This window comes from Rattus norvegicus, chromosome 2 (genome assembly GCF_021556685.1).
Source record: "Rattus norvegicus strain SHRSP/BbbUtx chromosome 2, alternate assembly SHRSP_T2T, whole genome shotgun sequence".
NCBI classification, from domain to species: domain Eukaryota; kingdom Metazoa; phylum Chordata; class Mammalia; order Rodentia; family Muridae; genus Rattus; species Rattus norvegicus.
In genome coordinates, this window is record NC_141535.1 from 189,877,857 (window position 1) to 190,022,035 (window position 144,179).

General features: G+C 46.5%; 1 protein-coding gene, 2 long non-coding RNA genes and 1 other non-coding gene across 9 annotated transcripts; 2 read left to right on the plus strand and 2 right to left on the minus strand.

Annotated features, from left to right (window-relative positions):
- Positions 1-57,066: 57,066 nt before the first annotated feature.
- On the minus strand, positions 57,067-65,959 carry LOC147996450 (uncharacterized). 3 transcript variants are annotated; one of them, XR_015672358.1, is made up of 4 exons: positions 65,579-65,959; positions 59,489-59,615; positions 58,539-59,211; positions 57,067-57,942 (listed from the first exon to the last, which is right to left on the minus strand). It is a non-coding gene; the product is annotated as an uncharacterized LOC147996450 (long non-coding RNA). The 3 variants fall into 3 exon arrangements; XR_015672359.1 differs by lacking the exon at positions 57,067-57,942 and adding an exon at positions 63,524-63,718 and having other exon boundaries at positions 58,385-59,211; positions 65,579-65,682; XR_015672357.1 differs by lacking the exon at positions 57,067-57,942 and having other exon boundaries at positions 58,385-59,211.
- A 1,407-nt stretch (positions 65,960-67,366) lies between these two features.
- Tent5c (terminal nucleotidyltransferase 5C) lies at positions 67,367-89,565 on the minus strand. 4 transcript variants are annotated; one of them, XM_087624469.1, is made up of 3 exons: positions 89,333-89,437; positions 83,771-83,830; positions 67,367-72,923 (listed from the first exon to the last, which is right to left on the minus strand). In XM_087624469.1, exon 3 carries the CDS (start codon positions 72,895-72,897, stop codon positions 71,722-71,724), a length of 1,176 nt encoding a protein of 391 aa, XP_087480595.1. In that variant the 5' UTR covers positions 72,898-72,923; positions 83,771-83,830; positions 89,333-89,437; the 3' UTR covers positions 67,367-71,721. The 4 variants fall into 4 exon arrangements, with proteins under 4 accessions (XP_087480595.1, XP_087480585.1, XP_087480599.1 ...); XM_087624459.1 differs by having other exon boundaries at positions 83,738-83,830; XM_087624473.1 differs by lacking the exon at positions 83,771-83,830 and having other exon boundaries at positions 70,008-72,923; positions 89,329-89,437.
- Positions 89,566-89,725: 160 nt separating this feature from the next.
- On the plus strand, positions 89,726-117,415 carry LOC102554693 (uncharacterized; the record flags this gene model as incomplete). The annotated part of the gene is given in 2 exon segments (NR_190637.1): positions 89,726-90,035; positions 116,484-117,415. It is a non-coding gene; the product is annotated as an uncharacterized LOC102554693 (long non-coding RNA).
- Positions 117,416-134,324: 16,909 nt separating this feature from the next.
- LOC147996451 (uncharacterized) lies at positions 134,325-136,097 on the plus strand. The gene is made up of 3 exons (XR_015672362.1): positions 134,325-134,574; positions 134,979-135,045; positions 135,193-136,097. It is a non-coding gene; the product is annotated as an uncharacterized LOC147996451 (transcript).
- Positions 136,098-144,179: the final 8,082 nt, after the last annotated feature.

Consider the following 144,179-nt stretch of genomic DNA (forward strand, 5'->3'; position numbering starts at 1 on the left):
CCTTACATGCAGCAAAGCTCTCACTGTATTTTTAATGAATCAATGCTTGAAGAAATGAGCTTGTTTGAAGGCTGGCCATTGCTAACGAGTTGAAATTGCACTTAATTTGCTTATAATAATATGAAGGCTTGCATTAAAGTAGTTTGTTATTTACATGAGAAAAGGGGTCTTTTTCTAGATCATCCATTTGCTAAACTAATGGAATCACGTTGAGGAGCCGTAGGCCTTGGGAGAAGTCTCCCTTCCGGAAGGCTAATGCTCTCAGAACTCCTCCTACTTAGCATGTGATGGCCGGGCCGCACTATGTAGATCCCTGCTCTTTCTGCAGGGGTCCAAGGCAATTCCTCACATGCTCTGTTCGAGCACTCGTGCTTCCCCTGTCTTTGGGGACACTAGGATGAAGAAGTGGGTGAGGCGGGAAGTGGTTCTGCTCTCCTAGAAACTTGGGAGAAGCTGAGAGTCTCTGGGAAACCATTCGTCTGGAGGTCATCCCTAGCCTGCGACTTCCCAGTAGGAAAGACACAGAGAAAGGTCTCTAGAGTGAGGTTGCTGTGTTGTGTCTTTCCTGGGTTAACCAGGATTCTCCCAGTGACAAGCCCTGGGCAGCCTCAGAGGGAGCTCTCTGCTTTGGGCCTGTGACTAGAACAGCATAGACATTCTCAAGTGGTGACTCAGCAAAAGACTTATGCTGTCCAGGACTTGTCCTTTATAGCAATCCAAGGAATGTTCTGATACCAAACACACTGGCCTGAGAAGAACCCATCCAGCTGACCAGTCAGTCAGAACTGGTGCTCTATTAGCCAGCTACCAGCCTACAGCATCATGCTCTGTCACATGCTAGGCAGCCAGTGAGCCCAACGCTGTGTCCTCTAGCCTGCTTGCTTCCTTTCCTATTTCTCTTCCTCTGTGTTCTCGCTCTCAGAGAACACCAACACCATCTCCCCACCATCCCTTTGATCCCTCTTAGCATTGACCTCATCTGAACATTCTTGAAACCTCAAGATTTATATCCTAAAATATTTTTCTGAAATTGGAAGGTGCTAACAAATCTCACACCGTAATGTTTGCTGCCTAATCATATTCTACTTTAGGAAGATTCCTGCGGAAAACATTTATTTCCAGGGGTATGTGATACTGAGTGGGTGTCAATTTTGGTTTAGGTAAACGTGTAACTATGTAATTGTATAAATATAAATAAATGTGCATTGGCTTTCTTGTACTGTGACAAGATACTGAAGATAAACTGCCCAAAGGATGGCATCTATCTTAACGCACAGTCTCAAAGGTCATCTCCATGTGCTCTGATGGTCCATGGCTTGTAGGGAAACAGTGCCTCATGGTGGGGAACACAGACGCAGAACAATGATGGTGGCCAGGAAGGGTCTATCATCCCAATATCCCTCCAAGGGCACAACACAGGTGCCAGAACCTCTTACACCCGGCCCTAAATAGGAAATACCTAAAGCTTTTGCTACAAACCAGTAATGGCATAGGCAGGTGGCAAAGCCAGAGGTGGCATTCCACATCCAACCTTTAACAACATGTGTATGTGCAAATATGTATATATTTTTAAGGATTTCTGTAAACCGGGTTAATGTTTTTAAATCCCCACTAAGTTCTAGCATTGCATAGGATCTGAGGATGCAGCAATGAAAACAATAGGCTAATTCTTTCCTTGATGAATATTGGGGAGAGCCTGCAATAAATAAGCGTATAGTTGGTGAAATGTGGGTGTCTGTATGTGTGCTACATGTGCACACAGATACACAGGGTGGTAGAAATAGATGTCCATTAAAAGTAATGGGTTAATATTTATTGGTTATTATGAGGAACTTTTCTAGTTCGTTTTGTTTTTTTTGTTTGTTTGTTTTTTGTTTTGTTGTTGTTATTGTTGTTTAACTTTTATTTTTATTTATTGGTTATTTTATTTACTTACATTTCAAATGTTATCTCCCTTTCCAGTTTCCCCTCCACAAGACCCCATCCCCTCCTCCCTCCCCCTGCCTCTATGAGGGTGCTCCCCCACCCTCCCACCCACTCCTGCCTCAGCAGCCTAGCACTCCCCTATCCTGGGTCATCAAGCCTCCACAGGACCAAGGGGCTCCCCTCCCAGTGATGCCAGATAAGGCCATCCCCTGCTACATAACCAGCTAGAGTCATGGGTACATCCGCACCTGTATTGGTCCAGCTCTGGTAGAGCCTCTCCAGGGACAGCTGTACCAGGCTCCTGTCATTAAGCACTTCTTGGCATCAGCAATAGTGTCTGTGTTTGGTGTCAGCAAATGGGATGGATCCTAGGTGGGACAGTCTCTGGATGGCCTTTCCTTCCAGCTCTGCTCCATTCTTTGTCTCTGCATTTCCTTTTGACAGGAGGAATTCTGATTAATATTTTTGTCCCGGGTGGGTGGCCCAATCTCTCAACTGGGGGCCATGCCTATCCACTGGATATGGTCTCTACAAATTCTATCTCCCCTTTGTTGGGTATTGTAGGTTAGGTCAAGGCCATGATTGGACAGTAGAACTATAAAGAAGGGACAAAGCTTTTGTAAGGTAGGAGAAAGGGGGAAGGAAGAGAAGAATCAAGATGGAGATAGAGAAGGATGATCTAGATCTGGATGGTCTTAAATTGTCAAGGTAATTATGTATTTTTCTTAAGGGATGGATTTCTATAGGTAAATTTATCTTATCTAGGTGGGCAATTTATATCCTTATCAATTGGTCGTGAGTTTATCGAGAAGATGTACTATAGATTGAGAATTTAACATATAAATCTGATTGATAAATTACAGTTTATTGAGTCATGATTTCACTGGGTTGTTGGGAGTGTGAGCAGAGTCTGTGGCAGGGAGCCATGATAGGCCAGCCCCATGCTGGACTTCTACAGCCCTGATTCTACCGGGTAGCTGGAACCAGAGAGTTCTCAGCTAGCAGACAGCCTCCAGAAGAAAAACTAATCAGAGATAAATTATGATTAGTTCCATTTAGCCCCGTGGGTGCTGGAACTAACACTAGAGATCAGTGTGTCAAGGTGCCAGCACTATCACAGGATAAAATGTTTAGCAATATTTTTTTTAATATTTAGCACAGCAGCATATTTCGGCTGAAGTCCTCCCTCTTGGGTCCCTGGTATCTGGGACTTTCTAGTGGCTATCCCCAGTAACCCCTCCCCAACTGTTACACACCTACTTTCAAATTCCTAACCCTCTGTACTTCTCACCATCTCCTCCCATATCTCAACTGGCCCCCCTTTTTCCCTCTGCCTCCTCTCTCCCTCTCAGATCCCTCTCTCCCTCTACTTCCCAGAGATTATTCTCTTCCCTCTACTGAGTAGTACGGTAGCATCTACACTTCGGTGTGATTTTCTTTCTTCTTGAGTTTCATATGGTCTATGAGTTGTATTGTGGGTATTCTGAGCTTCTTTTTGACTACTATCCACTTATCAATGAGTACATATCGTGTGTGGGGTGTGTGTGAGTGTGAGTAAGTGTGTGTGTGTGTGTGTGAGAGAGAGAGAGAGAGAGAGAGACAGAGAGAGACAGAGACAGAGAGAGACAGAGAGAGATGGAGAGAGACAGAGAGAGAAAGACAGAGAGAGAGACAGAGAGAGAGAGACAGAGAGAGAGACTGGGTTACCTCACTCAGGATGATATTTTCAAGTTACATCCATTTGCCTGCAAATTTCATGAAATCATTGTTTTTAATAGCTGAGTAGAACTCCATTGTGTAGATGTACCACATTTTCTGCATCCATTCCTCTGTTGAAGGACATGTAGGTTCTTTCCAGCTTCTGGCTATTATAAATAAGGCTGCTATAAATACAGTGGAGTAAGTGTCCTTGTTGTATGTTGGAGCAGCTTTTGGATATATGTCCAGGAGTGGTATAGCTGGAACCTCAGGTAGTACTATGTCCAATTTTCTGAGAAACCTCCAGACTGATTTCCAGAGTAGTTGTACCAGCGTACAATACCACCAACAGAGGAATGTTTCTCTTTCTCCACATCCTCGCCATTATCTGTTGTTACCTGAGTTTCTGATCTTAGCCATTCTGACTGGTGTGAGGTGGAATCTCAGGGTTGTTTTGATCTGCATTTCCCTGATGACTAAGGAGGTTGAACATTTCTTTAGGTGCTTCTCAGCCATTCGATATTCCTCAGTTGAGAATTCTTTGTTTAGCTCTGCACCCCATTTTTAATAGGGTTATTTGATTCGCTGGAGTTCTTTGAGAACTCTTGAGTTTTTGTTTATTTTGGATATTATTTCTGTACAGAATGTAGGACTGGTAAAAATCTTTTCCCAATCTGTGGAATGCCATTTTGTCCTATTCACAGTGATCTTTGCCTTACAGAAGCTTTTCAATCTTTTGAGGTCCCATTTGTCAATTCTTGATCTTAGAGCATAAGCCATTGGTGTTGTATTCAGGAATTTTTCTCCAGTGCCTGTGTGTTCAAGACTCATACCCACTATCTCTTCTATCAGTTTCAGTGTATCTGGCTTTATGTGGAGGTCCTTGATCCACTTGGATTTGAGCTTTGTACAAAGAGATAGAATGGATCAATTTGCATTCCTCTCTACATGCTGACTGCCAGTCAAACCAGCACAATTAGTTGAAAATGCTCTTTTTTTCCACTGGATGGTTTTGGCTCCTTTGTCAAAGATCAAGTGATAATAGGTGTATGGGTTCATCGATGGGTCTTTAATTCTATTCTATTGATCTACCTGTCTGTCTCTGTAATACAATGTGGGTTTTTTTTTTATCACTATTACTCTGTAGTACAGCTTGAGGTCAGGGATGGTGACTCTCCCAGAAGTTCTTTTATTGTTGAGGACAGATTTTGATATCCTGAGTTTTTTGTTATTTCAGATAAATTTGAAAATTGCTCTTCTATCTCTGTGAAGTATTGAGTTGGAATTTTGATGGGAATTGCATTGACTCTGTAGATTACTTTAGGTAAGATGGCCATTTTTACTATGTTAATCCTGCCGATCCACTAGCATGAGAGATCTTTCCATCTTTTGAGGTCGTCTTCGATTTCTCTCTTCAAAGAAGTTCTTGTCATACACATCTTTCACTTGCTTGGTTAAGATCACACCAAGATATTTCCTATTATTTGTGACTATGGTAAAGGGTGTTGTTTCCCTAATTTCTTTCTCAGCCTGTTTATCCTTTGAGTAGAGGAAGGCTACCGAGCTGTTTAATTTTGTATCCAGCCACTTTGCTGAAATTATTTATCAGCTGTAGGAGTTCTCTCTTTTTTGGGTCACTTATGTATACTATCACATCATGTGCAAATAGTGATATCTTGACTTCCTCCTTTCCAATTTGTATCCCTTCAATCTCCTTTTGTTGCCTAATTGCTCTGGCTAGAACTTCAAGTACTCTGTTGAATACATACTAGGAGTGGGCAGCCTTGTCTTGTCCCTGATTTTAGTGGGATTGCTTCAAGGTTCTATCCATTTAGTTTGATGTTGGCTACTGGTTTGCTGTATATGGCTTTTATTATGTTTACGTATGGGCCTTGAATTCCTGATCTTTGCAAGACTTTTAACATGAAGGGATATTTGAATTTTGTTAAGTGCTTTATCAGCATCTAATGAGTTGATCATGTGTTCTTTTTTCCTTTGAGTTTGTTTATGTAGTGGATTACGTTGATGGATTTCCATATATTGAACCATCCCTGGATACCTGGGATGAAGCCTACTTGATCATGGTGTATGAATATACTGATGTCTTCTTAGTTTTGGTTTGCAAGAATTTTATTGAGTATTCTTGCATGATATTCATGACAAAATTGGTCTGAAGTTCTCTTTTTTTGTTGGGTCTTTGTGTGGCTTAGGTATTAGTGTAACTGTGGCTTCATAGACTGTATTATGCAGTGTTCCTTCTGTTTCTGTTTTATGAAATACTTTGAGAAGTATTGGTTTTAGATCTTCTTTGAAGGTCTGATAGAATTCTGCACTAAAACCATCTGGTCCTAGGGATTTTTTGGTTGAGAGACTGTTAATGACTGCTTCTATTTCCTTAGTGGTTATGGGACTGTTTAGATGGTTTATCTGATCTTTGGTACTTTGTATTTGTCTAGAAAATCATCCATTTCATCTAGATTTTCCGGTTTTGTGAGTACAGGCTTTTGTAGTAGGATCTGATAATTTTTTTTAATTTCCTCAGTTTCTGTTATCATGTCTCCATTTTCATTTGTTTTTGTTAATTTGGACACACTCTCTGTGCCCTCTGGTTAGCCTGGCTAAGGGTTTATCTATCTTGTTGATTTTCTCAAAGAACCAGCTCCTGGTTTTGTTGCTCCTTTCTATAGTTCTCTTTGTTTCTACTTGGTTGATTTCAGCTCTGAGTTTGATTATTCCCTGCCTTCTATTCCTCTTGGGTGTATTTGCTTCTTTTTGTTCTAGAGCTTTTAGATGTGCTGTTAAGCTGCTAGTGTATGCTGTCTCGAATTTCTTCACGGAAGCACTCAGAGCTATTTTTCCTCTTAGCACTGTTTTCATTGTGTTCCATAGGCTTGGATATGCTGTGACTTCATTTGCATTAAATCTTAAAAAGTCTCTAACTTCTTTCTTTATTTCTTCTCTAGCCAAATTATCATTGAGTAGAGCGTTGTTCAGCTTCTACATGTATGTGGGATTCCTGTTGGTTTTGTTGTTATTGAAGACCAGCCTTAGTCCATGGTGGTCTGATAGAATGCATGGGATTATTTTAGTCTTCTTGTATCTGTTGAGGCCTGTTTTGTGATCGATTATATGAACAATTTTGGAGATGGCACCATGAGGTGCTGAGAAGAAGGCATATTCTTATGTTTTAGGGTGAAATGATCTATAGACATCTGTTAAGTCCATTTGGTTCATAACTTCTGTTAGTTTTACTGTGTCTCTATTTAGTTTCTGCTTCCATGATCTGCCTGTTGGTGAGAGCAGTGTGTTAAAGTTTCCTACTATTATGATGTGGAGTTCAATGTGTGTTTTGAGCTTTAGTAAAGTTTCTTTTACATATGTGAGTGCCCTTGCATTTGGGGGATAGATGTTCAGGATTGAGAGTTTCTCTTGGATTTTTCCTTTGATGAGTATGTAGTGTCCTTCCCCATCTTTTTTGATAACTTTTGGTTGAATGTCTATTTTATTGGATACTAGAATTGCTACTCCAGCTTGTTTCTTGGGACCATTTACCTGGAATCTTTTTTCCAGACTTTTACTTTGAGGTAATGTCTGTCTTTTTCACTGAGATGTGTTTCCTATATGTAGCGAAATGCTGGGTCCTCTTTCCATATTCATTCTGTTAGTCTATGTCTTTTTATTAGGGAATTGAGTCCATTAATATCGAGAGATATTAAGGACTAATGATTGTTGCTTCCTGTTATTTTTGTTGTTAGAGGTGGAATTATGCTTGTGTGGTTTTCTTCTTTTGGGTTTGCTGTGAGAAGATTAGTTTCTTGCTTTTTTTGGGTGTAGTTTCCCTCCTTGTGTTGGAGTTTTCCTTCTATTATCCTCTGTAGTACTAGATTGGTAAAACGATATTGTTTAAATTTGGTTTTGTCATGGAATACCTTGGTTTCTCCCTCTATGATAATTGAGAGTTTTGCTGAATATAATAGCCTGGACTGGTATTTTGTTCTCTTAGGGTCTGTATGACTTCTGCCCAAGATCTTCTGGGTTTTTTTAGTCTCTGTTGAGAAGTCTGGTATAATTGATGGGTCTTCCTTTATTATGTTACTTGACATTTTTCCTTACCATTTTCAATATTCTTTCTTTGTTCTGTGTATTTGGTGTTTTAATTATTATGTTATGGACTAATTTCTTTTCTGGTTCCATCTACTTGGTGTTCTGTAGGCTTCTTGTATATTTATGAGCATCTCTTTCTTTAGGTTAGGGAAGTTTTCTTCTATAATTTTGTTAAAGGTGTTAGCTGGTCTTTTGAGTTGGGAATCTTACTCTCTTCTGTACCTATAATTCTTAGGTTCGGTTTTTCCATTGTGTCCTGAATTTCTTGGATATTTTGAGTTACAAACTTTTTAATTTTTGTATTTTCTTTGACTGTTATGGCAATATCTTCTAGGGACACCTGAAATTCTTTCTTCTATCTCTTGTATTCTGTTGGTGATGCTTGCATTTGTGACTCCTGATCTCTTTCCTAGGTTTTCTGTCTCCACGATTGTCTCCCTTTGTGTTTCTATTTCCATTTTTAGATCCTGAATGCTTTTGTTCAATTCCTTTACCTGTTTGATTGTGATTTCCTATATTTCTTTAAGAGATTTATTTGTTTTATCTTTAAGGGCTTCTGTTTGTTTACCTGTGTTCTCCTATATTTCTTTAAGTGAGTTATTTATTTATTAAAGTCCTCTATCATATTCATGACAAGGGATTTAGGTCTGAATCTTGCTTTTCAGGTGTGTTAGGGTATCCAGGGCTTGGTGTGGTGGGAGAACTTGGTTCTGATGTTGTCAAGTAGCCTTGGTTTCTATTGCTTATGTTCTTGGGCTTGCCTCCCAACATCTGGTTATCTCTAGTGCTAACTACCCTTGTTGTCACCGACTGGAGCCTGTCTCTCCTGTGATTCTGGTTGTGTCAAAACTTTTCAGAGTCCAGCTGTCACTGGGATCCTGTGATTCTGGGATCTTGTGATCCTGAGATCCCAGGTGTGTCAGAGCTCCTGGGAAACAAGTTGCCTCTGGGATCCTGAAATCCCGGTATGACCATGCTCCTGAGATCCTGTTGTGTCAGAGCTCCTGGGAGTCAAGCTTTCTCTGGGTGTTGCAGGAATGGGTGAGGAGTCAGAGCCTTGGGTCTGCAGTGGAGACAGGTACAAGCTGGAAGGAACCCATGCCTCTGAGTGAACAGGGGTTCCTGCATCACAGGATCCTGGGGGTCCCAGTTACTCTGGGTGTTGTGGCCGTTGTGGCCTCACCTGTGATCCTGAGCATTTTAGAGCACCTCGGAGTTGAGCTACCTCTGGCTGTTATAGGAGTGGGTGCAGAGCCAGCGCCCTGGGTCCACTTTTCTAGTTCTTAATCACTCCATATGTTGCAAGCTCTGATCTGCAGTTACAAAGCATAAACTGAAGCACAAATCATTCATTCAGTAATAACATGAAACTCAGTCCTGAACATTTTCACTGAAGCCTCTCACATCTTATTCTTTGTCTTGAAAACAGGCTGCTTTATAGAAAGGCAGGGTGTTCATAGCTCCAAGTTCTAGGAAGACTAGACTGGGACCAGAGTGTGGAGAAATGAGAGATTTAGAATCCAGTTACTATCATGAGGCTGTGAGTTCTGCTCCACATCTGCTTTTATCAGACAATCAAGTAAAGGCAAAAGGCTCATTCTCAGATAAGTCACAAAAGCATTATTTTAAGTGTCTCTTGTTTAGAAAAATACAGAAGTAAAGACAAGTTAAGTGAATGAACACATTTTTATATCATGCATCACCTGAGGGCATGGTAGTGCTTAAAGCCCTGGGAAAGGCAGAGGTGAGGATGACAACCTGGTTACTGTCCCTCTCCCTCAATCTCTTGAAGTCAAACAGGCTAAATTAGAACTTGTTTTCTAAGTTCTCTGAGTCAAGATGTCCTTTGATGGAAAATTTAGCCTAAAAATTAATCTAAGCGAGTTTATTCTCTAACTTCTATGTTTCAGTTGCCGTTTATTGAATGCATACTGTGTACCAAGCAGCTTTCTAGACCTCTTATAGAATTGCACTTGGAAATGTATAAACTGATTATACCTAAATAAAACCCAGCCCTTGGTGAGGGATTTACAAATGGTGAGAAAAAAAATCCAATTCTACTCAACGATGCAACCATGGAAATCTAGTTCTAAACAGAGCAGCAACTTTCTACATATTCATTGCTGTGCAGCCAAACAAATATTTTTAAATAAAAGTCATAAATAGAAAAATGCAATTCTCCTCTCATTCCTGCCTATGTTAAACCTTTCCTGTTTGTCATAATTGCCATTCTGAGAGAATTATCTTTACATGTTTCAGGGTGTAGAAGGACCGTAGGCTTGACAATAGACATGTCAAAAAATGGGCACTGTGATGAAGTGATAAGAGATAAGGTGTGTGTGTGCATGTGTGTGGATGGATATGTGTGCATGTGTGTACATATATGTATGTATATGTGTGTATATGTGTGTGCATGTGTGTATATATGTGCGTGCATGTATGCACATGTATCTGTGTACTTGTGTTAGTGCATAAGTGTGTGTATGTGTATGTATGCATTAGTAGATATTGAACCTAAGTTCTTACATATGCTTTCCAATGACTCTACCACTAAATTCTGTCTTAAAGGCCATAGAAGACTATGATATTGTGGTTAAATGAGTCTAAAATTCACCTGAGGGTGACCTGGAGAATCAAGAGGTGAGGGAGTAAAAGCCTTGTGGAAATGTTGAACTGTCAGAAACTGTTGTGGTAAATATTATTTTGGAGTTTCTATCCTACCTAGACCATATAGTTCCCAAATAAAAGACACAAAACCTTTATGTTTATAATAAGCCTTAAAGCACTAGAACTGGGCAGATATCAATGCTCTATGCTATTTTGTCTACCTCCCTGTCAGTAACCCTGAGATATCACTTGACATGTTTTGCCTGGGCCACTCCTACTTCAACAGGCCAGCCCTCATGGCCATGAGCTCATTATCTACCTACTTCATGATGCCTCCTTCCTTCTTCTTCCTCTCACTTTTCCTCATGACCCCTGCCTGGGACCCCAAGCTTGAGAATCTTTGTTCCACTCCCTCTCTTCTGCCCAGCCCAAGCTGTAGTCATCTTTATTAACCAATCAGGGATAACTTGGAGGGCAAGGTTTATACAATAAATGCTGGTATACATGAGGATCTCCTTGTCCTTGAAAATCTCCTGATTGAGGAACAATCAGATCTTGGGGTACAGACTTCAGCATTTGAATATAAGCAGCACCAGACCAATTTCTTACAAGAAACTGCAGGATCTCCATGACACAGGGCAACAACAGGATAACTTAGAGCCATCTAGGTAAGAATCCAATATTGATGGTATGACAGAAGTCAGAGACCTTGAACCAGACAGACTCATTGCAATGAACATTTCCAAGTGGAGATGTGTGGACAGAGGGATATACTGTGGGACACACTGGGACACACTACAGCTTCCACAATGAAATGTTTTCTATGGTTTGTTTTTGTTTTATTTTGTGTTATTTTCTTTTGAGGGGAAGGTTGCAAAGGCAGAGGGCAGATACAAAGGGATGGGGAGATGAGGAAGACTCAGGAGCATGATGTGAAACTCACAAAGAATCAATAAAAAGTTTCTTTTAAAAAGATTGACTCTGCCAGTCAATACTATGAAATGAACTATAGTGTGCACAAACAGTGAAGAACACAGTGGAACAATGGTAATGAGGGAGGAAGTAGTGACTTCCTCCCCAGACCTGAACTATATGTATCATGGAGGCTGCCAGTCCCTGAGACATCCTGACATGGGGATTCTCACCACTACCCAGCCAGCAGGCCTTGTCTCTACTTCACAGTACTGTCTCTGGCCACAATCAGGAACCACTTCCAAGCAAAGCCAATCTCAAGTTCTCTTCTAAGCAACACTGTAACTTTATTTTTTACAAAGTCTAATTTTAATGATGGTTCTCAAACGCTTTAACCTTCTTTTAGCCCACCACCCACCAGAAATAGTGGAAAAGAAAGGATACATGGGGAGCAGACCTGCTTAGAAATGGTTCTCTGGAGCAAATCCCACCTGTGTTTTCAGGAAATCAGCACATCAGTTCACAGGTCAACATCGGCAGCTTTATCCCTCGAAAACATTTCATGGATATACCACCAGTCCAGTTCGGTTGTGTCAACATAGCAGCATCAGAGGAATGGCCTAGCAAGACCAACCAGGCCTCGGCCAAATCAGCAGTAGTCAGCAGGCCAGCAGGAACACCAGAAGAAATTATCAGCTGTGCATTTCTCAGCAAATACCAACAAAGATCAGCAAAGATGAGAGACCAACAAGCATTGCACAGCTAGCTCTACAAGCAAACCCGTCTCAAAGTCTATTAAGTCCTCTTTATATTCCCTCCAAACATCACATGTCCTCCATGGGTCTTCCCACAGCATGTGAGTAGTCTCAGCTGACATCACTCTACCAATCTGCCTAAGTCCGAGGAAGCAGCAAAACGCCACAGCACACCACCGGAAGTTTTTTGGTGCATTTCTCTCTGTGGAGTCCTGACAAAAGGAGCTCAACTACACAGTGTAAGGTGGTCCATGAAGTACATGCGTGTCATTAGTGAAGAATCCTCCATCATGAGTCTTTTCACATTCTTGTTTCAGCAAAACATCCTTTCACCTGTGTCCACTTCGACAAAAATGTTCCTTCACATGTTTGCCCCAGCAAAACATCATCCAACACAACTGACTTTACAAAGAACCTTTAAGTTTCCACTTCACAACACCACCTGTTCTCATTGCAGAGAACTCCCACATTGTTAACAGGGTTCAACAGCAGATCCTTAAGTCCTTGTTCCTGAGAACTTCAATACAACCTTGATTTCTCTCCTTCCCATGACTTGGTTGTTTACCCAACTCTTTTCCCTCTGTAGATGCCCTTCTCTCCTTATTATTTGCCCAAACCAATTCTACGCAGTAATCTTGGATTGAGAGGAAAATTATGTTATTCATAATCTGGTTTTGTTGAGTGTGGGAACCATTTTAGGCATTTTGAGGAACATGTCCTATGGAGGAGTAGTAAAGACACTGAAACTGTTCCCTATATTTGGAAAGACATAATTAAGCAATCCTTGGTTTAAAAAATGTTTTGAGCAACAGTGTGCACATTAGGGGTGGCTTTGGGGGACCCAGTGAGTGCCACGGAAAACAGATTAGCCAAGGTGAGAAAAGCTGAGCTGAAGGGAAAGATGATCCCTTCTCGGTGCATCAAGACAACTAAAGAGAACAGTAATTGTGCCAGGAGTCTCCCCTGTGTACATAAAATCAAAGTCAAGGTCTCGCTGTGATCAAATTAGCCTAACCTGAGTTCACTAAAACTCAGATCCAGAAATTAGTACCCCAAGCTACCAAACTAGGATCCCACTTACACTACTTCTCACTGGGTGTCATGTAGGGTTATGCACCATCAGGAAATAGTGGAGTCCTGGACAGTGACACTGGGCTACAGGAAAGGATCCAAAATTCTCTCTATTGTTCCTTTCTCTCACCAGCTACAAGAAACAACAGTATAACCTGCCAGGCTCCCACCTCTACTACTTGCACTATATGGTCAATGTTTAAACTTGTGGACTGAAGTGGGTCATGCAGAACTGACACAGAAAATAAAGTTACACACAGGGCTGGCTAAGGAGTAAGTACTATTAACATGGATGAATTGCATTGGCACAGATTGTGAGGATGGAGTGTGTTGTTAGTGGTTTGTTTTATTTACTAAATAATCCACCGTATGATGGCTATCAGATGGCTTCTCAGTGAAACTACTGAAGGAATGAAATTCACTCAGATTTCTGGACTTGGAGCCATGACGTAGTGACATCACATGACTGATGTGACTTGAACTATAGCCCATTATATTTGTGGTTATATGTGGGCATGTGGAATGAGTGGGGTGTGTGTGTGTGTGTGTGTGTGTGTGTGTGTGTGTGTGTGTGTGTACATGCATGTGCACATTGATTATCAGCTAAAAAGGAGACAGTAATATCTGCCACACACAGTTGCCTGGGGCAACAGTGCCCACCTCTCCTAAATAGAACCCTCAAACCAACATGGGCCCTTGATTTCTTTATCTTATCTGAACCTGAACTCGTGCATACCACCCTCCCCAACTCAGGCCACAGCAATGCTGGACTCAGTGGTCAACCAATGAGTGGGCAAAGGAAGCAGTCCACCCTGGGTACAGGCAAAGAAAAAGTCTGTAGAGACTTTAAAAACAAGAATATAACCAGCTAGAAGCCAGTCTGCTTTTCATTATCCCCATGTGGCAGCAGCTGTAAACAATGTCAGTCAGTGACAAAGCATTCCATGAAGATAACATCTGTCGGTCTCCATTGTAAACAGTTGCTGTGTCACTGTTGGATTCTAAGAATACACATGTAAGCTGAAGTAACAGAGTCTTCATTACATAAGCTTTGTACTTGCATTCTGCATGGAAGTTCATTTGAACTCTCCATTATGCGGTCACGCCTCCATACACATGGACCCGGCCATTTAAGTTGGTTTCGGGTAAATTCCTAACAGTTGGGATTACTCAAGCTCACTGTGTGTGCAATCCCGAGGTACCCAGAGCTTCTGCATCTGAACGGGAGAACTGCAGCAAGCAATTACACAATTGAAAAAGCAGAGCCATGATGATTTAGATGCTGTTCTTCAGTGCATGCCAGGAGAACTAACTGATGAAAGTTGCCAGAGGTCAACGGGTAGTTTCTGAATACCTTGGCCATCATCACTAAAAACTGGGCTCTTGATCTCAGCAATGAGTATAATACAATCTTAACTATGCTAACTCTGATTTTTCTGCAGAACAAAGGCTGGAATTTTTAACTAAAAATAATAAATATATGGTGACGTTTTTATTTTACCAGGAAATTTCCAACCACATCCACATTTGTAAGATTCTAGAATTGATGTCTATGGCACGAAGACGTGGATGATGATTGTAACTCTTCGAATTTATTGCAAAACAGTTCTGTGACTCTCTACTAAATTTATTCTTCTATTAAGGTTTTTCCTGTTCATATGTTATTTCACAAAAAAATGAAGTTTTACATTAAAATGTGTTATTCAGTCATCCATGAGCAAAGACAGATGGATATATTCTACTGCTCATCAAACATTAATATACAAAAATTAATTTTGATGAAAGTAATTAGAATGGTGTAGAAGTTACAAAAACAAACATTGCCAAGCTCTAAATTCATCACTGCATGAAGCCAGAACTCGCCTAAGTTTATTTTCCTTTTTATATATCAATATAATAAAAAAACCTGTTACTTTTATTTATCATAATGTACTATTTGTTTTATTTTGCATTTTGCTTCTTATTTGTCATTTAAAAAAACTATCTTTTTAAATTTTCTACCGTTTCTTTCCTGACATTATAATTATCATCTTTGACTACATTTCATAATTATAACTGAAAGGAACTTTGAAGGGAGAGAACACAATGTTGCCCAGTTCAGGTATCTAATATCAGCTGTGTTCAGAGGATGTAACTAACTCATCCTTTGCAGACTGACCCACTGATCCCACTAAGAAAGAAATGTGTCACCTTCACCATTTGGGGATTAAGAAAATTCAAAGCTGATCAGGAACTAACAGTATCCTAGAGAGTCAGTAAGCTGCCCAGAGAGAAAATGGGCTCTGCCCATCCCCCAGTCACTTTGGATTATATAAAATATTCCAGGATGCTTCCAATAAGTAGAAACCCTAGAATCAGGACCTGTTTCTACTTCTGCAAGAATGTTTTTCCGCATGGGAGGATAAAGTGGAAATTTAAGGGCTCTTTGGAGAGTCTGTTGTCTTGGATGGTGTTTTGCTGGGGCAAACAAGTGAAGGAGAGTTTCCTGAAGTAGACGCAGGAGAAAGGCTAAGGCAAACTCAGGAAGGAATGCTTCACTGAAGCAGAGACAAAGGGAAGGACGGTCTGCTGAAGCAAACACGTGAAAGGGCAGTGATGAAGGATTCTTCACCAATGACATGCATGTATTGGTCCACCTTACATTTTGTAATTGAGCTCCATTTGTCAGGACTCCATAGAGAGGAACACACCAAAAACTGCTGGTGGTGTGCTGCAGTTTGTTGCCACTTCCTTGAACTCAAGCTGATGGGCAAACTGATGTCAGCTCAGACAGATGCATGTGCTAAGGCAAGACACATGCTGGGACAAGTTGACCCATGGAGAACATACGATGTTTGGAGGGAGTATAAATAGGACTTGACAGACAGTGAAGGGAGCTGAGTTTGGCTTGCTTACAGAGCTAGCTGTGCGACGCTTGCTGGTCTAATGTCCTTACTGATCTTCACTGAGAGAGGCACAGCCAAGAACTTCTCCTCATCTTCCTCCTGGTCCTTCCTGCTGACATGCTGAGCCTGAGGCCTGGTTGTCTCTGCTAGGTCATGCCACCACCACTGCTGATTCATGTTCTCTATCCCAACTCTACCAAACAGGTTGACTGCTAGGGTATCTGTGAAGTGTTTGCAAGTGGATCAAGCTGCTGCTACCGGCCTGTGAACTGAACTGTCGATTTCCAGACAAGACGGATAGGAGATGCTCCAAAGAATCATTTCTAAACAGGTCCACTTCCCCCGTGTCCTCTCTTCTCCACTACCTCTGGTGGGTGGTGGGCTAAAAGGGAGGTTAAAGCATTTAAGAACCATCATTAAAAATTGTTGTTGAGGACTAGAGAGATGGATCAGAGGTTAAGAGCACTGGCTGCTCTTCCAGAGGCCCTGAGTTCAATTCCCAGCAACCACATGGGGGCTCATGACCATCTGTTATGTGATCTCTGATGCTCTCTTCTGGCGTGCAGGCGTACAAGCAGATAGAACACTCACATATATTAAAAAAAATAGTCGTTGAAAAAAGTTAAAACGATAGGAGGATCCAATGACAGAAGAGGGAGACAGGGATGAGAGAGGCACAGCACACAGAGACTCCTGTCAGCCAACATGTCTGCTGATGTGAAGGACAGGAGCAGAGAGGTAGGGATGCCGAAGGCCCATCTAAGATGAAGGTGGGACCCTGGGAAAGATGGCACTGATGTCAGCCCTCTGGTGGCCTCTCACACTCCATAGACACCTACTGTTCTACTCTTAGCACTGCCAAGTGTGGTGAGTGTATCCTGATTTCTTGGTGCCCCACCCTAGAGCCTCAGCCAATGGATACGGGGATAGTTCCTTACACACGGAACCAGCAAGCTTCTACAGAAACTAGTTATTGGGAAAGCCAATGTCACACTGTATCCTGTGCAAAGCTACAACTGTCACTCACGATTCCAGTAGGATAAGAACTGTCATAAAAAGAGAGGCAGGGATGAACAGGGAAAGATCAAATAGTGGTGCTTGGTTCTTTTGCTCTAGTGATGTCAACCGTTACCTGGCTTGGTTGTTCTGCTCTACTTAGCACTCTGATAGGCATATGTTTCCCCTTGATCCTATGAAGGAAGGTTCTGATTCTAGGGTAAAATGTCTGAGCCTACTTCCAGGGCTGAAGACTGACCAAAACCCACCAATCACTGAGCACAAAAAACCACCAATCACTGAGCACAAAAACCCACCAATCACTGAATAGGGAATCCCACCAATCCCTGGGCTCACCCCAAGCTCAAGACTTGAATCTCATCAGTCCCCATTCTGGAAATCTTCATCCTGGAAAACTCCCCAAGAAACCCTACATAAGCCTGTTCTTTGCTGTTTCTTGCCCAAGCAGAGGCAGCTACCCTCTTGGGTCTCTCGCAATATATCCCTTGTGTGAGGTTTGTTGTGCTGTGTGACTTTGTGACTTTGTGGTATTCCATGTCCCCCAGCTGCCAGAACAGCTTTCCCTTCAGAGTTGCAACATGTAGGCATTTCTTGTGTTCTGTGTGGAAGCATCACCTATCAATAAAATGCTAATGGCCTATTAGCAAAAGGCAAAAGAGGTAGAAGGTGGGAGTTCCCAGTAGAAAGATAGGAATTCTGGGAAAGACAGGTGCAAGAAGATTTGCCACTGAGGCTCTGAGGAAGTAGGACATATGAAATTGAGGACAGGTAGCCAGGCATGTGGCAGGCATGGAATAGTTTAAATGGGATGATTGAGTTATCAACTAGTTAAGGAATGAGCCCAAGCTTGAGAGAGACCTAAGCATCATACATAACTAAACCAATTGTGGTGCAGGTAGAAAAGTCCACCATTACAGTAACACGGCACTAATGTGTACAATCAGGTAGCACAGGTTAGGACTGGCAGGAGGGCTTAGTACTTGCCACCAAGCCTGATGACCTGAGTTAGATCCTGGGCTTCACACGATAGAAGGTGGGAACACACACACACACACACACACGCACACACTGAGAAATGACACAGGATGTAATTTACTTATATTTGTTTGCACTGGGTGAGAAGATTTGAGTGGTCCTCACATGGTACCCCCATCTGCCAAAACTCCTGTCCACTCTTGACCTTATCACACACTGCTGGGTTTGGTTGTCACCCACACTTGGGTCAACCTACACTGTAAGGACAGCCATCCCTGCATACCTACAGCACCACTTAACATCAGTATCCTTGGCACAGCTCCCGCTGAGACCCTCCCTGTCCAAGAGCCTCATACCCTGTTGGGTTTCCCATCCTCTTTCTCCAGAACCTGTGTCTCACAGGTTCTCTGACATGGGGACAGGGAAAACTCTCCAGTGAGCTACAATCTGGAGACCAGAAGAAAGGTAGGAACTAACCACTCTCGACACCCACCACGTAGCAGATATTTTTATATAGGACATTCTATGTAGTCCTGTTAGCAGTGGTGTGGATGGGTATTGACATTCTCATTTTACGTGCAGCCCAAAGGCAGGCTGATCCCTCCCACTTCCCCCATGATAGTGATTAGCACAAGCCCCTGGCAGCCACTGTTCTTTCCGATTCCCACCCCCTCCTTCCCACTCCCACCCCTTGTTTTCCACATAAGGAGCAGCACACTGAGAGAGCTGCTGCTGTTTCTTGTACACACGTTGCCAAAGGGAAGTCTCTATTTTCATACCAAACCTGGTTTCCTGGTGGGCACTCTAATTGTTGCCTGCTAAAATCGCAACTCTTGACAAAAATGTCTCTAATCTGCTTAGATGTGCATCGGATCGGGAGCTGGCCAGGCGGTTAAACCAACAGACCGTTTCTAATGAGCTGGAAACCAATCCCCTTTAAAAGAGACAGGGCCTGGCCTAGTGTCACCAACATAACAGGAAACAGGCGACCTCTGGTGGGTTCATCTCCTCTGCCCCTCTCCACATCGCTCCCAAGCTTTTCTGGTTCCTTCAGTCCCTGAGAAGACTGTCTTTATCCTTAAATTCATGAAGCTAAGGATAACCCGGATCCTGCCCCAGCCAAGGGCCTTGGTCTACTTGGCCTGAGGGAGCTCATCCTGGAGAAGAGGAGACAACTGAGTTCTTACAGGACATAAGCTCCCTCTACACTTCCACCGTCTCCTTCCAGCCAACACTGGAGTTGCAGGACCAGTTTCTGCAGCCACTATCAACAGAAGCCAGTAGCAAGGTCACCAACTCAAACGCCCTTGGGGACCAGGCAGGTAATGATAAAAATAGCTGGGACTTTATTAAACAGGAAGGGCTGTGCTCACTTCCACGGAGCTTCATGGGGTTCACTATTCACCTCTTTCTCTGTGCCATAATGGAGGATCCAGCCAAGCCTCCCTCTCAAACTGATTTGGAGTACAGGGGTTTGAGGGGGGCATAGTGCAGGGGATGAGCCTAGGGTAGTGTAAACAAAGCACTCTAACCCACTTTACGTTTTCATTCTGGCTTTTTATTTTGAGACAAGGCTTTTTACTAAGTTACCCAGGCTAGCCTTGAACTCACTTTGTAGCCCGGGTTTATCCCCGATTTGCTGGGAATACAAGCTTGCATCACCAGATCCAGTTCCTCCCCACCCTTTTAAAACTGCACTAAGTTGACTATATGACCCCCATTTGTGTTTATTGCCTGTCCCTCCCATGCTGCACTCTACAGGTGCCATAGGGCTGACAATTGTCTGTTTGTTCCCTGCCAAATCCTCAGTGCCTAATACAAACTGGACGACAGCTACCCCGTAAACACCCACCAACACGCCTTAACACCCTTGTTTAACTCTTACAACAAATGCATGAGAGAGGCCCCATTTATGGCAATGTTGATAACACTGCTGACTTTACAGACGAGAAGGAGGCTGCAAACAGCTAGTAACAGATTGATCCAGAATGCGGGCAGGCTCCCATCACTACACCATTTCTAGTAGACTCTGCCATGTGACAGAGGCAGGAACTGGCCACTGAAAAACCGCTGCCCTGCCTAAAAATGTTCTACTTTTCTAAAACTCCCATGCAGACCAACAGCAACAAAAAGAGTCTTGGTGCCTTATTTAGTCCTTGACCACAGTTAGAAGAGGGACAGCGTAGGACAAAAATAGACCTCTATTGGGTTGGAAGAGAGTAGAAATTTAAAGAAAGATTACTCAACTCAACCTCTGGGTCAGGAATCCACGGGTATTTGGCATGACTGCTTTCTAGTAGCGAGGTCTCTGTCACGGAAGGATTCAGAGAAAGCTGCTGGAGCATCCAGCTGCTGGGACATCTGTCTATCAACAGAAATAGTTAAGAGAACCTTGCTGGAAAGCTGGTTTCAGGGGTCATTCAAACAGCAGCCTGTCAATGGCCACTGTTTGGTCTCCTAGGACACCAGAGACTTTTAGAGGAAGGGTCAAGCTACGGAAGCCAAGAACAGGTGCAGTGCTTCGGTACCTACATGAAATGGGGGGACCTCACTGGGTCCCCTATTAGGACTCCCTCAAGGTGTTCTGCTTCTTAGTGGTTGGTCAGTATGTGGTTAAAACACCCACACATTCCATCTGGCTTCAGGTCCCAAGCATCTCACACCAGTGTGTCTAGTTCATGCACACGGACTAAAAAGGCTAGCCACAGCCTTCAGAAATGTCCTCGGTGCCAGCACTCAGAAGCCACAAGTGTTTGCTGTGCTCTATGGGTCACATTAGTATCATAATGCAGACTTAGGAAAGAGGGCATTTTCCAAAACCCTTACAAAGTAGCTGTGGCAAAAAAAAAAAAAAAAAAAAAAATTGAGCCAATCTTTGCAAGCTAACTGCAAATGGCTGAAACATTCATGCTTTCTGCGCTCAGTATCACCTGAGTACCAAGCCTGTGCAATGCTGCCTTCTGGGATGATTCATACAGACATGAGCAAGGATATTCCCAAACAATGAGATAAGCAAGGTGCCAGATGTGCAGGCTGGAAGCCTGAGGAACGCAGAGGAGGGAGCCTCTCCCTGTGTGGGATATGCAGCTCAGCTCGTCAGAGGGAGAAACCAGCCCATGAAATCCACGTTGTGTAGGGTTGTGTTGGAGTAAGGGAATCCCGGATGAACAGGTTGGGGCAGGAACTTCTTCACCAAAACAGAAAGAACTATGATACAATCAGTGTCCAGCCCTAACATAGGCTGTCCCATGGTGCAAGAGGGCTATTGAGCCCAAAGTATGGAGGAAGAATTCAATCCCCATGCATTTGGGCTGAGGTAGGAGTCCTGAGTCTGACTCAAGGTTAAGCACTGTGGAATCAGGCCAGTCACATTCACCACACTTTGCATCTCAATGAGCTCCCACGTCTGTCTGTAATCAGATGCCACCTACTTCTCTGTGCACCACAGATAGGATCTTGCTTGAACTCTTAAGATCAGAGGTTTGTGGGTTCAGATTCCTGCCCAGCCATACTGGCTATGTGGACCTCACACAGGTACAGATTTTTCTGGTCTCTGTCTTTTGTAATGAAAAAGAGAATATTGTGGGTCTCGTGAGATGGCTCCGTGATCAAGAGTGTTTCAGTCCCACCCCATGAGAGAGAACCAACCCCTGACATTATTAATGATACTCTGCTATGCTTGCAGACAGGAGCCTACCACAACTGTCACCAGAGAGGTGTCATCCAGCAGCAGATGGAAACAGATGTAGAGACAGCCCAGCAGCCCAATCTGGCCAAGCTCCAGGAGTCTTGTGGAAGAGTTGGGGATAAGATTGAGCCAGCTGGAGGGGTCAAGGACACCACGAGAAGACCTACAGAGTCAACTAACCTGGGACCATTGAGGCTCACAGAGATTGAACCACCAACCAAAGAGCATGTAGGGGCTGGACCTAGGCCCTCTTACACATTTGTAACAGATGAAGATCTTGGCCTTCATGTGGGTTCCCTCAATTGAAGCAGGAGTTGTCTCTGACTCTGTTGCCTGCCATTGGATCCCCTTCCCCTAGCTGGACTGCCTGGTCAGTCCTCAATGGGAGAGGATGTGCTTAGTCCTGCTGTGACTGAATGTCCCATGATGGGGGGTGGGGGATCCCCCAGGAAGGACTTCCCTTTTCTGAGAAGGGAAGGGGATAGTGTGGGAAGGGTCTCATGAAAGTAGGACTGGGAAGAGAGGAGAAAGGGGGGACGGAGACCACGATGTAAAGTGAATACAAATATAAATTAAAGAGAGGGTGTATCATGCTCTTGTAGTGAACTCGAGTTCAGATCTCAGCATCAATCTCAAGCGGCTCACAACTGCCTGCAACTCCAGGACATCCGATGCCTCCTACCAGCCTCCTTACACATCTGTATTCATGAACTCGTGTGTACAATAAATAGGAAACCACGGAACCTGGAGGATTACTGGAAGGAGCCAACATGCACGTTAATGACGTATACCCTGTTAGCACAGAGAGCTCAGTAGAGTGATCTACTGAAGATGAAATGGGAAAGTATTTTGCATGGGACAGAGGCTAATGCAAATTTGTTACATGATCTTGTTTGATTTGGTTTATAACATGCAAGTTCCATAAGAGAAGGGGGTTTTCTTTGAACCTCTGAGGCCACAGTTATGCCCGAAGGACCTCAGACAGCAGTTGGCATACAGGGCAGTTGGCAATATTTGTGAATAGATGAATGAGTACTCGGCCGAGAAGTCAGCAAGCAGGAAGTGAGTTCCTGCCGTATCCTGCCAGTTCTGCGAATTGCTGCTGCTCCAACTTGCAGGCAGCAGTATAAGCCCCCACTGTCTCTGTCAACTCCATCTTGGACTCTAGGCCTAGCTCCTTCTTGGTTCCCTTCGGCCCAGCTGCAGACTGGGGGTGGAGCAGTGCACATACCTGTTCTAACATGTTCTACTCACCACCTCCACATTGGCGCTATTTTGGATCTGGGGGTGTCAGGGGTATAAAAGGATAGATTTTGGAAATTGTGGCTGCGACATGGGCAGAAAGACTACTAGGGCCTGAAATAGCTGGAAGACTACAGAACATCTCAAAATAGCATCCAGCTTCACCACAAATCCAGGCTGGAGCCTCACACACACCCAAGAGGGCCCAAGACACAGTTTGCACAGTAGCCTGGGGTATGGGAAGTCTTTTGGGTGGAAAAATGAGTCACCAAAGAAAGCCAAAGATTGTTTTTATTCAGAGAAGAGGGCAGAGTCCTCAGTGATTCAGATGGTTGCCCCTGGAGATAGTAAGAGAGTAGGGTGAGGTGTTGAGCCCCTAGTGTGGTCACAGGGTCAAGAGCATCTTAGGCTTGATAAATGAATGGCAGAACTGAGATTCAAAATGGTAGCTCATTTGCTTCCACCTGTGGCTGCTGGACCTGGACCTTTTGGGAGAGGACTATCACAGCGAGGATAGCAAGCTTATAGCCTTTGAATATTTGAGAATTGTCTCATGAAGTTCCCCAAGTAAGAAGCACCCATCAGCAGCACCCATGAGATTAGGGTCCAGGGGAAACCTGGCCCTCAGAAAGGCCTTCTAGCCTAAACTCTGCTCCGGTGTCCAGCTTCCTATAAAGTTGAGAGGTATCAGGAAGTAGAGTCCAGAGAGAAAGCCACAAATCTCACAGTGTTCGCTGTCACTGCCTTTGGGGCCCTAAATGCCAATGAAAGCAGATCCTATCCCCTTCCCCAGTCCACGACACTTTTCCTGGGTTGACATTTCCAATGACCTCGGCACCAGAAGGAATCAGTAGAGAGAAAAGGTCATATGAGAGGAAAAAAAAACATCTTAGATTTAGTCATGGCCTAGGTTATCCAGGTCTCCATTCTGTTCCTGATTTCCAGGCCCCTCAGCCCAGCCAAGATGTCAACATTTCCAAGTGCTGTCTACTGCATCTCAAGCCATCGCTCCAGAACTATGTAATTGGCAAAGAAATCCACCACCAGGGGGCAATGTGGAACAACTCCCCCGCCCCACCATCACCTGCTCTCTCTGGAAGAGCCTTTTGTGTATTTTTGTTTGTTTGTTTTTGTTGTTTTCCTTCTGCAAAACCTCCAGCCACAACAGCAACCAGAAGAAGCTTTCTAAGGGAAGCCTCAACAGTCACAGGGGGGGATCTTTATACCCCTGTTTCACATAATAAAGTAGAAGCACTCTCTGAATGATTACTGGGCAATATGAAGCAGAACCTTAATTGGCATAAACAAATGAATTGAGGACCGCAGGTTGACACAATTTGCACTCCATAAAGGTCACATTATAGTGCTACATCAAGGCCTTGCGGTGACTCCGGTTAGAACCAGCTGGTGTGCCGTATGTGACAAGCCAGAAACGGAGAATGGTACCTTGATAATGACCATCTGCTTTCGGCAAAACCGACACCTCCATTCATTAAAGACACTTCGAACCTTCTTTATCATGGTTTTTTGATGATGTTTAATCTACACATTTACTTTAGCCTTAGAGTGCACAATTAGAAGCTTATATTCAGTGTTACATGTGTACCATGTAAGTAACATTGTAAAAATAAGTCAACACAAGTGACCTGTGACACCTTATTTTTCTTACAATTTATGTTGCAGATGTACTCAGACTCAAGCTTGGGTAAGAAAGCTGAAGGAAAAGAAGGATTATGAAGTTGGGGAAGAACAGGTAGGTGTCCTCCTTGGAGGAACCAGAGGCTGGTGATGTCATAGGGAAAATTTCGAACTAGGATTATAAAGTCTGGTGTGTTTTCTATGGAAGGCCATTTCTCAGCTCTGGGCCACAGCTCCCTTGCTTGTTTTGAGACAGTTTCTGACTGGCCTGCAACTTGCTATGTAGATGAGGCTAGCCTCAAACTCATAGAGATCCCCCTGTCTCTGCCTCTCAGTAGCTGGGACTAAAGGTATGTGCCCTCACACTTGGACTCCATTTCTAAAGTTGTGGCTGGCGATTAAGCCGTTGGTCACTCCTTGATGAGTCTGCCAATAGGTTTGGGGCAATTAAACATCACATTGGGGTCTGGCAGGCTCTTCTTGGAAGCTTTGCTCCACTTGTCTGGAGTTCTCTTCCTCATCAGTGTGTCCACTTTATTCAGAGGTATTACACCCCAAGGTTGTAAGTGGAACTGATTTCCTTTCATGGGAGACATACAACCAAAGTCCCTGTCAGCCAGGTGTGCTGGTATCCCCCGGCCCCACCCTGTTCTGTCTTCAGGTTCAGTGTTATCATTGACATCGGTTATCACCTTTGATGGTCTTGGTATTTTAAAAGAGATGTTTACAGATCTTATTTGATAAACAAAATATAGTACCCTATAACAAAAAGCCCCAAGGCTCAGAGGTTAATAATACATCTGACAACCTGATTATAACGTGGGCCCTGGACACCAGATTCCAACTGGTTGGACCTAGATCCTTGTTCTTTCTACCACATTGAAAGTTTACAATGGTGCCTGCCTTAAGAAAACAGAAACCCAGACACTCAGCCTTTTTGGTTTTTATTCTATCTCTATATCTATCTATTTATTTTATGTGCATGGGTGTTTTGCCTACATCCAACTTTGTATACCAAATGCATGACTGGTACCCAGACAGACCCCAAGAGAGTGTCAGATGCCCTGGGACAGACAGCCGTGAGCTGCAGAGTGTATGCTGGGAATCTCACATGATTCCTATGGAAGAGAAGCCAGGGCTCTTAACCACTGAGCCACCTCTGCAGCCGCAGTGTTCGGGTTTTAAGTCTTAGATTTCCATCTGCACTGTGAGATGCTGTGCACACTGGCATCCCTTCAGGCCCTTAGGCATAAATAAATCCTCCTCTGTTTGGTTTTGACCAAAGGCAACAAAGGCGGAGTGATTTGGCTATAGTCACTTCCTGTTCCTTAGAAACATCTTCTGCTAGCCTGTCACTCTTAAGCTTCCTCGGGCAAAGAACGATTTCATTCTACAATAGACATAGTATTTGATCTCTTTCTGAAAGGGAAGGGATGGAGGGACGGGAAGGCAGACTTACGCAGACACAGGACCTAAGGAGGAAGAAGGAAGTAGGCTGGTACTCAGATCTTAAACTACAGCCTTCTTTGCAGTTCCCAGGAATGAACGGCAGTCCTTTAACCTGGAGTCCAGCTCAACTGCGGGTTCTTGTACTTTACACTAAGGAAATCTTCACATGCCCCTGCCCAAGGGAAACCTCTCTCAGAAGCCCAGTATGGACATAAACAAGGGAAAATGGAGGCTCTGGGTAGAAATTCTGGATGACCTCCACTGTGACACAAACAAGCTGTTCCTTCCCAGGGCTCCTGAGCTGCCTTCTTGGAACCAAAGGGCCACTGCTGGGCACTGTGAGAATCACCTGAGCAGATCACGTGCCAGCTAGGCTCCAGGGAGACAGAGATGAATAAGCTCCTGTCCCGGGGCATCAAGGAGCGTTCAGATCATGTCAATGCATAGTGATAAGGGCTTTCTCAGAGGCATGCTCTGAGGCACAGAAGAGAGGCTGCCTTATCTGGGAGGACCTCAAGAGGAAGTAAAGCTGGAACAATTTTCAGAGCACATGTAAAACAAAAGTAGAAACTTTTTAAAAAAAAAAATTTATGGGTATCTAAAGAGTACACCACACTCCATGAGGCTATTTGACAAAATGGCTGCCAATCCTGAAGGGTAACCCAACTCTCAAGAGTCAAGAGGTCACGTGACATTCAGAGAGGCTGCCAGGCACTGCTCCTATGTCAATTCCTCACCATGGTACCACTATCCAAGAAGTCACTTCACCTCTGGGCTTGGTAGAGATGAATAAGTAGCCCTTCAAGGTGGTTCCCAGAGAAGCCACTGAAGGCAATCACTCCCAGTGTTCAGAAGAATAGCAGAACCACACCCCAGTCTATCTCTGCTTAAGTTCCCTGCATATGTGGTTCCACAGGTCCTAGACTCCAGATGTCCCTCTCCTTCTCTCCCTTCCTCTGTCTTAGTCTTTTTCCTCTCTTCCTTTCTTCTCTTCCTTCCAACTCTTCCTCTCTTTAGATTCAGAGGCAGATAAGTCTCAGACATGAAGAGGAAGTGGGGAGCTGAGGGAAGAGTTGTCTCCCAAGGAGAGAAAGCAGCTATGGAAAACCATTTGGTTTGCTCAAATCCAGCCATCCTATTCCCTGGGGAAACTCCTGGACTAGAACAAAGAGTACAGGCTTGACACAAAATTGATGTCCCTGCTTGAGGAAGTTTATCAGAAGCAGTCTCGAACTGCCTTCGCTCACCTCAATTGACACCTGACGTTAGCGCCACCCAGACCCTGCTAAGCCTGTGTGTGCCTTGACTGGCAAGCCAGGGCAGTAAGTCTACACACACTAAGTGATGTGGGGACAGCAGGCCCTTTGGCTCCCAGCCACTCCTGTCATCTGACCTTGATTTTTCCCTATGGTCAGCTGACTACTGGGGAATTGTGGTGGGATCACAATGGGGGGGGGTAGGGGGCTGCCAGAAGTGTGTACACAGACTTTTATGGGTACATTTTTCTGAAGAGATGATACTGTTTTCCAAAGACCTTAGTGTGTGGTCCAAGGTCCCGAGGTTATTAAGAAACACATCCCTGGAGTTAAAGGAACAGAGGACAGAGACCTAGTCTCACACATTTGAGAAGTAGACATGTAAAGAAGGCTCAGACTGAATTCTACAAGACTTCCCAGGAAAGAAGAAACTGGAACCCATAGGTAAAGTTTCCAGAGAGGCCAGTTTCAGCTCAGAGTAAGGACAAGCATTTGAGTGATGTAAAAACAGATTGTTGCCTCAAACACTAAGGTCCTTGTTGCTGAAGTATTTAATCAGCGGCTGTCCTCGATGTTGGGGTGTGAGACGGAGTGAAGGCCAGCTGCACCTGGCCCAGCTCTACATGGATTGACTGAAGGAGAGCTGTTTGCTGAGGCTCTCCCAAATGAAGCAGAGACAGGCCACCTCCAGCCGAACCTCTCCCACAGTCTGTCCTGTAGGAAAAGACGGGGAAGCTGTTGGGATAGATTACTGCTGGGTCCTTACTGGGTGCCCTTCCAAGGGTATTTCCACAAGGCCTGTAAAACCTCGGAGCTCAGGTCTCTGCAAGCTGAGCAGAAGGCTAGAATTTACCTGTTGCTATGAGTGAGGTTCCATGTTTGCCCTGGTACCTGGAGACCACAGAACGTGCCTTTGTTTACATGAAATGTTGGTGGATTTCTCTCCTAAGATTATTTTTGCAGTCTAAGTAAGAAAAATGTTATATTCATACAGTTCCTACCACGTGCAAATTTAGTAAGCTAAATGTTTTTGAGAGAAGTTCTTACCATGTGCAAAAGCCCCACCTTTTTTTCTGACGTCAAGATTTCCAGACGCTGTGCATCGATCAAACCCTAATGCCCCAGATGCTGCTACCCGTGGTTTACAGTCAGGGTCACCAAGGCATCAGGAAGCCTGATTTCACACTTGAGCACATTTTCTATTTTGTCCATATCTCTCATGTAGGTGGTGGTTGCTGTTGTTTGTTGCTGCTGTTGTTGTTGTTGTTGTTGTTGTTGCTGTTGTTGTTGTTGCTGTTGTTGTTGTTGTTGCTGTCGTTGCTGTTGTTGTTGTTGTTGCTGTTGTTGTGGTGGTGGTTGTTGTTGTTGTTGTTGCTGTTGTTGTTGTTGTTGCTGTCGTTGCTGTTGTTGTTGTTGTTGCTGTTGTTGTGGTGGTGGTGGTGGTTGTTGTTGTTGTTGTTGTTGCTGTTGTTGTTGCTGTTGCTGTTGTTTGTTGCTGTTGTTGTTGTTGTTGCTGTTGTTGTTGTTGTTGCTGTTGTTGTTGTTGTTGTTGCTGTTGTTGTTGTTGTTGTTGCTGTTGTTGTTGTTGCTGTTGTTGTTGTTGTTGCTGTTGTTGTTGTTGTTGCTGTTGTTGTTGTTGTTGCTGTTGTTGTTGCTGTTGTTGTTGTTGTTGCTGTTGTTGCTGTTGTTGTTGTTGTTGTTGTTGCTGTTGTTGTTGTTGCTGTTGTTGTTGCTGTTGTTGTTGTTGTTGCTGTTGTTGCTGTTGTTGTTGTTGTTGTTGTTGCTGTTGTTGTTGTTGCTGTTGTTGTTGTTGCTGTTGTTGTTGTTGTTGTTGCTGTTATTGTTGTTGTTGCTGTTGTTGTTGCTGTTGTTGTTGCTGTTGTTGTGGTGGTGGTGGTTGTTGTTGTTGTTGTTGCTGTTGTTGTTGTTGCTGTTGTTGTTGTTGTTGTTGTTGTTGTTGCTGTTGTTGTTGCTGTTGTTGTTGTTGTTGCTCTGCACACCTTTGTTTCTTTCGGAACACTACAAGGAAAGTAGACACCAGAAGCTGAGTCCTTGGGGGCTCCACCTTTCTGCATCAAATAAGCAGACACAACACTTCAAAGGGAGGGTGGCTACCACAGCCTTTCATTTCTTAAAAACTGGCACAGGAGAGTGGCTAGACCGGAACATGACTCTGGAACAGTCTCCTGGGGGTTATCTCAACCCTATCGCTCCCTTGTTTCCTAGAGGCAAACACTGCCTCTTATCCTGGCTTTCCTTATTTGTGAAGCCGCTCCACCCTCACTGGCCACCTGGAGGGAGCCGTCTGTTTCCAGCAGGCAGAACTAGTCCTGGGGATCAGGAACTGTGGCAGATCACTGCACTTAGAGAACAGCCAGGTAGCCCTGGTGGCTTGGCCCTACAGGGTCGCCCAAATTGGCTGTTGACTAAGGTTGTTTTCTTTCTGACTCTAATGAGCTTTGGTGGAAGGTTCAAACATTGAAACCTAGAACCTATCAAGAGGGACTTTGTGGTGTGGAGAGTGTGGAGCTCCACTGCCACCCAGGGACCCTGAGCTGGCTGAAAGCATCCCTAGGGTAAGGGAAGGCGGGGCCCTTCTCTGGCCAACGTTGACGCTGAGTCTGAAGACTGAAAGTGTGCTCAAGATCACAGCTCCTAAGAGGCACATTCAGAGCCTCCTCCCAGCATCCATGCCCACCTTGCCTCTCATTTTCCCTCCCTCCTTCAGGGATCAATGGCATCCCTTGGTGAGACCAACCAGTTGACTGTCACCCTAGTACCTATGAGACAGATATGCTCAGAGAAGCTCAGAGATGTTAAAAGGGTTGGGTCAGAGTTACAGAGCAAAGAGGGGCTCGATTCAGACATTTTCATCTGCCCTTGAGAACATTGATGAGCATCCTCCCATCCGAGTACTAATCAGGCCAGGCACACTTTCTCAAAGTGTAAAGGTTTAATCCAGGCCGCCTATGCCTTGGTTTGTAGGACTCTGTTCTGCTCTCCAAGGAGCAGCTAACACTGGAAGCAAGAGGGAAACAAGTATCCATGCAGAGCAAGCTCAACCTGCAGGCTTCAAGTGGCAAGGAAGGGGTTCCCAGTGGCCATGATGACCCATGGTTGACCAGGGACAGGCTCTTATCTGGAAGTCTTAAAGACCATTGCTCTGATGGAGAGAAGGGTGGAAACGCTCTCCGACTCAAGGTAGAAAAAAAGAAAGTTAAAGCCACAAAGTGCCTTCATCTTTTCAAGTGATTCAAGACTCCAAGCTGCTCAGCTTTGAAAATACAGTAGCCGAGCAGCTACTTTTATCATATACATGTGTAATATATATCATATATCATAGTATGTAGTATATGAATGCATAGCATAAAGTATACATCATATATATTATACAATATATTGTATATATGCATGTGCACGCACGCACACACACACATACACACACACACACACACACAGAGGAACAAAATAGTCTTGATAAAGCGAAAATAACTCACTTAACAGAGCCTCAAAGGCAGGTGAGTTGTGCTATGTGCCTCTGAGGTTGTGTAGTAACACGAGGTAGTGTCCTAAACACCAGTTAGGGATGGGGAAGACAGGTACTTGAGCAAGTCACTTGGTCTCTCTGAGCCTCAGGGTCTTCCTCGCAGAGGAGTCACCCTCTTTATAGAGAGCAACTCCGTGTGAGCATTCGACACACTGCTCTCAGGGAGAAGACGTCATCAAGCACCCGAACCCTGGGCCACGTGGCTTTACTTTTGTTCACTTCATTGAGTCTCTTGGTAGAGACCCTACTGCCTCCCGCCTTGTGGCAGTCTAGGCATGTTGTCAGAATGAATGGACAGATGAATCAGTAAAGCACCGTTCAGACTCTTAGACACAGATACGCACACGGCCTACAAGGTCAGGGAATAGTCATAAAGCCAGAACATGGACTCGTCTCCAAATGGTCAGAGTGCTGTGGGACATTTGCTTCCTTCGTCCCCGCTGCTTTGGCTCAAGATGGGCCTGTGTGAGCCTTTGTTTCCTCATGGTCAGTTCAGTAAGTTCTCTTAGGCTCCAGTGGGAGATCTCAACAAAAACCCCAGAACTAGCAAGCCCTCATGGCCTCATCTCTCCATTCTGCTTCATGTATAGGGAAACTGAGGCCTGGAAGAAGCAGGGGCTTGGCCCAGCCATGACTCAGGGCACCTAACCACACGTACGGAGCTTTCCTCCCCAGCCCTGCTTCTCACAGGCAAGTAGCAGCCAACCAGAAGCTCTGAGTGACACAGAACACCAGGGCTTTGCAGATGGTCTGGAAGGATGCAGATTACACAAAGTCAGTAAATGTTTACCGAGTGCCTACCAATGCCAGCCACTGGGTTTTGAAGATAAAACACGGGAGTTCAGCAGTTTCCTGCCCAGATCAGGCATTTCAGAGGAGGTGCATGCGGTGCAGCTGTGTCTACCCTGCTCTTGGCATAGGAGCCTGAACAGGCAGGCCTGCAGCCTCATGACCCCTGTGAAAGCACACCATACACCACCCCTGCACCCCAAACTGGGTAGAGCCACAGTAGAAAGGAGAAGGCCAGACCCTGAGGCACTAGGGACAAAGCCAGCCTCTACACTTGCCTTCTGCCTGGCAGCCAACCAAACCTCTAATCAGAAGAGTCTCCCGTCACCCTGAGATCCTGGGGCCTTCCAGAGACCATGACCTAGAGCAGAGTGGCCGTGGCCCCCTTGTGCGTCAATGGGCTCCGAGCAAACAGATTGGACTAGCAGAAGCCCAGGAATGAACAGCAAGCACCGAGCAAGCCATTCTGTCCAGACAGCAGCGGGGAGGGGGTGGGGGAAACCAGGAGGAGAAGTAGACACAAGCACGAGGTGGAGCAGAGGAAATGTCTGGAGACAGCTGTTCTTGGCTAGTTGCTGGGAGTCTTCACATGATCAAGGCTGGACTTATGGCAAATCTTGAAGGGGCCTCAGTGACCATCTAGATACCTCTTCAGGTGACAGCCCAGAAAGAGGAGGAAATCGGGTCTGAGCTCCTTGGTGTGCTTGCCAATGGATGCCCTGCCCCCACCCACCCATTCTCTAGTGCACACATTTGGGGCTGCCTATTCTGGTGTCACCTCCCTCTGCTGTCTGTGACACTAACTCTATTCCCTGTGGATAATAGAAGGCCAGCAGATGCCGGGCAGTCTGACCTGAAAACCCAGTTGATCCCAATCCATTCGTATGTAAGAATCCAGACCTGGGTCCGAGTAATGAGGTCTTAGCATGTGATCCCAGCAAAAACACCATGGGACCAGGCTGTGGGACATAGGGTGTGACTAGCCCCTGTCTTCCAGCTAGGGAGGGAGCTAGAGCCAAGACATTTTACTACCAGGAAGGGTTCTATTCTGGCTTCTCGGCCCTTCGTCCCATATCAAACTGTCGCAACCATCCATCCTTGCTCCCAAAGTGAACATAGAAGAAAAGTGGACATGCCTGGGTTGCCATGACAGTGATGCCATGCATGAGCTAAGTGACCCCAGGGCCTCTCTAGGCCTCTCTCTTCTCTGTTGTTAACACGGTTACCTGCTCAGATCTTTACAGTCCTGGGCTCTCGGAGCTGCTGAACTTCAGTGAGTCCTGCCCTAGCCAGCTGGAGCCTGAGACATTCCTAGCTGGTTCCCCCGAGTCATTGACCTCAAAGTTTCTAACACAGTAATCAGAGGCCAAGCATGGCAGGAGAATGTTGTGTCCTCCTCCTCCTTTCCAGAACCGGAATCTGCTCTGCAAGAAGAGCGCCTCCCCTCTGGCTGTCTTGTGACTTTATCTGGGGAACTTGTGGCTCTTGGAGGCAAGAAGCAAACCAGAATTAAACCAACTTTATCTGTAGAGGGAAGGGTCGCTATTGTTGTTGTTATTACATCTCAAGGGCTTCAGCAGAAAAGCCACTTAGGTATTTTTAATATATACTGAGGAAGCTGTGCATCTCGTGTCGAACACCAGCCCGTCCCTGAGATCACCTGAGAACAGGAATATGAGTCTGAACTATAATCCTTCAGATGTGTCTTTCCTTCTCTCTACCTCCCTGCTTCCTGGAACCCAGTGCATCTCAGGCTGCCCCTGGCCAGGCACCTTTGTGTAGGACACAGCCTGTGAAACTGTGCATGACAATCCTGGTTCCTACTGTGACCTGTTTCTGTGCTTTCCTTACACAACAGTCTCAGTTCTCTTTTCTTTGGATTTCCTGTCCCTGCTAGCTGACATAGAAATAGTTTGTATGACTCCCTTATAAAAAAGCTAGGGGTTCAGCGGAGATGTGCGAGCATCTTCTACCCACACAACATCCTAGGCAGATGCATGCCGATCTTTGCACAACACTATCACCACATTTTCAATAAAAAGTATCTCCTAGTCTTGCCTAGACTGCCTACACCTGAGCCCTCCCTCCCATCTCTCCCTCTATCCTAAACATTATGTATCAGTCAGCTTTAGTTACATAACGAGTATCCTCAGAGCCTTCAATAGTGTGGGAATAAAATAGCTTTACTGCTCCTGGGTTTCAGGTTAAACGGGTAGTTTGACAGACTTCAGCTTTGTACATCAAATGAGTATATCTGTTGGCTGGTCAACTTATGTCGGCTCTGGCTGTGGCAGCTGGAGACAAGACCCTGCCCCATAGCTGTCATTCTGTAGTGTTCCAGGGCAGTGGAAGTGCCCTAGCCTCTTGATGTCTAGGTTCCATCATGCATGTTGCCCCTTTGGCCTCATTATCAGCTTAAAGCCTCACCTTTGTGGGTAGAGCTCCAAAGTTGCCCGGCAATAGGACACCAGAGAGCAAAGACTTGGGATCAGGAGGGCATCAGCCCCGTGTGACCATAGAGTCCCCTTGTATCTTCCCTCTCTGCTCAGCTAGCACCAGTTCAAAGTATGTTAAGATCTTCCCAAAGGAAAAAAATACTATACAACCCTTTAAACACGTATCACCCTCCAGTCTTCAGGAACTGATCCTCAGAGAAAAGTAAAGAAAATCCAGAAGAAGAGTATGCTCTCTTAAAGAGACTGTACGGTACAGAGCAGTGCTGTTACTAAAGGTGCCATATAAGTAAGTAAGGTGATGTCAACGCCAAGGGAAGCCTCTGCTACTTTAGGTAGACAGGTGTTTATTATACAGACATTGCAGGCAAGGGTTATAAAGATTTTATTGAAATGCTGCTATAGTTAAAGAGTCTTTTGAGACAAAATTAATTGAAGAAATAAAAGCTGGACCATACATTCAAGTCTACCGTGACTATGTATTGTAGTGCAGTGGGTTTGATTTCTTTTTTTTTGTTGTTGTTGTTGTTTTTGTTTTTAAGTGTTTATTTCAGTTTACCGGTCACAGCCTGTCACTTAGGGAAGTTAGGGCAAGTGCTCAAGAAGGAAACTGAAGCAGAAACCATGGAGGGCCATTGCTTGCTGGCTCACTTGCAGGTTCCTGTTTAGAAACATCTGCCTATGAATGGTGCCACCCACAGTGGGCAGTACCCTCCCACCTCAATGAACAGTTAAGACAATCCCCCATAGACCTTTCCACAAGCTAGTCTGATCTAGGTAATCCCTTTATTGAGAGTCCCTTCTCAGATGACTACAAGCTGTATCAAGTTGACAATTAATGTCAATTAGGACACTATGTTAATACAAAGTCCTATTGTATAAAATGTAGATGCTGAATAGAATCTGGACATCATGTTGCTGTCAATTTCCTAATGGAGTTTGCACTATACTTATCTAACATGCAGCCACTGAGAGAAGCAGTGACAGGTACATGGGACCTTTCAGTTCTCCTGCAAATACTTTCAACTTATAACTGTTAAAAAATAAGTGCTTTGAAGGCCCCCAAATTTACACGGGGACATTTTTAATGGCTATTGTTTTAGGCTTTGTATTTTGCTGCTGTGATGAAATTCTCAAGAGAAAAGATTTACTCTGGCTCAGGGTACAAGGATACATACCCTCATGATGGAGAAATCAAAGCAGTGGAAATTTAAAGGTTACAGCACATCCATGATCAGGACTCAGAGGGTGATGAATGCACAATGCTCACTTCCTCTACATATAGAGTCCAGGCTATCCAATCAAGATAATCCCCATGAGCATACCCAGAGGCCCATTCTAGATTGTATCAAGTAGACAATTAATAGTAGCCAACTTGAGGTATACTACGTGACAGGAATATAGGATACTTCCTATTTTAAACGTTTTTTCACTTTTCAAATGCTATAACGTGCAGGAAGTCCTGCCTTTGTTAGAATGCTTCCACATTTGTTCAGTTTTCACTTTTTGTTTGCACAGTGCTGGGGACCCAACTCAGGGTCTGTGCACACTGGGCAAATGCACTATATTCCCAGTTAGCTACAGTATTTCAAGAGGGAAATGCTAGGTTCCACTAATCATCTCTGAAGTCATGGTGGCCACCTCTCCTGACTCCCCCCGCCCCACCTTCCTCGTGACCACTTTAAGTACCAAATGCCTGGCAGAAGTTCCTCTCCTTGAGAACAGGGGCCATGTCTCAATCAACTCTAAGTATTTTCTCGGCTCCCTTTCCAGTGCTTAGGCCAAAGCATCCTTAAAAATGTATACATTCCACATGCTCATATTGAACCAAAAAACTCTGCTGCTTGCTAGGCTTGCAAAACCAAAAATGTCAAGATGTGTGGAAGAGTACCTATAATAAGGTTTATTTTACAAATTAAGTACAACAAGAGAGACTGGCACTAATACCTAACAATGAAATAAAACAGTTATAACAATGTACTGGGAAAAGCTGTTCAAAACTTGTAATTTTTTTTTCGTTTGCTCTTTCCAAACCAGGGTCCAGAGCAATACTGAAGGAATGGGAAGTGAAGCCATGGGGGAGGGGCTGTATTTCAGGTGCAGGAAAGGGGCATGCTTTAAGACTAAGTTCAAAAGTGACCCAACATAGAGAAGAAGAAAACACAAACCTACTAAGATCCAATATATATATATATAAAAATATATATATACATATATATATACATATATATATTTATATATATTGGATATATATTGATTATACAATATCATCAATTATATAATACCATTGACTTATATATATATTATATATATCATATATAATGATTTAGCTCCTCAGAATAAACCTCACAAAATATCCAAGCTCCCTGCAAAGTACCATCTGCAGAGTCAAATAGGCAATCAAAAATGTCTGTACATGCGATGTGCCAGGGCTGTCAGCTTGCAGCTAGGAGGAACAGTAGTTAGATCTAAAGGAAATTGTCGAAGAAGAGGGAAAAAAATCAGCTGTGTTACTGAAGAACAAATTCTGCATCCAGAGGTCCAGGAGCCACTCAGAAATGGTGGACCTAGGAAGAGACCTGGGACCCTGTCAAGAGGAGCTTCTGATGACGGTGCAGGACATGACAACATCGGAAAGAAGATGCCACGAGTCTCTGGGGTTTGTGGTCATGCTAGAGTCACAAAATGTCAGAGCTAGACACAACTTAAGTAGCTTCCTATCTGCCCCTCTTATTGCCTATGAGAGCAGGAACTAGGATTGGGAGGGAAATAGGTGATTTCCCAAAATCCTACGCCAAGGTTAGAACCAATCCTCACAATTCCCCTCCTTCACACACAGACACCCTGTGACAGCCCTGGGCTGGAACAAGCTTTGAGATGACTAATTACACATATTCATCTCCAGCCATAGTTTCTGAGATAAAACCAAGGTGTCACTTCCTCTTTCTGCTCTCACATAGAATGGGGAGGTTTCCAGTAAGCCATCAGATAGAAACCAGGGAGCCACACACGTCACCACAGACCTGGCACTCAATACCCACTCATGTGAGGACTTGACACGTAAGCATTGGATTGCTAAAATTTAAGCAAATTCACCAAATCTGCTCAACTGTTGCTTAGGAACAATGCGGCAAGATCGACGTAATGTTGTCCCGTTAGGATCCACAGAGAACAAAAGTATGCCCCATGCCCTTATGTCTGCTCTAAAGTGGGGCTCACGGCAATCTAGAACAGCCAGTGGAGGGTCTTCTTGGATAGACTCATCCTCTGCCTCAGCCTGTGAATAAACCCAGAACAACCAGGCTGGTTTGGCAGCTCATATAATTCCCAGAAGACACTTGTCACACATTCCTGGGCAATATGTGTCCACGCCTTCCAGAAAGTTCTTTCCAAGTTCTTGGCATGTCTGACAGGGAAGGGATTCCCACCTTCACAGGTCAGCTCCACCTCCACCTTTGTCATTAGAACTACCCAAGGCCAGAGTGTATTGCTAGGGGTTGAGTCCGGTTGAGTTTCACATCCTTCCTCCGGAAACCTGCTGCTGGCTGGGACTCACTGCTCCTTGATGTAGGATGCTTGGAGACTAGTTATGCCCTCTAAGCTGCCTTCCTAATCTGTGGTGGGTCACAGAAAGAAAGAGGCTAGCGTTCCTTAGTGTCTCTCTGGCAAGTGGCAAGCACTGGCCTCCCGTTTGGCATCTCAATACTAACTAATCCCTGTGACTCGGAAAGAAGTCCTCATCTCTGCTGTGCATTTGCGTTGTGGTTGTTTAGTTGGTTAATTGGTTTTTGCTTGTTTGTTCGTGTGTTTGCAGTGCTATGAATGAAACACAGGCCCTCAAACAAGTGTTCTCCCATAGGGCTCTGTCTTCATCTCTTATCTCCTCCCAGGTTTAATCACAAAACTGAGACTCCAATCATTAAATCTCTGTTCGAGGTTATACAGCTTGTCACCCATCTCCAGGGACATGAATCATTTGATTCTGAAGATAGCCTCCTCACCCACCCCTGGAAAAACGTCAGGACTCTGGGACTTTGTAACCGAGTATCTCCATGATAGGAATCTTCAAGAGAGGCTGAGAAAGAAATATGTTAATAAGTAGAAACTAACACATATGTTTTTCAAGCCCTATGTTCTGGCATATGTAAATTTTTACATGCAAACCATAGCAGGTGGTCAGAGACCAGAATCAAAGGTGTGAAAGTGTGTGTGTGTGTGTGTGTGTGTGTGTGTGTGTGTGTGCCCCCACACACAGACATTGAAAAGCATGTGTGCTGTGGCTCTATCCATACAAACATGAATGTGTATCAACAGATCCATATAAACATGTCTCAACAAGCTAGAACTGCTGACGTCACTCTTCATAGAAAAACAAAACCAAGAGTTTCCAGTTTTGTTTTCAAGATCACCTCCTAAGACCCACACATGCTGCCAGTTGCTACATTAACTCCTGTGTTTTCAAAACATTCTGTCAATCATGTGAAATGCGTGAAGTAGCAACTTCTGAATTTGGAGGGGCCAATCAGAAGGCTGTATGGTGGAAGACTTACTCAAGCGAGGGGTAACAGAGTAACTCAGATCTGAAGAGTTGACTTCTCAGAGTGCCCTTATCTAGACTCTGCACCTGTCAGGCCTGGGAAACCAGATCTGCACTGTGCAGTCTGAGCATGACCTGGCAGATCTGGACTACCTTCTGCAGTCCTGATCTGAGGCTTCTGAAACTACCACTCATCAGCAGGCCCCAGAGGTACTTAACTTATTGTTAGAAAACTCAGGTGGGTTCTTCTCCACCTGTGGGTGCAGGTCATGAGGAGAAGACAAGGCCTAGGGTGAGCTGCACACACCCAGAGGTAACTGAGGTCTGTTGAACAGCTGGGATAACTGCCACCTGTGAACTGAGCCAACATGTCTGTGAAAGACCAAGCAAGACTTAGACATGGGCAGACAAGATACACTAACTAGACTTCTGGCTCCCCTTAATATAACTGTCTTTGCTATCCTCTACCTCAGTAGAAAGAGGTGCCTCATGTCTGTCCCTGACCCTGCCACCTACCATGTCTCCAGAGCCCAGTACCCAGCTTCCAGCTCGCTCACATGAGACACTATACATACAGCTGCTCTAAGTGAAAGGCACCTGCTTACCCCATGCTTCCTGTTCTGCCAAATAATAAAATTTCCAGGGCTACCATGAAAGGCAACTGCCTCTCTTCCTAAGGACATGTGAGACTGCTATTGCTGTCAGCAGATAAAGTTTTGCCCACCAGATGCCAGCTAGGCAGTGGCTGCATTGCACATGTGGTTCTAGGTGACAGGGACACGCCAAGACTTGGGAACACTGTAAGTTGCCAACAGATGACCACAGACACCACAATTGTCCTTCTTGAGAACCAGAGATAGCCTAAAGAATTCTAGTTCAGTAAAGTCCCCTATCCCCCAGCAGCCCCTGTGGGGAACTAGCATTGCCCCCAACATGGATCCTCTTCCCCAGAAGAGAGTTTGTGGTCAGGTCTCAGTGCTAAATTGGGCAAACAAGGCATGAACCCGAAGTTCCCAGGGCTCTGGACAATCATAACTTGGGAGGAGACAAACACCTGCAGGGTCAGTAGACTCCTACTTTCCTCACTCAGAGGCCTGGGCCACCTGTGTACTGGTATTGTGAACAGGACTCTCTTCATGCTAGAGAGTGATTTAGATAAACAGGTATGCTCAGCACAGGTCTGCATTACACACCGGCAAGAGGCTTCCTCAAGGTCACACTCCCTCTTCTTATCAGGACCCTGAGTCCCTTACCCCGGGTCCCTGTCATTCTAGACTGTAGACTGGTGTCATCTGGCCTCCCATGTCCTTCCTCCCACACCCTCAGACACAAGCCCACCCTCGATATTCTCACTCTCGAAATGACCTGGTTTCGGTGACCTTGTCTAGTAGCTTCTGGCCCTTCCCAAAAGCTGCCTGGTAGGGAAGAGTTTGGCAGCTTTCTCACAAGCAGAGCTCAGCCCACCCCCACCTCCTGCCAGAATGTTTCTGCAACCAGGGAACAGGCAGCCTCCAACAGAGTCTTCAATCCCTGGGCTGTGTATTCTAGGGCGCAAGGGCAATGTGACCAGTCAGCAGCTCAGGGACATTGGCCAAGAGCATCTTTCTAGGACATCTCAAATTCCTGGCAGAGAGCCAGGAGAGCGGTGTGAGGACACAGGCTGTGCACTGTCACCGCTGCCTTTAGACGCTCTGTCATTGTTGTCACCATCTGCAAACATGCATGCAGCCTGGGTCAGCACAGATCATGAGTTAGGCCTGCTGTACAGTTTTCTGTCTGAGCTGTCGGACCAACCCTGCTGGGGAAAGGGGCTGTTACACATGCTGAAAGATGCAAGCCAACAGCACGGTGATCTAACAGCCATCATCGACAGAGACCCTTCCCAAAGGGAACACGTTCTGAGAAACCCATTAAAGTGAAAAGTACCCTGTGAGTATCTGTTACATTTACTCAGTCAGTGGTCCTCAGATGTGTGACAGTGACTCTTAAGCCCAAGAGGCAAGGATTTAAAGATTTGCATGTCCAAAGAAAAAAGGTAGTCCAATATTTCACATTTTAAATAAAGATTATATCATAAGTATTTCTCTTGAAGCAGCACTTTAAAATAGCATTGTTTCTGCTCTAATCCAAGACCTGGACTGGGGATGGGGGAGAGAATAATCTAAGGGGTGAATGGAAATGAATCCTGGCACTGCTCCTGTCTGCGTCAATTTGGCAGGCCACATACGTAGGAACGCCTGTGGCCAGAAGTCCTATGACCACACTTCCCTTTCTCCCGAGAGGGGCCACTTGGATCACAGAACAGAACTGACAGCCAGACCCGTCTGCTAGTGGGAAATCAGATGTTAAACTGTCTAAAGGAATGGTATCCCTCTGCTCCAAGAGCCAATTCAGAAGTGTGCATGCTATCTGCACAGGGCACTTAAGAACCTGCCACTCAAGGTCTCATTCTGTGTGTTGCTTTGGACCTGGCCCCTTTGCCCTTGCCTTATCTTGACAGTCAGCTAAAATGTTGCTTCCTCCGGGAAGCCCTCTCTGGTCCTTCCCTGCCTTAAGCTCTGAGCCCTGTCCCTTAGCACATTAACGAGCCTCAGTGTTACAGTCACAAGGTGCTGCTACACAAGGGCTTCTTTCTCTGTCTCACCAAGGCCAGCATGCTGCTCTCCACACAGCAGGTGTCAAGAACACTGGGGGAGAAGGAATGAAGAAACAGACTGTGCATTAGGCTCCTTCCTCTTGCTTTTTAGGCCAGACATGTCCCACTCTTCACGAACACACACCTTCCCCGAAAGACACATTTCCTCTCCCACGGGAGCAGAAACAGATAGGATTCTGTTCAAATTCACAGACTGAGATATTCTTCAAGGACGGAGACAGTCAAGTTACAGTCCGTGAATTTATGTGCTTTGTCACACTTATGCGTTCACATGCTGTCCGCCGCTGACCCAAGGACGGAGGTGACTCACTGCCGCAGAGATAGCTTCCAGAGTCCGACAGGCACATTTGCTCACCCGGTTCTTCAGTGGGAGCTCAACCTGCATTTAAAATCTCAGTGCAGTCGAAGGCAGGAAACCCCAGATGGAGGTGAAAACAGGAGAGAAGCAGCAAGCGGGCAGCAGGGCAGGGAGCAGGAGGCGAGCAGAGGTTCTAGCTGGGACCGTTGCTTGTGGTTCTGCCCAGAAGAGCCCTCTGAAAGCACAGTGTGCTGAGAAGTGTGCAGAGTCGGGTAGCACAGAGGCTTCACAAGCCGTGCTTTCCTGGTGGCCCGCTACAAGATCTTAGGAGAGTTACCACGCAGGCTCAAGACTCAGCATCCTCATCTTTAAAAAGGAGGTGACCTGGCCAGGTCCATCTATTCTCCTTCAAATGTCCTTACATTTGGTTTGGTTTGTCTTTACAGTTGCATATGATTTCACTGTGTGTATGTATCACATTTTCTTGAGTCATTCGTCTGCTGATGGACAGCTAGGCTGGTCCGTTTCCTGGCTACTGTGCATAGAGCAGCAGTTAACACAAGCCAGCAGGAACGCCCCAGGCAGCACATAGAGGCCTTTGGGTAGATGCCCAGGAGTGGCGGTTCTTGGGTCATATGGAAATTCTACCTTTAATTTTTTCAAAAACTTCCTTACTGACTTCAAAAATGAAAGTATTTTATTTAGTAAGGTAACCCAGACTCAGAAAGGCACAAGTCACATGCTCTGTCTCATATGTGGGTCCTAGCTTCTGGTATCTATATGTATGGACTAACTGGAGCACTCCGGGGGAAGGGAGGAGGGGAGGACCACGTGCTAGTCCCACCCAATCTTCAAGCACAGACGCCAGTCCGCACATGTGCTCAGACTTGTTCATACATATGTTCTCACCTCCGTCATCACAGCCTTTCCTCTTTACCTTGTCAGGAAAAACATGGACCAGCCTTGTGAGCATGCATGCTTGCCTTGCTGCCATCTTGAATGTGGCTTCGGAGCCATCTTGAATGTGGCTTCGGACAGTTCTCACACTCTCTCTAGGTCACTAAACATTGCTCATAAAGCACAGTGGTTGGTCCGAGTTCAGTGTTTCTAGATTCTGCTGGTGATAACAACCTGTGGGGAGCCTTGTAATGTGGCAGCTTCTCCACTGGTATGGGGGAGTTCTAGAGGCCGGGGGTAAGACCCAGGTTGGTATCTGTCTCTTATACAAGTGCATAAGGTGACTCTTGATATCTAAGCAGTTTGGAAAACAGCTGGATTAATGAGCTCTGAAATCTCTTGGAGCTGTAAAGGGTCCTGCCTCCTCAAGTTCTCAGATCCACAGCAAGAGAGAGACGGAGAGATAGAGTCAGAGACAGAGTTATGTATTAAGCTTCCCATGTCAAAAATTTTGACATTGTTGACTGGCCAGAGCAAGATTATTTTGATCACCAGGCAGCCAGAGTCTAGTTATGATCTGCTAGTCTCTTTTCAGACCATGCTTTTCTTTCTCCTGAAAGTTCCACACCCTCTGTAAGATCATTGGACCAAGGCCTGCAGCTTGAATGGCCAGTCAGTCAATCTTGTAGACTCCATTTTCCCAAGTCTCTAGAAAACCCATCACATTTCAGGCCCTCTTCTGCATGGGCTGGGGCCCCAGCGTCAGGTTCCCAACTCTCCATGGCCGTGTGGACCTATACAGTGCACACCCACCACACAGAGACACAGAAAACCCACATTTTTTAATTGTACACAGAGGCCCACAGACAGAGAGTCAATTCCCCTGGAGGCCTCCCCCCAAGCCACACCTCCCAGGAGGCTCCAAGAGTGAAGCCCTTAGAGGCAGAGCAGGGGGCAGGAGTTGAGAGAGCCTTGTACCCAAGACTTGGTTTCCTCTCTTACAAACACCTACACATGGGGACTGCCAGCTCCTTCTGAGAATTCAGTTAGGTCACTGGTTAGCCTGTTTTGTAAATAGAGAAACTGTCGGTGTCACCTACGTCACCATTTTCCAGTTCTCTTGAAAGCAGCACCTGCACACAGAGATTCTAGTGAGTAAACCAGTTTCCCCTCATGCTCTTGGTCTGTGCAGATGCAAATAGAAGCAACATCTGGAGAGCACAATGAATTGCTCTTCCTGCCAGGTTGTAGCTGAGTCAAGGCTCAGGATCCCCAGGGCCCAAGAGCACAGCCTTGAGTCTTGGATGGGGAAACCGAAAGATGAAGCAAAGAATTGCCTAGAAATTGGGTGGCAGACCGTCCATGGCCTGGAGCTAGGGATGGAAGTTCAGGTGCCCTGACTAAACGTTGTAGACATTTGTGTCTGCCTCTGCTGTAGATGTGTGTGGCATATGTCCATTCTGTGCGGATATGTAGCTACCCAGAGTTCCTCACTTTCAGGAGTTGTCGAATTCCTCAGGCTTCTTCACCCCTTGAAGTCCATGTACTAAAAACAGAAAGATGTGGTTGGGATTCTACCTGCTTCCGGCTTGCCCATCAGATCACAGAAAAGGCTGTCGGCCTATGGGGAGCTGGAAAGCGTGTGACTGATCATGCCTCTTCACAGACACCCCACATCCTCCCCACCTTTTTTAACCTCCCCAAGTTTGTCTACATACATTGTCCTTTTAATCCTTAGCACTAAAGGTTAAGACTGCTGAAATTGGAGACCATAGCAGTTCACTGTCCCCTCTTTCCGACCTCTTATTCAGAGGCCACTCTAATCCCAAAGTGGGGGCAACTGGTCAGGCACGCAGCCCACCATGGTGTTCATTCCCAGTTCTCCAGGGGCAAATGCTTATAAGGTTCCTCTTATGAGACTGACATCTTCCAGACTCTGGAAGAATCTATCAGGGAGCCTATCTGAGGTCAGGGTCAAGGACTTTCCTCTGGAGAGTGACATTTGAGCCTCACTTCTATGAAGCATGCATGAAAGAGAGACAGTGGAACCCTGGGAGGTCAGGAGAGCATCCCCGAGGGCCAGCGAAATGGTTCATGTTGTCACAAGTCTGACAACCTCAGTTTGACTCCCCAAGATCCATACGGTAGAAGGACAGAACCAACTCCCGAAAGTTGTCCTCTGACCTCTATGAGCACACTGTGGCATGCATGCATGCATGCATGCGTGTGTGTTTGTGCGTGTATGTGTGTGTGTGTGTGCGCGCGCGCACAGGCGCGCACGCGTGCACATGCACATATACCACACAGTAAGTAAAAGAGGGGCTCCACGCAGACGAACCCTGGTATTTAAGAGCTTCAGAGATTCAAACTCGACAGCAGTAACAGGGTTAAAGGCACCCAGAAATGTCAAAGAGGTTTCTTAGGCATGGCTTTAACGTTTTTCTTCATAAGAGGGACAGGTGACTTGGGATTCCAATAGTCTGAATGTGGACTGTCCTTCATAGCACATTCGTGTGTTTAAACACTTGGCTAATGGCTAGTGGAATTATTTGAGCGAGGTCATGGAGCCCTTAGGAAATGGGGTCCTATGAAAGGAAGGGGGGTCATGAGGAAAAAACCTTAGTTTTAATAGCCTAGTCTCTCCCTGTCTGCTCTCTGCTTCCTGACTTGATGAGCTGTGAGCTAGCAGCTGCCATACATTCCCACTCCCAGGAAGCTACCATAGCCTTCTTGCTACAGTAGAGTGTATCCTTGCAAACCATGAGCAAAATAAATCATCTACCCTTAGGCTGCTTCTTGTTGGCTACGTGGCCTTGACTACAAGACAGTAACTAAGACAGAGAGAGCAGCATCCTTCAATCCAGTAACTGATCCAGAGAGCAGGAGTAGAGGAAGGACCTGTTCTGGGCACTTCCCCTGTCCTGTCATCAGTATGGCCCCAAGACACACACGCAACCTGAGAGAGACCTCTTCCCTAGTCCTGAGATGTCGAGACCTGCCTAGCCCAAGCTAGTGGCCATGGAGCTGTGGCTGTCAGCCCATAACCTTTCTCACTAGGCCAAGAGCATCCCTCTGCTCATCAGTCCCTGCTTGCTCCACCACCCCTCACAACAGGGCTCTGTCCTTTTGTTCCTCTAGTCACTGCATCCAGTCTGTACTAACCACGAAGGCTGCCACCCACTCCTCCCTGCTCTTGGAACTCTGCTCTCTTGGGTTCTCCACTTGCCCTTCTGCCAGCCCTTTCTCAGACCTCCTGGCTTGGCCTCCTTTGCTGCATCCCTGTGAGTAGATGCTCTCTAATGGACTAGTCCTAGGCTGACTCTTTCCTGCTGAGTGCTTTGTCTACACCCACTGTGACCCCAGCCATCTCGTAGCCTGTCCCTGAGCACTGAGGCTAAAGTAGCAGGTGACACAGCACCCTTTTTGGAAATTCAGATGACGAAAGCAACCCACAGCCTCCTACTGTGGTTTTTTTTTTTCTATTGGTTAATGACACCACTGTCCACCAGTTTCCAGCGATACAAACCGATACCTATCCTAAGCCACCCAACCCTAGCACTCCCATTCCCAACCAGTTACCAGTGCTGTAAGACTAGCTTCTAAAATTCCTTCCAGTCTTTCTTCTCTATCTGTGACTGCTACCATAACTCATGCCCTCATCAACCTTGACAAAAGGGTAAAGGGATCCAAGTGGAACCATGCTGAGAAGACATACGCCCTTAACCATGGCCCATCATAACGCAAGCATTAGTTTAGTTCAGAAACAATAGGATCCTTCCATAAGGAGACAACATTCTGTTGCTAGGGGAGATAAGATGAGCTGGTCCCAGCTTGAATAAGCCACAGTGTACTACATATGCAGGTTTCTATTGACCATAACCTCCCTGCCCCTTCTCCCACCCAATATGGCATAGCACCCTCCAGAGAGCCCCTGCACTGCCAATCCATCATCCATCCTGCACAATGGCATCCACTGTTGCATGTGATAGACAGAATCTAAGCTGGTTCTCAGTGCCCCGCCTCCTATAATCCCAGAGTCAAACGACTCCCTCTTTTGGGTCTTTGGCTTTCTTGAAACCAAAAGAACACAGCAAAGGTGATGGGCGTGTTGTGTCCTAAGTGGACCACATACACGGAAGACTCCAACACTCTTCCATGAGGCAGGGACCACTTTGGGACGAGGAACAAAGAGCACTCTCTGCTTGTTAGACACGGCTGGCTCTCAGCCCAACAGCCACAAGGTGCTGGACTCTGCAAAAGGTTGTGCCAGTGAGCTGACACAGGGATTTCACACAGCAAAGCTGTAAGTGAACTCTCCAGCCCTGCCGAGACCCTGCAACAGTCCGCTCAGCCCTGCTCTGGATCCAACCACCAGGATCTGTGACGCAGTAAATCAAGTTTACACTAACTTGTCACATGCCATAGGAAACAAAAACACTCACTGACCTTTCAGCTTGAAGAAATGGAGTTGAGCCTGTTCATGCTGTACGCATATGCATACAGTAGAGGTACCACACTTCCCCCAAATCCTCTGGGCCAGTCCACCTAACTGGTCTCTCTTATGCATACCTCCGGATAACAACTTCTCTATCATTCCCTTGTATTTTTGTTCATTGTTTGTTTGTTTACAGTTGGGAGTGCCTACACCCCTGTCTTGGCCTCGGTCTAGCTGAAATGACACCTCTTCAAGGAAGTCTTCTGGTTTGATTCCTCCTCTGGGAGTTTGCCGGGAGTTTGTCCTTGCTGCACCAAAGACAGGGTCCTGTGGCTTCCTGTGCTGTGGCTCACACTCACTACTCACTCCTCTCTCCATAGCCTATTTATCATTGTAGGCCAAGGACCTATTGGTTCGTATGGGTAGGAAAAATATGTGCCAACTGCATACCCTGATCAACATAGCATACTTTCTTAACCAAGGAGCTATGTAACTGTCTGGAGCAAAAGACATGGTTTTGCTATCCCTGGTGCCTCTCTTCCAGCGTGGGATTATATGACATTTCTGTATGTGAGGAGATCTGCCTTCCAAGAAGAGCAGTCCTGAGTGAATGAAAGGCCTTTTGTCGTGCTCATAATCAGAGCCAAGGAGAATTTGGATATGCAAGTAGGAAGGACAAAGGGGACAGGCCTGGCCACGGATGGGCCAGTGCTGGGGACCACAGAGGGGGCAGAGATGACAGGCAGGAAGCAATCCCCGGTGGAGAGGATGTTCAGCTTGAAGTTCTGTGCATTGTTGATGGGATGTCTAGTTTAGAACAGAGTTGGGGGCGGGGATGAGAGGCTGGGGGCTCAAATGTAACTTTGGTCACCTTGATCACTGTGACAGTCTCTCCTATAAACTTTCCATCAAGTCTATATTTAATGTTATGCCGTGCACAATTTAGACCAATTTGTGGAAGAGGCTTAAAAAGAGCTTTGGGAGTTGAGGAGAAGACTCAGGACTCAAGCTCAACCATTACATGAGCAAAATCCGTGGATTCAGGGTCATAGGACAAGACTTAATCACAATAGGTAACTCAAAACAGCCAACTATTGAGAAGGCTTAGAACTTCCCAAAGGCAGAGGGTTTAGAGCAAGCTTATCTAGACAATCTCACGAGGAATTCATGGGAGACCAACACCAACAGACACCTGGGCTCACAATGGGCCTGCACTATACCATATTTGTGACTTTAGAAAGGCCAAGAGAACAGAACCACTGAACAAGTCTGTTTCCTGCCCCCTCCCTTCCACTACAAGGGTTAGTGGTGAGGAACCCTCAAGCAGGTACAAAATCCTTTACTCTGTGGAGGTACTCTGAGAGCCTCAGAAGGGTTGAACAGCCCCGAATGTCACAAATGCATACAACGTACTCTGTGTGTGCATCTTCCTTGGGGGAGGGCAGGGCTGGATTTGCACCAGGTTCCTCAGAACTCTGGAGAGAGTGAAGAGGTCACTGGACAGTCTCCTCATCCCAACTCTATTGTCCACACAATATGACGGGCCTGGCTAGCCACTATGCATCCCCTCTTCAGATCCCAGCACTGCTAGCTTCCAAGGCTTTGTAAGAACCTGGGGTTAAGTCACTTGAGAGCCAGCCTGCATAGCTCCTCTCCCATCTCTACTACCTTTGAATAAATAGCTGAAGAAGTAGAGGCAGGAGGATCATCAATTTGAGACCAGCCTGGGCTATACCTGGATTGATGAGCTAGCTCAAAGGGTAAAGATGCTTGACTCAAACCTGACAACTTGTGTTCAATCCCTGGGACCCACGAGGTGGACAGAGATCACTCACTCCTGCAGGCTGTCCTCTGACCTCCATAAGCACACTGGGGCATAAGCACATGTACAAACCCTCAAAAAATAATAAAGGGGGGAAAGGGATTTGGAATGGGCTCTGGAATCATTTCAGAACCAGATTCTAATGAAACTCTCCAAAATTAAATGAAATTTCCAGATATAAATGAAGAAAAATGAAGGAACTTCTCATCTAATGCATTCAAAATTACTTTTTAAGTGTTCATTCATTTGGATTTCCCAGTGCAGAGTTAGTGAGAACTCAGCAGTGGAGCGTGAATTGCATTCTGGGACATAAGTGTACGAGGCTCTCTTCTTCCCTTGGCCATTTAACTGCAATTCACCTTCCTCACATTTTTGGGTGGTGAATTCAAAGTCCAAGGCTTGGGGTTCCTAGCCGTAGGGCTTCCTACAGGAACAACATCAGACTGCGGAGGATACCAGGGCCTCCTCCAGTCAGAACACAGCTACTCTGCTCTGTCTGCTGGGTGCATCCACAGCCAAAGACTTCACGTAGCAAATGGGTTTAATGCTGAAGGAAGAGCGTAGAAAATCCTTCAGGATCATTTCCCCTTAATTAATACATAGACTATTTAAGCATAGTGACAATTCTTTTCTTTGTAAATTCTCTACTGCAGATTAGTCACTAAACCAGTGTTCCTCGGGCTTCTGTTTGGATCCAAGACCCTTAATTAAGCCCTGTGCTCTGCTTTCTTCTCCTCATCTTTCTAATTCTCCCCTCCCTACCTCTGTGCCCAGAAAAGTGTTGTATCCTTGGTCATGTGGACCAACTCCAGTGTCCCTGACTCATCCATGGTCTCCTTTGGGAAGCAAGGCTTCAAGGAGGTGAATCTCAGCTGTTGGTGCTGTCCAGGGTCCACAGCTGTGACAGAGTAGATTCTACAGAGCAGTACCACTTGCTGCCAGGTCTAACACTCTGTTCCATACTCGTCTGCCACTGTCTCTGGTAGGCTCCAATTCAGGACCTCTGGCCTCCCTTCAGACCTCTGGCTCCCAGAGTGGCTGGCAAAGGCCACCAATGTTCAGGCTACCTGACCTGGACACAGTGAGGACCATCACATGACTGCCTGGAAGTAAGCTCAGCAAAGGAAGACCCAGGGAGTCAGAAAGGACAGGGCTGTGCTCAGTGAAACCTCCCAATGAGGTAGAAATGGGGAGGGAGGCTCACTCTCCAGTCAGCACCAGAGGTTCTCCTCTCAGAAAACAAGGCTTCTATGGAGGGAGGAGAGGGGAGCTGCCCATTGAATGGCTCTGAGATTCAATTCAAATTCCTGGACAGGACAGATTATATAACCAGGGACAAGTGTGCCTCTTGGCTTCACTTCAGCAATTTGCCATTAGAAGCAACTAAGACCATTTACTGAATTTACAAGTCTGCTACATTCCAGGCGTTCAGCTAAGCACTTTGCGCACACATTTGAGCCAGTTACTTCCAGATGTTTCCATTTTCCTCTGCTTCACTGATGTGTTAGTTAACACGTGATGGGGTTGGGTAACTCTAAGGATTACCATTTCAGTACAGGTGAACTCAAGTCTGAGGGGTTACATTCAATCCCCATTGCTCCATTCTGAGGTGCTCACATCCATGCACCCCAACATGCTCTACCACCTACCATCCCTTCCCCCACTTGTTCCTACTTCGCCCAGGTCTACCCACCTTGTCCTCTCTCTCCTAGCAGCACCTCCAGAATTTGCTTCCCCATGGGCTCTCATATAGACCAATTGCAGCCAGCCGGAGCCCAACTATGAACACAAAGACCCTAACTCTAAGGGGAATCTAGGTTCAGCTGTCAGATTCCTTCCATGTCTCATCCATGGCTGGGTGTGGTTTAATAGCTCAGAACCCTGGTTCTATCATTGCCAAGAAGATAAAAATTTATATTGCCTTACACAGATTCTTAATCTCAGGTGTGTTTCTTCATCAACTACGTTGATAAAAAGCCTTACATTAATTCTTAACTACATGTTGATAACACTTGCAAATATTTCACGGGTTGTTGGTGAGAATTTAGTAAATCGACTCACTTAAAGCACTTAGAATCATGCCAGTGCCTGTGTGTGTTTTTAGTGGTGGCCGTGGCCATTTACTTTGTTTACTAAGCAAGGTATGGAATTGTGCTGTAGACTTTGAGACGAATACTAACATGAAGATGAGTTCTTAAAGTGCTGGTGCTCAACGGGCTTAGCTTTGGGTGTGAGAGAAACCAGCCTCCATCCTTGTGCCATAGGATGATCCAGCAGCAGTATGGACCAGACGCAGTGGGGGAGCAGAGAGAGGTACACAGCCAGGGAGTCACTGCACTCCTGGCCTTTCTTAAACTCCAGGCAGATGCCTAACCTTGCAGCTTTTATCTTCCCCAGGTTTTAAAGACGAAGAAGAAGAAGAAGAAGAAGAAGAAGAAGAAGAAGAAGAAGAAGAAGAAGAAGAAGAAGAAGAGGAGGAGGAGGAGGAGGAGGAGGAGGAGGAGGAGGAGGAGGAGGAGGAGGAGGAGGAGGAGGAGGAGGAAGAGGAAGAGGAAGAGGAAGAGGAAGAAGAAGAGAAGAAGAAGAAGAAGAAGAAGAAGAAGAAGAAGAAGAAGAAGAAGAAGAAGAAGAAGAAGAAGAAGAAGAAGAAGAAGAAGAAAGAAGCGACGATGACGACAATGACGATGAGTGGCAAACATAAAGATTTTTAAATTTTATTTTTATTTTTATTTCATGAATATAAGGGTTTGCCGCCACGTATGTCTGTGCATCACAGTTATTCCTGGTACCTGTGGAGGTCAGAAGAGGGCGTCAAATCCCCTGGAACTGAAGTTACAGATGGCTGTGAGCTGCCATGAGCGTGCCGGCAATAGAACCTAGGTCTTCCGGAAGAGCGCCCCATGCTCGTAACCACCGAGCCACCTCTCCAGCCTAAAGTGGTTTTTAAGTAAGAAAAATAGAGTGGATTTTAATAATGTAAACAGCACCAATGCTGTGGTTGCTTTCCCAATGGTTCCATACCTCTCTACCTCCCAGCCCATTCTACTGTTCATCTTCCCCAAGGCAGACCCAACACCTTGTTGGGTCACAGTCTTAGGAAGGGATATCCAGGCAACACTCATTCCTGAGTGGGGAGGCAAAGGAGAGCCCTGTGCTCTCTACTCTGGGTGGACAGAATGGAGGGCAGAGATGAGCTAGGCATCTGAGGAGGTCAAGTCTGAGGTCTCTGCAGGGTGGTGTTACCAGAGAACATTTCTGAGAGGGCACTGCAGAGAGCTGCAGGCAGTCTTCTAGATCCTTTAGCTGAGCAATGATGTAAGGCAGTAACCAAGGAGGGCAAGAGTCTCACTAAAGGGTTAGAGGGCAGTGCCTCATGTTCCACAAAGGCTGTTTCTACTCCCACCAGACAAAGCAGAAAAACCTGGGGCACTGTGTAAAGCCCTCAGAAGAGCCCCAAGACCAGAGGACACTGAATGTTGTTCTGTTCACGTAACAGATGTCAGTCTCCTTCCAAGTCACCACATCCTGAACAAAGGTCAGCAGTACTTACAAACAGGCAAAGATACCCAGTGAGGAAAAAATTCACAACATCTGTAATGTAATAATTTATCAGGTCTATCAAATGGTGGGAAGATATAACTCAGAGCAAGAAGCACGGCTGGCTGCAGCAGATGCAGAACGGACACAACGGGAGAATTAGAACTCAGCTTTAATCCCAGTACTTGGGAGGCAGAGGCAGGCAGATCTCTGTGAGTTTGAGGCCAGCCTGATCTATAGAGTGTGTTCCAGGACAGCCATGGCTACAGAGAGAGACCTTGTCTGAAACCAACCAACCAACACAGAAGAGCATTTAAGAACTGTTCTAGAATACCAGTGACATCAATTGGATGTGAGTCATGGAGACCCTCATTCGGTGCTGTTGGGAGTGCAACCTGGTGTTGCCATCCTGGAAGGTGTCCTCACACTCTGTAAGACTCTGTAAGACTCTGTAAGACTCTGCAGCGAACAGAACGCTCTTGCCCACAGATGAGTATTCAGGTCAGCTTTGTTTGTCATAATTAAAACTTGGAAGAAATCAAGATGTGTGGCTACAAGTAAACGCATCAATGGTAACATATTCAGAGGTGACAAAAGACACAGAGGAATCCTAAATACACACTGACAAGTGAAAGACACCAGTTTGGAAATGCTGCTACTGCCTCTGCCTTGATCCCAGAAGAAATGGCAGAACATGAATTAAAAAGATAAATATCCGTAATAACATCCAGAATAGGGCCAGCAGCTCCGAGAGTGATGCATGGGCCGTCAGAAGCCGTGCAGCTGTGTGAGTGGCAGTCGATTAACATATCGGGGACATTAAAATCAAAGCTGGGAAGGGGAGAAATGCCTAAGAAGCCAGCAGGATGAATTTCAGAGCCTCAGAAAGGCGCAGGAATCACAAGTACCAGGCGTGTCTAAAAGTGAGAATACTGGGCAGTAGAAAGCCAGTGGTTCCAACCATGAGGAGTGACCATAAGAGCAACCCTATGCCTAAGCATGCCTTGTAGGACAACTGTTCCTGCCCCACCAAGGTTGGGGGAGGGGTGTTTAGTGCAGAAAGAAAGCTGGAAAGGCTTTGGAGTGACTAACAATATACCATCACTACCGCCGCCACCACTGCCACCACCACCCCCACCCCCAACACCATCACTGCCACCTCCACTGCTACCACCACTACCGCCACCACCGCCATGACCACCACCACCTCTGCCACCACCACAACCACCACCACCACCACCACCACCACCACCACTATAACTAACAACAGTAATAATAATAATAATAATAATAATAATAATAATAATAACAACAACAACAACAATAATAATGAGGATGATAAATGGATGGCCAAGACTTTTTCTTCTGGAAGTGAAATACAAGCTGACACACCTCTCTGTGAGTTGGTCTTGTGCAACCAGATAGATATATAGCTAAGACTGATGCTGAGAAAGTGAACCAGCCAGGAGGAAGTGCCTACAGATATCTACACCAGGGAGAGCCTCACGAAGCATGGCTGAGAACAGAAAAAGAGCCCACAAGCTGACATGAGCTCCTAATTAATATTCAAGTAACTCATTCTAAAGCAGCAAGGATTGCCCACCTTTGGAAGAAAGACTTAGGACGAAAAAGGGATAAAACACACAGAGAAGCAACACGAGGGACAAGAGCGTAAGAAAATTCCACAGAAACTTTAACTTTAGTAGTTTATTTTATAGTTTTTATTTTATTATTCTGTGTGTAGAGGCGTTTTGTCTGTCTGTGTGCATGTGCACCACATGTGTACCTGACGTCTATGAAGGCCAGAAGAGGGCATTGGGTCTCCTGGAACTAGAGTGGTAGGCAGTTGTAAGTTGCCACGTGGGCCCTTGGAATCAAACCAGGTCCCCAGAAAGTGTTCCTAACCACCGCATTCTCTCTCCAGCCCCCTATAAAAACTTATAAATAATATTTATATGTTGCTGTAAAATAATAAAAACAAGCCGTCTTTTACCCTGCACTGTAGTGCCCCAAGATATCTGGTAGACATCTTCATCTCAGTCAGCAAAGCGTCTCACCTGCTCTGCTCCATCCCATATCACACTGCCAAAGGCTTCTCTCTGAGCCTGGCAGCAATCTCTCTACCCATCCAGTTCCCAAGGAGGTTGCCACCATGCCAGAAGGATACATCCCAATTCCGTGGCAGCTTAGTGTCCCAGCCGCCACATACTCTCTTAAACTTAAATCACCACAAAAAAGAACACACAACACAACAACCTCTGATCCAATTGATAAGATATAATTGCCCACCTAGACACACAAAGCCTTATACACATTCATCCCTTAAGAACATTCATAACAACCTGTAAAGGTTAGCATCAGCCTCCATGTTCTCTCGGCAGCTTCCTCTTCCCATTCTAGTCTCCGCCTCTTCCCTCAAACTTTTCTCCCGCCCATCCTTCCTTCTCATCCAATGACAGGCCTTGTTCTACCTTGTACCTGCCTTCACCTGTATGACATCCTACATTTACAGACAGAAAGGAGAGATACTGAGTCTGTGAAATAGGAACATGAAGCAAAACAAAAAGTATTTTTTAAAAGGACTTTAGAAGTTAAAAAGTCCTAATCAAGGCTTGGCAGTGGTGGTGCACACCTTTAATCCCAGCACTTGGGTAGCAGAGGCAGGTGGATCTCTGAGTTGGAAGTCAGACAGATCTACAGAGTGAGTTTCAGGACAGCCAGGGCTACACAGAGAAACCCTGTCTTTAAAAACGAACAAACAAAAAAGAAAAACAACAACAACAACAAAATTCTGAGCAAAAATTAACATTCAACAGAAAATTCAGAAGGTTTGTTCAGAAAGTCATTCAGCAAACTAGAGAGAAAGTAGGGGGTGGGATAGAGGCAGAGATAACACTTCTGATTCAAAACCAGAGACAGGAGAGAATTAGCCTAGAGCCTCACCATCTAAGTAATCAAAATCCACTAAGTGGAAGGGAGATGTTATTTTTTATTGGATATTTTTTCATTTATTTGCATTTCAAATGGGAAATGTTGTTTTAAAGGACGGGGCAGCATTTCTCATAACCAAAGGCCCTGATTTTCAGGTTTAAATGGCCCGTGAAGGACCTGTCACACAGTTGTTTTAAACTCTGACAGACACAGTCAGATAGATGAACGCAGCACACAGGTACAACAGACAAACACTCAGGGCAGGACACTTGGTCATGGAAGGCTCTCGAAGGACAGGTATGAGGGAGAAAAGTCAGTGTAATGTCAAACTTCACAACAGCTTTGAGAGAGTGGGGTGCGGAGGAGGAGGAGCGGGGAGGACGTGCGTCAATGAGCTAAAGGAAAATGACCTGTAGCCTAGACTTTTAGTGCAAAGGGAGACCCTGAGGCTGGAGTGACCCATAGCACTTTGGGAGGGGTGGGGTGAAGAAAATCAGTAAACTAAGACTAGAGGAGAGAGTATTTCCACAGACAAACTACAATGACTCATGAAAACACCCAAGTGTTGCCCGATGGTGGTGGTGCACGCCTGTAATCCCAGTACTTGGGAGACAGAAGCAGGCAGATCTCTGAGTTCAAGGCAATCCTGGTCCATAGATTGAGTTCCAGGACAGCCTGGGCTACAAAGAGAAACCCTGTCTCAAAAAACAAAGTTCCACATACCTGAGTCTACAGAACAATTCCTTTTCTGTGATGCCCTGATTTCTCAGGGGCTCTGTAATTGTCCTGTGTAGGCCGGCGGGACCTCAGAATGAGTTGGCTGGATGATTCATCATGGCCACATCCTATCTGTCCTCCCTGCTCCAGCCTCACCTCTGCCCCATCCTTCATTATATGGCTATCATGGTCATCTTTCCAAAACTCAAACCTTGATTGGGCATTTGACTGCTCAACAGCTTCCTGTTGTCTCCAAGTCAGACTCGTTCCTCCATACACAGCTCCAAGAACCCCGTCTCATGAGGAGTTTTCCAGTGAGATTCTAAATGTATTTCACAACTATACTTACTCATGCAACCACACTTGGGTATCTTTATATTTCCTAGTTGTCTTGGAGCTTTGCTGAGCAGGGACTGTTGCCTGTCCATCTTTGGGTCTCCAGCACCTACCACGGCGGTCCTCTCAAGCACAAGGTAAAGCACTCTTTGTTGCTTCTTGGAGAGTGTTACGGATTTCTCCCTTATGAGAAGCCTTTGCTCAAAGGAAGATTTTAGGCTCTTGCCTATCTTTTACATGAGCAAGCATTCTACATTCCCTCTTCTTCTGACCAACTGATTCCCCCACAGCTCTTCTGAATCACAAAGGCAGCTGTGTCAACAGGATAGGCTGGAATCAGTGGGCAAGGCCTCTGCAGATGGGCTGATCAATAGATGCATTTTGCACATGAGGACTTTGACACCTGGTGAAGACCAAGGACCTACAAGGCTGTGTGCACCAGAACAGGAGACTGGGTCCATTGTCTGTTGCTGAAACAGATTATCTGGGACTAGATAATTTACAACGAACAATATAAAGATACTTGGCTCATAGCTCTGGAGGACAGGTACACCGAGAGCATGATATAGACGTTGGCAAAGTCTTTTCTGTGGCATCATTGTGTGGTGGAGGGCAGGAGGGCAAGAGGAGACCAAATTCAGGTTTATAATAAATCCACCCACTCCTGTGATGATACTGGTCCACTCATGAGGGCAAGCTCATCATACTCTGGCCATCTCTGAGAACACCTGCCTCCTCATACTGTTGTACTGGTGATAAGGTTTCCAACACAGGAACTCTGGGGACACATTCAGACTGCAGCAAACATGATCTCCTAGTATGTTTATCACCAGTGCCTACCTGTATGCTATATGACACGAAATATGGCTGAATATAAAGTGAGGGTTTGCGAGCAACTGAGTTAGGGTTTTATTGCTGTGAAAAGACACCATGACCAAGGCAACTCTTATAAAAGAAAACATATAATTGGGGCTGGCTAACGGTTTCAGAGGATTGGCCCATTATCATAGCAGAAAGCTTGGCGGTGCGAAGGCAGACATGGTGCTGAAGACGAGTTCTACACGTTGATCCACAGGTAGCAAGGAGAAACTGAGTTCCACATTGAGCAGAGCTTGAGCATAAGAGACCTAAAAGCCCACCCCCACAGTGACACACTTCCTTCATCAAGGCCACATCTACTCTAACAAGGCTACACCGTCTAGTGGGTCACTTCCCATAGGCCAAGCTTTCAAATACATGTGTCTAGGAGGTCCACACCTATTCCAACCACCGCAGCGACCCTCAAAGATACATATGCTGCAAACTTGGTCTCTGCTGCAGTGGTACAAGGTCGTTTGATCTCTAAGAAGTAGGGTCTAGAAAGAGGGAGTCAGGTCTTTGGAGGGATCACCCTTGGAAGTGATTAGCAGAACTTTCCCAAGACCCTGCTATGCCCTGGCTTCCTGCCCTGTGCTATGCCATTCTGATATCAGTTGATGCCACACCCTTGACCTTGGGGAACTATGAGCTAAGTAAACCCTTTTTTGTTATAAAATATCCAGTTCTAGGAATTTCATTAAAATAATAGGAAACAGTAATACACAACCAACATGCTCTCCTCAGCAGCCTGGAAGCTGTGGTGGGTTTGGGGGTGAGGATGCAGGAGTGGGAGTTTAGTCCCAAAGGTGATTTGAGGCTGAGCATGAAGGATTGTGAGCCTATTCCACAGGCATGAAGGAGCACCGGAAGGTTTCTAGCAGCAGGTGACTTGAATGGGGCTTCAGTCTGAGGAGAGAAGGACACAGTGCAAGCTATTAGGAACCCATGAGGGACAAGACTCCTCACAGATGGCCTCCATTGGTTTATGAATGCCCTGGCTTACTGGCCCACCAGGAAGTGGCAGTGTAAGCAAAGGATGGGGCAGGAAGGCTCTCAACAGATAGAAAAACAAAAACAATGGAGGGTCATGGATGAAGATAACAGGGAGTCTGCCCCCAGATTCCCGGATGCACCGGAGGGTCAAGAGGTCAAGGGCATGGATTTGGAGCAGCGGTGACTCATTGTGAGTCCCTCCAGTGCCCCAGCCCTTTTAGCCACCCTGAACTGGAGCGAGAAGGATCTGGTCACACAGAGCCAGCACTCTATTGTTATGTTTGTAGTTCTTGTTCTTTCTACATTTATCTCCCCTTTGTTTTTTTGTTTTTTGTTTTTTTGTTGTTGTTTTTTTAATGTAGCGCCTATCTCATTAAAGCATCCAGCTTGGTTCAGCTGCTCTGCACACTCAGACCTACCCTAGGCAAACCTACCCCAGGCAAACCTACCCCAGGCAAACCTACCCTAGGCAAACCTACCCCAGGCAAACCTACCCCAGGCAAACCTACCCAGACCTGGTTCTCAGGCACCTTGGCTGCTCAAGTGGGGGCCCAGGGGCTTCTAGAAGGAAGACCTGCTTGTCCACATGCTCCTCCTGTTAGAGTCTCCTTCCAGAGTGAATCCTTCAAGATTTTGGATCTCACCCCACTCAGGGAAGTGAAAAAAACTTTTCCTGTTGACCCTCTGGGCAGGTGTCAGTGTTTAACCTAGGTTTGTTCTACAAACTGTTTCAAATATCCTCTTGATGACTGTTTGTTTGTTTGATTGATTGATTGATTGATTGATTGATTGATTGATTTTAACCATTCGGAAACAAACACACCTCAAACAAAGGGGAAAAGTATGAAATGAAAAGGTCACACACTAACTATAGTCCACACTAGATGAAAAGAACAAAAATCAGGTCTCGCCACACTCGGAGCTTGTTGCCAAAGCAATGATATGGCCAGGTTCTTTCTCTTACTGAATCCATATGGGCAGGCAGCCTTTTAAAGGACACACCAATGTCAAGTGTAGACATGAGCTCGCCTGATGCTCCTGTCACCTTTTCCATTGACACCATCAAGCGTTGTTGTTGTTGGTGTTGGTGTTGTTGTTGTTGTTGTTGCTTTGGTTCAGTTCCCTGGAATGCAGTTTCCAAGGCTGGACACCTGTCTTCTATTGGCTGGAGACTCCAACTCTCTGTGATGCAGAGAAACAGAATGTTTCAGGCCTGAGTCTCTGCCCACTGCCAGACCTACTGATTCACAACCCAAGGCTAAGGTCTGAAGAATCCGAACCTTTAAGATCAGTATTTCAAGAGACTCTAATCAGACATTCTAAGGCCCAAATGATAGCCGTGCCCGCAGTAAAGGGTTGCCTTGTTTAAATATACACACCTGCGTGGGCACGGCAGGTACACACACAAGCATTTACTAACCGTTTACTTAGCACTGAGGTCTTTAATTCTTGTACAAACCATTTCGCGGAAGCATCTCCATTTGTACAGCAGAAGAAAAGAAGACACTGGCCAAGGGTCACAGGGTCAGGAAATGACAGTGCGAAGTCCAAGTCTGCTCAGCCAGCCAGGATTTAACATCTGTTCCCTGTGGAGCAGGAGAGAATCCCAGGGGAAGCTGAGCGCTCACAGCGGTCTGTCTGGTGGGATTCTGTGCTTTCTGTCCTGTGGGCAGTGGGGACTTCTTCCCTATTCTTTTCATAGCTAGCACCCTCTTGAACTAAGCTCGTAGGAGGAGTAGAGATGGGGCTCTCTCTCCTTGCAGCCCTCCTTCATCTTAACCCTTGAGTCTGTAAACCTGCCCTGAGTTTGTTCTACGCTGTCCCCTTGGTTTGTTGGTTTTCAGATTCCTTAGGGGTGAGCTGAAACTGAGAGTCCATATGTGACCCTCCATGCATCTCAACCATGTCTGGCCTGCACTTCTCCAACCTTTGACAACTAGTGCAGTTGACACAGAGGCAGAGACTGAGCTCTTGGGTCTAGAAAGTGAGTCAGGCCAGCAGAAGCTTCTAGAGGGGCCGGCTTTGAGGTCCAGGCAGTTGTAACTCTTTGAGGCTCAGCTATAGTCCCAGGGTCCCTGAGAGAAGCAGGCTGTGGTCCAGGATTCTGAAACAAAGAGTTCACCTCAGCCCTGGGGGAGCACTGTGGAACCCTACAGCCAGGGGACAGGAGGATCCATTTGACTCAACAGTGACAGGTGTATTTGGAAGCCCATAGGAACTGTGAACAGAGCTCTAAGGAACTGAGCCAGACTGCTAGGAATTGTAATCTTCCCTTTTTTCCTTTTTTCTTCCTTCCTTCCTTCCTTCCTTCCTTCCTTCCTTCCTTCCTTCCTTCATTCATTTGAGAAAAGGTCTCATGCATTCTAGGCTGGCCTCTGTATGTGACTGGGGATGGTCTTGAACTCCTGATCCTCCTGCCTCCACCTCCCAGGTGTTCCGACTGCAAGTGCATGCACCACTTCTGCTTGCTTTTTTGAAGAGTTGGGAGACTGAATCCAGGGCTTCATGCAAGCCAGGCAAGTACTGAGCAAAGGACTTGGACAGAATTCACACTTTCAGAGAACACAGAGAGGTTGAAACCCTGATGGAAAAGGAACTTTCTCAGCTAGGTGGGACTTTATTAATTACTCGTCTCCATGCTGTGACCACACACCTGCATGCGCCCATGCCTGCACATACACAAAACCAAACCTCAATCTAAGGAAGACAAGGGTCTATTTCAGCTCATAGTTCCTGAGGAACCATCATGGTGGGGAAGGTATACATAGACTACTGGCCGCCCTAGATCAGGAGCAGAGAACATGAATTCCTTTTATGTAGTCTAGACCCCAGCCATAAGAATGGTACTGCCCACATTCAGGGCAAATTTACCTCGTCAATCAATCTAGTCTAGACTAGAGAAGCCCTCACCAGGCATGCCCAAAGGCTTATCTCCTAGGTGTAGGCAGATCTTGTCAAATTGACCTTCAATGTCATCCATCACTGACAGACATAACAGAAGGTAGGCCAAGAGGACCACTAGGGACAGAAGGCGGTGTGCCAGTATAGTTGGGACCTCACCAACCAACCTCAGAGCTATACATACATGCTAGCACCTACAACAGGTACCCATGCCAGACTCTGAGAAGGCAGAGGGCAGGGGCAGATAGTGTGCGGGGAATGGGAATGGCAACTTGTGTTCTAGCTTGGTAAGAGGCAGGGTGAAGATGAGGAGAAACAGGAGAGGCGTCTCATTGTGGAGAAGCCTATTGAAAATGTTTTCAAGATGACTTTTTCTTTGTATGTCGGGGTGTGCAGGAGCACGTGCATATACACGTGGATACGGGAGAACAGCTTAGGGAAGTAGTTCCTCTCCTATTGTGTGAGTCCTAATGACTCAGGTCATTAGGCTTGGCAGCAAGCACCTTTACCCATTGAGCCATCTTGCTGACCCCAAGACTTATCATTTAAACATGGGTTGGCAAACTGTAGCTGTGGGACAGGTTGTCCTACCATCTGTTGGTGCCCCACCTGTCACCAAGAGTGAGTTTTAAGTGGTGGTAGGGGAGAACAAATGAATATTGCACAATACATGAAACTTAAAGTCTATTGTAGACAGATAATGTTTTATCAGGACACCGCTGAACCCATTTCATGTTATCCCTGGAGGCTTTCATGACATAACAGCCAGATGGGATGGCTGTGTGGAGATCCCACGGCTTACAACGCCTGAAATCGTGGCTATTCAAGCCCTTTGTAGAAAATGTTTGCCTGAGCCTTAATCTAGAGAAGTCTTCCTAAAAGCTATAATAGATTACTTATCACATTAGTTTCCAGAGAGGTGGAGTCAGACAGGCCGTCATCCCACACTGCGGGGCAGCATCTCTCTACCTGCCCTTTGCCACTGGCCTAGGACTGTTGGCTTTACTCCAAGTTACTAATTCCTTCAGGGTGGGGAGCAGGAACAACAACACAGCCTTGCTAGGGAGGGGGGCAGCCCCCACCCACCCCACCCCCTGCTGGGGCAGCTAGCAGGTGCTCTGGGTCTAGCAGCAGAGGGGCATCTGAAACAGCAGTTTGGAGGGAGGCCACGCCCCTGCCATGCAGAGTCCTCTTTGTTTGCCATTACAGCAGAAATGTGCACACCCCAGCAAAACCAGCAGGTCACACATTGACAAAAGGGCCTGCCATGCTCGGGCAGGAGGCTTCTAGGCTTTTTGCAAAGTGTGGATTCTAATTCCCAGTACAGGGAAGTGGTTTGGTGAAAGCACAAAACAGCTCCATTGTGTGACGAGTTCTCTGCGGGCCAAACTGGGTCTGCCATACTCCACTGACCCCCAGCACAGGGGTTGAGGAACTAGGATCAAAGTTCTCAGGAACTGTGAGCTGGCAAGAGAGAGGCTAAAGAGAATATGATGAGATTACAACCCACGGGCCAATGGGCAAGAGGCAGCCTGCCAAGACAGAGCTGGTGCCCATGGCCTCCAGCTCAGCAGCTACGCCTGGTCCATACCACCTTGGCTTTGGGTATGAAATATCAGCCAAGGGAGCCGTGAGGTCTATGGCATTTTGCTCACCATCTCTGATCCATGATTCTTCTTCTGTTAAGGGTGGGGGTTAGGGGGCATGGGGGTGTGGAGAAGAGAGAGTAGGCCCTTAACACTAAGTCTCAGGAAATCATAGCGAGTATTAACACTGACTTCCTGGCATCCAACAGAACCCCAGGAACCCACTGCACTTCTGTATCGGTGCTTTAGAGGCGGCTCAAGAATTAAACTCTCTAAGAACACTGTGAACCACTGAAGGACTATCAAGTAACAGATATATCTGAGCTGTTTCATCCTTAGTAACGCTGAGATTGGCATCACCACTGTCTACAGCTGAGCCTGGGGCCACCTTGAAAGCAGGAGAGCAGCCAAGGAGCATGCTGGGATTAAACGCCAGGCTGCCAAGCTCCTCTGGGTCTGTCTCCCAACCTCCACCCTCACCTGCATTCTCTTTCACCCAGCTGGGTCCTGCCAGGCACTCAGAGAATAGTGTCCCTTGGGCACACGTCGGGAGAGCTGCAGCAGGGAGCCTCGGGTTTAACATTCCTGACATGGGAGGAGGGGCCTCTCCTGATTCAGCAGCATCCAAAATTCAAAGACTCATTTTCCTTCCAGTAATAATGGAAAATAATCCTGCTGAAAAGCATGCCTTCAGAACAGGAGGGAGGAGGGTGGAGGGCCACTTCTGTCCACACTCAGATCCTATGCAGGCCATGAAAACCGATCTGAATGTTGTGGGGGAGGGGAATGTTAGGCACGGGGACAATAGGTACATGCAACTGCCCTGAGACCAGGGAAGAACCACAGAGGCCTCTTTCGCATGGGAACCTGGAGTAGCAGAAGTGGCAGAGACAGCTGTGTGTCAAGCTGCCAGTGGGTCACTCAGAGACTGATTCTTTCCCACAGGGGGCCAATCAATGTGAAGACTGCTCCAGAGAGGTCTCTGCCCTGCTGTAGTGTTTACTTACCGATAAGACCTACAGCTTCCACTATATTTAGTGCATGAAAATCCACAGGTGCTCGACTCCAGGAACTGCTTTGGCTTCTGCGTTTTCAGAATGCCCTCCCTTCTCCTTTCTCAGTTCTGGTGCAGGTGAACTGGTTTCTGGCAGCTGCAGACACCCACCACACACACCTGCCCCCCAGCCACGTAGTCTAAATACCTGTGCGTGATACATTCTTGGTTAGGCGAATGGGGTGCGGGCTGGGGAAGGTGGTTTCTATTTTCAATTTCAATTCTAATTTAAAACTTAATGCCATACATAATAAGAACCCTTCTTTGGTTTGGTTTGAACTGCATTCACTTAATTTTTCCTATTACGATCACCAAAAATGGTGCCGGGAGATGGATCATTGGGTAAGGGTACCTGCCACCAAGACTGATGGCTTGAGTCTGACCCCTGGGACCCATATGGTAGAAAAGTCAGCTCCCACAAGTTGTCCTGTAACTTCCTGCACTCACCCATGTGCAAGGCCACCCTAAGTATTACATTTTAATTATGTTTTTGTGTTACTTATTTCATGTACACTGGTGTCACACAGTGCACATGTGGAGGTCAGAGGACAACTTGTGAGAAGGAGTTGGTTCTCTCCTTTCACCACGTGGGTCTCAGGGATTGAACTATGGTCCTCAGGCTTGGCAGCAAGCACTTTCACCAGCTAAGCCAACTTGCCACCCTTAACTTTTATTTCTAACAAATTAGTTCAATCAGTTATTTTGGCCTCTTCTCCACTCCTGTCAAAAGCAGCCGGGAGGTAGAAGTGTCTTCCACCTGCCTCCCTGAGAAACACAGGGTGGACACAGCGCACTGTGGAGAAACCCACAGCCCTAGAATCACCTGACGTTTTGGTCTCCTCGTCTGTGCACAGTTGCTCTGTCTCACTGTTGGAAAACCAATACTAAGACATAACACAGGGCCTTAAACTTGGTGAGTATTGCCCAGACATTATCTGCCTTCAGAGGATGCTCCTCACAGGATTCACAAAGGGACAGCTGGCTGGGAAATGTTGCCAGCCTGTCAGAGGAATGTCTTCCTACCTAAGTGGAAATGGATCTATTACCAGGCAATTCAACATTTCTTCAGCCCTGGAGCGGGGCTGGTATATGAGGAGCATCTGATGCAGTGTAGGGTTATGGAGAGAATTCAGGGAGTGTGGAGAATAGGGCCTTGCAGCCAGATCTTTCTGGCTGCCTCCATCTATCCAATGGGAATATGGCCCTCTCTCTCAGGTTTGGAGACCTCATAGTTAATATATACAAATCCATGCACTCAGGAAGTCCTAGGACCCTAGTCAAGCACAAGGAATTCCACTTCCTCGTGGTTTTAGGCTTCAACAGACCTCCTAAGCAAAGTGTTATGCACTATCCATGCTGAAGGATGGACTTGTCTAGACAAATCTTGGGAGTGTACACACACACACACACACACACACACACACACACACACACACACACCCCTCCCCACCTCAGTTCCTCAAGCAATGCAGGTGACTGTTGATTCTCATGTTTTTCTCCATGGTCCCTTTGGAGAAGTCTAGTTGAGCTGCTTTGGGGAAAATGCCCCATGGATTGAGAGACCCTTCATCTAGTTAAACCCAGAACAGGTAGGCCTGATAAACTAGGTCAGAAACATGATAAAACCAATCCTGTTAACGAGGCCCAGCTGCCCCAGATCTTTTGGCATCGCTCACAGGCATCTAAGAAAGGAATGTCCAGTCAAGAGGCTGATTTGTGTGTGGTCCATCTGCCAGTGCAGCACATTTCTAGAGTGTGCTCATCCCCGAGGTCCCATGAAGCAGGACACGTGAAGCAGGAGGAGAAAACCACCACTGCAGTCTACTCTCCTGCAAGTACTTGAAGTTAGGTGGTGTCACACGGGTCTCACAAACCCCTCTTCAGACTCTGGGTAGATGGAGAATGAGTAGATTACCATGGCATCAGGCTCCTCTTGACATCTTAGATGGAGCCCATAGCACTCCTACCTCAGCCTTCCACAGGGTGTGTTTGGAACTAAGTCACTTACCAGGTGAGTTGCTGGTGTGTTGTCATCACAGTTGAGCACAGGCCTTTGCTGTGGGAAGTCCTCTCTGGTCTTGTGAATGTCAGCATCTTCCAACAACCATAATCCTAAATTACAATCAAGCATGTTGCTCATGTTGCTGTCCCACCTTAGTCATCTAAGTGGCTCCTCGGACAGAGAAGTTCCAAAGTGCAGTTTTGAAATCCTGGATACCAGGTTGACAGCACGAGACTCACTCGATGTGCTGAGGAAGTAATACTTGGAAGGGAAACACAAGTTCTAAAGGGGTGGAGGAGACTAAAGAACGGCCTTCCTTAGGTCAAGTGCTTGTGGTCAACATCACAGTGGCTGGCCCTATCGACTCATTCTGGGGAACTGCATTCCACCATTTCACACATGGGTTATTATGCATGTAAATATTGGTTCAGACGAAGTCTGGACTCAAATGTTTCTGGCATCAGAATGAGGCATTACAACACATCCAGGTAAATATCCAAGCTTTGGCCTTCTGGCTGCCGGTGGCCCAAGTCCCAATCCTCTGGGGACAAAAACACCATGTCCAACATCTGAAGCATTAGAGCTCTGCCAGTTGTGTGGGAGGAGGGCAAAGGAGAGCAAAACACGTTGGAGGTTGCAATACAGGTGAAGCACCGATGCAAGCCAGTCAAGGCCACTAATGGGAACACGGGTGGGAACATGGGAGGGGATGGGGGCTTGGTAAGCCAGAGGAAGTGGGACACAGACTGACAGCTGAATTTACAGAAGCTAAGTGTGTATGGTAGTGTGCAAGGGAAAGAGCTCTGATCTCTGAAAACAGAAGTAGTTTTGGTGGAACAGAAAGACTAGAGCTAGCTGCAAGGTACTTCTGACAGAGAGCTGGACATGGCATTTATTTAAGCACAGAAGGCTTCAGCAGTTTTAATGTATAACAGGAATACAGCACCCTGTTCTACTGAGGGTCAATGTTAAGGAATGTTTTGTAGAGTATGTGCCTGCAAATGTGGAGGGTCAAGAAGGCGAGATGGAAGACACTTGGTTTTGGTGAAGATGTTAAATGTCATCACAGAAGGGACGCCTTCTAAAACATAGGGTAAGAGGAAGTGTTACAGACCTGAGGTGCTGGAGATCAGAGCACCTGAGTCTCCACACCTCCCAGAACAGCTGGATGCGGTCCAGTGTACTTATAGATGACAATGTCATGTCACAAGTCAAAACATGGACATTCTGGAACAGAACTATTTGTACCCTTTAAATGTCAGTCACATCACTTTCTTCAAAGAGATTATTTCTTAAAGTGAAATTTCTTAAAGAGCAACCACATAGGATATGTAGCTATTTGGAGTCTCTTATTAAAATGGTGATGGACCCATGGCCAATAGATAAAACCAGGTGCTGTTGGAACCATATTATTTAAAACACTGTGAGGCTGGCCATAAACCCAGTGGTAGACCACATGCAGAGCATGGGAGACTGCTGGTTCCATCCTCGTTTGCATAAAATAGGTAAGGAAAGCCATTACTTATAGGAGGAATTAGCAACTGGGCTTGAGGTCCAGAGCAAAGATCAGCTTAAGTTAGTCAGGCACCTTGGAGAGAAGAGTTATGGCCTTCAGTGTAGCCAGACCTCCTGTCCCCTGTCCCCTCACAGCACCAAGAGTTGCCACCTGTCATGGTGCTGCCGAAGTTGACAGTAGTGACAGACTCTTCATCTCCATGTTTCCTAAAACCTACAGTTTATTACTAAAGACCAAAAAATAAAAAAAAATAAAAGCAAAGAGATGACTGACAAATGTTTTTACACTTTTAAATATACCTTTATTTCTCAAACTCAAAGCTTTTATTCCATCAAGTTCTAATACATATGCACTGAGAAGAAATCTCATCTGTGTCACATAAGGAGGTGAGTGACCGGTACCAAGAAGGAACCCCGTATCTCTAGGCACTGCCAAGGAATAGTTCAAGCCTATGCAGATACAGAAGAGAAAGCTTCCAATTTAGTCCAAAGGAAATTTTACTTTTCATCCATATTAATGTGGAAATAGATGCTTCAGGAAATTTAAGTTTTCACAAATACACACACCCACAGGCCAGGTAGCTGGATTCTCTTTTGTAAAGACCACAGATCATGTTAATTAGTTCTACCCTCCTCAGTGGATGGTCAACTCACCTTCCTATATAAACACACATGAGAATTTGCACCAAATCTCAACAGCCAGGCAAAACTCTAGAACTCAAAAATTCTTGAAGCTTATACTTTAAAAGTATTTTTTTAAAGTGACAGGTAAACAAGGAGGCACTTGAATTCAAAAAACCAAAATCAATAAAAGCAAAAAAAAAAAAAAGAAGAAGAAAACAAAACAACTTTTTTCCCTCAGAGAGCTGCACCAATAACCCTGAGAGGTTGCCAGGACTTTTTAAGCATCTCTCCTCTACCCTTTGGATTCAACTGGTTAAATTAGACTGCATTCCAAAATTAGACTGCATTACATAATTAGCTGTGAAATTCTGTCTCAGATTAGTGATGTAAATCCAACTTTGAAAATTAGAAAAATCTTTCAATTTATAGAATCACCTCCGAGGGTTTTCCCTAATGTGAAACCCTGTTAGATACTCAGAAAGTAATGCCAGGGGTTGGGGGAGCATCAGGGCTGCCTGCTTCATGCTTAGAGAGCTATACTTTAATCCAACCTCTACAGGAAGCTTTTGAGCTAAGGACTAACAGCGTCCTGAAACAGGGTCCCAGTACAAGAAAGATCGATAGAAGGGACGTGCTCCCAAAGCTGGTTTTGAGTGGAGCCATTTTCCCAAGACTGAAGCTGTACTGGGTAAAATCCTAGCCCACCATGAAGAACAGGGCTAGCACCAGAGGTCAGCTGGAAGGAGAGCAGACTGTGGGCTTTAGCAAGGCAACTATTACTGCATTACCACAAAGTACAGACAAGCACACACACACACACACACACACACATACACACACACACACACACACACACACACACACACACACACACACAGATCACTCTGACATGAGTTCCAAATTAAGTCAAACAGGAGTGGGAAAACACTGGAAAGCCAAAAAAGAAAAAACAGACAAGAATCAAGAATCTTCTTTACTCAACTGCACTCATCTGTCAGGCCCAGGTGCAGGCCATGCCTCACCCACAGGCAGTCACCAGGAATTTGACTTAGAGGCATGAGGAGTCGGTCTCATCACCGCAATGACCGACACCAAGGAGTAGTAAGGCTGAAGGGTGAGCCTGAATGAAGCTCCAGGCTAAAACCCAAGAGTGTGCATCTGCGAGCTCAAGGTAAAGACACGGTTTTCAGCACAGCTGCCCCTGACTGAGAGAACCAACTCAGAAAGCAGGTCAGAGTTCTGGGGGAAAAAAAGAGCAAATGAAAGACTGCTTCCATTTAGGTTACAGCCTGCACTTGCCCTTCAGTGCCCTCTGCCAAGGCCAGGTTTCACATTACCCACCCCACACACTCACACACACACACACACACACACACACACACACACACACACACACACAAAACTACTGGATTCGGTAGAAGAGTGTCTGATGCATACGTGAAGAGCACAAAAGGCAGGTTTCAGATAAAACGTCCCAACATCTGAAGTGCAAGGTTACCTGGCCTGTTTCTTTCTGGTCTGGCAGAGGCTCACACAGAGCAATAGAGACAACTCTGGTCCGGATAGCCACAATCCAGGGCTTGTATCTTAAAAATGGAGCTTTGGTCAATGTAACTTTTCACTGTAACAGTTCTAGGACACACATCAATTCTTCACCTACAAAACAGCTGGGCAGACTAAAAGGAACCTATCAAGGCAGCATCTAGTGGTGGTTTACAACTTCTCTTTCCTCTCTCCATCCTCAGAAGACAATACGGCCAGACTGGGAAATTGTATATATATAAAGCGTAAAGAATCCCAAGAAGATGCCGGAAATTTTCCAGTCCCTTACTTGTCCCCAAGCCTTGTCAACTGAAGCAGTCCTGGTTTCTGCTTCTATTAGCAAGTGCTTACATTGAGGGAGGCTCCAACACATTTCAAAAGCTTTGATTGGACAAGCCTAGTTCTGTGCAAACATGTTCTCCTTTGATTACAACTGTAGCCTTTTAAGGTCATGGATGACGGTAGTTTTCAAAGTTGGGTTCCCTTTTCATTACCTTCCTTTTAATCATGAAACAACTCAGGTCCCCCTCACAAAACCCAAAGTCAATTCAAACCTAACTAAGATTCAAAGGGCAATAGAAACTTGTTATACTAAGTCTTCTGGTGACCTAACTTAACATGGCTACAAGTGAAGATACATTTGGATCAACTCTTAGCGGGACTAATAAAGCACGTTTCAGAAGCAACTTGAAAACACATCACTAGAAAAAGGTCAGCCACTTCATTTTTACTACATCCTTTTTCGCATAAAGAAAACTCCATTGCTTAAAGCATATACAAAGCAGTAGTTTGGATCTTTGGATTTTTACGGTCACTGAACAAAGTAGCAATTGAGATCATGGATTTGATGGAATCACTTCAGAAATCAAGCTTGCTGGCAACACTGAATATCTTTCCCCTGGATACCCTAAAGTGATGCATTCTAAAATATCCCACAGAAAATTTCAAAAGGGGAAATCTCTCTTCTGAACACACTAGGTAAAGCCATAGTCGTCTAGATCCCTCCCTGTGGACTGTTGATTTGGGCCAGCAATTAACACTGTTTTCCTTCCAAAGTGCAGAACATAAATATAATGCTTAAATCTACAGAATAAGGAAGAGCATCCTTGACTCTCCGGTCTCTTACCCGGGGACATCAGAGAGCCTTGGTAGCTAGAACACACAGGGCCAGACTTGACACAAAACCCCTACTCCCCTGAAACATGGAGAGAGGAAGTGAAATTCTAGAATGGTTCCACTGGCCACTCTTTTCTCCTGGACTCTCCTACTGTGGAAACTATCTAGGGAATGCAACGGTTACTTTTAAAGGGATTGGTGAAGAACGGTCAATGTACTCCAGCAAAATCTTTGTCATACTGGGAATGATGAGCTTCCAATTAAAACGTGGGAAGACACTATCAGTTGTGACAGTGACTCTAGGCACAATACACTCCTTACTCTTTTTTTTTCTTTTTACACTCCTTACTCTTTTGGTTCTTTTTTTTTTTTTTTCGGAGCTGGGGACCGAACCCAGGGCCTTGCTCTTCCTAGGCAAGCGCTCTACCACTGAGCTAAATCCCCAGCCCCTACACTCCTTACTCTTAAGAAGAGCAAAGGAGAATCAGTCACCAGGGAGCCAATGGGGGAGGGGGTGGGGCACGTGTCATTCAATAAGAATTCTTTAAAGAGAAAAGAAAAACAAAAACAAAAACAAAACATTCATGTTTCCTATCGACAATCACCACCCCTCCGCCACCACAATTCTACTTTAACATTATGTTCCACATTTTATTTTGTTTTCAAGTTACATTTCAAGAAAAAAGGTCATTTTTTTCTCCACAATATCTCATAATTCCTTGATAAAGCACAGCATATACCATAAACCACTTCCAACCAGATCTCAAGTCTCCAGCTATTGGCTTTGGTTTATTGATGAATGAAATTCTCAGCTCTGCCGATGGGGACTAGACATACACAACTTAGTCCCGTGAGTGAAAATTCAGTCACAAAGAGCACCCTCATGTTTTATCAGTTTGGGGAGCTGACTAAAATCGACACAGTAAGAGACTATCAGCTCAGCTTTCACGTGACTGCTGAGAATCCTGAATGAGAGAGCCTGCAGTCTACCGTAGACTCAGCCAAGGAGAGCGCCTGGATTGTTTCTCATACGCTGGCTGTCCAATCTCAGAGACTGTGCCGAGCTCAAATCCCAAGTGCTAATTAATGTCTGGGAAGTGTTAGTGACTATCTTAAAAAGATGGTGAGAAGTCACGCTTCCTTTGCATCTCCCCGAGTGGCACTGTTCTATGGGTCCTTTTAGGGTTGGCTCACGACAGTCTGTGGACTATTCCAATGGGTACACAAAGAAAAACAGAGTCAGAGCTGAGTCCCCTTTAAAAGCCAAACACCTACGTCTAGAAAGAGGCTCTCCTACCTGAGAGCCCCTGCCCTAAATGGGTTCCCACTGTGGAAACCCTCAGGTCTTAAGGTTAGTTACAGGGCAGCCATGTAGGATAAGGCTGACTGTAGGTAACTGGAGGGTGGGCAATGTAATAGTTGTTGAAGTTGCCATCACTGACATAAGGAGCTGGCTGGTAGTAACAGGTGACGTTGGTGGCACTGGGGATGATGTTTTGTTCCGCCAGCACACGCAAGGCCAGGAGAGAGATGAGGTTCAGGGTCTGCCTGCGCTCGTGCCCCATGAGGCACACGGTGCTCTCATTCACGACCCTGCGAAGAATCATGAGGTAGTCGTACTTGCTTCTCTCCTCGTCGGCGAAGTGGTTCTGAAGGTAGGTCTCCAGCTTCCTCTGCTGCTCCAGGATGTCGGGGAAGTCGATGAAAAACCTGGAGCACATGTAGCGCTCCAGAGTCTTGATCTCCTCCTGGTCCGCAGGCCTGAAGTCCCGCACAAGAAGGTTGCTGTACTTAAGAAGACCCCCACCTCGGATCTCTTCAGGGTTCTTGGTGGCGATCAGCCTGTTCTGAAGATGGTCAAAGGCTTCCTCAAAATCCCCGTACATGCTCTCCCCGACCACCGTAGGGTGGAAATGCTCGGAGACGGGGTTACTGGAGCAGTCATAGAAAAAGAGCAAAGAATCTAGGATGATCTGGAAAGAGTCCACGCTGAACTCAAACTGACGCCGGATGGAGTCGACAAACTTGAGCTCCACGTTCCTCCCGTTCTTGTTGGAGAGGGAAATCAGGCTCCAGCGGTCTGTGTCTGTGCAGACCTTCACCAGCTTCTGCACATACGCCTCCTTCAGAGTCACGGGGCTGATTTTGAGCTTATTCACGCCCTCTGGCAGAAAGTTCAGAAGGGAGCACAGAACCACATCTCTCACCAGCTGGAATTCTGCCTCTGTGGGAAGAGCCACGTGAAAGATCAGATCCAGATCTTTGCAACCCAAGCCGTTGTCTTTGACCAAAACATGGCCGGCTGCAGAGCCGTTCAGCCGGACGTCCTGCACTTTGATGCCCGCCTCTTCCAGCCGGCTTCGGACAGTCTGGACAATGTCCTTCAGGGTTATCTCCAAGGTTGGAAAGTTGCCACGTCCATGGATGGGTACGACCTCAGTCAGGACCTCATGCAGCCGGCTAACTTGATCCCAGTTGAGCACGCTGAAGGACTCGGAGTCCTTGGTACTGCTGCCCTCGTCTGCCATCTTAGGGGATGTTGTGGCCAGGGAAGCTGAAGAGTAAAGGGTGAGAACCAGTTAGGATTCCAGTGGGAATCAGTGGAGGACTCAGTGCAAAGGCATTGACCTATCTCTGAACAACTTCAAGCAAAACAGCAGTCAACAGTGCCTGCCGCTCTGCACAGCTGGGACCGTGAAACACATTCAGACGCCAAGAAGAACACCCACCAAGGCACGAGCTTCACTGGACAGCAGGGTGGTAAAGCATTGCTTTGCTCTGTATGGGTGCTCTAGCTGCTGCTGGGGTGCTTGACCTATGTGGGGGAGGGGTGAAATGGGCTGTTTTATGTGAAGAACAGCAAACTAATCATGTCATCTAAACAACACTGAAGGACCTCTAATGGCAGAGAGAAATAGAACCTGTATGTTTTACAATTTCCTCTGGTTTCTATAGAAGTTACTTCTGCTTTTAGTTCCCTAACTATATCTTGAACTGGTAGATGTTTAAATCCTAATAACCAGTGCAACTTACACACACACACACACACACACACACACACACACACACACATACACACACACATACACACACATACATTCTCTCTATCTGTCTCTCATTTACACACATGCACACATACATTCATACGTACATGCACTCTCTCTCTCACACACACACTCACACACACATACATACATACATACATATACACACATGCATGCACACAAACACACACGTATACACACTACTGCTCCATTTGCTCTCCCCAAATAGGCTACATCTCAGCTCTGGAAGACAACCACTTCCTTTTCCTATATGGCCATAATCTGTCCTACAACAAATATCATGTCATGTGGGACAGAGTGGAGTTGTTTGTGGGACAATAGCAGTGGTCGAGGAGAAGTTAGATCTACTTTGCAGTGACTATCCTTCTACAAGAATACAAGGCCTCGGGGCAGGTAAACTTCCAAAAGCCTTCCTCAGAAGAGTTCCTTGAAGCTCTTTAAGAGGAATAAAGTTAAACGGAAGACCAGAAGGGAAGAAAGCACGTCTCATTCCCCACATGATGGAACTACAAAGTTTCCCAATGACTGTGTGTGTGCATGCATGTAGCACACTGGGGACTGCAGCCTGGGCCGTGCGCATGCTGGCAAAGTGCCTACCGCTGAGCTACACTTTCACTTGGTACTATGGAAGTATATCTCACTTTAAAAGAGATGAAAATGATGAAGCCCTGGAAATCCCAATACATAATAGCAGACATTGGCATCTTAGAAACCCAAAATGCTTGTGGATTCCTTTGGATTCAATGTCATGTAGACAGATACAAAGGCTGAAACAAAGTCTTGACACAGTCTTCCAATTTCACCAGTAACGCTTTCCACCCTGCAAAGCTATGTGTGGACAGCATTCAACCAGCCACAGTCCCATTGTGTGGAAGCTGCTGCTTTTTAATGCACATCAGTGCATTCTCCTTGGACTCCAACATGGATTTCAAGCCTGCCTCAGTCCAGGGATTTGTGGCTGTAACAGTGCCAGGGTACCCAGTAGTCACATGGAGATGAGCTTTTACCGTTCCCATCACAGAGATTGACAACAATACAGGACATGGTTTACACAGCTCTGGTGGAAGGAGGCAGATACAACAGACAGACAAAAGAGAGGCTGTCCTCCTGTTGAGGCCAAAAGGAAAGCACAGAAGTGTTCACTTATGGAGGGGCACAGATAACAAAGCCACGGTGAGCTGTTGCTAGAACACCAGAGGGGAGGAAAGCGGGTGCAAGGCTGGAGAAAGCAATGATCTGGGGGTGACAGGAGCCTCTTGAGCCTGTGCAGGAACACAAAAGTTCAGGGACTGTCAATTTGCTCAACTGGAAATGGCCTACCCTTACCCAAGATCGAAGCAGGCTCTGGTGGACTCTCGGATTGGGTGCCCCTCCACTTGCTATAGCAGAGCATTTGCAAGGGAAAGATGAAAGAGGCTTTAAAAGCCCACAGCTATTTAGAGCATCCTAGCATGGCCCGCCTGTGATGGACAGCCTGAATGCACACCTAACATCTACTGATGCTGGCATTTGCCTTCCAGCCAGATTTGGGACAGCTGGGTTCTCTTTTCTCTGTGCTCACTGTACACTTGGTGGTTCTTTGTCTCCCCCTTTTTATGAGCGGTGTACAGGAGCTACACGCCTGAGCAAATTCAAATGATTTCAGGAAGGCCTTGTGGTTTGAGCCCTGTTTTGAGCCACAGCTAGAAGCTAGACCACCTGGAGTCTGGTGAGGTGGATTTCAGTCAGGCACACTGGTTGAGTTGCTTTGTGCTGTCAGCCACCTGCTGCACTTCCAAGCCTTACACATTTGACACCATGTCTGAGAAATGTGTTAACAACGTGGTCAACAAGTGAGATGAAAGGAATAATTTTAAGGAAATCTCCAAAAGGACCTCTATGTGGTGCTAAAGTCAGAACTGTTCTAGCACAGGACAGAAGGGCTGTCTGGGACCACAGAAAATCCAGAAGCCACCAAAAAGTGCACATGTGAAGACTTTCACACAGCTTCATATTGGCAGCAGATTCAAAGTTAAAACCTATGTTAGGCTGGATACCCTGTAAGGTTCACAATAGATGAGGGGCAGAAATAGAGTGTTCTGAAAAAAAATGGAAATGAGCTCTATCAGCTTGTAATAGAGGGAAGAGGCATACAGATGGGAACTCTGCTATCAACACAAAAGGTTACATTGTTGGGACAAAATTTTTAAATATGTAAATCAAATAATATGAGGATTTACTATGAAGAAGTAAGCATTCAAAACAATAAAGGAAGTCACGCATGGAGCTCACGCCTAGGATCATCACTTAAGAGACTGAGATAGGAGAATTGTAAGTTTGAGACTAACCTGGGCTAATAGAGACCCTGACTCAAACAAATGAAAATGCAAACAAATAAAAAAAAACCAATCCATAAATAAAAAGGAATGGTGAGGAGGAGGAGAGGAGGGGGAGAAGAAGATTTGGAATATATATATGATGATCCCCAACCATAAAATTATTTTCATTTGCCACAGTGGCAAAGCTCAATCTCATGTGGGACAGCAGATAGCACTGGTGTACAGCCCTAGGCTCCTTGAAGAACTATGTGAGACTCAACTTTATTTTTATTAGATATATTTCTTTTTTTTTTTTTTTTTTGGTTCTTTTTTTCGGAGCTGGGGACCGAACCCAGGGCCTTGCGCTTCCTAGGCAAGCGCTCTACCACTGAGCTAAATCCCCAGCCCCCAGATATATTTCTTTACATACACTTCAAATGTTATTTCCCTTCCCAGTTTTCTGTCCATAAGTGTCCATCCCCTCCCCCTCCCCCTCCCCCACACGGGTATTCCCCCCCATACATCCCCCTTACTGCTCCCCCATATTCCCCTGCACTGGGGATCCAACCCTGGCAGGACCAAGGACTTCCCCTTCCACTGGTGCCCCAACAAGTCTATTCTCTGCTACATATGCAGTTGGGAGCTCTGGGTCAGTCCATGCATAGTATTTCAGTAGTGGTTTAGTCCCTGGAAGCTCTGGTTGGTTGGCATTGTTGTTCTTATGGGGTTGCAAGCTCCTTCACCTCTTTCAATACTTCCTCTAATCCCCTCCAAGGGGGTCCTATTCTCAGTTCAGTGGTTTGCTGCTAGCATTGACCTCTGTCTTGGGTATGCTCTGGATGTGTCTCTCAGGAGGGATCTATATCCAGTCCCTTTCAGCATGCACTTTGTAGCTTCATCAATCTTATCTAGTTTTGGTGGCTGTATATACATGGGCCACATGTGGGGCAGGCTCTGAATGGCCGTTCCTTGAGTTGCTGCTCTAAACTTTGCTTCTATATCCCCTCCTATGGATATTTTCCCCCCTAGTCATCAGGGAAATGCAAATCAAAACAACCCTGAGATTTCACCTCACACCAGTCAAAATGGTTAAGATCAAAAACTCAGGTGACAACAGATGCTGGCCAGGATGTGGAGAAAGAGGAACACTCCTCCATTGTTGGTGGGATTGCAGACTGGTACAACCATTCTGGAAATCAGTCTGGAGGTTCCTCAGAAAATTGGACATTGCACTACCTGAGGACCCAGCTACCTCTCTTGGGCATATACCTAAAAGATGCTCCAACATACAACAAAGACACATGCTCCACTATGTTCATAGCAGCCTTATTTATAATAGCCAGAAGCTGGAAAGAACCCAAATGCCCTTCAACAGAGAAATGGATACAGAAAATGTGGTACATCTACACAATGGAGTACTACTCAGCTATCAAAAAAATGACTATGAAATTCATAGGCAAATGGCTGGAACTAGAAAGTATCATCCTGAGTGAGGTAACTCAATCACAGAAAAGCACACATAGTACACACTCATTGATAAGTGGATATTAGCCAAAAAGCTTGAATTACCCAAGATGCAGCCCACAGACCACAGGAAGTTCAAGAAGGATGACCAAAACGTGGAAGACTCAACTTTTAAATTCCGTTATCTGTTCTGCTTCTACCCCTTCTCCTCTGATGTTCAGTATAGTTGCAAGGATGCACAGAGATCTTCATAAAGCTGAGAGCATACATCACAGCAGAAGAGGGATAAATTATTTAACGTGCGTATACAGCCATGCCCAGAAGCATGCAGTTGTTCAAAGGAACAGTGCCTGCTCTGTGTGTAAGAATATAAAAAATGCGTGCTTGTGACCACAAGTGGTAAAGGGTAAAACTGTACATGCAAAACTCTGTGTCTAAACATAACTCCATCTGAACAAAGCACCATCTTCAGTTTGGGGTGGATGTGGAAAAGAAAATGCCTTTTATACCCTTTGGACTTGGATGTATTCACAGATAGAAATTTAAAAATCTCATAACCCACATTCTAACATCTTTCTCTTATGAGAATTCTACTCATCAGCCCCTGAAGTAAACTTCTTCAGTGCCTCCCTGCCTCATTTCCACATCCGTGCATCAAATAAATCAAATGTATTTGGAAGCTTTCCCTCCTCCTTTAAACATTGAGCTCTGCAGGGGATGCAGGGAAGAGGAGGATTTCCCTCTGGAAGGTCTTTCATCAAGTTTCTACCTAACATACTTTAAAAATAAAAAAGACATCCACTGCTTATATTAAAAGAAAAACTCAAAATACCAGGTCTGCCCATCTCCCCATGACTTGACTATGCAATGCTCAGTATCAAAGCACATTTGCAAAAGTTTCCAAGGCAGCTACTTCTCACTTCAGACCAAACAAAAAGCTGCCTCTGATGCCCTCTCTCCCTCTGTGATGCCCTCTCTCCCTCTGTGATGCCCTCTCTCCCTCTGTGATGCCCTCTTGCTGATTATTGGCTCCAAGTGCAAGAACTTCTTTCTTTTTTAAAGGCAGTAAGTAGGCTTAGAAATTCAAGATTCTATGTTGGCTTCCTCTAGACCAACTTCTTAGGATGTAAGTATGTAGAGTGGAGTAAATTTCGGGGGAGGGGGATGGAGTCCATCAAAAGCATAGGACGTGGGTTGATGCCACAATTATAGTATGGTTTTAGTTCTCCCAATTCACCATAATCCAAGCAAGACAAAGTCAAGCTGACCCAAATGCATTTATAAATTTAGGCAATATATCTATGAAATCCTTGGCTCATTAGAAAATATAAGTTAATAAGATATTTGGCAGGGATGGTCTTGTTGAAGAGATGGCTTAGTGGTTAAGAGTGTGTGGTGCTCTTGCAGAAGACCTGAGAACAGATATTAGCACCTATGGTGAGTGGTTCACAGCCATCTGTACGTCAAATTCCAGGGGATCTAAGGCCTTCCTCTGGCTTCCCAGGATGCCTGTACTCATGTCTATAGACCCATACATACAGAGACACATACATATACACATAATAAAAAATAAATTTCTAAATATATAAAGATACAATTGTTATAATGCAAATGCATATCCCTGCATTTCTTCAACATTGCTTTTGTAAGAATAAATGCAATTTACAGCCCTTGGTGGTTAGATAACACACCAGACCTTAGTTCAACAGTTTCCATTTTAATTAACTGCTTTAAATCAACACTTATGTAACTCCCACACAAAAGAATCACACGAAACATGCGTGATCAGCTCATGAAAGGCCCTGGCCCAAGGCAAATTCTAGTTAGCAGAATTAACACAACAGGGGCAAGGAAACAAATTAACTTGAAGTCCGGTAAAGTCAATGTTTGAGGAACAGCTCCGCTTGCTTCTACACAGAGGGAGTCAGCAAAGGTGGTTCCAGAACTGGTCATTGGGCTAAGCTGAAGCTCACTTCCTGGAGCCTGTCATCCACACCAGAGGGAACTGAGCAATGCTTTTTCCTGCCTCTCTTGTAGGTTTACGAATGAAGAGAGGAGCCATCGCCTCTCATTCCCCTTGGTGGCAGAATTCCCTTTCGCTGTTCCAGAACGCTCTCTTTTTAAAAATGTGCGTCTTCCTCATAAAGCTTTTCAGGTTGGGCTAAGTGCCATCCATGGGCAAGAACCAAGCCTGGGCACAGACCCGAGGCTTCTCAGTGAAATGTGGGCATGGAACAAAGACACCCCCAGCCAGGGCAAGGGCTCCTGTCTGTTTATCTTCTGCACAAACTCTTCTCCCCTGTGGACAAGAGGACTCTAGACATAAAGAGACTTAAAACCCTGAACATTTAGGTAGAAGTAAAAGTGACTGAGAGTAATGTTCACCATACGCCACGCTGCCTCCCATCTCAGTGACCCAAGGAAGGGAAAACCACAGGTCAAGTTTGTTTCTTATTCATCATAAAGTACGGGGTAGACGGTGTGTAAAACCAAAGGAAATAGCGCACAGAAGCCACTGCTGTAATCAATTCCCAGGTAACCTTCACAAGCCAAGCTCCCCCCATCCCCAATTTAAACAGTATGGTTCATAAAAGCCCAGGACCTTGTCCCTGGAGCCAAGGTCCTAATTCTTGGAACTGTTGACTCCTCCCTCAAAGGGCCCTGGAGGGCAGGAGGTTAGGGGACACCAGGGAACAGAGGTCAAAGCCCACGAGTGCACTAGATAACCTCTTCTTATTGCTACTTAGACAAGTATTTCTAGAACAAAAAGTTAGTGGTTCTAACCAAGGAGGGGTGGGGGGGGGACCAAGCTGCCTTCTGACTCTGACCATGGCTCCTCACCCACCTACTGCCTCCTGTTTGAGTGGATCACACTTCACTGCCTGCTCTAGAACCAAAGTATTTAGGCCCAAAAGCCTCCAATGTGGCTTAGTGGTAGCTGTCACAGAGACCCTGGAAATCACTCACAGACCACCATGTCTGGTAAGTCCTACTTCTCAAAGAGGCTGAACACCTGTGGTTTCAAACAAATATCCTCTAGTCGGTCCCACTCTGCTTCCCACAAGGTAACTTCTACCCATTTCACAGAAAGCCAGACAGGCACTGACAAAGGCACGGTCCCCTGGGGCTGCTTTGCATAGCAGTAGCCACTACAGCTGTGGGTAGAAAACAAGAAATGCACCTGGGTGCTCAGCCTCAGGACCTCATCCCAGACAGGCAACAAGACAATGATGTCAAGAGCTCTATGTCTGACGGGTCTGGTTTCTATATAAGCAGTACAGGGCAGGCAAGATGGCTCAGCAGGTAAAGGCACTTGCTGCCAAGCCTCATGATCTAGAACGCACATGGTGGAAGAACCAACTCTCACAGGTTGCCCTCTGACCTCCACACGCATGCTGTACTGTAAATAAATACGTAAGAGTCCTTGACATCCCTACAGAGGAGATGCTGTTTCCACTCATTTCAGGGGCAGACACTGTGGAAGCAAGAGTGGAAACATACTGCAAACTGTCCAAGGACACACTGCTGCCCATGACAGGAATAGGACTGAAAAGGCTTTTCCTCCAGTGGGTAAGCAGGTAGATAGCTGTGGTGTGTTACAGAGTGGGAGAAGACTTTCAGAGGAGCTAGCTGTTCCGGTGGCCATGGGAGGGGGTGGCACTAAGTAGAAGGAACAGGGAAAAAAGCACGGAGGTGTTTTAATCAGAGGGTGGCAGAGAATTCTGACCCACTAGAGTGAGGCAAGACCAGATGGCAGGTGCTAAAGGCTGGGCAGACACGTGTAGAGCGTGTCAGGACAGAAACTGCTCCCCCATAGTCAAGATGACTTTAGGATATATCCAAGCTCACTGGAGCTACCGGAATGGCAATAGTGAGTATGGGTACACTAGGAGCTAATGCTTCAAAGAAGGCGGCCTATCAGTGCTCCAAGATCCCGGCTAAGTTGGGGCTGGAGCGTGGGCGATGTTAGAGATGAGAAGCCAGTTCAGAAGAACAGAGAAGTGGAAGGAGCCAGCCAATCAGATGATCTGAAAAGCACTGAGAGGCTGCAGTAATGGCAGACCAGATTTGTCAGCAGTGGGTGGGGCATCATTTACAGGATAAATAACCAGTAGGATGTCCTTTGGTGACTGGGGGGACAGGAGTGTTGGTCCATGATAAAGCAACAGGACTAAAGAGAGCTTCTCTACAGCTGAGAGGGCAAAGCAACCAGGAGCTGCTGAGCAAAGGGAGGTATATTTATAGAGAGTTACCAGCCCCCCAAGGGCTAGCCTGGGACATACCTGAAAACAGAAACAACCTAGGACAGATCACAAAGGCCACCCAACCACAGATAAGACATCTGTCACTTCCCGCACACCCATACAGTCTGACTTAAGAGTCTTTGACCTGAGGGAAAAGAACCAGATCCCAGGTGTGCACGGACATGCATTTGGACATCTCCATGTGTGTGCACTTATGAGACTAAGGGGTTGTGTTACTAAGTTGAGTGCTCCAGAACTGAGGGGCATCCCAGGCTTTAGCCAAGGTCTTTGAATGACATAAAAAGCCAGCAGCTGAGAAGTGAAGAATGAAGCCAGAGTTGAAGTGGATTTGGCCTTCGGAAGAGATGTCCTCCTTCCTTCCCTTCCTGTAGCTCTGGAATCATAAAGGCCTGAAGTTATCTAAGGCCTCAGGTAACAGAGAAGCCCCCCTTAGTCTGTTAGGCTTCCAGTCCCTCCTCACAGCCTGGATTCCCAACAGTGAAGAGTCACTGCACATTTAGAGAGTCCAGCCAACAGACACACTAGTGTGTGCTTCAAGTATACAGAAAAGTCCAGATGAGGAAGCCCAGTGGGATTAGATAAACAAATGCCTTATTGTTTTTAAAGGCAATAAAGAATATTCTACAAAACTTTCTCCCAATACACCATTGTGAGAATTACTCTACGCTGTCGAGCTGAGGGCTGCAGACTCATCTTTGTAACACATTCTGGCTGTGTCTGAGGTGTCTGAGAGAGCCTTTCCAGGGAGGTTCAACTGAGGTGGGAAAAGACCTACCGAGAATGTTCACAGCATCTCCCTACAGGTTGGGTCTGGGATTGAATAAGGAGAAGAAAGCAAGCGGAGGACCAGGGTTCATCTCTCCCTGCTCTCTAACTAGAACTCGCTCTCCTACTGCTGTACCTCCCTGCCATGCTCAGGCACCGTAAAGCTGTAAGCCGAAACACACCCTTCTGTCAGGTGTTTCTCATACCCACAAGTAACACAGCCCTATTTACAATTGACCCATCCAAATGCCCACCACCCATTCTACCCCAGCTCACGAGAGCTGTCCCTGGCCAGAAAACTGTGCCCAGAGAAGACATGTCAATGACATCAGCGAGACACCAGCCTTCACAGATGTCCTTTTCTCACTTTTGGCCTCCTTCACATTCAGCCGGAGCCCTCGGTCTATTTTCTCAGGATTATCAGGAGCCATTTCACATGGATGTTTACCAAAGGCAAAAAGTTTGGTCAGTTTCCCACGGCAGAGGCCCTGGGGCATAGAAAGGGAGGGGGCTGCCTTGCTGTGTGCCAAGATTCTCACACACACCCCCTTCTGATACCAATACCCAGTAGTTATCAGTAACTGTGCCCCATGCAGACACTACTTGAACAGAGCTCCAAACAGAAAGCTGCTTCCTACCTCTCAAAGTAGGATGCCTAAGCAAGTGTGGGGTGGGGAGATAATACCGGAAGGAGTCATGCTGTGACTTCAAAGGCACAGAACAGAATCAAAACACTGGGGCGGGTATTCCAATAGGCAGGGCTGGAAGTGTAAATAGTCAAGAGAACACCCCGAAGTCATTGCTGATATAAGTATTAATGCTGTCAGAATGCAGACACTATGGGTTAGCAGCATGGCAGAAAGCCCCTGAGCGGTTTCCCCCCAAGGTGTCAACAGGAAGCTTTGACTGCACAAATTGAACTAGAAATGTAATGGTTGCCACAGCATGCATTTCTAAGTCAGACATTACTGGTATGAACTCACACAAAGGGCTCCCCGAAAAGGGGCCAGTCCTTTTTGTTTTAGAGGTGGACTGGACTGAAAACAAACTAGGAGACTGTGTAGAGGAGGACTGGGCCACATTCCTCAGGTTTATTTCAACGGCTGTATCACCATCCAGTTCTCCAGCTGAGAGCCTTGAAAAACCTTCAGCCTTTACAAGTGTCTCCAAGTCCTGCCTCATCACTAGTAGCATCCCTGGGTCTTATCAGGAAAGGGACCAGCAACACTTAGCTCTCAGATGCAGAGCTTATCAGGGTAAGACATGTATACACACCCCATTCACAAATGTCTAAGAGCAAGCTGGCCTCCGTTTCAGGGCTGTTGGGAACTACATGTCATCCACTCAGGGTAGGGGCATTAAGGTAGCAGGTGGCAGACCTCTAAGCATAGGAACAGGCAGAGAGAAACATGCTAAACTTGAATACATCATGGAGGGGTGCATTACATGGAGAAATAAATCCACAGCACAATATTTGCACGGGCACTGACTTTCTAAGAGGTGGTGTCCTACCAGCACAGAGCCTCATGAGTCACTCCAGCTCACCAGACTGTCACTAGAGATCCCCGGACATCTTCGCCTTGATGGCTCACTCCTCTTGCGTTTCTGTTTGAATTTTTAATTGTTGGTAAGTTCTCACTGATGACAAACGATTGGCAAACGTCTAACTGGTAATAAACTCAGCCCCGTCCCCTGACAATCTCACATTTCATTTCCTTGACTTCCAGCCATTTTCTAAGGAAAAAAGCCTGCTAAATCAGGAGCAAGGAACAGGACGCCAACATCCTGGGGTCGTTAATGTTTTTGTTTTGTTTTGTTTGTTTTTTGTTTTCTGTCTTTTGGGTTTTCGTTTGTTTGCTTGCTTTGGTTTTGATTTTTTTTTTTTTTTTGGTTCTTTTTTTGGAGCTGGGGACCGAACCCAGGGCCTTGCACTTCCTAGGTAAGCGCTCTACCACTGAGCTAAATCCCCAGCCTTGGTTTTGATTTTTAAGGGGTCAAGTCTGCCTCGCAGGATGAAGGCTCACCAGAAAGTCAGTGCCGCCTTCTCCTTTGCTCAGACACCCAACCCTACTGTGTTTTAAGCACTCTCCTGGGACTCTGTGACCCGAGGGCAGGAGAGAGAGATCCCTGGCCACACAGAGCATACAGCCTATATATTCTCTCCTGGACCTCTGGATAGCTTACTATTGCTTCCCACACAGAGAGAACCAGGATTTGAGAGTAAAACACATGCGCGTCTTGGCCAGACTCGAACCACCTAGTACAGTAGCCACAAGCTTAGAAAGGTAGAAGGTCCAAACAGAAGTGCATAGTATATACAAAAGACAGCATAACCCCCAAGGCTTGAGCTAATGGATGTAATCTGTTTTACATCTTTTTGCACTGATTACTAACATAGTTTAACAGACAAGTTGATTTATTGTTTAAATGGTCTCATGTCTCTGAGAGAGCAGTGATTCTGTCTGCTACATAGATGACAGTAAAGAAATGAAGTAGCCAAGGGGTCTGCCAGGATCAGTGCCCAGGTGTCCCCCAGAGAAGGGTCCGCCTACAAGAGGCAAGGAAGCAAGCACAAAGTCTACAACAGTCTGGAATGGGACACAGCAGCAGCAACAGCAGTGGCGGCTTCTAGATGAACAACCCAGAGCAAACATCCGTGTGTCTTAACCGTCCTCTTTTCTCTACATCCCCATAGTCCACACACAGCTAGCACCAGAGCCTCAGGCAGCTGTGGAATCCTGACGCGGATCTCTAACTATGACAAAGAGGGGCAGGGGTCACCATAGCACACGGAGGGTCAGAGACACACAGCCAGGTCACATAGAAGGTACCTGGCCTCATCCTGTAAGGCCAAGGGTAGAAGCTAAGGAATACTGGGTGGGAGGAGGGGATGGCTCATGATCCCTGGGAATTTTTCTTCAGTTTTCGTGATAGGGGCCAGATGGGGAGACAATGGGAGATGGCGAAACAATGACAACAACAAACCCCTTCAGTTCAATATTAAAATTTTTAAATTAAAATAAAAACAAGAAAATGTGCAAAACAAAAAGCCCATATAACATACTGGAGCAGACAGATGCGGGGTAAGGTAGTCCTCTCAGATGAGAGGTCAGTCAGAGCCTGCACAGAGGTCAGAGGGGAAGGGACTATGTTCAGTTTTTTTCTCCAAATATCTAAGTCTGTATTTTGCACGGCAAAGAAGGACAGTTAAGGAAGACCTGGCCATGGGGCATCAAGGAAAGCATCAGGAAATCACAATCTTAGAAGAAGGCAGAGAGTCCTCAGAGATGGGCAGTTCCTGGGGGCTTACTCTAGTGCTCCAGGCACAAAGGACTGAGCATTGGCCAGAGATGGGGAGGCTTGCTGATGCTCTCATCTAGCTCCTGTCCACAGTCCCCTCTAAACCAGGTCAGCGAGGACGTCGAGAAACAAAAAAGTCAAAACAGAAGAGTCAGCAGAGCTAGCAGCTGAGTGAACACGGGAGAGAGAAAGGCTGAGTGAGCGAGCAGGGGCTGGGAGATCAGAGGCTGAGAGAGCAGGGGCTGGGAGGGCAGGGGCTGGGAGAGCAGGGGCTGGGAGGGCAGGGGCTGGGAGGGCAGAGGCTGGGAGGGCAGAGGCTGGGAGAGCAGGGGCTGAGAGAGCAGGGGCTGGGAGAGCAGGGGCTGGGAGAGCAGGGGCTGGGAGAGCAGGGGCTGGGGTGGGTAGAGGTGCTCCGGTAGGGCTAGAAGCTGGCCGCTTTAGGAGTTTCAGCTGTCGATCAATTTGCAGGCACCTTGTTCCTTAGCTCCAAGCCTATGCTGCAGAGGCTTCACTGAAAAGATGATCAGGAAACCATCCAGCCTTTTAAATCTGGCGCTACTAACACAAAAAGCCCCATCTGGTCCCCTGGTCCAGCAGGATAGCTACTTCAACCATGCTTCCTTCTCTGCAAGGAACAGCAGGCAGCCCCCAGCAGAATGTGTATTCACATGATAGATGTGCCATGCATGCACTTTTTAGGCAGGGGTGAGGACTCTGAAGTGACCACAAACCCCACTTTTCTGGGGTCCATGTGCAAGGACAACTGAGAGAAAAACAAGTTCTTCAAGTATATCATAAAGCCAGGCCAGCTCTCTCACCTCTAAAGTTCTTCCACAGGCCTTTCGCATACCATTCCTTTGGCCTCTCTGGCACCTGGCACCAAACACCACCTAGGAAGCACTTTCTGACTCAACCACCATCATCCAAGAAAAAAGGACCACCCAATTTAAGGACCCACAGTGGGAAATGTTCTGCAACCACTGGACAACTGCTGCTTCGTGTCAGCAATTACTTCTTCTTGTTAAGAGCTTCGTCCCTGTTGTTTCAAAAAGCTCTGCAAACACTTCAAGAACAAGCTACCAGGGGCCAGCTGTACAGAATATTAATGTGAAAAAGTCCAGAAGATTCCCTTACAGAGTTATGTGAAGATGTTTTCTATAAACCTTTTGAACTCTAAGCTTCCTTTCGATGAATGCATCCAATCAAAAGGTTTCAAAGAGGGAGAAACCTTGGGTTCAAGAAATTAGGAGGTCAGCTTTACTCTTGCCTCAAGTAGCTTTAAACTCATCGAGCACACCTTTAAATATGGAGGGGCTGGTGTCATAATACAATTTCAACAGCTACAGTCAAAACAGCGGGATGGTAGAGGGCATCTCCCCATATTGCCCGTTACCTCATTGATGAGAAAAAGGAACAGACCAGTCTTAGTCCAAGAAACACCTCATTCTGCCTCACCACCTATTAACTGAGAGGGGGGAGGGGGAGGGAGGGAGAGGGAGAGCTCGCTTTCAGGAGGACAGGGAAGATAAACCCCTAAACATCATCTTAATTCAACACATCTCTGCTTCTATGGTTTTTCTTAGTAACATAGGCTGCCCTTCTTCCATGGCTGACTCTGAGACAGTACAGCATAGAAGAGAGAAGGCAGGGTACTACTTAGTGGATGGAGCTGGGCAGGAGGCAGAGAGGGAGGAAAGGAAGGAAGGAAACATTCAATGCGGCGTTCCCATTTTGTCACAGCTGAGCCTAGCTAATAGTACAACAGGGCACAACAGCCCACTTTTAAATTGCCTTCATTGTTGAGAGGTTCCCGGACTTTCCAATGGGCAGTGCAAGGCAAGTGTAATCTGCCTGGCCTTGGACTTAGCATGCAGGCTAAGCGTGTGCCTGACTGGGAGCCCACTGGGGCTGGGGGAGACGTCCAGGCTGAAAGTTCTGCAGAAAGCTTGGGAGCTATGCGTGCAGCAGAACTGGAAAAGCTGAAGAGTGAGCTCTTGGCACTCCACTCACACTCAGACCAACAGGGCCAAGGGCCAAGAGCCAAGTCCTCCCTTCTGAGTTCACAAACCTAATCTCTAGATACAAGGTAGGTATTATGGGAGAAACTCAGACTAAAGAGTGTGACTGTTTGTTCTAGGTGCACACACTAAAGTCACTCATAAAACTTCGGGACCTTTCTTTTGGTAACTGTCTAGAGATCGCTGAACAACCCCCACAATTTTAATGACAGTCATCGACATCCTGTGCAGATACTGGGACAAGTATTCCACACATCGAACTCATCCTTCTAAAAGTTCCTATCGTGTGAACTCCTAAACCAAACTATCTCTTCAGAGAGAAGGTTTCTGATTGGGATACTAAGCGCTCCATCCTCACAAACAAGGACTGCAGAGGACAGGGCCACTGCTGGTCCAGCTGCAGCAGGAAGAGAAAAGTGGCCCTTCTTTACTCTTCACCCCACACCCTTCAACTGCGGGGTAAAATGTGGAAAAACAATCACACCTCTAGTGACTTCCAGCTCGCTCGCTCGGGAGAATTCTTGGTAAGCTCTCCTACCACCCTCTTGGCTGCCTGGCTAGCTTTCTGGCTCCCTCGCTGCCTTGCCAAGCAAATTACAGTGGAAGTTGTTGTAGCCAGCAGTGGCCACCGTCACCCTCCTTCCCAGGGTAGCTGGGGCAGCTGGGGGTCTAATTTAGGAAGATCTGAACATTTTAACTTTACTTTCAGAATACCAAACTCGTCATAATTCAAAGGATTATATATATAGCTATTCTTAATAAATCAGTAAGTCTACTAAGTCTTTCGTTGTAAGCACTTTAATCCTCGAATTGAGAGGGGAGGGGCTTAAGACTTAGGAATTGATCAGGACTTTCTGAAGGGTTTCTCCACATTAAAGGGAAGAGGGGAGAAAGGGACCCAGAGCATCTAGGTATGACAATCAACGCCGGTGGAAGTTTTGCGTTCTTGAAAAACCAGGCATTTCCTCATCAGGACTTTGAGGTAGCCTGCCTGCCTGCCCGTCCGCCAGTGCTAGGTGTAAAGGCTACCAGCTGGCACTGCAGGTTCCTTAACTCTTTCTATGGAAAAGGGCTATCACCCTCCTCGCAGACGCTCGGGACGATCCGGGAGCCGCGCCTCTAAGCCACCAACAGCACCGCTATCAGAGTCAACTGACTGACTGCATGGCTTTCAGCCTACGCAGTAAGCGACTTTCGATCCCCAAAGGGGAGGAACCAGGTCTCACAGCCGCCGTATTCTCGAGAAGTTTCCGAGAGACGCGCAGCTTCGATCATTTGGCCACGCGCGGTACCCACAGTTCCAAATAGAGAAGGATCTCAGCCGCCATCCTGGGCACTGAGCCCAGGGAACTGCCCTCCCCTCTCCGGCCAGGCTTTAGCCCCCGACCACAGCGTCTTCATCTACGCCGCCAAAACCGCGGGGTTCAAAATCGCCGGGGTTCCGGGCTCCGTGAGCGCGCCACAGGGGCGCAGCTCAGAGCTAGAGTACCGACTAGCAGAAGCAGAGAAAGAGCCACCTACACAACTGCCGCCGGGCCAGCAGGAACTCGCCCAAGTTTCCCAAAGCCCGAGCGCAGTCTCCGAAAAGTTTGCGCTCCTTCACAGAGGTAAGCCTGCGTCAGGGACGCGGGAGCCGGACGGGTCCTGACACCTGTCGGCATCTAGCCTCCATCTTCGGGGCACCCCACTAGGCTCTGCGGGGACCCACCCGGAGCCAGAGTGCGTGGCTCCCCACCGGAGGACCGCAGCAGCATCCTCCCACCTGTGGAGGATGGGAGCGTGGACTTACCTGGGCGTTGGAAGAAGAGGTGACTGAAGCAGGTGGTTGGCGTGGGCAGCCCCCAGCAGGAGCCGTGCGGAGACTTAGGCCCCCAGACAGCTGCGGCGAGTGAGCGGTCCGGCCGCCGCCCCCTCCGATCTTAACCGGCCTGACCACTCCCCCGCGCCTCCCCGCCCCTGCCCCCGCCCCGCGGCCGGCCTCCCGGGGGAGCCAGGGCGGGGCGCGACGGCCGAGGCCCCGAGGGATCCTTGCGCCCCGCGCTGACGGCGGGGGGGGGGGGGGGGGCTGGACGAACGCTGCCCTCTGATTGGCTTCCCGGGTCAATGGTTGCCGAGAGACAAGTAAACCTCCCGCGGCGCAAAGGGGCGGGGTGACCAAGAGGCAGCATTGCGCAGGCGCAATAGAGAGAGAGAGAGACACGGGTTGTGGGCGCTGAACTAACTTTGAGCATGAGGGGACAGTTTCCCTCTGTCCCCTCCGCTCCTCTCTACCTTCAGCCTTCCCTCGCCTGGACTCTTCTCCCCTCTACCCAACTTGCTCCCTGCTGGGTGCTCTTCTTTCAAAGTTTTAGGCGCTCTTCACCATAGTGCTCTCTGGTTTCCGGGATCCCGGAGTGGAAGCCCACGCTTGCCTCGCTCGGTGTTTGTGAAGTCGGAAAACTCTTAAATGGGCCCTGGAAATCTTTCTGATTCCTCGAGCAAATTGGCTGGAGGTGAGGTCGTGGTCCTGGGGGAAAGGAAGCAGCTGATTCTCTGGCCGCGGGGACACCTGTGTGCAGTTGGCAGACCTGGGAAGCCATCACCAAAGCCTTAAGCACAGCAGCTCAGCCCTCCTGAGAATAGCGCTGGTCTGTGCTGCTTGTTACTGCTCGCAGAGGGGGGCCCCCATCCCCGCCCCCAAACACACACGACCCTTAATTTCCTTGCACGTGGTTGATGGCTCTGCTTTAGAATTAAGGCTGATGAGTGGAAATCTTCTTCACCTCTTAACTATCTGGAAAGGCCTTGCAAGAGGATAGTTTGCTTTGTTTTTTTGAGGTTTTTTTTTTTTATACAATGCCTCCTGAACCCAAGACAGGCTTCCAAGTTGCCTTGGTTGACTTTTAACTGGCCCTCCTGTGTGCACCTCCCAACTGCTGGGACACGCCCAGCTTTACTAACTGGCTTAACCTATTCTCCAAAAACCTCTATTTCCCATCTGTAGTATGGAAATGTGAGGTCGATATTAGGGAAATAGTTATTAATCATGCACTGCTTGGTATGCAGTTCATGCCAGCTACTAAATAAATTAGAAAGCTGTGTTAATAAACACTTGTTGAGCTTCGTTTGACCCTCTGCTGGGTACTGGGGGCTAGATGGTTTCCTGAATCGGTGCTCTCCTCTGCCCTCTTAGCACCTCTGTGGAGCAGGAGTGCCCTGCAGTGTCTGCTAGACTATGAAGAGTTCTCACGAACGTGCTTTCTCTGGTAGGGGAAGGAAATTCTCAAAACTATAACAGTATAAGACATCAGTATAAGAACTTACATGTTCTTGAACACAAATTCAGGCTATAGGGCCAGGTTTGTTGTTGTTAATGTGAGCCCTGTCTGATCTCATAGTGTCTATTATTGTGTGCAAAATGATAGGTGTGTGTACCCACAGAGCTGTCACTCAGAACATTTCCAGCTTGGCCATGGCTCCTGTCACTCAACATATTACAGGGTTACCAATATTAAGATCTCAGTCTTCATATATCAATTGTACCTGCATCTGAACTGCACATGGGGAAAGAAAGCATGAGCATGTTTCCGTCAATGAGATTTCTCCGTGTTGTATGTAACCATGTTTCATTCTTCACTACTACATACTCATTAAATAACCAATAATGTATGCAGTCTGCTGACTGTTTGATATGCGTTTCACTTGCTTCAGGTTTTGAACGGTCCATAGTGAAATTGCTGTCCACATTCTTCCCTGTGTCTTCTGTACAGCATTGAGTTGTGTCAGGCACATGCTGGAGACTGGAAATTCTAGTTCACAGGGTATCCACACGTTAAACTTTAAATGTATTTCCAGTTATCTGAGTTATTAAAGATAACTAAAGGGGGGGGACAACAAGTGTAAACCATAAAACAAACAAAAAATAGATATATTTGTAAAGCAGAATGGGAAATCTGTTTAATGTTCCAACCAGTGCTGTAAAGATTCCCGATGACCCCACATATTTACCACTTTGGGATCATGCTGTTTAAAGTTTTTCTAGTTACATTTTACTGTTGTTGGAGGGGGGTGTGCGTGCCGCAGTGGGCGTGTGGAAGTCATTGAACAACTTGTTGGGAGTTCCAGCTCTCCACCGTGTGTGAGCTGGGGACTGAGTTTAGGTCATCCTCAGGCTTGGTCATAAGCAGCTTTACCCTCTGAGCCATCTCCGTGGCCCAAGTGTTTTCTTTGTAAATGAAAAACCGGGATGTGTATTTCATTATAATTAGACGTTCATTTCTCTGGTGACCAGTACTACTGAGCAACTTCTCAAATGTTTATGATCCATTATGATGGTCTATGGGGGGGATGTATCTATGTGTGTCTTTTGCCCATTTGAACTGTATTCAGTTCTTCACATAGTCTGGATATAACTCCTTTCTTATATCTCTTCCAAATACCTTCTCTCAACCTGTAGCTGGTTTATAGTTTACTGTTATTATCAGTAAAAAGAGTTTCTTAATTTCCAATCAGCCCAACTTACCAAGCATATCTCTAATGTTTAGTGTTTAAGGAATCTCTGCCTAGCCCAAAGCCACAAAGATGGTTGCCTATGCTCTCTTCTAAGAACTGGGTTTTAAGCCTTGAGGAAGTAACTGACCTTCTGCAAAGCTCCAATCTCAATAACATTTAAACAAATTATTACCTTGGCCTTTGACATGGATATGGTCATCAGAGGTAGCTATTGATATTAGTAGATGTAAAAACATCTACTACAAAAGTCAGCATACAATCTAGTGGTTTCTATCATGACGTTTCAGACATATATGTTTGCCATATGCTGTGTTCTGTCCCTTCTCAGGTCTCTACCAGGTCCCCTCCCAGCTGGCTTCCCTGTTAGTCCCTTCTGTGCTCTTATCACAAGAAACTTCTAAACCTAAAGTTTGATCTGCCCTTTGCTTAGGTGACATTTTGTTCAACGTCCTGAACAAATTAGGTAATTCTACGATGGGGAGATGGGGAGGGCCAGTCCAGAGACGAAACTTGTTATAGTCCTGCATGTGTATGTTTCTCCTCAGATTTCTTTTTTTAATCCCCACAGCTTTTCTAAACTTTTTAGAATTTTTGTTTCTTCTGTTTTTTTTTTTTTAAATACACTGTGTTCTTTCTACCTCACCAACTGTGGCACCTTGAAGTTGGCAGGAGGCTCAGGAGGTTGCCAGGTCCTGCTCACTGGACATGGAACCAGATAATTTAAACTATCCATGCAAGACTCTTGGTACCTCCTTGCCAAATTCCAGCCTCTGCTGGCACATAGCCAATCAAAATGCTTCAAAGACCTTTCCTTCCTTCTTTCCTTCTTTCTTTCTTTCTTTCCTTCCTTCTTTCTTTCTTTCTTTCTTTCTTTCCTTCTTTCTCTCTTTCTTTCTTTCTTTCTGTCTGTCTGTCTGTCTGTCTTTCTTTTTTCCATTCAGAATAATCCACTGGTTTGTGCCTAGAGAAGCTGCAGTTGGGAAAACAGATAAAACAGCCTTCAAAATGCAAGAGTACCCTCTTTTAGAATAACCCTAGAAATTCCATGTCTCAGTAAAACTATTTTCAGTACTCCAGCAAGTCGAAGGAATCCCTCCATTACTGTTTGTTGAGTAAGAAAGACTTCATTGGGTAGGAAAGACTTCTGGAAGAGTGATCACGTGTTCCCTAATTTACCAGTTTCTGATGTCCTGACTTTTTGATTACATTATCTCAGAGTGAGTTATAATATTCATTCAAATATCTTCTAGGCATCTCCCATAACATGATGAGTTGAGCATTATTAATATGCATATAGGGGATGCAGGACCTCAGTAAGCACGTAGATTAATGAATGTCCCTCCACACTAAGCAAATTTATGCTATCTACATACAGATTAAGAAATAAAGGAATAGCGGGTTGGGGATTTAGCTCAGTGGTAGAGCGCTTGCCTAGCAAGCGCAAGGCCCTGGGTTCAGTCCCCAGCTCCGGAAAAAAAAAAAAGAAAGAAAAAGAAAAGAAATAAAGGAATAGCAAAGTGATTGTAATATACTTTCATACAAATGCTTTGTCTACATCTCAGGGAGTGGGGGTGGGGGGGCAAGAAGGATTATGGTTTAGTTTCCATGGACCTTTACTTCCTCTCTGGCTTGTCCAGGCCAATGTGCTTGTTGTTTGTTTTGGGTTTGGGTTTCCATTATTTTGGCATTGCAAAAAGAAAATTAAGTTTGGAGTAGTAAAAAGGTTCAGCTTTGATTTGTAAGGAAGCTGTGTGGTTTGAATGAAAATGGCCCCCTTGGTTTATAGGGAGTGGCGTTATTTGGAGGCGTGGCCTTTGTCGGCGAGGTGTGTCACTGGGGGTTGGCTTCAGGGTTTCAAATGCTCAAGCCAGGCCTAGTGTCTCTTCATCCCTGCTGCCTGCTGATCTGGATGTAGAACTCCCAGCTACCACTCCAGGACCATGTCTGCCTGTGTCCACCATGCTTCCCACCATGATGACCTTGGACTACACCTCTGAACTGTAAGCCAGCCACAGTTAAATGTTTTCCTTTATAAGAATTGCCACCGTCGTGGTGTCTCTTCATAGCAGTAAAACCCAAATTAATACAGAAGTCCAGCATGAGCAGACCCTAGGACGTGGTATGAGCGGATGGACTAGGAAGAGCGGAGGCACGGCTGCAAGGGATGGCGAAGGGAATATGGTGAGGAGCATCTGGTGGGGCCCAGACAGCAAGAAGGATCACTGAGGCACTGACAGAATATCAAAGCTCTGCCCTCCCAGCCACCTCCAATCGTTTCCCCCCTACTTTGAAGGTATGTCCTTGGGGAAGGACAGAGGGTAGAGGGCAGGGCCTGTATGCCAGTCCTAACCTGTAAGCCATACACTTGAACAGACAGCCTCATGTGTCTGAGTCCCAACTTCCTGACACAGACAGAAACGGTGACGAGATTTGCTTCACGGAGCAGTGTGTTAACAGAGGAAGGGGGGAGGGACGGCAGGACCCTTTGCCTACTTTGCATTCTATTCCATTACTGGCTAAGACAGGTGGTCAAGAGAGACAGAAGACAGCAAGCAGCAAAGAATAAATTCTCAACACCCTCTTTGTGTTTGCCCTAACTTCTACAACCCCTCTGTCCTAGGATTAAGGTTTTAACTCTCCTATGGGAAAGGAGATTTTGTGTGTGTGAATTGTTAATTGATCACCTCCAATCTTGTGACTAACCCCTGGGTCAACACTGTAGAATCTCCTGCAGCAGCCTTCCTCAGTGTGGAAACCACTAACACAGGAGCCCGTTCTATTAGCAACTCCTGCTGTCTCCACACTCTTTGCCAAAGAAAGGGGATGCCCTGCTTCTGGGAGTGGCCCACTCCCCTAACAGATGTCATTTTCTGCTCACACATGGGTCTTATGGCCCTCACGTCTGTCTGGACTTTTAGTCTCAAAAACTCAAAAGCGACATTGGCTGGTTTAAGCAAGATGGAATTTATCTAAAATCTATTAAGGGGCCCACAGAATCAGCCAGACAGCTGGATATCAACTTGGCCAATCAACCATGCTACAAGGCATGTGGCCTAAAAGGCCAACCTCATGATAGGTACAGGAGACATCTGAACATCATGGTAGATCTAGGCAGCAGGTGCTGCTGCTGCTGACCCTGAAAATTGGCTGTAATTGTACCACCTGGTAAGCAGAATCTTCGTGTGGATGCCCCTGTTGCACACCATCACCAACTTGTCGTCATAATCTGGGATTGGAAGATGCATCCGATTAACCCCTCAGGCAAAGAAGGCCAACCTGTGGGTTAGCTGCCATTTCTTTCTTCCCTGGGAACCAGCTTCTGCCTCTCAAAGCAGAAAGTTCTCCAGAAGGAGGAAGTGCACATATCAGTGGCCGGAATATGTTCTCTCCCTTCTAGCTTCCCGATCTGTCTCCTGTGAGGTGTATGCTGGCAGTTCGGCACCCTGTCATCTTCCTGGCTCTGGGACACAAAGCAAACAGGTTTCTGAAGCCTGAGCCTGAGGCCAGGAAAATGGATTCTTGAGAAGTTTCTAGGGTGGAGGCCATCCAGCTGGCCCTACCTTGCTATACTCTCTTAGGCAGGTAGCACTTTTCCTCTTCAAAATTCTTAGAATAGGCACTTAGTGGATGCCTGGTGGGAAGAAAAGGGGAGGGGGGAGGACTTTGGATACCCACCCCTTGTTCAAGTCCTGGTTTCCATTCCTCTTTGTGTGTGGGGTTTCCCCATCTGTTAAAAAAAGAAAATCTGCCCTGGTCACTCCCGCTGCCTCCAGCTCAGGCAGTGAGTGTCCGGAAGAGCAGGGTACAGGGCCGTGCTGCCCAAGGCGCTTTGCGGGGCTGGCTACCCATAATGACAGTGTCCCGGGGCTGGCGCTTGTGTAACAGGCAGATTTACCAAGAGGGGACGGCTGTTTGCTCAGCAGCTGAGCAGTCTATAATTAGACTGTCACAACATCAGCAAAAGTACAGGATCAATGTAATCAGAGAAGAAATGGAAAAGAACGCCGCATCAGTCAAAGCCTCCAGTGGGTCTCCGTGGTTTCCGGAGCACTAATCGCCCGGGCGGGGCTCGATGCCCTGCTTATGGATTTCCTCCTGGGTGAAGACTAGGTTTGCTTCAGCGAACCAGACAGACCCTCTCATCCACCTAGTTCTTTTCCTCATCTCTCTGCCCTCTGAAAGGAAGCAGGACTTGCAGATAAAACTCATGGCTGAGACACAACTGATCGCTATATGAGTGGGGAGGGCTAGCTTCTCCAACGCAAAGATTCCTAGGTTCCATCTCAACCCTGCACCACCAGAAGCTGTGTGGTGAGCACCAAACACAGACTGTGTGTGGCGCATTCCCAGCTCTACAAAAAGCTGAGAGCTGCTAGGCCATCCACTGGTCCCAGCTCACAGTGGACCTCTAGCTCCTACTGGACACCTGAGTGTTTTTAAACTCAGACTGATTGACAGAGCAGCCAAGGGTAAAACACCTCTCAGAGCCTAGGAATGACAGCAGGCTTACTTCCTTTTTAATTATCTTAAGAATCCCAAGCTTCGGACATGTTTATCTCATTAATCCCAGTGACACCTGAGCCCTGGAGTCATGTCCAATGCCTTTAGCCTCCACCAAAGTAGATAAGGACTCACATCTGTCTATAAGTGATTGGAATCTGGGGCCTTGGGAGCCTTTTCCCAGCCTGATTGTTACAGAATCGACTAGAATTTTTTTTAAATCTGTGTGATTTATTTAGTAAGTTTTTTTACATTAATACTATTTGGTAGAAAAACCAGAAACTATAGAGGCGAAAGGACGAAGTAAATTATGACCAGTGCCACTATGGTTCTGCCTTTTTGTGTTTAACCTTCCACGCTGTGCACATGTGTTTGTGTGCGCTCGCAAATGCATTCCACTCCTGTATAGGCAGAGTCTGCTCAATGAGGGGCAAAGGTAAAGGTGACCTGTATTGGTGACTCTCCTTGTTACTGTGACAGGATATCGTACAAAAGCAACTGAAGGAAGGAGGGCTTTATTCTTGCTCACAGTTGGAGGGTGCAGTCCATCATGACGGGTAAGCCCTGGCTGCAGGAGCTTGACAAGGCTGCTCACATCGCATCCATACTTAGGCAGCAGAAAGCAACGGATGTTTGTCCTCATTTTCTATTTTCACTTGGTCTGGGACACCATCCCTTGTGGAATGGCCCTGCCCACATTTAGGGTTAGTCTTCTGACCCCCACTAACCAAATCTAGGTAGTCCTTCATACAGCTTTAAAGGGATGGGCAGCCCTATAGAACTAATAGGAAATGGGAAGCCATTTCCACAGGGGCCTTAAGGGAGAAGACAGGGTATCAGAACCTGGGGACAGTCGCTATGGCTACAACAGGGCTACCTGACAGGATACATGGATTTAGGTTAAGGAGTTCTGTAAGCATTAGACTGAGCCTAGAAGTCAATTGTCAGCACAATAAACACACCTACCCTACCTTCTGCAAACATAGGGAGCCCTGCCTGTGTCTCATATGAGCTGCCCAGCCACAGGTAGATTGGCGCTGCCACCCAGACTCAGCAGGATGTAAAAGTGGAAGGCCTGCATGGCACTCCCGTGTGTTTATGAGTGCAAAAGTAAAAAAATAATTTTAAATGTACCTATTGGGGTCTTAGGGTTTCTATTGCTATGAAGAGACATGGTGACCGTGACAACTTTATAAAGAAAAACATTTAGTTGGGGCTGTCTTATAGTCCAGAGGTTTAGCCCATTGTTGTCTTGGAGGGAAGCTGGTGGCACACAGACACAGTGCTAGAGAGTTAGCTGAGAAGTTTGCACGCAGGTCAGCAGGCAGCAGGAAAGGAGAGAGACTCTGGGCCTGGCTTGACATTTGAAACCTCAAAGCCCACCCCCAGTGACACACTTTCTTCCAACAATGCCACCCCTCCAACAGTACCACTCCTCGTGAGCCTCTGGTGGCTATTTTTCTTCAAACCAATACACTTGGTTAAGCTGGAAAACACTGGTGAGTTCCACTATACTGAGTCAGCGTAAAGAATGACTGGTTTAAAATGTTTCCCTCACACAGTGAGCCAGGAACCTAGACTGCTAGCTCGAGGTCAACCAGTTGTTTAGTGGATGCGGTGGGTAGGAAGAAAGAACCAGAGTAGTCATCGCAAGCAGTAAATTATAAATACGAAGTAAAGTAAGTCACAAACAGTAAATTTAAACACAAAGTAAATTAAAAACCTTTGGTTTAACTTAATTTACTTTGTGTTTATAATTTACTGTTTGTGATACTAATTGTAGCAACAGAAACTGAACTAAGGCCAGCTATAGTGGTGTATGCCTTTAATATCAGTACTCAGGAGGCAGAGGCAGGCAGATCTCGGAGTTTGAGGCTAGCCTGGTCTACAGAGGAAGTTCCAGGATAGCCAAGGATATACAGAAAAACGCTGTCTCAAAAACAAAGGAAAACTGAACTAAGACAGACATACAAATGTTTACACTAAGGATAGCTAATAGTTTAGGCTCCTAGCAGTTGAGAGTTATTACTAAAGACAGCCTCTACTTATATTGGTACTCTTCTAAAGTTATTTGCACTAGTTAATCTCCCAAGATCCCCGTGAGTAGGTCACAGGTTTCTCTGCCTCTGGCTCTCTCATGGACTTGCTGGTGGCTGCTTGACTGACTGGAATTTCCAAGTCTCCTTCCTGACCATGCTCACATCTAATGGAGGTTGAAAATAAAAACTGTAAGTGTGCACACACTGGATGCTCTTGACTGGTGCCCAGCTCCCATTAATATGCTGCCACATACTTGAGTTTAACTGATGTCCCAACCCTGAGGCAGTTGACCATGGGCTGTCAGTTGGCTTGCCTCACATTAGCCAAGCTGGGGTCATTCAGGGTAAAGCAATGTCCTAGCTCCTACTCTTCTCAGCCTATGTAAGAAGGAGAAGACAACCCTTCCCTCTGTGTGGGCTGTATGGTTACAGAACTCCTGCCGTTTGCTGCCCCAAGACAACCCAGGGATGTCGTGACTGACATATGGGCAAATGCAGGAACAGAATCAAGACCACCAGACCGGAGGCCCCATGGCTTCCAAGCCTCTCTCCTCCAGGAGGACCACCCTCTCTAAGTGTTCCAACCGATTACAGTTTTGATACCTAGATAAATGTTTTTTTTCCCCAATGCAAAACCTTGTGAACTTACAGGTAAAGCAAGACTGAAAGTGTCACATTAGACCATTTAAGGGCTGTCATGAATTCTGAAGCAATCTAATCCTGTTTTGGTGTCCTGTGGACAAGCACCAGCTTGCCAATGGAAGTGGAGGCCTGGACGGGTAACCCAAGGAATACTGGTCCCAAGGGCTCCACAGAGGAGCCAGTGCTACAGCCTGAAGAACAGGGCTTGGGTCCCACTACAGTGGGAGTCTGCATTCCCAGGCCATACTTCCTGGGCTCCAGTCTCACCTAGCCTGCTCCTTTGGGTTAGCTATTTGACCTCAATAATGAACTGATGATGACTGAGGTAAGACTATTTCCTCTGAATTGAAACTGCCCCCCTAAGGGGGGAGGGAGGTTTCTAAGATGCAGGAAGCTGAGGATACTTTCCAAGCCCAGAAAGTTCGAAAGACAAGACTTACAAGTCGCCTATCAAAAGTTTTATTTTGTTTTTTGTTTTTTTCCTTTTCCTTTTGGTGCGTGTGCATGTGTCTCTGAGTCTGTGTGACACATGACCCAGTGTTCATGTGGAAGTCAGAGGACAACTTTTAGGATTTGGTTTTCTTCTGTCATGTGGGTTCTGGAGATCAAAATCAGATCCTCAGACTTGTTCCACAAGTGCTTTAGCATGCTGAGCCATCCCTCCAGTCCCAGAAGTTTTATGTAGGAGCAGAAAGCAATTGCTGAGAGAGAAAAGGCTCTTCAGTGGAAGTGCCTACAAGCTGTGCAAAGAATTCTAGAGCTGCAGCTTCTGGGGGCTGTCACCCCCACTGGTGGAGGACTTCTGGCAAGACAGCTGCCCGAGTCTCTCATGTTCCTATAAATACCCATGCTCCTGTACATAGGCCTAGTAAACTCACTGGCTTATCAAGCTTGACTTCTTTGCATTCACTTGCTTGTTTCTCATTGGTGCCCTACAGGAGCAAACAGACATTTCTTCACATCTTCCCAGGAAAGGTCATGCCATAGAGGAGGCCTCTCCCATCAGGGTATGTCCATAATTAAATGGCTAACCCAAGTGCCATAGGTATGTGGTAACTGAAGTTTTAAAAAATCTGCTATTACTATTAACAATTTTCTCCATGAGATTCTGTTTTCTCCCTTGAGAAGTAAAAGAATGTTCCAGAAGATCTCTTAGTTAGGGTTTTATTGCTGTGAACTAACACGACATGCCATGACCATGACAACTCTTATAAAGAAAACCATTTAATTGGGACTGGCTTACAGGTTCAGAGGTTTAGTCCATTATCATCATGGTGGGAAACGTGCAGGCAAGCATGGTGTTGGGAGAAGGAGGCAAGAATTTTACATCTGGATCTGTAGGCTGTAGGAAGAAAGTGACAGTGGGCCTGACTTGAGCATCTGAAATCTCAAAGCCCACTCCCTATGACATATGTCCTCCAACAAGGTCACACCTCCTAATTGTGCTACTCCCTGTAGGCCTATGGGGCCATCTTCATTCAAACCACTGATCTCCGTGCACCCTTGAAGTACTGCTACTCTTTGTAGTCTCATCCTGAGGCAGAGGCTCTTCAGAGACCCTCTGACTAAAGAGTAAGACGCTGTAGACACCCAGTATATCTTAACCTTACTGTGAGGCCACCCTGCCCTTTCCAAGGCACGAGGCAAGGCTTTCTGCCAGATGTCCCCAGGACCTTAAAGGGCAGAGATCCTTTGATAAGTCGAGTTCGGACGTCATCATACATACTGCACACTGAGTGCCTGGCTGCAGGTAAATAAAGAATGGGTTTGAGTATTCAAATTACTATGTTGGGGCATCAGAGTCACACATAAAACAGGGAGCCCCCTCATGTCTCTTGAGGTGACTATGAGAATTCCTTCAAATAACCCATGTTATGTATGACATGGTCTTGTGAATATCTTTTCCTTCCCCATCTGTCTTACTGTCTGTCTGTCTATCCATCTATCAGTGGTTCTCAACCCCTTTGGTGATCTAACCACCCTTTCACAGGAGTCACCTAAGACCATTAGAGAGCACAGATCCTAACATTACAATTCATAACCGTAGCATAACTACAGTTATGAAGTAGCAGTGAAAATAATTTTAGGGTTAGGAGTCACCACAACACAAGGGACTGTATTAAAGGGTTGCAGCATGAGGAGGGTTGAATCACTATTCTGTCTGAAACCTGAGGCCACCAGCCACCACTGCAGTGAGGAAGACAGCTGGGGAAAGACTCTACCTTAGGCTGTGACAAAATAAGACCTGTAGTTAAGACAACTAGTTTTTAAAGTTACTGAAAAATGAAACCGGAGTCCCAAGGTGATGCTAGACAAAGACAAAGGTAGCCCTCCAGGATCTAGGGTACAATTTGGGAACTAAAATATATTGTCCACCCTTGGGTGCCTCTTCCTCTGCCTGCCTCACCCTCCCCTCAAGTATTCAATGACTTCTCCCCTCAGACCATAACCCTAGTGCCTTTGCTATGTAAATTCAAACTCACACACAGAATCCAGTGGGGAGGGTGTTAGCAGCACCCATATCTGGACATGGCATGTTGGCCATCCCTGTGCTACCTATGATCAGCTGAGGGGACAGAGGAGGTCAGGTGACAGAGTACAGAATGGATACAGTTATCCAATGAGCATCCTAGGGACATGTTCCTCTACAAAGGTAAACCAGCCCTCCACAGAGGCACCAGGCCTCACAGCTGGACTGGCCGTAGGCTTTCAAGGGACAGCAGACTAAAGTGCTACATCTGAGGCCCTCACAGGCCCAGGGCATATCTTCCCTCTTCCCACTTGTTTTATTTTGACTAGAACTATCCAAAGATCCTCTCACATCAAGCATGAGGTCCTTAAAGCAAAAGAAATACTGTGGTACTAGTGCCAGTAAGCTGTCAAGGCCTGTCGCCCAACCCAAGAGCTTTGTTTTGTCTGACTGAGTCTGAAGTAATCACAGGCCTGGTGTTTTTAGACTGTACAGAGCAAATTTTGTAACCTTTTTGACTAAATTAGCTCAGGAGGGGTGATGTTTCTTGTGGCCTGTTACCCTGGGGTGCAGGCTTCCTGTTACAGGATTTAGAAACCTCTCTGAACCTTCTAGCAGCACACAGCTACGTAAACAAGGCCGAGGTCACACCCCTCCCTCCTTCATTTTTCTTCTTGTTTTTTATTAGTTCTTTGAAATTTTCATACAGTTTATGTTGATCAGGCTCATCCCTCTCGCCCAGCCCCTCCCAGATCCACATACCTTCCGTCCCCACGTCACTGGGAGGTAGAGCTGGGGCTGGGATGGCGTGCACAACTGAAAGCCACAGAGTCAGGGAATGACTTATTCTGTGTATGTGTGACAACAGGAGACACTCTGACTCTTGTTCTGAGTCTGGGCAGTGGCACTCTGTGACGAGAAGGCTAGATTCTGCATGAAAATGCTGTGTATGCTCTCAGACCGTAGGCTTTTAGACGCTTGCGCATTACTCTATGAACCAGAATTCAGCTGTGGCATCTCCATGGTAGTCAGATACCTGGGCTTTCTGAGAGGCGGTGCAAGCTGGCTGTTGTGCAAATTTTATGTAGGTTAATAATGGAAGATGGCTGCTTTATGCTCAACAACTCTAGAGTTCACTAAGCAGAATTAATCTTCAAGGATTAGGGTTACTTTCAGATCCTCTAAAACAGTCGCCCTTAATAACAGTAAAGGTTATTATGTTATCAGACGTCCCTTTAGAATAGGTGTTTCTTACAACTGGAATTCAGGGTCACCAGGTGTCTACCTAACTGCAAATGGCAACATTTAAGAGGCCAGACAGTGGTGGTGTGCAAGTCAGGAGGCAGGGGCAGGTGGATCTCTGAGTTTGAGGCTAGTCTGGTCTATGCAGTGAATTACAGGGCAGTCAGGGATACCCAGAGAAACCCTTTCTCCAAAATAACAACAACAGCAGCAGCAGCAGCAGCAGCAAAAAAAAAAAAAAAAAAAAAAAAAAAAAAAAAAAAAAAAAAAAAAAACTATATATAGAATTAAAGGAAGGAAGGGAGGAAGAAAGGGAAAGGAAAAGTAAAGAGAAGAGAAAAAAGATTTATGAATTGTGGCCCCACTGTTAACCAGCTGGAGGATGTATGGATCTGGAGATACTGGGCTTCAGGGCTGTGGGTCCCATTTTGGTTCTTAGATTTGTTTTGTGACATTGGGTGTAGTGGTTTAAACATGCTTGGCCCTGGGAATGAGCTGCACTATTAGGAGGTGTGTCTTGTTGGAGTAGGTGTGGCCTTATTGGAGCAAGTGTGCCACTGTAGAGGTAGGCTTTGAGACCCTTCTCCTAGCTGCCTTCTGAATAAGATACAGAACTCTCGCTCCTCTTGCGCCACGCCTGCCTGAATGCTGCCGTGCTTCCTGCCATGATGATAATGAACTAAACCTCTGAACTGTAAGCCAGCCCCAATTAAATGTTGCCCTTTATAAGAGTCGCCTTGGTCATCGTGTCTCTTCGAAGCAATGGAAACCCTAGCTGAGACATTGGGCAAGCCGCTTCTGTTCTCTGATCTTGAGCTTTGGTGTTCCCATTCACACAGCATAGCATTCAAAACCCTTTGAAACATGGTCCTTCTCCAGCCTTTATGTCCAGGTGGAGGGTTAAACTTCGTGGTTCCCTGAAGTGACACTTGGTCCCACTTCCAGTTGAACAGACTAGTGGGCAGTTAGAACCCATCTTGTTGCCAATGACCCAAAATAAAATCCAGTTTTATTTGTCTTGCACTGAGCTAATTCCCCAGGGCAACCATCCAAGCACAGTGGGGTTGGTGGTGATGGAGAAAGTCCAAGATGAGGATGTAGTTTCCAGAATCAAGAACATTAGTGATGTTTTCCTGATGCCAGGACAGTGAATGGCAGAGTGGACAGCTCTGAGGACACCCACTTGTGTGGTTACAGACTGCCCAGCCTGGCTGGCCTGCATCTTTTGCCACTGTGTTGACAGATTCCAAAATTACCTGGCATCATAAGGAAGACACATGGCTATAAGGGGTAGACCAGCAGCCTGGATCCATTCCACTACCATGTTCCTGCTCTCCAGCATACATTCACTTCTAGGAGATCAGTGCTGGCCTCTTAGTGGCCACTGTAGGCACGTGTCAATACCAGCCAGAGAGTGAGTGGGTCCCCCTCATACCATACAGACGTGAGAACCTAAATCAAGGGTTCGATTTGCTTGGTCAACATATTCATCTCTCCGCTTATTCCCTTCAGGCTGGATCTGGCCATAAACTCGGGGAATGTAAGGGGTTGTGTATGATATCCTCAGTAGTAACTGGCAATTACTGAGTACACGTTGTGCCCTGGAGGGAATACTAAGGCCTACTTCCTGGAAGTGAGATCAGCGGTTGCATATAGTAAGAATAAATCAGAGCCACACGTCAAGGAAGCCCAGGAATCAGGATTCGAGCTCAGGCCACCTGGCTCTACTTCTGGCCTCAAAAGAAGAAACACACTTTCACATGGTCAGAGGCCCCTCCAGACACCCCAGGGCCTCTGAGGCACAGTCCCTTCTACGTCTGTCCCAGGAGCTTAATATCAAGACCAAGAGTAGCCGGTCTCTTCTTTGAGAAGTGTTTGCTACAGATGCCATGTGACCCATTCTATTCCTCTCAGTCCTGAAGGGAGTCATGGCCAGGGCTCCCACTAGTCTAGAACCAGCTCTGGAAATTGTCCGAGGATTGTTAATAACCTCATTTCCGGACCCCATGTCACATACCCGAAATTAGAATCCTCAGCAGCTAGAGAGATTCTTGGATAGCCTCTGGCAAAGGATGTACCATTTAGCTGCCACAGATCTGATAAGAGAAGAATCAGACTTTACGGAGCCTACGTGAGTTAAGAAATGGGTTCTAGAACCAGGCAGCCTTTCAGACTAGCATGACTGCCCCATCGCAAGACCAGTTAGGTTTCATTTATAATCAGAGAAGAGGGAGTGACATCTGAAAATCATCCCATTGGATACGATCAGAATTTGCCTTGTGCGACACTGTTTGATCTGTTGGCAGTCTGTGATTGGCTGAAAATCAACTACTATGATTGGCTAAGAGTCTGTTGCCTGGTTACAAAGATAAGCTGGTGGCTTTAGGTTACAGGTTGTTTATACAACAGACTAGAATACAGTCCACAGAGTAGGGAGACTGCTTTGGGTCAAACTTTATCACTCAGTGATGGAGGTTTGTTTTGGTCAGCTTAGTTCTACTTTTCATGCTCTCTGTGCATGGGTCCCTCCATAGAAAGAGTCATAACCACTTTATCCATCTCGCCACCTTATGGTGAGGGCAAAGCACAGCAAGATACATGACACCTTTTCAGGAGCTTAAAGAACTACTTACCCTTTACTCAACTGCCAAATAAGAACTTTGTGCAGATTCTCACGTGTTCAGACGCCCAGGCAAGTTGAAGAATGGCCTATGATCCCATTTGTTCAGAAACGACAGAGCCTGGGTTTATTCTCGGCTCATTGTGAGTCAGAACTGACGACTCCCTTTCCAAGTTCTGGCGTCACACAAGTACACTGTAATGATGACCTGGTACCCACAGTGAGATGAGCCCACATTCTAAAACTCACCACAACACAGACCTCCTGGCAGAGGCCTGAGAAATGCTGTCTGTGTGTGAGAGGCTGAAGATTACCTCCTGCAATGGCAGCCACCACCAGAGAATTCAATGTCCTGCTTGCCTGTGGGTGTCACACCAAGGTGACTAGAATCTCCAGCCAAACGTGAGGCCAACTGAGCAGTGTCGTCAGTGGCCCATGTTTCCTGGGGTCAGAGCAGCAGGACCTCATACCAAGTTTATCACCTTAACTTACAAAGACTTGACCCATCCCCGCCCTCCAGCCACATGGGAAAGAAAGGCAGGCTTCAACTGCCCCAGCCCCATATCAAGAAGTGAGCAAACATCATGAGAGCCCAGACATGGGTATCTAAAGAGGCAGCTCATATTCCCAGAACCATCATTGTGTAATCGAGCTCTTGTGCCCAGATCTCCATGAGTGAGTTGTTCTATTTTCCAATTTGCTTAACATTAGCATTTTATTAATAATCTCAATTGTAAGGCAGCTGCTGCCAGCTGCCTGAAGACTGTATTCTGAGCACTAAGTTCTGCCTTCTACCAGCACTGTTCCAGGGAACGAGCAGAACATCTTGTTAATCATCTGTGGTAACAAGGGAACTGAAATAAAGAAATATTAAGAGGTAGGCTAAGGTCAGTATTTTAGCCAGTGTTCTGTTGCTGTGAACAGACGCCATGACCAAGGCAACTCTTAGAAAAGAAAGCATTGAATTGCGGCTGGCTTACAGTCTCAGAGGTTAGTCCATGGTCATCATGGTGGGAAGCGTAGTAACGTGCAGGCAGACATGGTGCTGAAGAGAGTTCTATATCCAAATCCAAAGGCAGCAGGAAGAAACCTCCCAGTGATACACTTTCTCCAACAGGGACACACCTCCATATCCCTCTCAAGTAGTGCCTCTCTCTGATGACCAAGCATTCAAATATATGAGTCTTTGGGGTTGGGGATCATTCTTATTCAAACCACCACAGTCAGCAAGCTAGGAGATAACAAAACTGGTCAAGGATTCGGGGCTATTGGAGAGTAAGTCCATTCTATGCTGATATGGCTACTGTTTTGCACTCCTGGCCTGATGATTGCCCATGTCCCAGATTCAACCTTGGCCCCAGAGTCTTGACATCCTCTTGTCTTTGAGAGAGCATAGTACTAGCCCAGGTTCTCCAGGGAAAAGAAGCAATAGGACGTAGTGTATACATTTATTATAGAAGTTGCTTACCTGACTATGGAGGCTAAGATATTCCTATGATATCCTGCCTGAGGGAACCAGGAAAGCCAATCGTTTGATTCAGAATGAGTCAGATGTCTGAGGATCAGGGCTGCTGTTGGTTTGTTAAGTCCCTGAATCCAAACTCCCAAGATGTGGAGGTCAGATGTCTGAGGCCAGAAGACATAACGTCTTCAGTCTGTCCCAGGAGTGGATGTCTGCCCACACTACTAAGAATGATCCTCTAGATAATTAAAATGCTAATATCCTCTGGATGACCCTCACAGACCTGTGTTACTAGTTACCTTGCATCCCTCAGCCCAGTTAGGTTGCCATATAAAATTTGCCATCACAAGTGGAGACCAAGCCTCCACATAGTCCTTGACTTGATTCCTTCTCACAGCAAGTCCCACTGGTTCTCCTGAACTCTGAACCTCCCCTTTGTCACCATCCTGCCCGATGCACACGATACCACCTTAGCTAAGCCTGGAGTATTTCCCTAGGCCTCCTGACCTGTGCCCTAGTTTCCAGACTTCTCAGAGTTCACTCTGCCTTATTGTCAGTTGCCAGAATTCTCCTTCCTCGGTGAAAGAACCCAAAAGCTTCTAAATTATAGTGTAAGAACTGGGCTTCAGGGCTGGGGAGATCACTCAGTGGGTCAAACATTTGCTGCACACACGTGAGGTCTTGAGTTAACCCTTGTGAAGCTGGGGTGGCAGCACATCCATAATTCTAGTGCTGCTGTAGTGAAGTGGTAGGCAGGGACAGGAGCATCCGCTGAGGCTAGCATGGCCTGCGCACCCACGAGCAGCAACGTCCTGTCTGAATCAAGGTAGAGAGCAGAATAGGATACCTCAGGATATCTTCTGACCTCAGCACATACGTGGGAACTGTGTGCACCTGTACACACACACATACAACACACACAACACACAACACATACAACACATTGAACACAACACACACAACACACACAACACAGACAACACACATACACATACACACATACATACACATACATACACACACATACACAACACACAACACAGACAACACACATACACACAACACAACACACACAACACAACACACACAACACACAACACAACACACAACACAACACACAACACAACACACATACACACAACACACACAACACAATACACACAACACACATACACACACATACACATACACACATACACACACACATACACACACAACACACAACACAGACAACACACATACACACAACACACACAACACAACACACACAATACAACACACACACAACACAACACAACACAGACAACACACATACACACAACACACACAACACAACACAGACAACACACACAATACAACACACACACAACACAACACAGACAACACACACAACACACACACAACACACACACAACACAACACACATGCACACAACACAACACAATATACACAACACAACATACACAGCACATACACCACAACACACAACACACACATACATACACACGCACACACAACACACCCAACACAACATACACAACACACACACAACACAACACAGACAACACACACCACACACACACACACACACACACACACACACACACACACACACACCCCAGAATGAGGTTTTCAGGTTCATTCAAAGCTCCCTACTCTGATGCCCATCCTCTGGCCTGGTCTTGCTATACCTCCTTCCATCTAGCCATGCCAGCATGGCTTTGGTGACTCTCGTATACGTAATGATTTCTCACTTTCAATTAGCCCGGTTTTCTTTACTATGATAAAATAACCCCCATTTGGATACTTATGAAGAAAAGAGGTTTGCTTAACTTACTGTTTGGGAGGCTGAAGGTCTGAACAGTGCGGTTCAGGCTCTGGCAGGGACCGCTTTGGCCACATGACCTCATGGTGGATGGCACAGGAATGGCAGACAAGCATTAGCAACAAGAGTCTCATGACACAACTGGAGAGGGGAAGGAGGAGGCCTTGTGACTTCCCATTAGACTCCACCCAGCCCTTAAAGGTCCTAGCATCTCCCAATACCACTGTATGGGGGACTAAACACATGAATCCACATATGAATTCACCTCGAAGCACACTTCTTCACATGAACATGTAAACTGCTCACTCAGACACGTGGCATTCACCAAACAGCTCTATTTATGAAGCACTATTTCAGGAGCTTTGGAAACGAAGCACCCAGTTCTTACTATATGAATCTTGTTGATTAACTGGTATCTTTGAGAAACTAAAAGCTAGGGTGATGGAGTTGAGTAGACCAGGAGAAATGAAACTTGAGGAGTTAGAGAAGCCAGCAGCCTGCATGATGCAGGCAGGAGCTTTCAAGCCACGGAGAGGGTGCTATGAGCCTGGTTCAGACAGAAACCCTGGTGAGGTTTTGAGCAGTGCCACGACCTGGTTTCACAGATGCTGCTGCTGCTGCTCTTGAGCCCATCCTGCCTCCTAGACTGCATTCTCCTCTCCCACCTCTCTCTTTTCTGTGTCTGTGGAAGCTGCACCACAGAGAGAGAACACTGTTCATTGGATGCTAGTGTGATGACACACTCTATGGAGGAGTTGTGTAGAGACGACACCTGGGAAACAGAGCCAGTCAGGCCACGGGCCAGGATGCCATTTGTCATGGACTGTGAGAACCCTGAAGGAGAGAGTAAGGGAAGAACACTGAGGAGGACCCGGATGATTGCATGGGTACCCGAGTGGCAGGTAGAAGAAATCCTTTTCCCCGGAGGTAACTGACAAGGCATGCACAAGGGACAACTGTTGAACAACAATTGAAGCAAAGTAGGTCAGAGCTGAGAACCCCCATGGGAGATGATGGAAAGTGATACCACAAAGCTTCAGACGCCACAAGCAAGGAGAAGAAACAAAACAGGAAAGATGACAGAGAGATGGATGGGGCAACTTTGAAAAAAGCAAATGAGAGAAACTGAGTCACAAGAAGGGCGAAGACAAATGGAAAGCGAGAAATGGAGGGTACTGACATGTAAGCCGGGGAACAAATCCCTGTGGACTGATTGGTGAGGAACCAAGAGGCCATTCACGAGTCCTATCGGGGCAGCCTGAGGTTACTCCTCAGACATAGCCTGCATCCCACACAGCTGATGAACATACCTGGGTCCAGTGGGGACACAGAAACGAAGTGCACACTTGCCAGGAGGTAGTGACTGCAGGTATTGTTGGCTCTGGAACTGATTCTCAAAGGACGGTGACAGTTACTCAGAGCCACTATACTGAACCAAGATGCACTCACAAGTCCTCAGTGCAGGAGAGCCTGCAAGCATGGGGTGGTAAATTACAGGATGGCGACCACAGAACGCCACAGGAAAACTTCTTCTTGGGCCAGGAGTGAGGTTGTGAATGGTTCCCTGGATGGGAGGGATGCTGAAGGATGCCAAAGCCAAGATAGTGTGGAAAGAAAATGGAGAGGAGGCGGAATAAATGCCTGGAATCCCCGAGGAGGCTGGCTGGCAAAGAGAAGGGGGCTGTGCAACCAGATGTTTGCTTTGCTTCCTGGCTGGAAATCACTTCCAGTGGAAACTTGCTCTGCCCAGTGAGGTCGGAATCCATCCACAGACTCCCTTCCAAACAGCAAAATGGCGGTGCTTACCGCAGGCCCTCCCCGACCACTGTGGAGGGATGCTACGCTGGAGGGCAGAAGGATAACTTCATCCTTGGCCCTTGCTTGTTGGGCCCCCTCTTAGGCAAACCTCTCCAAGTTGGACAGGTTATAGTGACAAACCATTTGCTCCCTAGGTTTATGGACCTGGCTCTGGAGAGAAGCCCCACGGGAGGGCAAGTTCAGCCAACCGGAGGCTGAAATATGTTTCCCTTGGTCTACAGGGGGAGCTGATGTTGGCCTGCTTCCTGTTATCCACGCAGTGGTACAGGAAAAGCACACAGGCCAGGAACCAATGCAAAGGATTGCTTGGCCTTTCTCAATGTGACAATCCAGGAATCCAGGCCAAGAGCAAAGAAAGAACCCTTGGGATAGGACAACCAGTGAGGAGACCCCTGTGAGGCTGCCAGATCTCTCCAGGATCCTACCAAGTGTTAAAAAAAAAAAAAAAGCAACAGTTTACGGAAGTAAAGCTGGAGGGCTACTCTGTGTGTGTGTGTGTGTGTGTGTGTGTGTGTACCTGAGAGACAGAGACAGAGTCTTTCTTCATCATATACTCTGCGTACGTCAGTTTCACAGTGGTAAATAGTAACTCCAAATCTCAGTGGCTCATACAACTTAAGCACATTTCTCACGGACATCCATGTCGGAGGCTGCCAGTGGTGGTTCTTGCAGTCCTACCCCATGACTCCTTCCCTTCCTGCTGTGCAGGCTGCAGGAGCCACCACAACTGGGATCTGGCCATTCTCGTGGTAGGAGGAAATGCAAGCATGTCAGTGTTGAAGCCTCGGCTGAGATCTAGAATACACCTTGTCCCATGACATCCCTGCAGGTGAAGCCTGTCAAGTGGTCAAGTCCAAGGTCAATGGCGAAGATATGCTCTCGCAGGTGAAAAGCAGACTGAACAGTAACTGCGACTGGGAATGTACATGGCCCTTGTCTGCAGATCTCCCTACAGCCAGTCAGTCTCAGCTGTGCGAGCTCACATTATTCTCATAGCAGACCCAGAGAAACAATACTCATATCAATAGTAGTGACTATCTATTGGCTCCTTCCTTTGAGTCTGGTGTCTTTCTGGGAGGCATTTATCCATAGCAACCCTGTGGATCCCATTTTACAAATGAGAAAACTGAGAGCAATGCCTTACCCAGCACCACTCAGCTGTTCATTGCCAGTGCTGGCATTGGAACTCTTAACTCTCAGCCCCAGTGCTACCCTGCCTTTCCTAGGTGGGACCCTGGCCTGGGTAGGTCATTGGCAGATGTGCAAACAATGCTCAGAATCGCTTTCGTGACATGAGGATTAGTGCCCTTGCTGTACACGGAGCTGGGTAGAGTGAGAATCAGAGATCGTGTTATGTTTCTCTTTCTCCTCAGAGGCAGCTCAGGGCTCGGAGGCCATCCTGAGGTCAGAGACTCAGTCCTGGTCCTGCCACTGCAACTTGAAGCAAATCCCTCAGTCTCTGAGTGTTGCTTTCCCTGACTACAGCAGCAAGTCCCAGGAACTTCCCACCCCGAGTCCACCACATGACAGGTTTCACTTATCAGATCCTGCCATCCAAATCCTGCCTGAGTCCTGATCAAATATGTCTCACTGGCTCCCCCAGCCCCCTCTTCATCTGGGTCTCTCCCACTGTTCCCTCAGGTGCACCCCACACAGAACCCAGTGGCTTTGTGCTCTCCCACAGACACGCACATTTACTTTCATGTTGTAGAAATTATTTAATCTCAATCAGGGGCTTTTACCATGAGAATTCAGTTTCTGGATAAAAGACACACAACTTTTATTATTATAATAAGCCTTAATCAGTACTAGAGCTGGGCGGATGTCTACCCTCTAAGCTATTAGAATCTATTTCCCCCATTAATAACTCTGAATTATCATTTTCCATGTTCTGTCTGGGCTGCTCTTAACTCCAATTGGCCAGCCCTCATGGCCATGCTCTCATGACTCACCTGACGATAACTTGTGGGGCAAGATCACATAGGGTCACTTAGGTCTACGTGTAGCTTTGTGTAGATTCTCTCATCCTTGGGGCAAACCAGACCTTAGAGGCCAGTATCTAGCATTGCAATACATAGCAAAATACCAGACTCCAACATTTGCACACAATCCTACCTGCAGACACGTGTATGTATACACATACCTGTGAACATCCGTGCTAATGCAGACATGCTCATGAGCATGCCTTCATATACATTCAAACACATTATCATGCATGTACACATATGTACATATACAATGCACATAAATAAACTTATATACAACATATATATACACACACTTATATAAACATAAACCCAGTATATATGCACACATACCCATGTGCACACAAAATGCATATTCACATACAGTTAATGTGCAGCTGTTGGATTAGGGTGTCACTTGTAGGATGTATAATGCTATCCCTCCAACTCACTCCTCCCCTGGGAGCTCAGTGTCCTATAAAAGCAGGACCTTGTTCACTCAGCTGTGGAGCACCAGCAGAATAGTGACCCCAACCCCATTTTGCTAGTGAAGAAATTGAGACCCAGAGCACACTAACAGCTGACACACTTACAACACACCACCACACGGGGCCTTTAAGATCTCTGTATACATTAACCCATTTAATAAAGTATCCAGCAAGGTGCCTGTTACTATCTTTTAGTTCCAAAACAAAAAACAAAAAACAAAAACAAAAAAAACAAAAAGAAAAAAGAAAAAAAGGAAGCTTAGGCTAAGAGGGCTGTCTGGCTAGTAGCCACTCAGCGGTGCTACAGTCAGGTTCCCTCAAACTGGGTTGTAGTGGTCTTCCTCATTAACCTGCCCTACTTCCCAGTCCTCAAGGGTATGCATGCGACTTAGCAACAGAAAAAGGGAGTTCCATTCCAGATCTCTAGACCTGGCTGTCTGCTGGCTGAGTGTCATGTGATCCAACCATGTGATAGGCGGGAGGGGTCCAGGTAGGGAACAGCTAAGAGGTACAGAGGAAACTCCAGTCTCTCGTGGCTCCTGCACACAGCTCCTGAGAGACTGGCCCCACATCTCAGAAGTGAGAGCGGGCCGGATGCCTGGCTCCATGGGTGGGTTTGCTCACACTCCCCTGGCCGTGTTCTCCTGGACTGCTCTAAGTTTAATTCTAGCCGGAATGACTGGAAATACCAAGTATTTCACTAGGATTAGTGACTGGCCAAGGCAGCCAGCTGCCTCGACCACAAGCAGGTACCTTGGGTCTCAGTTCTTTAATCTCAAGGATATCCTCAATGAGTCAGGTCCGGTGCCTCCCACACCCAGGAGGGAAGACCAACCTCCAGGCTTCCAGCTCTCTGCTCAGTGTGGTAGGGCAGGCAGAATGGTCTCAGCCCAGCCCAGTGGCCCATTTTCCTAATCCACCCATGGCTGAGGCTCAGTTTATTCTGCCATCACTAAACCGCCACAGTACAAGGTGCACCATGGAAGGGAAAGGTCCAGGAGCTGTAGACTATACAGGCTCAACACCCCGGAGAAATGGTCATGCTGTGCAGTGGTTAGGGACATAGCTCCTAGTCACTCCACACTTGACAACTCACTGGTCTTATCCACAGCCCATGACTTCCTCATAACCCACTTGCCATCTCTGAAATAAGGACGAGAAGGCCACAACCCGAAAGTCCCTCCACAGAACTCCATCATGGAGGCGGGATGAAGACAGAGCCAGTCATCATTTCAAAACACAGCATACCACTGAGACAAGCCCCAAATACGGACGAGGAATTTCAGTAAAACATTAGGCTTGCCATACCTGACAAGCTCTTCAACAGTTTTTTGGGGAAACAACCCAAAGTATGCCCATTCCCCTGTCCTATAGAGAGAGCCATTTCCCCTCCTTGACATGGGCTCAAGCATCACAAGAAGCTCGTCCAAGTACATCAGAGAGGATTTGAAGGAACAGGCTCCCAAGCATCCGTCTGATACTTCTGCCCCATCCCAGGCTGGCTCCATTTCCTTGGCCCCGATTTCTCTGCTGTGTTCTCACCCATCAATTCTCATGCTCCAGGGCCCTCTGGGGGTCAGGGTGGGAGTGAGGGTTGGGGTGGGGTGAGGGTCCTGCTCTCCCTCTCTTGACCACAGTGAGCAAGGATAGCTGCTACCCATCTTCCCCCTGACTGTCGCTAAAGGCTTGCTAGACACAGACAAAGGTCCTCAAGCATCAGGTGCTCCTGGCACTTCACCTCTTCACTTCTATGGCCAAGAATGGTCCTTAGCACCTCACACTCCCAGGATGCCCTAGGAGGGATGGACCAGAGAAGGGAGGGAACTGTGAGACAAAAAATGTGGAAAGGTTTAGTAGAACCTGGAACTCTGGTGCGTGTTCACTGACGGAGTTAAAGCTTCACAGAGTTGGAGAAGTGTTGATTACATCCTCCTTTGAAATGAACATCCCACTCTCCTGGGGCCCCTCCAGTAAGCCAGCAAGGATTAGTAGCTGGAGCTCTGAATTGATTATGCTCCTCCAGTTCCCTTCCCCAAGCCCCGCAGAAGCTATTCCCTGGGTTTGAAACAGCTGCCAACTTTACTAAGCACCATAAGTGTACTTCTATTCATTCTTCAGAACTCATCCTCAATGTCACCTCTTCCAGGAAGCTTTCTAGGACACTCCTCATACTTAATCATGCGGTGTCCTCTGCATTTTTGCACGTCTGGGTGCTGTGTCTTGTTGGCTCATATATTATTTCCTGCACAGAGCAAGAACTGTGGCTGGTCTATCGACACTTCTTGAGCCCCTGTTGTAGAGCTTGGCACAGACAATGTAACATTAACAACAGAGCAATAGCAGTAACATTAACGTCTTTCAGTTAATCCTCCCACTGTAATCTTGAACAGCAAGTGGGAAATCAGACCACAGATGTGGTAGACTAGACCTCTAAGATGGATATGAAGACAAGGGCCAGTGTCGCCCACCCTCATAGAGGTCCAAAGACACACTCGGGAAGAGACAGACTCAAAGAGACACAGGGCCTGTGTCTGTGAGAGAAAACACAGGGAAAGAGAGGCAGGAAGCAGAATTTCAGGATGCTGGTTGTCTGGGACTCCTGGTGTGACGATCATCCTGACAGAGAGGATATCAGAAGATCTGAGGCACCGGCCCTATGGACAACCGGAGGCAGAGTGTGACAGGGCTCGAGGGTGGCAGTATTAAGGTGATGCCATGGGTAGGAGGCTACACTTTTCCCACTCTATCCCCACCCCCGGGAGAACAACCCTACAAGGCAGCTATGCAGCTAGAACTTTCACAGGACTGTCTTCCAAGGACACCCCAGACAAGATGCAGGCCTAGCTCCTTCAAGGTCCTCCTGCTTGTGCAGCTCCCCTAGGCGGGCGGCAGTCTGCTCAGTCCTGCCTTCTGTCTGGGCTTCCCGACCCACACTGCGCAACTGACTACCTCCTGCTTCCTCCCATCACGGGTCCACCCTTCAGCATCCTGTCTGACCATGGTTGCATGGTTGCATGCCTCACACCCAAGGTGCCTGGCCTGCAGACTGTCCCTCCTTGAGCTTTACCCAGGACTCGCCAGACAGTCTCTGCTTAGAAGTGAATCAGGGCCTACTGAACACCCTTCTGAAGGAGGCAGCTGTGGGGATTCAGGACGGAGGTTGATGAACAAGACCATCAGCTTCCCCTGCACTCTGGTGGACCCCATTACCCTGTAGAGCTCGCTCTTGTGCTCGCACTCCCCGCCCCCAGTAGTAGACAGTGGTTTTTCCTCCTCTCCAACCTCACTGCTCCCCTCCACTGCCCCTGAGGTAAAGGGAGGCACCTGTGGATCCTACATACTCCCACAACTCAATCATTCTCTCTCTGCTTCTTTCTAGAGCTTCATAGCTGAGCACCAGGATATCATGGAGACCAAGACATCCCTCCTCTGTGGTGGTGGTGGAAAGGGCTGGGGACAGCAATGAAACCTAACAGAAGGACCCAGAGAGAGCCCACCCTGTGGAACTTCTTGGGGTGATGGACGTGTTGAGTATCTTGACTGTGGTAGCGATTCGGTGATAGACAGCATGTGTCCGTCCAGACTCACTGAAATGTACACCCTTTAAAGAAACGACAAGTCTTGGGCTGTGCACATGGCTTAGTTGGTAGAATGCTTGCTTCGAATGACACAAAGGCCTGTATTTGACCCCCAGCTCTACAGAAAACCTAACGGCAGACCGTGGAAACAGAGCCAGGAGGCTCCTAAGTTCAAGGTTATTCTAGGCCAGTGGTTCTCAACCTTTCTAATGTTTGACCCTTTAATACAGTTCCTCACGTTATAGTGACTCCCAACCGTAAAGCTATGTCATTGCTACTTCATAATTTTAATTTTGCTGCTGTTATGAATCCTAATGTAAATATCTGATATGTAACTCCCAAGGGGCCGTGACCCACAGGTTGAGAACTGTTATTTTAGGCTATATACTGATTCCAGAGCCAACTGGATGCCATATGAGGCCCCGCCTCAAAACACTTGGCAAGCTTTATGTTTGTAATTCTTCAGTGTGGAGCCTGATGCCTCCTGCCTCATGCAGGTCAGGCAAGCTTTCCACCACTGGTCTAGATCCCCAACCCTCTTTTTATTTTTCATTTGAGACAGAGTCTCACTGAGTTACCCAGGATGCCTTGAACTCCTTCTGTGCTCAGGCAGGCCTTGAACTTGTGATTCTTCTGCATCTGCCTGCAAAGGAACTGAAATGTCTGCCCTTAACAGGCCATGTAAAAACTGGGGACCTTTACTATATAAATAACATCTTGATAAATCATGAAATTGTGTGGTCCACTCAGGAAGCAGATGTAAACTGGGGAGCCCTAAACAAACAAGCACTGTAAGAAATACTTCCAAGAACAAGAATTTGACGCTGGTGAGGGGGAGCCCAGGGAAGTAGGCAGTAACAAACCAGAAGGAACTGGGAGATTATTCTAGAGGGTAAGAGCAGCAGCTGCCAAGGTTCCTGTGGAGCAGTAGCAGGATTCATGGTGTAGCTGGAGCATTGTCAGCAGAGGTATATGAGTGTGGCTGGGTGGAGAGAGTACAGTGAGGCAGAGCTGGGAGAGGCTAGACCAGCCCCTGCCTCGGCCTCATTTTAGAACGTGAGGAAGAGAGTTGGGGGCCACTAAACAGAGGGTTGAGTTCCCAAGAGGTTCTGCCTCCGGGTCACTTGGTGCTTGGCTCCAGATGGCCCTGGATTCTCCTCGCCTCTCTCTGTTCAGGTCCTGAGAGGTTGGTAATACGCACAGGAGCCTCAGGCCTGCACAGGAACTCACTTAGGTACACACACGCTCCTTCCCCTGTGTATCATGTAAATGAATGGTACTTGTCCTGCTTAGAGACTTTTCCTGCAAATTCCACTCACCCAGAAAATTCCAGTTACTGGAAACAAGGTATAATTCCACATAGGAAGTTTTGTCTGTCTCTCTTACTGAGCCCTCCCAAGCCTGGCCGGCTCCACTTGGGCTGAGCTCAGTAGGAAGCTGCTGATCCCTTAAAGGGCTAGTACTCAGAAATTACCATCTGACAGCATCCCATCGCATCTCTGTGACACTGGAGTTCCCAGGATCCCTGTGACTACAGTAACCATTGGGCACCCACTGGACTCCCAGCAACTGGAAAATAGGGAGCTAAAGGGAAGTGAGTGAACTCCACTCACAACCTCAGACTCATCCCAGAATTCCAGATCCATTGGCTATGGGGAAAGCCTTAGAGGCCTTTCCCTGCCTTATCTGTCACCCTTTAAGATGCCATCTTAGGAAGGGGATGCAGGCTAAATATAACCTCAGTTTTCTAACATAATAATTTGGTAGAACTGCTTTATAGAATCCTGGGAACCAGGGCCAGCATCAATCTGTCCCGGGGAGCTGGATCACCCCAGCAGCCTTGCCTGGGCTGATGTACTTGTATTCTGGTCACCTGTGAACTCTGCAACAGCTTCTCTCTGTAGCAGTCCAGCCGATTTATTGGTGTCACCACCACCTTCTGGGATGCTGAGGCTTAGGAAGCCATAGAGGGTGACAGGGGATGGTGATATATCAGGCTTCTGGAGTCAGTAAGCCAAGGTTACAGAAACATGGCTATTACTAGACAAATGGCATTCTTTGTGAACAGTATTTCCTTGGGTGAGAGCAAAACCATCAATTGGTCCTATCCATTCTTGTTTGACATCTGTCCTCCTTCAGCAAGACCTCATCCTTCCTACCCAAGGCTCTTAGACAAGTCACCACCTCCACCAACCTTCCCTCATTGTACGTCCCCTTTAGAGAGCTTGGAGGCTGTCTACCAGCATGGGATGGGGAATACACAGGACACTGGTATTGCCAAGAAGGGGATGGACATGAGGACATGCCAGGGTAGGGTCTGGCTCAGGAGGTGGCTTAGACAAAGGGGTAAAGAGGGACACAGTTCCCAGTTGACTGAGGGGTGAGGGCTGCTCAAATAGATGGGCCTAGCCTGCCGTCACACTGTTCTCACAGAGGGTAGTCTAGGTGAGGTAAGGAGTGATCCCTAGCCACAAGGTCACTGACCATTTGGAAGCCAGAAGGGCTCCAAGCTAGGTGATTGTTAACTGACCAGGGCAGCCATCATCTGGAAGTTCTGAAAACTGCTGTGTGGACTTCCTGTTTGTATTGTTGTCTGTATTGTATTGTCTTCTTCTTTCCCTGTGTCTGGCCTTCTCTCCCATCTCCGCTCTATACCACCCACCCCCAACTAACTGAAATGGAAGCTGTCACCTGAGCTCTAGCCTCAGAGACGCTCCCCTGGTATAGGACTGCCTTCCATTCCCAGGATCTTTCTTGGGTGTATAGTACCCACGAGCTGGGATACTAGCTGCCATGGATCATCCCGGAAGTCTCCTTCTTTGGGGTTCCAGTGGCCTCACTTTGGGTCAAAGGATCAAGAGCTTTCCATGCATACCTGCATGGCTCTCACGGGCTTTCCTTGAGAAGGGTTGTTGAGTCTACATCATGGTGAGTAACCTTTGTGTCCCTTTATTCAACAAATATTGATTGAACTCCTTTGCTGCTTTTGCCTTTGTGAGAGAATGGCTTCCTATGTACTTTCCAGCCAGAAAACAAACCTTTCCCACAGACATTGTCATCCTGGTCCCTGAGACCTTCCTTGTAGTTGGGTTTATAGGTATGAGGAACGATCTGGATAAGGTGTCATGGCCACACACACAGAGACACACACACGGGTAGTGGAGATCGGATGTGGAAGCTGGGGCTTCAAGGATACAAAAGTGAATGGCCTGTGTGGGAATAAATAGACCTGACAAGGAAGGCCCAACTCAGTGACCCTACTAATCACACCCTCTGCTTCAGGTGGATCCCATCAATCCTGTGACACTCGAGCCAGCAGAACCATCACCTTCCTGTCCTCACAGGTTTCACAGCCTTGTTTTCTAGGCTGGTTCTCAAGAGCAAGTGGCATCAACTCAGATCTGGCCTTGGTCAGGCACAGCTGCTTTGCAGGGAGTCTTCTGGCCCTATATTGTGGCATTAGAACACCCAATTCTTCCCCATGTGATTCATCCCTGCACCCCCACCTATCGACCCTGCACAATTAGGTGTTTTAGTGTTTGGGCTTTGCACATGCAGTTTTATAATTTCAGAGAGTCGGTGATTAGTCTGAGGTCCTTTGACATTGAACGTAGCATTGGATGTCATGTATACTTTTTGGGGTCATTGCCAGGTTTCCTGTCTCCCATGTAAGGGTGCCAGTCCCACTTTAGAGCTGGTTCAGGCCTCCTAGTGAACTAGGAGCCAGGGGCGGACACAGTCAGATGTCTTGTGAATCTGGCCTTTCTGGGCACTGGGATTTGTTCTCTCATTCCAAGCATGTGAGTGTCGACCTTCATTCCAGCATTTCTCAGGAATTTGCTGATGCAGGGATCTTGGTTGCTGAAACCTGCTTCCTGCTCTCCTCAAGCCTGACCAAGAGCTTGTGTGGGCAAAGAGATCTACCCAGGCTGCCTCTACTTCTCCATGCGTGCTAGGCTTGGCATCTCAATATCCCCAGTGTGCCTTCACATATGCCCCCTCTCTCCTGTGAAGACAGACCAGATCAGCTGGCATGCGACAGAATCCTCCACTGCCTCCTGCTCCTTCACCTTCTCCCCAGAAAGCAGCTGGTGCTAAGGAACGTCCGTGCTAATGTGCTCTAGAGCCCTCCGACATCTGGGATGGAGAGTCAGGGCCAGGACCATGTTGGGTGCTGAACTTGAAGCTGTCCTGCTAGCTCAAAGACTGTTGAGACCCCAATACAGGAGTTACAGAAAGGACTGCAGGAGCTGAAGGGGTTTGCAACCCCATAGGAAGAACAACATTATCAACCAACCAGACTCCCCGGAGCTCCCAGGAACTAAACCACCAAACAAAGAGTACACAGGGAGGGACACATGGCTCCAGCCGTATAGGTAGCAGAGGATGGGCCTTGTGGGGCATCAATAGGAAGAGAAGCCCTTGGTCCTGTGAAGGCTCAATTCCCCAGGCTGGTGAGGTGGGAGTGGGTGGGTGGGAAGGGGAGGATCCTCAAAGAAGCAGGGGGTGGGGGGTTGGAGAGGGGGAACTAGGAAAGGGAATAACATTTGAAATGTAAATACATAAAATATCCAAAAAATAGTAAACTATCAAGAAAACAAAGTATTATAAGAAATAATAAAGAATAATATTAAGAAAGTTAAGAAATAGAGTGTAATATGACATTGCTGTTAGATTCTAGATGGTTCTAACCTTCCTAATGCTATTAAATGACCATTTAATAAAGTTCATCATATTGTGGTGAACAGTAAAATTATTTTCATTGCCGCATCATAACTGTAATTTTGTTATGGTTGTGAATTGTAATGTAAATATCTGTGTTTTGAGATGGTTTTAGGCGATCCTGTGAAAGCATCATTAAATCCCCAAAGGCATTCCGACCCACAGGTTGAGAACCACTGAATAGTCACTGGACTATTTAGAACTCTAATGAAGGCTATTAGAAGTGTTTCAGGTCTAGACCATTTCAGCTGTATCAAACAGAAAAACCTCTTCTGTGTATCTAAGGACTGCCAAGTCCTAGAATGCTTGGACAAAGCTTATGAAGCTTCATTTAGTGGGGGAAAATAATTCAACTTTTTAACTTTCTCAACTGTGCTTTCTGTCCTTGTAATTACTTGATTCATTTTCCTGAAGCTAATATCCTATTTCAGTAATGAAGTCAATTTCTAAATTCCTCTCAAAAAAAGAAAAAAGAACTAATGTTTAACTATACAAATGTGTCAGGTTTGAAAATCTGTATATTATAATCTACATGTATCTTATAATAAATGAATTTCTGCTTTGGGCAAAATTTACCTACATCTTGCAAAACTGTGTATTTGGAGGTGTTAAACATAATATTATATTAAAAAAATAAAATTTGTCAACGACAAAAAATCCTCCTTTAACTTTAAAAAAAAAAAAAAAAAAGACTGTTGGGACTGCAGATTCAACTACCAGAAGCTATGAGAGAAGCCCAGAAGGCTATCCTAAAAGGGGTGCGGAAGTTGACTGCAATGGGTCTCCATCTGGTCAGGAGCTCACACACTGTTGCCCGTTTTTACTATCATGCCGGAGCTTCCTCTAGCTCACACCACCTTCCACTGTCTCTGCAGCAGGAAAACCCTACCATCTCCAGGTTTCTCTTCGCCCTCCCCACCCAGTTTTCAGCCGTGGCATCCGGGGTAGGTAATCAGTGTCAACTGACTGATTTGGAATCACCATGGAAACACACTTGTGGGTGTGTCTGAAGAAGGAAGCTCCACCTTGAATTGGGCAGCAGCGACCCAAGGGCTGGTGTTCCACATGCACCGGAAGTGGAGAAATGAAGAAAGTGAGCTGAGTGCAGCGATCATTCTCTCCTTCCCGATGGCAGGTGCAAGCGGAACCGTAGCTTCACACTCCTGCCGCCGCCCGCCATGCCTTCTCCGCCATGCCTTCTCCGCCATGCCTTCTCCGCCATGCCTTCTCCGCCAGGACAGAATGCACCTTCAAACTGTGAGCCAAAACAAACCGTTCCTCCCTTAAGTTGTTTTTCTCAGATATTTCATTGTAGCAACAAGACAAAAAAACGAATACAGCAACTCACTGACCTCTTTCACTGCTGGGTTTTTGCTGTCGTTGCTGTTGTTTTTGTTTTCTGTATTTTCTGGCTGATGTCCATTTCCCTAACTCTCCAAACTGGGGACTTTATTCATATGTCGGAGAATCCCTACCACGCCATGGCAATCCCTTCAGTGTTTGGCCCACACTGACTGTGCATCACTGTCTTAGTTAGGGTTGCTATTGCAGTAATCCAAAACCATGCCCAAAAGCAATTTGTGGAGAACAGGTTTATTTCACTCACAGTTCCAAACAACAGTTATCATCAAAAGCAGTGAGGGCAGGAACTCACTCAGGGCAGGAACATGGAGGTGGGGAGCTGATGCAGAGGCCATGGCGGCTCATACTCACTGGCTTGCTCCTTGTGGCTTCTTGCTCAGCTTGTCTCCCTTATAGATCCCAGAACCACCAGCCCAAGGATGACACCATTCTCAATGGGCTGGGTCCTGCCCCACTTAAAAAATGCCTTACAGGTTTGCCTACCATCCTTGCCTATGATCTCACAGAGGCATTTTCTTAACTGAGGTTCCCTCGTCTCAGATGACTTCAGCTTGCCTCAGGTTGACTTAAGGCTATCCAGCACACTCAGGTAGCTGTAGGCCTGGACAGTCAAGCTGTGAATGAGGCAATAAGACCCTGCCCTCCATCCAGAGCTTATGAGAATGAGTAATACCCTCACTAATCTTACTGTATGCGTCCCCACACCCAGCCTTTGTTCATTATCCATTTTAGAGAGAGAGAGAGAGACAGAGACAGAGACAGAGACAGAGACAGAGACAGGAACCCTTATCCCCACAGGAGGCTAGGCCAGCACTGCCTTGCACAGCACTCAGACTTGTGCTTGTTGCTGTAGCTAACACCATCCCCCACACTCCATCCAGTCTGACAGAGGCGGAAGAAAAAAGCTAGAGGTAGGGGAAGGAAGATGACAGACAGGCTGGGGCTGGTTGGGCAGGTCCCAGAGGATCTGTGTGGCCACAAAGATTCTCAGTCCTGATTGCTCTTGGCAGCCTACTGAAAAGGTACAAGGAAATGTCACACTTTCCTGAAGGTAGAGAGCATGGATGAAGCCCATCTGTTGGCTGTTTGTCACATCAGATCCTTGGTTCTCAATCTTCCCACCGCTTCGACTGGTTAACACAACCCTTTCCTCATGTTCTGGTGACCCCGACCCCTAACCACAAAGCTATGTTCATTATCACTTCATAACCGCAGTTTTGCTACTGTTAGGAATTGTAGTGGTCGCCTGGGGGTCTTGACCCATAGGTTGAGAACCACTGCACTGGCCTGTCTTGCACTTTACGGAAGCGCCCGCTGTGTGCTGTTCTGAAAAGATCTCAGCAGACACTGGAGACTGCTGACCAAGAGACTCAGAGTGAATTGAATCCTCGTCTACCATCTGCTTGCGGATCACAGGACCTCAGACAAGTTACCCAACCATTCTGTGCCTCAATGCCCTCATCCTCAATATTAAATGGGCACGCCGCTGCTGAAGTCCACACCAATAAAATGCAGAGGGTTGCGGTCGGGATTCCTTGATTAGCATATACCGTGTACCGAGCAGATAGTAAGTGCCAGTGTTAGCGCTGGCCTCAAGACAAGGACGTCCTTCACTTCCAACAGTTTTCCATCTCCTCTCAGCAGACAGCATACTGGTTGTCAGCGCACTCTCTGGTAGAAAGCCCTTAGTGACCAGCTAACCACCCAGTCCCCTACCCTGACAATGGAGGCTCCTTGGGAAGCTGCCTGGTGATCTCTGCCCAGGTCCACAGGACAGACCCACAGCCACACCTACAACCGACCCTCCTCCACGGGCATCTCCAGTTTGGCCCACTGGGCATGACAGCCCTTCTTTTCTGGAAAGCTGCTTGGCAACTCATATGTAGAACAGTACACAAGTTCTTACCCTTTGACCTAGTAATTCTGTTTCCAGGAATCTGCCCTTGAGGAACTCAGCAGAGAGGTGTGCAGAATTTTATGACTAATTTTGTCCATTGTAGCACTGTTGGTATTTTATAACAAAATAAGAAGAAAATGAGAGGTGTTAGACTCTAGGGAAATGGGGAGCCACACTTCCATGACAGTAGATGGCTTTAATAACCCCAAAGTCTCACAGGGAATGCAGTGACAAATGGAGGTGCACCAGGCAACAAGTCACTCAGGCCTGGACCACCTCTTACTCTCATCATGGCTGGGGGCCTAATGTGAGGAATGGCAGGGCTGGAGGCTGGCAGAATACAGGCTACCCACCCTGCACTGAGCAGTAAGGCTGCTGCTGTCTTTTATTAGTTCCTAGGGGCTCCTCTGAAGTAAGGGTCAACCCACCATGTTAATGGGCAGGAACACAAAGCTTAAAGGGGTTAAAGAGCTGCCAGGGGCCTCACAAGGACTCTAGGTAGGGAACTGATTGTTTTGAATCACTCTCCTTCTCCCCGAGGCCCGTAGCTGTGTCGTATCTCATGCTCTGTTCCTTCGAGCTCCTAGTGGCTCTCAGACAACAGTGCTCATGTGTAGAATAGTACACAAGTACACTCACCTTAGCCACCCAGAGACCCATGCTGGACAGACATGATTCAGAGTTCCCAGCCTGCCAGAAACAAATTCAAATCTACACAGCGCCTCTCTGTATAGCCCCGCAAGCCATTTTGCTACTTCAGGGTTCAGCTGTTGCTTTAACATCCTCCAAGAAACAGACCAAAACCATCCTGGAGCTACAGACGAAAACTGTCCCATGTACAATGCACAGCAGCTTGGCAGGTAGTGTTTTTCAGATGAGGAAACCAAGGCTTTGAAAATATTATGAGAAATGCCTTGTTCAAGGTCCTGGGGTTAAGCAGAGGTACGGGTGGGGAACATTCATCTCTTCCAAAGTCCTGGCCCTTCTCATTTCAAAACTGCATTATGCAAGATAACTCATTGCTATAAAAATGCCCTCCCCAGGCTGGAGAGATTGCTCAGTGGTTAAGAGCACTGACTGCTCTTCCAGAGGTCCTGAGTTCAATCCCCAGCAACCACATGGTGGCTCACAACCATCTGTAATGAGATCTCATGTCCTCTTCTAGTGTGTCTGAACACAGCTACAGTGTGCTCATATAAATAAAATAAATAAATCTTAAAAAAAAAGTCCTCCCTGCACACCTGTCCTCTCCTCTCACCTTCTTTTCTGAAATAGGATCAAACCCTGGCTGGCTGAGAACTTGTCATCCTCCTGCCTCAAACTCTTGCATGCTGGGATCAAGGTAAGTACCACCAGGCCCATCAAAAACCATCCCTTTCTAAGGCAAGGTACAGTGACTTGGTGTGTCTGCAGGACTGTACAGTCCTCTCCACAATCTAATTTGAAAACACCTCATCACTTCACCAAGGAACTCTGTGCCCATCACAGTTATGCCTGCCCCTCCTCCAACTCCTTCTGTCCCCCTCAACCCCCCCACTTTCTGTCTCTATAGCTTTACTTAATCTGGGCACTTCCCACAAGTGGAACTATTGTATGTGCTCTTCTGAGACCGGATTCTTTCACTTAGACGGTTCTTAAGGTCTGTTCATGGTTAGCAGGAATGAACACTTCACTCCTATTACAGCTGAGTAGGACCCCAGGTGTGGTGGCTCCTCTTGTCCATCCATTACTGTCATTCAGTGGACTCGTGGGCTATATCCACCTCTTGCTCGTTATGAACCCTGTGCCTCTGAACGTCACATACAGTTCAGCGTGTGCGCTGGTGTTCATTTGAGGAGCGTTCATACAGGAACGGTTGGAGAGTAGCCTCCCTTCACTGGGCCATTTCTCAGAACCTTGGCACGTCAACATGCATCTTCCAAATGTATTTGGACAGGAAACTACTTTCCCCATGAAGTATCCAGGAAGACGTTGGAAAGTCTGATTGAATGCACCCATTTTGCACCCCCATCCTAGAAGCGCGTAAGAAGTGACCTATTGCAGGAGACCAAAGGAGCATGCGGCTGTCTGGATGGAAAGAAGCTTCATAAACAAAGGCTTTTCAAGAGTCACAAAGGCATTGGAAAAATGAATGTGGCTCCATACATAAACACCCAGATGTCTGAACCTCAAGCTACAGATGAACACAATTATGGAGCAAATGGCCGTGCTAAGATAGCCCCACTATATTTTACCCCTGACATTAAGGAGAAATCCCAAGCGATACCAACAACTGTGACCCTCAAGCCTTACCACAGAGATAGACTTCATCTAGAGCTCCTGGATCGGTGGCTCGGTGACATGGCTCAGCAGGTACATGCGTTTACTGCCAAGGCTAATGGCCTGAATTTGTTTCCCAGAACCCAGATGGTGGAAAGAGAAAACCAAGTCTACAAATTATCCCCTGACCTCCACATGCAAGTGCCTCTTTCACTCACGCGAACAAACAAATCAACGTTCAAAACATTGAAAGCTCCTGAGTGATTATACTACAAATTTAGTATTAAAAATTAGAAGTGCAGGGGTTGGGGATTTAGCTCAGTGGTAGAGCGCTTGCCTAGCAAGTGCAAGGCCCTGGGTTCGGTCCCCAGCTCCAAAAAAAAAGAAAAGAAAAAAAAATTTAGAAGTGCGTATATTATACAATTTACAGGTCATGACTTATTAAGATATAGCAGTAAGGAAAAGGCTCTGTGATCCAATAGCAAAACAAGTAAAAGCCAAACACATTTGTCAAAGAAATAGGAAAACTGGTTCAAATTTACTATGATGCAATGAAGTATAAACAATGTGTTTATCAAACACATCTATGGTTCTGTAACTTGCAGTATCTCATTTAGGCCTTTCAACTGATTCTCTGCTGTATCCGTATCCTAGAGACAGAGAAGCTGAGGCCAGGCCATGACTCCTAGCTCCCGATGCCTACGGGGGCAGAATGGCAACTGTTCCTTTGGCCTGGGAACCAGAGTTTTAATCAACACACTGAGCCTCATTTCCACAAGCTTGCCTTCCTATCCACAAAGTGAGAAAACCTTTTAAAGTACTGATTCTCTGTGCTGGGGAGGAAATGGGGACTGGGGTGCCCAGTTTTTTCCATTGTAGGCAGAACTTTCAACTGATAAAACATCTCTGGAAAACCATTTGTTAATGTGTAGCCCAAGTCTTCAAAGTGCTGACTCCTGGGGCCAGACCTCCACCTATATTCACGTGTTCTGAAGTAAAAGCCAGCAGGAAGACATAGCTTTAGCCATAAGCACCGTCTCTCAAGTCAAAAGACAACAGAAAAGTAGTTTTAGATGAATTTTCTTCTAAAGTAAACTAAAGTTCCTGTTGAGTTCTTCAAGAGAAGATACAAAGAGTTGCTTTTGCTCTTCTGTTTGCTTGTTTGAGACTGGATCACTGGTAGCCTTCAACTCAAAGCTGAAGCTGTCCTTGAACCTCAGACCCTCTCACCTCCCAAGGGCTAGGTTTGCAGGAACGCGCCTCCACAACCAGACACCACCTCTGACCCTCCGAATTCCTATGGGTCAAGCATTCCTCCGGCGGTGCCTGGGTCTGGTGCTGGAATTGCTACAGAATCCCCGCCAAACCTGCTTCCACTGAGCCCAGACCATCCTTTGTTCTGAGCACTACGTGGTACAAGCCACATTCCTTTGCAAGGCCAGTGATTTTCTCGTATGTCAAGTCTGCTACCAAAAACTTGACAACTATTCTCTGAAAAATGTTTTCTATAGCTAATTTGGGCCTGATCCTTGCAAAGGTCAACGGGAATCTCAGCCCAAGTTCATAAGATAAGAAAAACAGGGAAGTCCAGCAGCTTGTCCAAGGTCACGGCCAAGGTGTAAATGGTTAAAGGTGAGGAACCCCAGCCTCCTCCACTTTATTTCCCTGAATAGATTCTATATCTCAGCCAAGGATAGTTAGCAAAGACAACTTCTTGCTCTGCTAGGCTTCTGTATGGCCAAAGATTGGCCACCATTTGGAACCATGTTCTACCTTGCTCTGATGGTCAAGTACAAGACTCCAGCATGCTAAGTACGTACAGGTTCAAAGCCCTGTCTCTGCCGTTGTCTTCCGATAGGGAGGACTCGATGATCTGCATTCATACTCTCACCCTTTCCCTAATTAAACATCATCTTGATAGAATCACTGTCTGGCCAGACCAGAGTGTGGGGTCCAGGTGCTGTCATTAGCATCTCTCCTTTACCTCTGCTGACACACAGAGGAAAGACTTTCAGAAAGGCAGAACACGTGGTATCAGGGCTGTGGAGTGCTGGAGTCAGTGAACTTTGGAGTTGAATCCTAGTTTCGACAGTTAGGACCTCATGATCTTGAGTAATACAGCCAGTCTCTCAAAGTTTCTGTTTCCTGTCTATAAAGGGATGATGAAAACCCTGGATCACAAAGCCAGCACCACCACGAGCCTGTGGTGCTGTCCCTGGCATAGGAAGGGCAGGTAGAGGCTGGGCAGACCCTGTCTGGTCATGTGCTCTGCACTGTGCTGGGACAGAGGAACATTCTAGAATGCTGCTCTTCAATCCATCCAAGGATGGTCCCTCGTAGTAATGGGTGCCATCCTCTGGGGAGATGTGACTTGTGACTGCCCTGAGTAATGTTCTGCAGGGTCAGAAGCCATGAGCCAACTCTGGGACCCACCCAGGGACAAGGGCAGTTCTCTGTGGGTCATGTTCACTGGAAGCTTGCTATGGATAGTGTCCCTCACGCTGACTTCCTCTTCTTTAAGAAGACCCATGGCCCCAGAGTCCTCACTGAATTCTACCTTTTCCTTCCACACAGGCAAACCCAACCTTCTGCTCTCAGATCGAGTCAAGGAAAACGAAACCTTTACTGAAGACTAAGTCCTAAGCAACTTACATATATGCTACAGTGACAGTGTCCAGAAAAGTGTGTGCAACACAGGTAAGATCTCAACATACGCTATTTAAATGAGTGTGATGCAATTGAGTTGCCTCTCTTCCTTGGATTCTAGATGCCCCTCAACTTTCGATGGAGTCATGTCCAGATAAATTCACCATCAGCTAAAGATGGGAATTAAAATGCATACAATATTCCTAATCCACTTAAGCTACCTTCAGGAAAAAGATTTAGAGTCAACTAATTTCTCAGCCTTCAACAAGCCTTATTTCTGGATTCTAGAATCAGGCAGCAGTCTAGACCCAAAACGGTTGAGAATGTCCATGTCAGGCACAAGAAGTAAGTCTATATTCTTAGCCAGAAAGGAGGAAGTGAGACACAGAAGCAGCCTGATTGGCTCCAGCTTATATCTGCTTGTTTTGATTTTCAAACAAAGGCAATCCTGGTCCTCTGGAGAGCAATGAATGACCCCCGACTGAATCCAGAAAAGGGTGGTGTCTGACACGGAAGAAATAAAAATGACAGGAAAGCCCAAAACCACATTCCTAACCATTCCCCTACACAGTAAGCACTTGCTGTTTCTTATTGCTTACCCACGCATGAAGTAGTATTTACCCAAGAACCCAGCGGAGATATCACCAACCTCACCACCACCAGTTTACGCATCTCCAGACATGTAAATCTTAACTAGCAAGCAACATGTTTGCCTTAGTTCTGGTTTCTATTGCTGTAATGAAACACCATGACCAAAAAGCAAGTTGGGGAGGAAAGGGTTTATTCGGCTGACATTTCTACAATGTCAGCCTTCATTGAAGGAAGCCAAGGGAGGGACTCAAAAAAGGCAGGAACCTGGAGGCAGAAGCTGATGCAGAGACCATGGAGGGATGCTGTTTACTGGCTTGCTCCTTATGACTTGCTTAGTCCCTTTTTATCGACCCCGTGGCCACCAGCCCAGAAATGGCACCACTCACAATGGGCTAGGCCCTCCCCCATCAATCACTAATTAAGAAAATGTCCTACATCTTATGGAAGCATTTTCTTAATCGAAATTCCCTCCTCTCAAGTGGCACTACCTTGTGCCAAGTTGACACAAAGCTATTTGGCATAGTGTTCTGTTTGTTCTCATGAACTGAGCAAAAGAACCTGCTTTTATTGACGGACAAGGGCTAAAGAAAGCAGAGCCGCAGACTGGACAGCAACTGGACATCTCGAAGTTACTTTCCTTGAAAAGCTTAACACAGGAGACCTCTTTATCATGCGTGCTACAGCTGGCTCCTTTGGACATGGGGCTATCATCTCCCTAGCTCCTTCTTCATTAGGTCAGATAAACACCTCGACTATGCTTGGAGTAGAGGGGATTTCAGTATGAGGGACTCTGTGGGGTTTGGTCTTTGGGGCCTCCGGTGGGAGCAAGGTGTAAGACCATAGTCTCCTGGGGATTGTATAGAACAGGGTTAGCTTGCTCTTATAATAATTCCTCCCATCCCAAGTAGCAGTAGGTATTGTGTGAATCATCTGAGCTCACAGACAGAAGCATCTTACTATTCTCCCATGAGTCTAGCCCATAGTTTTCATCTGCTGCAGGAGAGTGGCATCAACACTTTGTCAGAGCAATGTGTCCTTGCTGATGATTGCTTTAGTTCAATGACAAAAACCCCAATGCTTGAAGACACATGGTCTATTTTCCAAGCTACGTCATCCTAGGAGGCACTGAACCTCCCTAAGTCTTATTTTTCCCATTAAAAAAGGGGGTGGGGGGGTTGGGGATTTAGCTCAGTGGTAGAGCGCTTGCCTAGGAAGCGCAAGGCCCTGGGTTCGGTCCCCAGCTCCGAAAAAAAGAACCAAAAAAAAAAAAAAAAAGGGGGGTGGGGACTGGGCAGCAATAGCAGGCTAGGTGACCAAGAGGTACACTGAGAAAGTGGACCTTCTGGCTTCACTCTCATATGGCATTTCAGGGACCATGGGGTATCTGTGGCATGCAGAAGTCTTCCCACAGCCCACACATCACATACAGATTCCCCATCTGACCCCGTCTGGTAACTGTGCTTCATAGACAGAAGCCTATACACACCATGCTGCCATAAGACAGGACGTTGAAAACCATGTCTCAAACTGCCAAGCTTGGGCCGTGTCTATGAACAGTGAACACAGCAGGGGACTGTGTAGGCACTGACCTGTCTGAACCCCAGCTGTGGGCCTCTCTACCTTGGCTGATCAGACAGATGGCAACTCCTCCCCCATGCCCCTCCACCCACATTTTCCACTCTGTCTCCTAGGTGATGACGAACACCTGTGTGTGAGAGCAGAGAGCAAGAACCTGAGCTCTCTGTATCCATTAGTTGCTAAGTTGAAAGCTGCCCTGGGCCCTGGAGTCCCAGGGGATGCTGACACCTGGGTCTTGGGAGACGACTCCCTCTCTGATCAGTCTTAAAGGTCCCCATGTTGGTCAGTCTTGTTCCCTCCCTACAGATCAGCTTACTTGAGGATTCCCAGGCTCCTGCAGGGGGATAATGGTTCAGTTCCTGCAGAGACTTCCAGAGGCAGTAAAGACATTCCATAACCCACCACTTGTCCGCCAGTCAGAGGGCCTACTGTCTACATTTTAAACACAAGAAGTGTCTAGGCACTGAACTACATGGGAGAGAGACTGATTGTGGCCCATGTCTCATGGGATTCAGAATCTAAATGGGCACCAAAAAATAAAAGGAACACAGCAAGAATCCCACAAGAGGTCGATGTAGGCTGCTGCTGCTGCTGCTGCTGCTGCTGCTGCTGCTGCTGCTGAGTTTGGCCAAGAAATGCTTTCTGGAGGGGAGAACACCATCTTGGATTAACTGATGGGGGCTGCTAGATTGGGCTGACATGAGAGAGACTTGAGGATGGATGCACTCTGGCTGCCTGTACACAATGTCCTGATTGATTAGCAATGCCTGTTTAATGAAGAGATGATATAATAGTTATTGTGCTAAATATCTTGTGCTGACCCTATCTTAGGCCAGAGTATGAATGGGTGCATCGAGTTCTTTCTAAGTAACTAACAAGAGGACCTTGTATTATTTGAATTATAGCAATCACGTATTATTCCTTATATGTCAGGCATGACCCTGGATGATTTCACAACAACCTTCTGAGGTCAGAACTGTCTCTACCTCTGTCTTATGCATGAGGAACTCGAAACTCAGAAACAATAAGCCCATAGCCACAGCCGTCAAATGTCAGCGCTGAAGGCGTTCAGCAGTGAGCCTGCCTAAGCCTTTCCTTTATAGTAAGGAAGAGGAAACCTCAGAGAGAGGAACCTTGCCCAAGGCCACTCAGAGCTGAAAGATAAGAAGGAGGAAGAGAAGGTCCCCAGCTCTATTTGGCCAGAGGCTGAGAGCTGTGGGTAGCGGGCACTCGTACAGAGTGAGCCAGAGAGTGGGGGCCTCAGGAAGCTGGTACTGGCCCCAGAATCTATTTTTATTCACCGTAATAAGTAGTCTTTGGAGCATAAGCCCCAGACAGGACAAGGGGCTGCAGGGACCCCATCACTCCACTTCTATCTGTCCCCCATCCAAACCCCAAACTCCAAACAGACTTGTACCCAGGCAGAGGGCATACATAGAGCATATAGAGGAAGAACAAAGGCCAGACCCTAAGCACACATCCCTTCCTGCCAAGGCACCTGAATGGAGCTCGAGCAGGTTAAGGCAAATCTGTAAGACTGGCTTTGGAGTGACACATCCTTGATTCAATTTCATTGGCTCCAAGTGCCTGCCTGCCTGCCCAGTCCCCAGCATTGTTCTAGGCTTTGAAGCAATCTAAACAGTTGGAGAAGTTCTGGGTGCAGCTTTGACATAGAAGCTCTGATGGGTAAGAAGTCAAGGAATAACCCACATGGAGCAAGTGTCCCATGATAGGGGCAAGCCTATGTCTGGGTCCGGGGAGAGAAAAGCAGTGATTTCTGCCTGCTCAGACTTCAGAGAGACGGGCAAGAGATTAGGACCTGGCGAGGAGTCAGGCGATGGGCAATGGGTAGTGTTTCATGTATACCTAAGGAGGCCAGGCAAGGCCGCTGCTGGGGCCTAGTGTGGAGGCAGGAGTGCTGTGCCAGGCTCGAGATCCCACTGTAAGCTCCAGAGCAGGGACTGCTCTCTGGCAGAGATGCTCTCTGGCTTCCAGCGTAGGAACTTAGCCAGTGAGTTTCCTCCCCTTCCTTTGCCTTGGAACAGAAATGTTGGGCACGCCTCCCTGACCTCTGACTGTTTATCTAGTATTGCCATCTCTCTTGGTAGGGACCTCAGGCCCACTCACCCATGAATGGGGGACCTAAGAGCCACCAGAGGTGGAGGCTGCCAAGCTATGTGGGATGGAGGTGTGTCTGTTATCTTTGAGGGTTCGGATGCCAAGTTCTGCTTTGCTCCAAGGGACTCACACCTGCTGGCAGTCTCCAGAGCGCCCCCCCTTGCAACCTGGGGCTCCCCTGTTCCCTCCAAGGGGAAACGATGACATTGTCCAGGTCCCTGTGGACTTTTCCCACCCGCAAAGGACAGTGATGGAGCCCAGCAGAGAAAGGGTCCTGGCTGGGGGCTCAACTTTATTTGTTGACTGTAAAAATGTCAGCTCCTTTGGACAACTTCTTGAGTCAATATTTGCTGTTCTGAGGCTGAGTTCAAATGGCCAGTAATCCTTTTGGCCTAGCCTCTTCCTCCTCACCTGGGCGAGGACACACACCCACAAATACTTGGCAGGGGCCATGAGCTTGCTCCAAGCCTCCCATGCCATTCCTGGGGGGAGTCGCCTCCCACTCCTAAATCTCAGGGCCTAACAGCGGGCATTGGAAGTTGAAATAAAAGAAAGGATACTCAAGCATTTCATCCACGGTCAAGCGGGGCATCGTGCTGAGACACGGATGGTGGTGAGGAGGGGAATGGTCAGAGTGGGAACATTTCCAGGGATGTCTTAGGTGCTGCCTCATCAGTAAGGTATCCTCCAGCCAGCCTCGTACCATGATCGGAAAGGAGGTGAGCTTGTTTGCTTTCCCCTTGGGGACTTGTGTATCAACCTCTGCTTTCTAACTTCTAGCAGCAGCAAGTCTCTAGTAAGAAGGCTGGGGAATTGATGGAGAGGCACAGAGTTCTCAAAGTAAATGGTCCCATAATCCCCTATTAGTTCAGTGTGACCTTTGACCAGTTGTTTAACCTCTCTGAGCCTCAGATTCTGGTTTCTCATTTACAAGAGAAAAAGGCTTACCCTGACAGGCTGACTCTTTTTGCATGTTTGTTTGTTTGCTTGCTTTTATATAGTGCTTTACAGAAAGCACCCAGTAGGGAAGCTGACCCTTAGTATGTGCTTTCTAAGTATCCATCCTTTTCATTCTGTGGTTAGCGCTTCCTCATATTACACAATTCTCTCCTCCTTGCACAAGGCGCTGTGCCTGCTCGGGCCTCAGAAACCACGAGTCCACACCACTGGTACATGGGAAGCTCCCACAGGTAAGGATCGCTTTCCTGTGCCTTTGTTCTGCCTCTGTTTGGTTTTCAATCCGACCTGGCTGCCAACATCGGTAGGGTACTGGGCATCTGAGGATGCAAGGAAGAGCCATCCCCTGGGGCAGATGCAAGCCTCGCATCTCTTGCCAGGAGGGACCTTCAGGTGAGGATGCACGCACAGGATCACAGTGGCAGCCTGGGGTTCGCTGACACATCCAGTCTCATGGTGACCACTGAGAGCTGGGTTCTACAGCCCTGTCCCCTCGTTGCTGTGTGCTCTATATTTCTGCAAAGGAGGCTGTACTTCTGAGATTGAAAAGCTTCACATGAAGTAATCCCATGCTAAACCAAGAAGAGGGTGGATATGAACCTTGGGACACTTCACGGTTCCTCCATGACATAGGAGAGCGCCATCCCAAGACCTGCTGGTCCCAGACCAGCCAGCCACAGATGCACTGTGTCTTGGGACAGTCTGCACCCCAGCTTTGGAGTTGGTTGTGAGCAATAGGGGGAAGGCCACTGCTGCTCTTTGTCTTAGGGTTTTATTGCTGTGAAAAGACACCATGACCACTGCAACTGTTATAAAGGAAAAAACCTTTTAATGGCGCTGCCTGACAGTTTCAGAGGCAGTCCACTCTCATCACGGTAGGAAGCATGGCAGTGTGCAGGCAGACACGGTGCTGGAGATGGAGCCAAGAGTTCTAGAGACTGTGTGTCACACTGGGTGTAACTTGAGCACAGGAGACCTCAAGTCCCACTCCACAGTGACACACTTCCTCCAGCGAGGCCACACCCACTCCAACAAGGCCACACCTCCTAATAGTGCCAAGCATTCAAACACATGAGTCTATGGGGGCCATTCATACTCAAACCATTGTATGATTCCAGGCCAAGAAGAGAGAGCTGGGATGTTTGTCTTTCTGGTGCCCAGGAGGGCTTTGCTTGAGAGGGCTTGCTTTTCACTTTTTATCTATTTAATCTATTTTATCTTATATATCCTCGGATGGCCAGGGACATGGCCATGTAGCCGTGAATAAACTTCACCTTCCATTTTTAAACACTTACTTATTAATTTGGTATACTTGTGAAAGTCAGCTCTCAATCCATCCCGGGAGATGCTGGAAAGGATCGGACTGAGGGCATCAGGCGAATGCCTTCACCCACTAAGCTATCTCGCTGCTCCAACCTCAAACTTTTGACCTTTCTTCCCCTATCTCCCAAGTGCCAGGATTATAGGTATACACTTCTGTACCTGATTTCCTGATCAAACCTCACACACACAGGCAACTCTTCTAAGCTCTGCCCCCAGCCCTGAGGTCTCTGCTGAACACAGAAACTGCTGCAGACAATGGTACTTGGATTCACAAGGGACCAGGCACAGGAGGGACAAGCTCTCTCCATCACTGTGCTGGAGATCGGAGCCAGTCTTTCTGAGGTCTGCCCAGCCTTTGACAGTGGACCCTACTGTCAAGGAGCTCTAGTGAGAATGAATGAATGAATGAATGAATGAATGAATGAGCTTTATGGAGCACACCAACCAAGCCTATGTGGGGGATTTTTTGAGGAGAGCAGAGTCTCTGAATTGCTTCATTAAATATGCAGATCCTTGCCTGCAATCGCTGCATACTTGACCTAGGAGCTAGAAAGTTTGGGGTGAAGCCACTCTCATCAGTAGATCCTGAAGTTTGTTTCCAGGTTTAGGTCAGTCCAGGCACAATACATTCCACTCTGAAGTAGTCTTTGAGTCTCTTTTAACTGGGGATACAATTTGCCTACAGTGAACGCCAAGTTTACCAGTCTTTAACGAGCGTACAGACTCAAGACATTTCAGCCACTCCTGAAAGCTTACTGGCGCCCTGCTGCTCAATTCTGTCTCCTAAGCCAGTGCTAATCTGATTTCTGCCACCGAGAGTTGGTTTACCTCTGCGGCTTTCTGTGACTGGATTCCTGTAATAAGGTGTAGTTAAGCCCCCAGTCTCAGCTCAGCACACGGTTAACCTCACCTGCAGAGTGATTCGTTTGTTTCTACGGCTGAACGGGTCCTCTGCTGTCTCACAGTTGGATGGATGTCCAGGCTGTTTCTGGTTTGGAACCATTTGGAGCAAAGCTATTTGCATTCACATCTTCTGTGACTATATTTTTGTTTCTCTTGGGCAAATACCTCAGAAGTGTGTGTGAGGATTTCTGGGTCTCTGGGCAAATAGGATAAGTACTGCAGGCTGAATTCTAAACATTCTTAAGGTCTCGGCCTACTGCTCTATGCCAGCCCAACTCTCTCCTGCACATGGGCAGGACCTGTGGATTATCTGTAGCCAATGATAATAGATATTGCAAGATAGAGGTCATCCGTAGGATGACTCCACATTGTCTGAGATTCCTCACAGGTTGTGGGGAGGTCCCTTGAGATGACTGTGTGTTGAGGAGCTAACAAGTCTCCTCCTGAAGCTAAGAGCAGCCTCCTGCTGACAGTCAACAAGAAAACAGAATCTGCCTCACAAATACAGCTGAATCCTGCCAATGACCACAGAGCTGAGAAAAGACCCCAAGTTCTGGACTGGACGAAGTCCCACATGTGGATTCAGTCCAGAAAGATCCTGGATGGAGCAACCAGCCAAGTTGCTCCTGGGCTGCAGACCCACGGTTTCTGTGGAGAAACCGTGAGGTCATTATGAGGAACCCTACAGCCCACAGTCTGCTGTTTTATAGTCTAGAGTTTGTGGTGATTTATTCTCCAGGGTAAAACACCGATGTGCTAGTGTGCTAGCCTGCTTTTAATGACTGCTGCTGTGACGATATTCTATTGACTAGGTAAGTTGCTCATCTTCTTCATATAGTCCCAGAGTCTGGGAAGCTTTAACAGACTACATGGGAGGGTGAGGGCTTCTTTCAATTACAGAGCAAGAAAGGCAAACGCACAACCTCTAGAGGGGACTGAACTTCTTCAGATGTACCCCTGGTGTAACTAAGCCACCCTAAGGTATCAGCAATAATCCGATCCCAACGGTGGGATGTTATGGGATTACGTCACTCCATCACATGATCCTCTCTTAAAATCCCATCGCTCAGTGCTGCTTCCGTAGCCCTTAAAATTCGACATGAGCTCTACAAGGGATGTTAAGACACAGCAGTGAAGAAAGAAAATCACTTATTTAGTGTTTAACGACATGCTCATCTTAATTCAGTTCCTCTTAAAAGGGGAGTCTGGAGTGAAAAATGACAAGCTTTACTTGGGAGAAGCAAATTCAGATCAGAGAGGGTGAGAACAGGGAACAGGCAGGGAGCCACAGTAATCTGCTGTGAGGAGAAGTGACCTGCCACCATCTCTGGCTGCCGCTAAGGCACACCCTACATTCTGTGCAGTAAGCCTGTGAGGCTGAAGGAAATGCTTTGTCTCGGTCTTTCCTTAGAGCAATGGTTCTCAACCTTCCTAATGCTGCGACCCTTTAACACAGTCCCTCATGCTGTGGTAACCTCCCCAACCATAAGGTTATTTTCATTGCTACTTTATAACTGTAATTTTGCTACTGTTATGAATTGTAAATATCGGTATTTTCCAATGGTCTTAGGTGACCCCTGTGAAGCGGTTGTCCCCCCCCCCCCAAAAGAGTCACGATCCATAGGTCAAGAACCACTGCCTTGGAGGGAAGTGATTGACATCCCCAGCTCTGTCTATAGTCTGCTTTCTCCTTTGACAAGCTCGTCCCTTGGCCTCCACATTGCATTCCCTCTGTGAGCTGCCCACTCGAGACCAGATCACATACTGTGGTGCTCCTTCCTCCACTGAGAACGGGAGTCAGTGAAGAGCCACTCAACCTGACTACAGGAATAGCCAGAAGTAGCTTAGTGCTTTGCCATATACCATGTCCCATGTCCTCATCACCATTGCGACCCTAGCTGTCACCCGTGCTCCCCAATGTCCATGCTTTACCTGAGACTCATAGGGAAATCTGTCACTTCTGGGTTCCGTGACCTCTAGCCACCCCTGGGTCCTAGTGGTACACTGGCACCATCAGACACTCTTGCTTTGTCTAATCTTTTTTGAATTCTCGATTCTCTTTTTTTGGTGGCTTATACATTTGTTCTGGTAGAAGACTTCCTAAGAGATGGAGCATCACTTGTAGTTTGAGCCAAAGTTCAACCTGGACTTTGTGTTTAGCATAAGACTTAAGGAGGCCGAAAGCTGAGCCTGGAGAGGTAGCTCAACCAGTGAGGAGCGCCGACCACAGATAAATAAAATCCGATAGAAGAGAAAGTTAGGAAATAGTCTTAAACTTATTGGCACAGGAAAAGACATTCTGAACTGAACACCAATAGCACAGATAAAAAGAACAACAATTAACAAACGGGATTTCATGGAACGGGAAAGCTTTGTTAACCCCACCGGGTAAGAATAAGACCATCGCCATGGTTTTGAGCCAAAATTTGAAGCAAGCTTGAGTGAAATACTGGCCAAGTCCATTCCTGGGTTCCCAGAAAATGGTGACGAGTCACATTTTGCTGAAGCTTATAAACCCATTATGCCACTGGATTTTCCAGTAGGTTGAGTCAGGGCGAGCATACATCCTGATGTATCTTCTGCCTATGTACCTCCTGAATGTGGGTGATCAAGCACATCCGGTGTAGCTGGGTCAAACAAACTGGTTCAGGGGAGTGAGAACTTGTGGCTTGTTATCACTCACAAACACTGCCTCCAGCAGTTCAGGAAGTGCCTGTCCTTGGGCAAGGGGCCTACAGGTTAGAGGCAGTCTGGTTTCATGGATCTCTTAGACACGGTACTTAAAACTTAAAATGTAACCGTGGCTCTGACACCTTCTGTAGGACAAAGGGCACCATCATCTGGGCAAAGTGGAGGGTACAGAACAGAAAAAGATCACCAACTGCGTATGTGATCGAGGGCAAATATCTGAACTACGAAAAGAACCAAGGAAACTGGACACCCAGAAAACAAATAACGCGGTTTAAAAATAGGGTAATGATGAAAGCAGGGTTTCCCAAAGAGGATCTTGAAATGGCCGAGAAGCCCTTTAAAAACTTCTCAGTAGCCTTAGTCATCGGGGAAGTGCAAATCAAAAGTACGCTGAGCTTTCGCCTTACACCTGTCAGAACAGCCAAGGTGAACCAAACAAATGACAGCTCACGCTGGCGAGGAGGCGGGGTGAAGGGAGCACCCCTCCACTGCTGGTGGGAGTGCAAGCTCACACAGCCACTTTGGAAATCAGTGTGGTGGTTTCTCAGAGAGATGGGGATCAATCTACTTCAGTTATTGTCATCCAAAAGTCTCTACATCCCGCTGCCGAGACACTCCCTCAACCATGTTCACTGCTGCTCTATTTTAATAGCCAGAAATTGGAATAACCTAGATATTTGTCAGTGGATGAGTGGATAAAGAAAATTTGCGTTTATGCAATGGAATATTTTTCTGCTGTTAAAACGAGAAATCATGAAATTTGCAGGTAAATGGATGGAGCTAGAAAAAAAAATTATCCTGAGTGAGGTAACCCAGAGCCCCAAAGACAAATATGGCATGTGTTTGCTTATATGTGGGCATTAGCTGTGAAGTTATTGATAAACAAGCTACAATCCATATAACTACAGAAGTTAGTAGTGAGTAAGGGACTAAGTGGAGGGACGCATCTCCTCAGGAAGAGGAAATAGTCTAGATAGTTATGGATACATGGGGGAGCGCTGGAATGGGAGGGTTACACGAGGATGGGGAAGGAAGAGGAGGGTAAGGAACAGCAAGAACTGAGGGCCATCTGAGGGGCTGTATGGAAACCCAAGACCCAGGAATCTTCTTAAAGTGTACACGTATGTGAAAGAAACCTAAATGAAGTCACCACATAACAGGGGAGACAAAGCTCCACGTAGGTCCCTCACTGCTGGGCACGGGTCACGTCTAATCGAGTTGTTGATCAAGGGGCTCCATGGAAACCCGCAAACAAGCCAAGCTCTTGCCAATGCTATTGGCTGCTCTCCACAAACTGATGGGGAGGTCCTGTTGCTGAAGACAACATCTTCATTGAACATGGAGAAGTTGAGCTGGAGGCTGCCCCCCTCCTGAAAAAAAGGAAGAGAGAAAGAAGAAAAGAAAAATAAAAATGTACTGGCTGTTCATGCAGAGAACATGGGTTCCATTCCCAGCACCACATGCCAGTCTCCCACCAACTGTAAGTTCAGTTCCAGGAGATCTGAAGCCACCAGGCATGCACATGGTATATACATACACACATACATACATACATACATACATACATACATACATACATATACATATATGTATACGTATATGCATGTGGGCAAAACATCCATACACATAAAATAAAACAAATTAGTCTTAAAAAGAAAAGGAAGCCAAATGCAATGTAAGCATAGTTTGTGCCGGTCAGCAATGACATAAACCTTGAGTGATGTTGTCATATCTGGTTAGCACAAACCTGTAACAATAGGACTTAGCTCTGCCACTCAAATTATTGCTAGTGTGAGAACATTCACCTTCGAATGAAAGTCCTGTAATTACATTAGGGTAATGATCTCCTTATGTGCTTTCTAAGTGTGCTGGCTGGTTTTGTGTGTCAACTTGCCACAAGCTGGAGTTATCGCGGAGAAAGGGGCCTCCCTTGAGGAAATGCCTCCATGAGATCCAGCTGTAAGTTATTTTCTCAATTAGTGATCAAAGGTGGGAAGGTCCAGCCCATTGTGGGTGGTGCCATCCCTGAGCTGACAGTCTTGGGTTCTATAAGAGAGCAAGCTGAGCACGCCAGGGGAAGCAAGCCAGTAAGTAACATCCCTCCATGGCCTCTGCATCAGCTCCTGCTTCCTGACCTGCTTGAGTTCCAGTCCTGACTTCCTTTGGTGATGAACAGCAATGTGGAAGTGTGAGCTGAATAAACCCTTTCCTCCCCAGCTTGCTTCTTGGTCCTGATGTTTTGTGCAGGAATAGAAACCCTGATGAGGACAGTAACTATGAAGTCTACTGAATATTTGTAATATATAAAAATGTTAATGCTGCAGTGATTAATGGGTAATTTTACATACAAAAGCAAATATTGAAACATTCCAACAGCAATATAGGAAATCAGGATATTAGTTAAGATTAAGGCAGGTTAAGACAGACAGAGGATTAGTCAGAGAAGAGTTTTACATCCTTTCTAAGCCAAAATGTAAATACAAAAGTGGTACCAGAAGCTATGATAGAGGAGGTGTGGTATAGACTAGATTAGATAGATTCTAATTCAAACTGTCATACCATCGCTCCATTACTGATAATTATAAAATGAACAAAACTGTCTTAAACTTATACTTAGCATTTTTCTTATTTACAGTCATGTTCCGATGTTTTTGTCAACAATGGACTGAGTATACAGTGGGAGGTGCATAGATTATAACAGACACAGGCTGTAACCCTGTGTAATCCCTGGGACTGTAAAGTCAGGAGATGCAAAGTTCAAGGTCAGCCTGGACTACAAAGGTTTTTGTTGGTCTTGTTTGTTTTGTTTTGGCTCCTTTTGCTTTTCTGAGACAGGGTTTCTCTGTGGGGCCCTGGCTATCTAAGAACTAGCCTTGTAGGGGGCTGGAGAGATGGCTCAGCAGTTAAGAGCACTGACTGCTCTTCCAGAGGTCCTGAGTCCAATTCCCAGCACCCACATGGTGGATCACAGCCATCTGTAATGGGATCTGATGTCCTCTTCTGGTATATCTGAGAACAACAGTGTACTCACATTAAATAAATAATAAATAAACCTATTTTTAAAAAAAGAACTAGCCTTGTAGACCACGCTAGACCTTCTCTTATAAATAAAAAAAGGAAAAGCTAGGCCAGGGTCATGGTACCGACATTACAGGCCTGATGAGCTGAGTCCCATCCCTAGAACACATGTAGAAAACCCAGAAGCAGTGGCACACACTTGATCACAGTACTCCTGTGGCAAGATTTGCAGGGGAGACAGGAGAATCAGCAGGAAGCTCTCGGCATGCTAGCCTGGGATATAGGTAAAACCAAAACAAGACAAAACAAAAACTGTTACAAAATGAAAACCATATGCTCTTAAATAATCTTATGCCCAGCAATGCATGACTGTATTTCCAGTCATTTTGTTCTATAAAAGTCTGCCATGACTTATGAAAAAGTATTTATTCCAGTCAGTATATTTTGAAAACAAAGCAAAACCTCAAAGCCATGTATAGGCTTACCCACAATAATTCATTATCGGTCCAGACATCATAAAGACATAAAAAAACACATGAAAAATTTTAGGAAAAATGAGGTAAACAAAATATTTCCCTCTCACCGGCCAAATATCAAAATAGCAGAGATGACAAGAGTTCTTTAGTGTAATTCCTTATAGGTTTGCATTCTTGGTTGTTAAAGCTGTAAGCAGTCAACTTATTGAGAGAATTTCAATGAAGAGTGATCAATTTTCAATGGAGATTTTGGACAGTTGAGAGTGTTCAAGCTGTGAATTCCAGGTTATTTACAGTTTCAAAATCTACTTTGCTGTGTAACAAAGATTATTATCAGTTAACAATTCTAAGTGATGTAGTTACACTGGTTTTCTTCTGCTGTTTTCATGATATACTTCATTCTAATCCTATTATTTTTATTTCTTTTATTTTAGCATTTTATTTATTGTTTTAAATTAGCATGCAGAGTATTAGGCATTGTCATGGCATTTTCAAACAAAATTTGCTTTTGTTGCGATTCCTCCACACTTCTCCCCACTTCTCAGCTCTCCTCAGTCTCTCAACTCCTCACAGCCATAGCCTCTGCTCAGTTTTTATTTCACATATCATATATACGACCTTTAACTTTTATGACCCTTTTATTCTAAAAGACTCTTTTATAAACAGAACACAGGTAATTTGTTTTTAAAGACTGTAGGCAGCCTTTGCCTTTTAATTGTAGTATTTAGTCTATTTATAGCTAATGTAATTGCTGGGTCATTTGACTCAGTATAAATTTTTAGTTCAGAAGTAATTTCTCCACATCATGCTGACAGCCATGGTACCCATGTTCAGCACTGGTTTTGAGAAATCCAACTCTATTATAACTGCTGGTTCTTTTTATTTGAAAACTCCACCACCACCACCACCACCACCACACCACCACCACCACCACCACCACCACCACCACCACCACC